Source organism: Zalophus californianus, chromosome 1 (genome assembly GCF_009762305.2).
Source record: "Zalophus californianus isolate mZalCal1 chromosome 1, mZalCal1.pri.v2, whole genome shotgun sequence".
Lineage (NCBI taxonomy): Eukaryota > Metazoa > Chordata > Mammalia > Carnivora > Otariidae > Zalophus > Zalophus californianus.
In genome coordinates, this window is record NC_045595.1 from 211,388,107 (window position 1) to 211,530,683 (window position 142,577).

A 142,577-nucleotide genomic window follows, 5' to 3' on the forward strand; every position below is an offset into this window, starting at 1 on the left:
CTCCATTTCCTTCAGCCTCTGTTCCCCACATCACGGGCAGGAACCACAGGGGCCCAGAGGACTTTTAAGGACCACCCAGGCCAGAGGACACGCTGGCACTCTGGGAAGAAAGAGGAGCCCTGGGGGGCACCTTTGGGACCCCTGTTGTTCCTTCCTCCCTTCCTTCATCAGTTAAAGAAATATGTGCTGAGCACCTCAGCCTGCCAACCTCGCTTCCAGGCATTTGGCACGCGTCAGTACACAAGAGAGGCAAAGAATGCTGTCCGTGTGGACTTCCCGAGCTGTGGGAGGGCGCTGTGCCCGCCAGGGACAGCGGGCTGTAAGCGACACATCAGGGACTCACGGGTGTGCGGTATTACACGGCGCCAGCGCTGTGGAGGGACAGAGAGAGGAAAGCAAAGGAGGGTGGGACAGGGCACGAGGGCACGGGAGGCGAGGCGAGAGTAAGGAGGAAGGAACCGGGAAGGGGGAGGGGAAGAGAATGGAGATGGGGGATGGGAGGAGGAGGGGGGGAGAGGAGGGGAGAGGGAGGAAAGGGGTGTTGAGGAAGTGGGGGAGGGAGGTTGGACGACAAAATGGCAGAGGAGCATAAGGGTAGGGGGGCACCTGCGCAGGGGCACCTGGGCAGGGCGGGGACAGAGAGCAGCTGGCTGGGAGTGGAAAAGGCGCGGGGTCACCTCTGAGCGGGGAGGTGGGGGGTGCAGTCCAGGAGCTGTCGCAGGGGAGCCCTGCAGAGCAAACGCTCCGGAGGGAGTGGGCAGCAGAGAGGCCCCGAGGGGACACTCCCTGAGCCCCAGAACAGCTTGAGGCTGAGCCTGAGAGGAGGGGAGGGCCTCCCGGTCACTGGAAGACGTGGGTCCCGCAGAAACCATTGCAGGGGTTCGAACGGAGGGGCCACGAGGGGCGGCCTGTTTTAACAGGGTCGCCGTGGTGGCTGGGCAGGGGTGCCGGCCAGGAGACCCGCTGCGAGCCTAGGGCAGGTGGGCTCGGTGGCTTGCCCTGGGTGGCAGTGGAGGAGTGAGCGGCCTGCTCTGATACATTTTGAAGGTGGAGCCAGCCTGATTGCTGACGACTGGGTGGGAGATGTGCGGGAAAGAAGAGTCAAGGATGCTACCCGCGCCTGTGGTCTGAACAACCGGCAGGAGTGGGACGTTAACGGAGGTGAAGAAGACAGCCGGTGGAGGATTCAGGAAGAAAGTGAGGCAGAAGCCCCATTTTGACCCTGGTGAGTCTCAGATGTCCCAGTGGAGGGAGAGACCACAGGGTCTTGGTGTTGGGAGCTGAGGACGGAGAGGGCTGAGCTGGTCCCGGTTCTGGGTGAGCCCCCCAGTACTGAGAGCCGAGCAGGCATCTCCGGCACCGAGGGCTCCAGGGGGAGGAACCAGAGCCCGAGGAGAGGTCCGAGAAGACCCAGGGAAACAGAGGGATGGCGGTGGCCGAGGAGTCAGGAGAAAAAAGAGCGAAGGCAGAATGGTCAGCCCTGGATCAAACGCTGCCGAGGGCTCGGGGCCGATGAGAACGCCCGACCCTATTCCGGGGCTCAGAGCCCAAGATGATTTTCATAACCTTGACTGCCCTTCCCTGGGTTGTACAAGCCCATCCCCAGGGTTCACACTTGGTTTCCATCAAGGGACTCCATCAGGTTCAATGTCCAAGGTGGTGACAACAGGTACTCAAGGATAGAAGCTTATTTATTTAGCCTCCAGCTTTATTTAATAAATAAATAAAAGTAAACACCCCAGCCCAAGGTTATCACGAAAAGCTGGAAAAATAGAAAACACCACAGCCAGCACTTTCCGGGGAGAGAGGCATTTGTCACCACCCAATGGCCACATTCGTAAGTAGAAAGCCACCAGCCTTCTAGAACCAGCGGGCAAGACCGTGTTTCATGCGTGGAGCGTTACTGTTGTACATCCTTATAAAGGACAGATACATTAGAGTATTTTCTTTCAAAACCAAAGAAAAGCTTCCCTGAAATGGAAACACTCTAAAAATATTGATGAAGGGAAAACCCTCGAATTCTTCCTGAAGTTATTGGGGGATCCGGGACTGGGGTCCAGAGTCCCCCCCACCCAGTATGGGGCAAGCTCCTAACTGCCTGGGTCTCAGTGGCCGGGCTTGTAAATTGAGGATGATAATGCTCACTACCCACCGTTGCTTAAGGAGTAGATGAGAGAAAGTGTGTGAGAGCCGGGCGTGTGGTGGCTGATAAATAGTAACTGTTATGGTGGAGATTGGCTTTAAACACATGTCCCAAGAAGATAAACTTTTTTTTTTTTTTAGAAGATAAACTTCTACCAGAGGGCTCATGCCCCAAACCCCCAGGAAACCCCAAAGTCCAGTCTTAACAGCAGTGGGGCCTAAGTGACCCTTAAGGGAGGGATGTCCAGGTGAGAGCCTTTGGTGCCCAGGCCTCAGGGACAGGCCACTCAGGACCTTTTCTCCGCAGCATGGAAGGGAGTATGGCCCTTTGCAGGAGTTTGGATGGCTGAAGGGAGCTGCCGAGGACAGCACTGGCTTCTCATTCAAATCCTATGGCTGTGGTTTAAAATCAAATAGTTGGGGGCGCCTGGGTGGCTCGGTGGGTGAAGGGTCTGCCTTCAGCTCAGGTCATGATCTCAGGATCCAGCCCCGTGTCAGGCTCCCTGCTCAGTGGGCAACCTGCTTCTCCCTTTCCCTCTGCCCCTCTCCCCTGCTTGTGCTCTCAAATAAATAAAATCTTAAAAAAACAAAAACAAAAAACAAATAGTTGCCATCCAGCTGTCTAAACAGGCCTACATCCTGCTCTTTGCACGAAGCAGAACTTTCCTGTGACTTTCTTATTGGCTCTGGACTCAGCCCCCACCCACCTGAGGGGAAAGAGCCCCAACCTCCCAGAAAAAAGCAAACACACTCCACCCTCCAAAGCCGGCCCAACCCAGCCCTGGCCAGCCCGACTGCTCGTGACGCTTAGTCAGGTAGGAGGCACACCCCACCCGCCTCTCCCTGGGCTTCCGGAAAGTGTCTCACGCCCCGGCCCTCGGCAGGAGCACCGGTTTGTCAATGGGGCAGGGATGTCAATATTCCACACCCAGAATGGTCCATTGAAAGGGTCTCTGATAACCTTTCTTTTTCTTTTTTTTTTTTTTTTTAAGTAAGCTATAGACCGAACGTGGGGCCCGAACTCGTGACCTGGAGACCAAGAGTCACATGCTCCACCGACTGAGCCAGCCAGGGGCCCCGGGCAACTGGTAACGTTTTATAATGGCATCACTGAAATCCTAGGTTTTTAAATTAAAAAAAAATTAAAAGTAATGGTTTAACCTACATTTTCCTATCACCATCAATAACAATAATTGTTATTAGTTAAAATAATAACTAAAGCACCTAAAATGTGTCAGCTCTATGTGAGGCGATTGGCATGTATTGTGTCTTAATTTCACGGTGTCCAACGAAGTAGGCTTTATCTCCCACCTCACAGATGGGGAAGCCAAGGCAGCGTGAGGAGGCACAACAGATGGTGTCAGAATTCAGCCCTCGCGCGCGCGCGCGCGCGCGCGCGCATGTGTGTGTGTGTGTGTGTGTGTGAGTGTGTGTGAGAGGGAGAGAGAGAGAGAGAGAGAGAGACCAGGGTGTCTCCCTCCCTCTCCAGATAACCCTCCCCGCCTTCCCCGCCCCATCCAGCCCCACCCCACCCTGGCCTAACTCTGGGTTCTTCCTCCTCCTTCCTCCTCATCCCAGCCCCCCCTCACCCAACTAGAAGAGTGGGTGAAATCTGGAGTTTGGTTCTCCACCAGCCTCTTCTGTTTCAAGAATTCATTCTTCTTTTTTTTAATTTTTTAAATTTAAATTCAATTAATTAACATATAAAGTTTCAGAGGCAGAAGTCACTGATTATCAGTTGCTTATAACACCCAGTGCTCATCACATCAGGTGCCTTCCTTAATGCCCATCACCCAGTTACTCCATCCCCCCACCCACCTCCGGTCCAGCAACCCTCAGTGTGTCTCCTAGAGTTAAGAGCCTCTTATGGTTTTGTCTCCCTCTCTGATATTGTCTTGTTTTATTTTTTCCTCTCTTCCTCTATGATCCTCTGTTTTGTTTCTCAAATTCCACCTATGAGTGAGGTCATATGATAATTGCCTTTCTCTGATTGACTTATTTCGCTTAGCATAATACCCTCCAGTTCCAACCACATTGTTGTAAATGGCAAGATTTCATTTTTTTTTTTAAGATTTTATTTACTTATTTGAGAGAGAGAGATCACAGAGGGAGAGGGAGAAGCAGACTCGCCGCCGAGCAGGGAATGTGAGGCTCGATCCCAGGACCCTGGGATCATGACCTGAGTCCAAGACAGACACTTAACTGACAGCCATCCAGACGCCTCAAGATTTCATTCTTTTTGAAGGCTGAGTAATATTCCATTGTCTCTATATCCCACACCTTCTTTATCCACTTGTCTGTCGATGGACATCTGGTCTCTTTCCATAGTTTGGCTATTTGTGGACATTGCTGCTATAAACATCGGGGTGCATGTACCCCTTCAGATCACTACATTTGTATCTTTGGGGTAAATACCTAGTAGTGCAATTGCTGGGTCATAGGGCAGCTCTATTTTCAACTGTTTGAGGAACCTCCATACTGTTTTCCAGAGTGGCTGCACCAGCCTGCATTCCCACCAACAGTGTAGGAGGGTCCCCCTTTCTTCACAACCTGGCCAACATTTGTTGTTTCCTGACTTGTTAATTTTAGCCACTCTGACTGGTGTGAGGTGGTATCTCATTGTGGTTTTGATTTGTATTTCCCTGACACCAAATGATGTTGAGCACTTTTTCATGTGTCTGTTGGCCATTCGGATGTCTTCTTTGGAGAGGTGTCCATTTCTTCTGCCCATTTCTTGATTGGATTATTTGTTTTTTGGGTGTTAAGTTTGATAAGTTCTTTTCAGATTTTGGATACTAGCCCTTTATCTGATAAGGTATCTGATATGTATCTTCGGCTCAGGTCATGATCCCTCTCCCACTTTTTTTTTTTTTTAAGATTTTATTTATTTGACAGAGAGAGAGAGAGACAGCGAGGGAGGGAACACAAGCAGGGGGAGTGGGAGAGGGAGAAGCAGGCTTCCCGCCCAGCAGGGAGCCCGACGTGGGGCTTGATCCCAGGACCCTGGGATCGTGAGCTGAGCCGAAGGCAGATGCTTAACAACTGAGCCACTCAGGCGACCCAATAAATAAAATCTTAAAAAAAAAAAAGAATTTGCTCTTAACAATCCTATTACTTATGTCTTTTGGTCATATCATCAACAGCTGTTCGGATTCAGCTGCCAGCTTTATTGCTATCCTAGGTCACTGTTGCTTATACACCACACCTTCGTTGTCTGGAATGCCACCTCCTGATTCATTTATTTTTCATTTGGTCGGCATTGTCTTGAGGAAGAGCTTTGCCAGGCACGGCCCATTTCTGCACCCCATGCTCTCCTCAATTCCCTCCCACAGGAAAGACAGATTCTGGGACCGATCCTTTTCACCTCGGCCCTGCTGTGCTCCTGTCTTCTGCCATTCAGGATCCTAGAGATGAGCCCGTGTCACCCAACACAAGATACAAACAATTTTTATCTTCAGAATTCCTAAGTGCCTTTCAAAATAATCCCACCCAGCCTTTGGTGAAGAGTTGTGATCCAATGTCTTCAGCTCAATGAACACTTGTTCTCCGATCACCTTTCTCTTCTCCATTCTCCCTTCCTGGACTCCTGGGAGGTGAAAGACAAGATCTCATGGCTTTCCCTTGGTTGTAAATACTGCCTCTCATGGTTCTCCCTCATCTGTCCTTCTGCTTTGTGGTGGCAGCAATTCTTTGAGTTACGCTGAGCTGCTAATCCAGCGCATCAGGCTTTAGCTCTATCCTTCTGCCATTTGCTGTCTCTCCTCGGTTTTTCTTTTATTCTCAAAAATTATGGCTTTTTCTCCAAGAATTCTTCTTTGAGCTCCAATTGCTCATTTCTTTTATTTATTTTTTTAAAGATTTTATTTTTATTTTTTTATTTGAGAGAGAGAGAATGAAAGATAGCACGAGAGGGAAGAGGGTCAGAGGGAGAAGCAGACTCCCTGCTGAGCAGGGAGCCCGATGCGGGACTCGATCCCGGGACTCCAGGATCCTGACCCGAGCCGAAGGCAGTCGCCTAACCAACTGAGCCACCCAGGCGCCCTTGCTCATTTCTTTTAAACACTAAAATCTTTTCATTCCTTCATATAATAGCTTCTGATATTTCCCTGGGTGGGGGGGAATAGCTCAAAATTAGTTCAAAAATATTGACTCAGTGGCCCTTTGCAGCCACTGACTCTCCTCGTGTGTCTGGGAGCTTCTCATTGTCTGTACATACTTACAAGCAAAAGCAGAGCCTGATGAATTCTGGTGGCTGGCATGGGCTCTCTCTGCAACTAGTTGAGTGGGAGTCTTCAGGAGAGAGTAGAGAATGAAATTGGAGTTGGGGGTGAGCTGACATGCTTCCTCTTGGAAATGGTGCAGAGGCAGGATGGGGACAGGTGGGCAAAGAGCTAAGAAACCCACTCACAGGGGGTGGCTGCCATTTTGAGCCAAGTGGGTGGTTGTGAGCCCTTGAGTCTGCAGGCAAAGGCTGACGGTCACTCTGTGTGCAACGCTCTGATGGAATTTCTCATATTTCTCACGAGTACTCCCATAACTGCTCCAGGTTTGCCCACCCACCCTTCCAGCTTCTGTGCTGATGGGATATCTCTAAGAGGTCGGAGGGAAAGCTGGAGAAGCTCATGGCAGGGTCCAAGCATGCTTGGGCATTTCAGGAATGCCTGAGAACTCCCTCCCCTTCCTTTTTATTATGGCATCCCAAAGTGAACTGCAGTCCTACCCTCGCCTCTCTGGGTCCTTGCTTTTCTCTAAGTGCCCTGCCAGACCAGGAGTCCCACACACCCTGCAGGCAGCCCACAGGGGCAAGCACATCAAACGCTAGGTTTGGCTGTTTTACCTACAGGGAGGGCCCTGCCTCATTATTGTCTCGGGAACTCCTTTGCCTTCACCTCCTCCAACCCCACCCAGATGACCCACTGTGGACTGCTGCGCCCTGAGTTCGTCGGTTGAGGTTGGGACTCTGTATGCTGAGCTGGAGGGGCAGGTGGTTTCCCGGCCCACGTTGCTTCTCTCTCGAGCGATGTGGAGACAGATCTGAGTGACACTGGACCAGCCAGGGGCTCTGAAAGCCCGCTGAGCCCAAGACCCACAGGAGCAGGGGTGTCGGTGCAGAGACTGGCAACTTCTCTGCACTTTCTTTACTTGTCTCCTCCCCTGCGTCTGTTCTGCACTCTTCGTGCCTCCAACAAACTCATAAATCCACAGAGAGGACAGTCCCATTCTCCAAATGGCCCCTGTCCAAACAGATGCTTGAATTTGTCTTCCTCCAGACTTTTACCAGGAAAGGGATGCCATCGAGGCTTTCAGAAGGTGACCAGAATAAATACAGCACATTAAAGGAGACGTGTGTGCAGCCGAAGGAGTCGTCTGTGGCCGCTGAGCCGCTTCTGGTTTTGCCACTCAGGGACTCCACCTGCCTTGGCATTAATATCAATTGATTCTGACGATGTAAAACTCAAAGGCCACAGGACAGCTGTGAACTCCAGAAGGATGCTAACTCCAGTAAAGAGGATCCCCCTTCTCACCTGTGGGATCCTAGCCAAATGACTCCTAGGCTCCAGAATGAGGATGGGAAGCGGTTCCCAGAGCAACGGGAATGACAGAGAAGCTCTGTTACAGAGAGGGAAGGAGGCCATTCAGACTGAGCCCTAGAACTGAGGAAGGATGACAGTGCAGGTACGCACCCCCCAAATCCCAGAAACACATAGCTGAGGGGCCAAGTCTTAAAATCCAAGACATTTCCAGGGAAGCAAACGTTAACCCAATGACTCCTATGTAAGGAGCATGCCCACGTGGGTTACTCTATGTCATTGACTGTCATGATGGTAAAATACACACCTCAGGGGCCCCCGGGTGGCTCAGTCAGTTAAGCGTCTGACTCTTGGTTTCGGCTCAGGTCATGATCTCAGGATCGTGAGATCGAGCCCCATGTCGGGCTCCACACTAGGTAGGGAGTCTGGTTGAGATTCTTTCTCTCCCTCTCCCTCTGCCCACCATCTAAAAACTTTAATTAATTAAAAAAATACATGCCTCGGGGCGCCTGGGTGGCTCAGTTGTTAAGCGTCTGCCTTCGGCTCAGGTCACGATCCCAGGGTCCTGGGATGGAGCCCCGCATCGGGCTCCCTGCTCAGCAGGGAGTCTGCTTCTCCCTCTCCCGCTCCCCCTGCTTGTGTTCCCTCTCTCGCTGTGTCTCTTTCTGTCAAATAAATAAATAAAATCTTTAAAAACAAAATACATGCCTCAGCAGAAAGAACAATTATTTTGTGAATCACTGAGAAAAGGATATGTTACCATTAACCCATGACAGGATACTTTCTCATCACTTGGGATAGCTGTTTCACATCTACGAAAGAGGATTGGAGCCCTATGTAGCCATTCCTGTGTGAACATAAAATACAGGTGAATAGACTGGTAAGTTATTCTCAACAGTTTTCAGGTTCTGGCCCATTCTTCAAAGCATTGTGGACTCAGAGTGGTCAATATCCATGTTTTTCCATATGATGTTGATCAGGAAAGTCTGTGTCCTAAGATGGCCGACAGAGCCAGCGAGAGAGTCCCAGTCCTTGCCCCGGGGGCCCTTCCGGGTTCTTCTCCCTGCCCCGCTTTGCGCATGCGCTAAAAGTGCCACGTGTGCGGGAGTAGGAGTGTATAAATTGCCCCCTTTGTGCTCGGGGCTCAGACCTTTGGAAACCACTCTCCTCTGAGCCCGCCAGCGTTAAATAAAACCTCCTGTCCTCCACGATCTCCGGGTGCCCTTGGTTCTTCCGCCAGGCGATCCAGTCCAGGTTCCGTAACAGTGTCATCCTCTGTGCCACTAAGGTGTGAGGGGATGGTTTCCTGAAGAGTGGTACTTGAGTTTCCTCTTGGGGCTGTAGTAAACTGCCCCCGACTCAGTGACTGTAACACGTGAATTTTATTATCCGGCACCATGAAACGGGGTCAGAGGTCTCACCTGGGCCTCCCTCGGCTAAGGTCAAGGTGTGGGTGGGTTGCTTGCTTTTCTGGTGGCTCTAGGGGACAGTGGCTTTGCTCACCCTTGCGAGGTTCTCAGGCCACCTGCGTTCCGTGGCTTGAGGCCCCTTCCTCCCTCTTCAAAGCTAGCAAAACCACATCCCTCGAACCACGACTGGGAAAGGTTCTCTGGCTTTAAAGATGCACAAGGTTAGATTGGGCCCTGCTGGATAATCCAGGATATGTTGCTCATCCCAAGGGCCTTAACTTAGTCACATCTGCAAAGCCCCTTCTGGCACATAAGGTAATGACTCACAGACCCTGGGGATTTGGGTGTGGGTATCCTGGGAGACCATTATCTTGCCTCACACAAGTGGATCCCTACTGTGGTCTCCAGAAGACTCCCAGCCCCAGACACCCTCTTGTAAGCATTCATGCTGCGCCTTCTTGACGTTGCCTGCAAGTATCAGCAGAAAGTTTTAGGCAACCCCCAAACTCATACACCTTTCACAAATGATCCTTCAACTGTTTGGTAACTGAAATGTTGAGGAGAGTGGTTTTCAATCATGGCACCAGGATTACCAACCAAATACACGCCTTCACAGGTATAGACGTCTGTGTCCTGGCTTTGGAGCAGTTAAAATGTGAATAGAATCAAGGGGTTATGGGATATAATTTCATCCTAACAAGGAGCCCCCTAAAGCAAGTACATAAGCGATACTGCTACACAACATCAGGGGACCCCATCCATGCTGAATCTCTGAAACCACACCGCGGTGGTGGGCACCAGACACACGAGGAAGGAAATCTAGGTCCCAGAGCAAAGGAGAGGTACTGGGCATAGTCCCGGGGGCTGAGGCAGAATCAGAACTTGCTCACAGGTCTCGGGCTCGGGACTGTGCACTTGCCATTGGCCGTGCTCTCCACACTGGCTGCAAGAGCAGGGCTGCTGGTGGACAAACACTTGGGAACCTCCGTGACTTGGGAGCGAGGCCATCTCTCCAGGCAGAGCCTTGCCTGGTTGGCCCCAGCTGATGGGAGTGTTGCCCTGATGGGCCTTATTTATCCAGCCACCATGCTCCGGAGAGTGGACAGGGCTTCTTGTACAGGGAGACCTATTTGAAATGCATGAGGGATACTTGGTATTTATTTATTTTTTAAAAATATTTTATTTATTTATTTGACAGAGAGAGACACAGCGAGAGAGGGAACACAAACAGGGGCAGAGGGAGAGGAAGAAGCAGGCTTCCCACTGAGCAGGGAGCCCGATGCGGGGCTCGATCCCAGGACCCTGGGATCATGACCCGAGCCGAAGGCAGACACTTAACGACTGAGCCACCCTGGCACCCGAAGAGATACTTGGTATTTAAAGGGAAGTCAGAGGTGAGTCTTATTTTCCTCTGTCCTAAAATGTGCCTGATTAGTCCTTTTAGGAAGGCAGCCTGCTTCAGGTGAAAGAACACAAGCTTTGGAGGCTGGCTCCCCAGGTGCAAATCATCACTACTGGCTGGGATCTCAGGCAGGTCTTCAGTGCCCTGTGCCTTAGCGTTCTGCCCTGCGGCACGGGCACAGGAAGCCTGCCCCGGAGTGGCAGAGGATGCGAAGCTGGCAGCGTCCAGGACGTGGTGGGAGCTCGGGGCTGTTGTCCTTCACTGTCCCTCCTAAGTGGGGACATCTGCCATCCCTGCTTCTCGCTGTCCAAGAGTCAGAATGAGGCAGGGCGTGTGACAGTGCAGCCACACAGGGCCAGCCCCCAGCAAACAGAATGAATGCCCCTGCCTGTATAGCACTCATGAGTCCCGCTGTCTCAAAACTCGATGTTAACTTCTCCCTCTCCGTGCCCCTTGTCGCCTCCTCATGGATTCTTGCAGCAGCCTTCTAACTGGTCTCTTGTCTCCAGGCTCAGCACCACCCACCTCTCCTCCGCCCCAGCTGGAGCGGGGTTTCCAAAACGAACATGTATTTGTGGTATGTCTCCTGCTAAACCGGCATCTCTGATGGAAGGGGCCAGTCGCCCCACGTGGCTGTAGCTCTAACGTGGTCAGTGGCACAGAGGAGGGCTCAGCTTGTCCGTTAAGCGAGCCACGGGATGCTGTCTGTGGGATCACCTGGTGGCTTCACCTTCTGTATGCTCCGCGGGGAAGGTGTTCTGGGGGTCCTCTCCGGCTAGACCGTCCTGTGATCCCCCAGAGGCCACATGGCAGGGCTGGTAAGGGGCAGCCCTGAAGTCGCCAGAATCTGAGTCCCAGTCCCACCTCTCAGCAGTCCGATATCAATTCTGTGCCTCAGTTTCTCATCTGTAAAATGGGAATCATAATGGTGCCTGCTAACAGTTATTAGTAGGATTATATATTTCACCGAGAATACTGACTGGCATGTTCTCTATCAACCCGTATTATTTTGAAATCAATCTCATTTCATTCATAAATATTGCGGCATGTCTGCCCTAGATAATACCTCTTATACACACGCACACACTGATTACCATTATTACATCTAAAATTATTAATAATTCCATAACATCATCCGACCAGTGTTCAAATTTCTCTAATTTTCTTATAAGTAACTTTTCCTTTTTGTTCAATCAGGATTCAAGTAAGATACCTATATTGCAACTGATTGATAAGAGTCTTGGGACTCTTTTGAATCTCTAGCAAGGGTTGGCAAACTTTTTCTGTAAAGGGTTAGATAGTAAATATTTTAGCCCTCAAAGCCAAGTCATCTCTCTTGCCACTACTTAAACAAATGGGCATGGCTGTGTTTCAATAAAGCTTTATTCATAAAAACAGGCATCAGGGCTGAGTTGGCCCCCAGGATGTGATGTGCTGATCTGTGATGTAGAGGCTTAGTCAGATTCAGGTTCGATTTTCTGGTGAGAACATTTCCCTGGTAGCATTGTGGACTTCCACCAGGAGGCACAGAATGTTGGGGGGTCTCTTTTTGTGTGCAAAGCTATCAGCCATGTATGCTCAATGATGGCAATATTCCAATCCCATCATTTCTTCATTTATTAGCTGCCATCCTTCTGTAAAGAGAAATTCCCCTCATCAATTATTTGGTTATACTGAGGTAGAGTTTGTACAGGAAACTCAAGATAATAAATGCTTGATTCCTGGGGCGCCTGGGTGGCTCAGTCGTTGAGTGTCTGCCTTCGGCTCAGGTCATGGTCCCAGGGTCCTGGGATCGAGCCCCACATCGGGCTCCCTGCTCAGCGGGAAGCCTGCTTCTCCCTCTGCCACTCCCCCTGCTTGTGTTCCCTCTCTCGCTGTGTCTCTCTCTGTCAAATAAATAAATAAAATCTTAAATAAATAAATAAATGCTTGATTCTTTTCCTTTCTCTGCCAGTTTTTAAAAATAATGCGTTGGGATCCTTAGCAGTCTTCAAAAACAATCAATGTACTTTTTCAAAGAACATTATGAACAAATAGGTTTCAATATAATTGAAGTGTTTTGAACCATTATAGTTATTACTTTTAATGATGTTTCAATTGTCCTGGTTCTGCCCCGGCTCTAGACAGGGAGGGCCTCCAGAGTCTTTGGTAACATTCTTGCTTTCTGGTATGACAAAATGGTCCAGGGTCACCATGCTCGGTTTCTTCCCCAGACCTATAATCAGCCTTTTCTGGGGAGCCACAGTTTGGTTTACAGTGAAGTGATATTTAGAAGCCCTAATGTAGGCTCTATGGGTGCTCATTGTATGTAGGCCTTTCCAGTAGATGCAGCAAGGCTTATTACTATTTTCTTAAGATTTTATTTATTCATTTGTGAGAGAGAGAGAATGAAAGCAGGGAGAGGAGCAGAAGGAAAGGGAGAGAGAGTGGGAGAAAATCTCCAGCAGACTCCGCACTGAGTGCAGATCCTGATGTGGGGCTTGGTCCCACTGCCCCAAGATCACGACCCAAGCCAAAACCAAGAGTCAGACACTCAACTGACTGATACAGCCAGGTACTCCAATGCTTATTTTTTTAAAATATGAAAGATCTCAGGCGCTTGGGTGGCTTAGCCTGAGAAGCATCTGCCTTCGGCTCAGGTCATGATCCCAAGGGTCCTGGGATCCAGCTCCGCATTGGGCTCCCTGCTCAGCGGGAAGTCTGCTTCTCCCTCTCCCTCCGCCCCTCCCCGCTGCTCATGTGCTCTCTCTCTTTCTCTCTCTCGAATAAATAAAATCTTTAATTAAAAAAAAAAAGGATCTCAGGAATACCTACTGAAATTTCCAAATCAATTCAGGACCACACGGCTCCTGAATCTCTTCAGTCCGACACCTTGTCCCCTTTCTCCCGTGCTCTACTTTCTGGTTCACCTGGGGAGCTTTTAAAACTAGCAGTTTACAACTAGGAGGCTGGTCCCAAACCAGCTGAATGGGAAGAGGCACAGGCAGGATCCCCCAGGTGATTCACTGAGCAGCCAGGCTTGGCTCCGAGGAAGGAGCATGGAGCGCTGCCCAGGGGCTGGGTAGGAATACAGATGGAGAAAAGTCTACTAGCCTGTCCATTTGGGAGTGGAGTTTTGTGGGGTGAAAAGTGACTGGAGTTGGAGGAAGTTGAGGTAAGGAGGCCAGGCAGCTCTTTTCACCGAGTGTGGCTATAAGGGGAAGGAGAAAAGGCCCAGCAACCGGCAGAAGTGGGATGAAGATGGGTTTAAAAAAAGAGAAGAGGGGGCTGTAAGCATGTTTGTAAGTTTCTGAGAAGGAACCAGGAGACAGGCAGAAAATGAAGCTACAGGAGAATAAAGAGATGAGCTGATAAGCTCTCACAGGGCTGCAGGTGGCTGGTGTCCTCCTCTTGCTAAGTGTGGGAGGCGCTCAGATAGAGGAGCGAGCCATTTGACTGAGTCTGCAAACTCAAGAGCAAGGACCAGATCTTACTTCACCTTTCTCTTCCAGCAGCTGACACAGTGCCTGATACAGAGGAGTCATTATAGCTTGAAAATGTAGATGCAAACGTAGAAACCAAAGATAGTACACACAGCAGTTCTCCAAGTATGATCTGACCCTTTAAAGAGACTTGCAAAAATGCAAAATAACCATTCTTCTCACTTTTTGAAAAGATTAGTTTTCATAAAATGTTATTTTATGTTGTTGTATAATGGGTTTATTAAAACTCCTTGGGGTCCTCAAAAAAAATTTTTTTTTAAGATTTTATTTTTAAGTAATCTCTACATCCAACACGGGGCTTGAACTCATGACCCTGAGATCAAGACCTGAGCTGAGATCAAGAGTGGGCTGCTTAACCCACTGAGCCCCCCAACTGCTCCATGGGGGTCCCCAATTTTAAGAGACTTAAAGGGCCCTAAGACCCAAAATTTGAGAATTGCTGGTGTAAAAGGAGCTCAGAGCTAGCAGTAAGAAAAGGTGAACATCAACAACCACACTGATGACAATCTTCCTGGCCAAGCACCACATTCTTCTGGAAGGAATCCCTGGTTGGCTCCTTGCACAGGAGGGTGAGACCTGTCCTCACCTTCTGCTGTCCAGAGGAGCTCTTGGTGAGGATGTTTGCTCTTTACAAGGAGGATGGGCCAGTCTCACCTGTAGGCCCTGGTTTTTCTGAGAGGCCCCAGGAAGTGCATGGCTGGGGGCCCTCAGTGCATGGAGGGGGCATGGGGCAGTTTGAAGAGGATGCAGGGGTGTTGTAGGTGCGTGAGGGGGCCACCTTCTCCCCCCTCCTTGCCCGTGCTATGGGAAGCGGCTTCTTTCTTAGAGGAGTGCTTCTGGAAGGATATAGAGTCTCTAATGCTGCCCCCTGAGAGGCCTGCCCCATAGGGTTTCAGTGAGAACACCTGGCAGGTGAAATGATTCTTTTCCAGACCCAGCCAGCATCCTCGTTCTGAGGAGGGGTCAAGAACCACGAGACCATTCATAAAACAGAGATGGCCAAGGGGACTGTCATCAGATGCCGTCACTTCAGCCCACGTTATTTTCTGATGAGACAGCTCTGCCATCCATTAAAACTGCATGAGCTCCTCTGTGACGATATCTTAATGCATCTGTTTTCCCATAAACCCAAACGAGTCCTTTCAAAATGAAAAGTTCACGAATACTCACACTAGGTGGAGTCAGGAGCACCATGAAGGACAAACCTTAATTAGACTTGAGTTTTAAAATTTTCCCTTGTGGTTAATTATTAGAGCAAATGTCTCTAATGTTGAACTTTACATCAGGTAGCCCCAATGCCAACGTCCTTAATAAATTCCATGTGCTTTTTACAAGGTTATGTTCTTCCGCGAACCGTCTGCACGTCTTTCTGAACCCCTCAAGACTGGACATGAAAGAGTATAAATAATCATTCTTTAAAAATTACACTTCCTCTACAACCTTGAATTTGAAATGTGAATATATGAATATAATAGCCCTGGAATTACTATGCAGATTGATGGGGATATCAATTTAGGTTATATCACAGGCCCAACTAGGCCTTTCTTTCTGAGGCTCGGGATTTGTTAAAGTTGGGATATAGTTTGGGGAGAACGTGCTTCTTATATACACAACTGAAGACCTCTGACATATGGGTCTCTTGCAGAGTTATACCTGATTCTAAAATTGAGAAGACAGGAATAAAAATCAAATCTTGAACAGAAGTAGCTGAGAATGATAGGTAGGAGTGAAGCTTTGCTCCAACCTTCCCACTGTTTGAGGATGGGTTTGTTTGTTTTTCCAAAACAGCCAGCATAATTCAGCTGGAGGAGGTAGAAAGATTTTTCTGCTCCTTGTTTCAGTAGAAATCGATGGGCTTTAGCTGGTGCAACTGTCCCCCCTGCGTTTAGTACCTGAAATAAAATAACCCTCGTTGTTTGCACTACTGCGCTACTTGGTCTTGGTGTTCACCGCTAAACAAGTATTCATTAGATAATCCTCCGAAGGCCGGCGGAGTGGCGGGGGGGGGGGGGGCGGGGGGAGGCAGGGATGGAAGGCAGCGGTCCAGACTTGGCGGCCCTGATTTTTGCATCGTGACTGCAACTTGCTCGGTGGACTGAGGGAGTCCTGGGGGAGGTGAGAGAGCAGCTCCCGGCATCTTATTGTCTGCATTACGGCCGAGGACGAGCGTGGGGCGAAGAAGCCCAAGCTCAAAGCCAGCAGCGGACCCCACCTCCCCGGCGGCAACGGTGGGCGCCTCGGGGAGCCTAGGCCCCGGGCGGCAGCAAAGGCAGCCAAGCCCGCTTCCCCCTCCAAGATTTCTAGGGAGAGGTCTCCAAAGCTCTTGCGCTCTCCCTGCCTCCCCCCAGCCCCAGCAGCCAGGGGCCGAAGTGGGGATAGAGGAGAGGGAGTGAGGAGAAACCGGGGTGGGGGCGGGGGTTCAGCGCACGGGAAATGCCCAGAGATGCAGCCAGACTCCCGTGGGCTTAAGAGCGGCAGGGATGAACTTAACGAGGGGAGGTGCTGACTCCTGATGAAGCTCGCGACTCTCTGACGATTCCCTACTGTCCTCTCTGACCCTCAAGTCACCCCCCCACCGCTGCGGGGGCCCCCTCGCGCGCGGGGCCGTGGGGCCAGTTCAGGCCCTCGCTGCCCCTTTAAGGGTTCCCGAAACTTTCCCCCTGGTAGCAGACGAGCCTCGTCACATCCGTTGGCCGTAGCAGCGGGGCGCGTTCCGAGGAAATTCGGGACTCGAGTTTTCCCGGGGAAGAGGCGCGGCCCGAGACGAGCGAGAGAGTGGGTAGGGCGCGCCGGGTGCGCTCCAGCGGACCCCGCGCTCAGCTGTGACCTTGGCCGCGGGGGAGGGGCCCGGCCTCTGCGGGGCAGCCGCCGCCCGCCAGAGGGGGCAGCGGCGACCAACTTGCTCAAGTTGGCGGCGCGGGCTGGGGCGGCTCCGGCTCCGGCGCCTCCTCCCGCTTCCCCGGTCCTCCTCCCGCGGCGCTCCTCCCAGCTGCCGCCGCCCGCCCGGTGCGCGCCCAGCCCTGCCCGCAGCCCCGCGCCGAGCCGCCGCCACCACCACCACCACCACCGCCACCGCCGCCACCGCCGCCGGACGGGACGGGCCCGGCCGGGCGCGCCCCCCGGGCCCCGCCGCGGGCATGGGCGCGCAGGCCCCGGCGCTGCTGCTGCCGCTGCTGGCCCAGTGGCTCCTGCGCGCAGCCCCGGCGCCGGCCCCCGCACCCCTCACGCTGCCCCTCCGCGTGGCCGCGCCCACCCCCGGGCCCGGGACCCCCGCCGCGCCCCGCGCCGCGCCCCACGCGGACGGCCTGGCGCTCGCCCTGGAGCCCGCCGGCGGCGCCGCCAACTTCTTAGCCATGGTGGACAACCTGCAGGGCGACTCTGGCCGTGGCTACTACCTGGAGATGCTGATCGGAACCCCCCCGCAGAAGGTAGGTTGGCGCTTGCTCGCTCGCTCGCCCAGGGGACCCGCTCCTCGCCACCCCTGCGGTCCCCCAGGCTGCAGCCGCAGGTTGTCCGGGGTTCTGGGGGGGGGGGCGCCCGGCAGTGCCTGCGCGCGGTTTAGCGTCGCCCCCAACCACACGCTGAGGGGCCCCGCAGGGCCGGGAGCGGGGCGCGCGCTCTGGGGACGCGGAGCGCGGGCCGTCCTGTCCGGGGCGCAGCCGAGGGTGTGCGCGAGTGTTTCAGAACTTGTTAGTCCTCCCCTCCGAGCGGCCGGGCGGCGAGCGCCTCCAACGGGCAGCCCTTCTGGCGAGCGGGGAGCCGGCACCGTGGGCCTTGGGTGCGATGCTGTGGGTACTGGGGGCTCACTTCGGGTGCCGGTTCTCCGCCCCCCCAACACACACACCCCATGCTGTCTCACTGCTACGGGGGCTGGTGGCCGGCTCCGGAGGCGCAGTGCCTGGAGAGGGATCTGTACGCGAGCTCCGCCGAGCAGCCCTGTCCGCGGAGGCTCGCTGGCTCTGCGGGCGGAGGGGGCCGCGTGGCCGCCGTGCTGTTCTCCTCTCCCGGAGTTGGCTCGTCGGCTTCCTCCCGCCTGCCCAGCCGCCCAGCCTCTCTGCACGGAGCCAGCGTCTGCACACGTGTGTGTGGAATGTACTAAATGCAGTCCTGCTCCTGCGGAAAAATACGGGCTGAGCAAGCCTTCCGGGGCCGGGTGGCTTCCCGATGACCAAATAAAAATAAAACCAAACAGCCTTCTTTTTATCTTAATCTGATTTTAATTTGTTAGCACTTTTTGTTGCAAGAAACAATGGCCCCCGGCTCAGTGATCTTAAGAGAAACAGAATTCCTGGAGTTGATTTGGCCCCCCTCCTCTTTCCACGTTTACCTAATCTAAGTGTGATTTGAAGTCAGGTTTTTCTCATCAATTGAGTACAGTCCCAAGATACTTTGTTTTTATTTTTAACATTGTCATTTGAGTTTCAATTCAGTATGATTCCCCCATAAATAGAACATACTCATGACTTTGGTGTAATTCTAATTAAATTATTCAAGACTTTCTTAAGAGGAAAGACGCTCCATGCTAATTCTTTTAAAAAAAGAAACTCTACTGAGTAACTTCTACACTTGCTTAATTAGTTTTAAAAAAAAACCTTCAGAAATGTGTTCTGCTCAAAACTTTAACTCTGGTTGCCTTTCCTCCTTGTCTTTGGTCTTCCCGGCGGGGATGGTGGGCAGGGAGGGGGAGGGCGTCAGCTGAGGGAGCTTAACTTGACCACAGAGGTGTGGGTGCTGGTAAGAGCCACCACGTGAAGACACGCGCTCGTGGTGAGAATGAGAACTTTGTACTTTTTGCCTTCCCAAGGTTTCGCAAGATTGCGGATGAACCTCTTTAGTGGCTCAAGGATGATCTCTGGGAACAGGAAATGACTCTCCCTTTGTAAAACATGTGCCTTGTGGGGAAGAGCTCTTGTTAATTTTTGAGTGGAAGGGAAGTCTTTGTACTAAAGTGAAGGTTTGGGCAGTTTGGGTGCTGTGATGAAAGGGGTCCTTGATGTCTGTCTCCCTCCAGAGAAGACAGGAAGGGGAAAAGAAAGGCTCAAGAAAAACGGGGGTGGGGGGGATAAGATTTCTCTTGGGTTCTCAAAAAAAAAAAAAACTTTCATAAATAATAGCTTTTCTTTATTAATTAATCCAGTGACCTTTATTTTATTATTTTTTTAAGTAAGTTCTAGGCCCACCGTGGGCCTTGAACTCACCTCCCGGAGCTCTGAGAATCACATGCTCTGCAGGCTGAGCCAGCCAGGCATCCCAGTGACCTTTACTTTAAAATGATGAAGTTTAATTAACAGGATCGTACTGAAGCCTAGTGCTTATATCTTTACCCTGGCCAAGGAAGTAGTTCATTCAAGGTTATTTCTCAGTTAAAGATGAGCATGTTTCCAGGGAAGGCTGTTTTTAACAATCCAGATTTAATTTTTACATTTGACGGGGAATGAAATATTCTGTTCCTCCTTCTTGGCCTGATTTAGTAATAAGCTGTTTTATAGCAAGATCCGTGTGTACGATCTTTCCAGAGGCCTACTATAAACTCTTAGGTATTAGTGACAAGTGCATTGGGATTCATTTCTTCCCTGTCTCCTCCTGAAATGTCTCCGGCCACCAGCAAGGTGTTTGCAGCAGGCCCTGGGGTGACTTCTGAACTTGGAGTGAGGTTTCCTGCTCCATTAATGGCCAAGAGTTATGCATTTATTCTCTGCTGATTCTCCTAAACCTAAAATAAAACTTGCTTAGGTGGAGAGAAGAATGAAATTGTAAATTCAGGCATTAAATAACCAAGAATTTTTGGAGAAGTAATAGTCCCTGACTGTGTGGAGGGCTCCCCTCCTGGTAAGCACCCTGCTGCGTGCGTGCGTGCGTGCGTGTGTGTGTGTGTGTGTGTGTGTTCTCCTGGGGGGGGTCCTCGCAACCACCTCGCAGTTCTGATATCCATTTAGGGGATGGGAAAACACGCTTGGAGAGGTTGAATGACTGGCCCAGGGAACCAGACAAGAAAGAGGGAGGCGAGCCAGCAATCCAGCCCAGGTGGCTAGACTCCAGAAGCCAAGTTCTGAACCACTGGGCCCATACCTACTGCTACCTTTCCTTTTTCCCATTTTCCTTTTCTCTTTTTAAGATTTTATTTATTTATTTGACAGCACAAGCAGGGGGTGCGGCAGGCAGAGGGAGAGGGAGAAGCAGACTCCCCGCTAAGCAGGGAGCCCGATGCAGGGCTCGATCCCAGGGCCCTGAGGATCGTGACCTGAGCAGAAGGCAGACCTCAACCGACTGAGCCACCCAGGCACCCCTATTTTTCCCTCTAAAAAAAAAATTGGCCTTTAACTACCCTCTCCAGCCAGAGGTCCTTGGACCTTAAAGCCCAAGGTGTTAGGGCCTCAATGGGTGACCAAAAATGGACTCCAGCCCCTTGCTGTCCCTTCATCCTTTCCCTCCCTTCAGGGTGACCCACTGAATGGTTGGATCCAGGTATGCATGGGAGAGGGAGAGGTCATTAGGAACCAGAGCTGCACAGAACCCTGGTCTCCCTTAGGAAAGCCCACTGTTGGACATGTGCTCGTTCCCTGAATGCTTTCATCAAGAACCAGGGGTTCGTCGTTCTGCCTGCCGCCGTTGAAGACATCACAGGCATCTGCCCCGAAGCCCGTGTGAGAGCAGGACCACGTTGGCATGGAGATGAGTGCCAGGTGTTTGATACCATCACGTGACTTCTTTCGAACAGTAGAGAACCAGCAGCCGCTTGAACCATGCAATTTGGTCTTCTTAATAATAATAATGGTGTTCTAAAGTGATTATAATTATAGCAATTTCCATTATTTTAAAAAAAAGGCTTTCACCCTGACGCAATAAATCCAACTGGAGATGCTAAGGGTCTGCAGCTCTGTACCTTGTAATGGCCTTAAAAAGCCCTTAGGGGTTTCTGATAAAAGATTTTCTGTCATCTCCGCTAATACGGATGAAACAGACAGCAACACGATTTTCATATTTAAACATTCGAATGTAAGGAGCTAAGAAATTATTTTGGGGACTCACATTTTAATCATGGCGCATTGGCTTACCACTTCTTAGTACACAATTGTTTGGAAGACTTAGGATTGAAGATATGTGCCAAGTATATGCAATTTAGGAGTTTGTCTTTTTTAGAATAAGCAATCCAGTGTCCCTAAATTACATGAAGCTCACTGCAGGCGAGGCTGGAAAAAGGAAGGCGATGGGCACTGAGAATAAATTTGATGGAACACAGTGAGATGGTAAATATTAAGGACAACGGGAAAGGAAGAGATTTCTGGGGTCTGAAGAACAGGAAAGTCAAAAGCGAGGTTCCTGCCAGCTCCTGTGAGCGACAGGTAGCAGCTCCTGAGCTTTGATGGAAGAATTCAAGATCCAGGTCCTCCTTCGGAAGGCAGAAAGGCCGGACCGAGGCATCTGCTCAAAGCCCCTTGAGGGACAGTCTGAGAAGTTGCTAACAACGATTAATATTACTAGCTAACCTTTATTTCGGGCTCACTGGATAGTGGGCACCATGCTAAGCATTTTGCTCAGCTTGCCTCATTTACTCCTCCAAACGGCCCTGGGAAGGACGTAGAAGTTACTCAATTTAATTATCAGATGGAGAGAGCAAGGTGCGGAGAGGCCCAGTAATCTGTCCAAGGTTCCCCGGTGAGTGGCAGAGCTGGGGTATCTGTCAGTGGGGTATGCCCGGTTCCGTCCCGCAGTCTGAGCACTTTACCGCTCCCCTTGTGCACTTGGACTTTAAAAAAAAAATACCCATTTTCATTCACCTGCGGAGGACTTGGGTGTGGCCGGAAGCATCTGGGATGCTGGTGGCATTACCCCAGTGATGGCGGCGGACGGGTGATTGGCCACGCTGTGCTGCCCTTCCCTTATCGGTTAGAGATCTTTGAGTTTCTAGGTTCTTGCAGCTGTTGTCACAGATCGCCACAAATCAGGTGGCTTAATAGAAATCCATTCTCTCGAAGTTCTGGAGGTCAGTCATCCAGAGGAAGGTGTTGCCAGGGCCCTGTTCCCTCCCCCGCCTCTCCCAGCTTCTGGTGGCTGCCCGCAGTCGTCCCTGTTCCTTGGTTCTAGGCTGCATCTCTCCAATCTCTGTGTCTGTCTTCAAATGAAATCCCCCCACCCCTGGTGAGTGTCTCTCTAGGTCCAAATTTGCTTCTTAGAATGACAGCAGTCACTGGATTAGGGTTCACCCTGGTCCGTTCTGACCTCAGCTTAGCTTCATTACAACTGTAAAGACAGGGTTTAGGATTTCAACATATCTTTTAAAAAAAAATGTATTTATTTTAGGGGCGCCTGGGTGGCTCGGTTGGTTAAGCATCTGACTCTTGGTTTCTTAGGTCATGATCTCAGGGTCATGAGATCAAGCCCCGTGTGTCGGGCTCCGTGCTCAGCGGGGAGTCTGCTTGAGATTCCCTCTCCCTCTGCCCCATGACTTAACAAATACTCACGCTGGGAAGGCTTGAAAGCTTGCATTTCTTGTTTTAAGGACTCTGTAATGCAGGGCGCCTGGGTGGCTCTAGTCCGTTAAGCGTCTGCCTTCGGCTCAGGTCATGATCCCAGGGTCCTGGGATGGAGCCCGGCATCGGGCTCCCCGCTCAACACGGAGCCTGCTTTTCCCTCTCCTCCTGCCCCTCCTCCCCGCTCGTGCTCTCTCTCTCTCAAATAAATAAATAAAATCTTAAAAAAAAGACTGTAAGGCATCCATCAATCCTCTTTATTGAATATGTTTGATAGAAAATACACACCTTTCTCCTCCAGTACTTCTTCCTGTCCCATCCAGCGCTTTCTTGACTTCTGATTTCCTCTGTTGAAGACAGGTGGGCATAACCTCCTCTGGGCTGTTTCCTCCTGGAACATTGCTGGCCCCTCCTAACTAAAAACCAGAAGGGGGGAAGTTAAGGTCGGCTCTTGTGAGGAGTGATTTCTGCACACGATAGTACATGCCATGTTGGACCTGAGGACAGACATTTCAAGGCAGCGTTCCCTTCCTGCTGGTGCCTGGCAGCATGCCTTGGGTTTTATTTTATAGCCCAGACCCAGAATGGGAGCAGGTCGAGCCTTTGGCCCCTGGATTCAGGGTCCACCTAGGCTGAAGGTCTGGGTTGGTGGCTGCTGAATTTTGCCCCAGGCAGGGTGCAGCAGAAGTAGGTGGTGGGTCCAGGGTGATGATGGGCACTTCTTTCTCCAACCTATGGACCTCCTCTACGGCCAGCAGTGGGGCTTCTGCTCACGCTTGGCTCCATTGCCCTGTGTCCTGGATTCTTCCACTCACTCTGTTCTTTTTGTCCAGCCTGGGCTTGATGTTGACGCTGGGGCTTATTGTACCTCAGTGACAATGGATACTATCTGCAAAACAGAACGCAGCCGTGAGGCAGGTGGATGGCCCCGCTCACCTTCTGTGACTTCGTATATGTGTATTTATGGGTGAAATGTGAGTAAGGATGTGTACCCCATATTCTGGGCTAGTTTCCTGAGTCTTGGAGAATGTGTGTGTGATGCACAGTTAGCTTGACTGTCACTTGGCGCCCCTTTGTCCCCTTCTGGTCCAGATGGACTATTTGATTTTTTGCCTGTTGGTACTCAGTTGCTTTTTTGCTCTTGGAATTCTCAAAGAGGAAACAAAAATACTCTTGGTGTAACCACATTAAAGAAACAACTAGGAGGTTTGTTTATGAGTTAAGGCATGCTAGCCAACACAGGTCTCGGGTTGGACGTTTTTGGATTTTTGTTATATGGCACGTCATATACCTGTACCTGGAAATACACAATCTCAGCACTGCCATTTTAGGAAGATAAAGAGGACCGTCTGAAGAGTGAAGTGGGTGCTGCCCTGGGCCAGCTTCATATTGCGGGGAGCCGTAAAGGGCAGTGGGAAACTTCTCTCCTTTCATTTCACACTAGACCGAGAATGGCCCAGCGAGAGGATTTATACCTGGCCTCACTAAGGCCAGGCTCGTGCTCCTACCGTGGAGCCCCTCCAAAGCCTGCACTGGATAAATGGCCTTATTGGCGGTAGGCAGGGGGACTATTTCAGCTTGCCAGCCATGCAAACCCCCTGCCTGAAAAAAAACAAAGCCCCACAAACCCCCAAAAGCCCAGCCCACAAGCCAGCCCCTCAGAAAGCAGTGCCGTGGGGGAAAAAAGGTGGAGAGTATTGAATCAAAAAGTTTTCCAGGTAGCAGAGAGGTTGGGACAGTCAGGATGCTTGCGGGAAGGGAAGCTTGCTGCTTGGGGAAAGTGGGTGTGGATTCCAGAAGCCTCAGTGGGCATCCAGAGCCACTTCACGACATCAGGCTGCCCCCTGGAAACGATAAGCTTCTTGCAGTCAGACAAGTTGCTGGGAAGCTGGCAGAACTGCAGTCATGTGGGGTTGGGGTGTTGGGGTGCTGATCCCAGAGGTGTTGCTGGCCGAGTGTTTGGTGTTGGAGAACCTCTTGGCTCCTCGGTTCCTCTGCTGTAAATTAGGAGATTTGACCAGGTGACCTGAGATCCCTTTGAGGACTCTTTTAATCGGTTATAATCTGTTCTAGTTCTGAGTGCTTTCAAAAGCTCTAATTTTCAGCAGCTGTGTGCAGGTAAGTCACCTGGGCATCTGTCAGAATCTGGCTCAGGGCCCTGGGTTTGGGGGAGGGGGCAGAGGAGGGGAAGTGCTGCAGGCTCACTGGCCACAACTGCAGCCCTTGTCCCCAAACCCAGCTGGCCTGGGAGGGACTAAGAGCACCTGGTAGAACTGGTTAAAAATAGTTTCCCGGGATCCAGCCCAGATGTTCTGGGTGAGACAGTCTGCACTGGGCCTGAGCATCTGCATTTTACCATGTCCTGGTCCCCCTCCAGCAGTCGCTCGGCCCCAGCCCACGGATGCGGTTTGGGGGCCACGAGAGAGGCAAAATTCTCCTCTGCTTCGTGGTTCCCTGCGTGGTACGGGTAGGTTCTTTTATCTTCCTAAATGTTGTTGTTTGGTTAGCGTTTTCCTCTGTGGGTTTAGCAAATCTCTACCTCAAGCAGATTGTGTTCCAAAAACTTCCTTGTGTTTGGCGGGTTGGAAATGTGGCTTGCGTTTTCTCCAGGGAAAGTGTTCTAAAGGCGTGTGTGCTGACGGTGTCCCTTTTAAATTTCCTTCTGTCACAGAGCAATAATTTGTAAATCAATAAAAATGAATTAGTAGGAAAACGAAATGAAAATAAATGTATAGATGCAAGTGTTACTTTTTTAGTTATTGGGTTCCATAGACATCTGGTTTGGGGGGAGCTGCTGTTAGTTTCAGGGCTGGGTGGGGCATCCTGTGGCTACCTTGTTGTCGACTGTAACCTTGCTTTGTGGATCCGTGCTGCGGAGCAGTGTGCTGAGGACTGCTCTAGAAAGTGTACTTGTTCTGTAGGAGGGCGGGACAAATCACAAGTTGCTACGGATGGTTCCGGTAACAGATTTGTTTTGCTGCCCCTCCCTTTAGTAGGAGAGTGGTTATTTTTGTTTAAGCAAAAAGGAAATGGGATAGTGTTGGTTTCTCTCCAGTGGGGGTGGGAAGAGAGCTTTAACCCCGGGGCAGCAAATAGGTCTAAGGCAGAGGTTTTCTGTCCCCAGAAGTTGTGCCCTGTCTAGGGGACATATGGCACTGCCTTGAGATGTTTTTGGTTGTTACAAGTTTGGTGGTACTGCTCACTTCCGCTGGAAGGTCTCAGGGATGCTGCTCCATGTCCCGGCAAGGCACAGGATAGCCCCCCCCCCACGCCCATGACAGATAATTATCTGGTCTAAAATGTCAGCAGTACCAAGGTCGAGAAATCCTGGAAACAACATGTCGACTCAGCTGGCTTGGGAGCAATGAGGGGAGGATGTCCAGGAGAAGCATCTGCCATGGGCATGAGCAGGGAGGGACGGTGTGACACCTGTGGATCGCCCCTGATCTTCACAGCCCTGTCTCGTTCCTGCATTGTGGTTCTTCTCACTCGGCGTCTTTATTGAGCATCTACTGTGTGCCAGGCTCTGTTGTAAGCCCCGGGATGCACCAGTCAACAAGGACTTGTATCTCAAAACTCAACAAAACAAAGCAAACAACCCAATCAACCCAATTTTCCAAAACAAGTAAAAGATCTGGACACTTTGCTGGAACCTGTGTGCTTGTTAGCAAGACAGATTGTAAGACAGTAAACAGAATTTCCGCTAATTGCTGAGACAGTCCAACCTGGTCATGGGCACGGGTCAGAACAGACTGCTCCAGCCTGGCGGTTGGAGGAAAGCTCTCCGGGGAGGTGCAGTTTGGCTGTGACCAGCAGCATGGGAAGACCCAGCCTTGAGAGGTTGGGGAGAACCAGGTTCCAGGGTGAAGCCAGGCAGGTGAAGTCTACACCTGTACCCCCCCGGGGGGGGGGAGGCACATGCCGTGAGTGCACATGGGCCGTGGGTGCCTCCGATGTGACAGCTTTGGGAACAGCTCCTCTTTCCTCTATTTTAAAATTGTGCTTTGGGGTTAGATTTTATTAGAACAAAGTCCTGAGAGAGAGAGAGAGAGAGAGAGAGAGAGAGAGAGAGAGAGAGAGAGTGTGTGTGTGTGTGTGTGTGTGTGTGTGTGTGTGTGTGTCGTGAAGAGTTGGGGGAAGGGAGCTGAATATGGTTAGCCAGGAGTTTCTGAATTAAGGAAAATTAAGCTCAGTGCACCCAGGGGAGGTGGGGCACCAGGAGACCATTGCCTGTTTTCTAACAGTGTCTTCGGTCAGGTTCCCCAGAAGCAGACTGAGACAAGCATGAGAGTGGGCAGTGTATTTGGGAGGCGATCTCAGGAATCATGTGTAGGGGGTGGAGAAGTGAGAAGGTGTGGGCAGCGGGGCGTGAGCCCCCTGAGGATCCCTGAGAGAGGATGCCAGACTCAGTGGTCCCAAAAGAAGGGCAAGGGCACCGGACACTCCCCCCCCACCCTGCCCTGGCTCCTGCCAGGTGTGGGCTGAGGGCTGCTCCAGAGTGGGCTCGCCTTCAGCGTTTGGGGTCCTCCGGCTGGTTGGAGAAAGCCTCCAGGCACAGTCGTAGGGCCGTGCATTTGGAGGCTCGGGGGTCAGATGCACAGAACTGTTGGCTCAGCACAGCCCTCCTGCTGGACCTTGTGGCTGGCACAGGTTAGGCTAATATTTGAGGAATGAAAGAAGGAATGCTGTCTCTCACTGACTGTATTTGAGAATCTCATTTCGGCCTTTCACAAAACAGTTTTAAAGCTCTACTTTATTTATTTATTTTTAAAGCTCTATACTTTAAAATCCTAACTCCCCAAAGTGATCTAGAATCTAACTCACAAAAGCCTCTGTGAGTCAGTCCAGAGTGTACTTCTCATTGATATATGTACTTTGAACTTTTTTTTCCAGAAGAGGTGGATGTGGGCACTGAGCAAGAGAAAATGATCGGGGGGCAAAGGGAGATAATGTTTGAGGTTAAAAACAACCACAAGACCTCCTTTGAAGATCGAGTGCTGTGAACCTAAGACTTTGAACATCTCTTGCATGCCTGGCACCTTGGGATGCCTGAGAGCCGTGCAGCAAGGGGTGACAAGGGGTACAGGACGGGGCCAGGTCCCTGCCCCACCGACACTCACATGTAATCCACAAGCTTCCTGATGCCTAAGAATTTATCGGCATAAGTGGTGTGCTTATTCCTAAGTATACACTCGTTTCAGAAATAGATAAGATACTTTTTATCGCCCTTTGGTCAGTTCAAGTATGGGCATTTTGGCTTTTTTTTAATTTATTTATTTGACAGAGAGATAGTGAGAGAGGGAACACAAGCAGGTGGGGTGGGAGAGGGAGAAGCAGGCTTCCCGCGGAGCAGGGAGCCCAACAAGGGGCTCGATCCCAGGACCCTGGGATCCTGACGTGAGCCGAAGGCAGATGCTTAATGACTAAGCCACCCAGGCGCCCCTGCATCATTTTGGCTTCTTCTTTTTTTTTTTTTTTTTTGTTCCCAAGTTTTATTTAAGAACTCATACAAAATATTCCAGATAAATGCGTTTTAATTCTCATCTTCCTCCTCTTTCTCATTTAGTTAATCTGGAGGTAACGCAATTCGTAACTCTTTGCTGTTAGCAACTACGCGCAACTAGTCACGGAGATTATTCTTCAGATATTTTTTGGTGAGATATTTCAAATACCTTTTGGAAAAAGGCACCTCAGAAGTTACAGTAATCTTGATTTTGCTCCTTTCAATTGTTACAACCCCTCCACCGAGATTCCCAACTTTTCCATTCACTTTGATCCGTCCCCGAAGAAACTGCTCAAAACTGGCAGCATCCATGATTCCATCTTCTACAGGGTGGATGCAATCCAGGGTAAACTTCAGAACTTGCTTCTTTTGTTTGCCCCCCACCCCCCTTCGCCACAAGCTTTCTCACGGGCACCGTGGCGGCTGCGGAGGCAGAAAGGGCTGCGCTTTGGCGCACCCTGAGGGACACGGTGCTCTGTGGTAGCCCACCTCCTTGTTCATTTCACCCAAATGGGAGAGACTGTGGGCTGATCGGGTTGCAGGCCTTTGTGCTGGGCTCTTGATAGAGGGTCGACCCCTGTGTGCCTGAGGACCATCCTCACCTGCCCCTCCAAACCAGAGCTGGTGCCTCGCTCGGGGCTGCTCATCCCAATGGCTGTGAACACATGCCTCGCTGTCCTGGGTTTATGAGCCATGAAACATCTTAGTGTTTGTGCTCAGGCCTGGGGAGAGAGGCAGGGGCCTGCCCAGCCTCAAATCTCAGCCTCATGCTCCACCCCAGCTTCAGCAGAGCTGTGGGTGGGGCTCCTGGCCGTGGCCAGTGAGCGGTAACATTTCCTGTGGCGCCTTGGGTCCGCATGAGCTCGGATCCCCACCCCAGGGGTGCGTGCGGACCCCAGGGCCCAGCAGTCCTGGCTCCTCTGGCCAGACAGCATCCCCCTGCGTCCTGGGGAGTTTAGCATTCTTTGACGCTCTTGATAAGCCCCATGCACTTGTGGTTTCTGATTCTTTGTATATGAACCATATATGATAGTGAGCGACAGAGGACACCGGATATGCCATATTCTTAGAGCTGGTGTGTTCTGAAATTTCATGACAATGTGTCTTAGTATGGCTTGTTTTGTTTGTTTTATTTTTTTATTTTTATTTTTTTTATTTATCAGAGAGAGAGAGAGAGCGAGGCAGGCAGAGGGAGAAGCAGACTCCCTGCCGAGCAGGGAGCCTGATGCGGGACTCGATCCCGGGACTCCAGGATCATGACCTGAGCCGAAGGCAGTCGCTTAACCAACTGAGCCACCCAGGCGCCCCATTGTTTTGTTTGTTTTAATGTTCAGCACTTGGTCTTTTCAGTCTGGCTCAGGATGTTGAATTCTGAGAAGCTTTCTAGTAAAATGTTCTCTTTTTTTGGACCTCCTGTTATCCAGATGTTGGCCTCCTAGTTCTCATCACTTGGTCTCTGGGTTCTACTCTGTATTCATATCTGCCACTTTCTCTCTAATTTTCAAGAGCACTTTCTTTTTCCCTCTGAATGTTCCTTTTTATGGTTGTACTTTACTCCTGTTTCCGAATTGCATATCTGCTATTTCTCTGAGGAAATAACTTATGATTTTTTTTTTTTTTTGAAATTTTTCTTTTCGGCTTCCTGCCTTTTCTCTTTTGGCCCCGAGTCCTTCTCTTGGGGTCATTGTCTGGTGTGTATCTCGCACCAGAGGCTTTCCACAAATGTCTGGTGATTATTAGCTGACTTCACATTTAAAAATGAAGTGTTGGGGGGGCACCTGGGTGGCTCCGTCGATAAGCGTCTGCCTCCGGCTCAGGTCATGGTCCCAGGGTCCTGGGATCGAGCCCCGCATCGGGCTCCCTGCTCGGCGGGAAGCCTGCTTCTCCCTCTCCCGCTCCCCCTGCTTGTGTTTCCTCTCTCGCTGTGTCTGTCTCTGTCAAATAAATAAATAAAATCTTTAAAAAAAAAAAAAAGTGAAGTGTTAGGGACGCCTGGCTGGCTGAAGTGGCAGAGCATGTGACTCTTGATCTCCGGTCATGAATTCAAGCCCCACGTTGGCTGTGGGGTCTACTAAAAAAAATAATAATAATAAAAAAATAAAAAGGAAGCGTTAAAAGGCCAAGTGGAGGGCTGTGCCTAGGCTGAGTATAGAGAGTATTTTTTAAAAAGATTTATTTGTTTGTTAGAGAGTGGGGGGAGGGACAGAGGGCAAGAAGTCGGACCCTAACCCACTGAGCCACCCAGAGGCCCCTAGTGTACTTTTGTTATTTACGTGCATGCTTAGGTTTTGAAACATGGCCGTCTTGGTGACTCTGTCACCTGCCCTGTGGCAGATGCCTTCAGTTGGGTTGTTGAACCAAAACATCTTCTCAGCCCTCTCCTCTCTCTCCTGGAGCTTGCCCTTGCAGCTGCCAGTGTAACTAAGCACTCGGCTGTGGACAGGGGGACCTAAATTGGGGTCTCCTGGAGGATTTCAGGGAAGCTTATATCTCCAGATAAAAGTGGCGGGTCTGGCTGGGGTGATACTTTCAGCTCTTCCCTGCCTTTGGTGCAGGTGAAGGTCGGCATCAGGGAGCCAGCTTCTGACCTTGAGAGTCAGGTGAGGGGAGCAGCAGTGATTTGATGCTGACTTTCTTTGAGGGGCTGATCTGATACCAGCTGTCCCTAGACCCTTCTCAGTGTGGAGAAGAATCCCTGCTTCTCTGAGCCGCTTAAAACCTAGCTTCTACTCGTAGCCGAAAACATTCCAAATGATGCGGCATCATAACTTTTGGGGAAAAAAATAGCTTAATGATTTTTAAAAAGTACTTGAAGGTAGTTTGTCGTTCTTTTCTTCTCCTTGAAATCTCCCAGGAGGAGGAGGAGAAGTTGAGAAGTCTTTTCATTAGTGTCTTTGTTGCTGTTGTCGGCAAGACGCTTACGTCCAGGGAGCACCGTGTGGGACCCTGTTAACAGGGATGTAGGCTTTGGCCATCACAAAGGGGGACCCCTCAGGAGACGACCACTAGGAGTTTGCATGGGGTAGATAGGGGCCAGCAAACGAAGGCCCGTGAGCCAACCTGCCTGTTTCCATAAGGTTTTGTGGGGAATGCAGCCATCTGGGTTGGTGGTTTACCTGTTGTCTGTGCGTGCTTTCACACAACAGTGGCAGAGTTGAGGTAGATATCGTATTGCCAGAGTCTAGGCTATTCACTGCCCGGCTCTGTACAGAAAAGGCTGGCTGACCTCCGGGCTCGACTGTCAGGTTCTAGAGACCAAGGTGGGAGCATCCATCATCCATGGCCAGCAGGCGGGTTTTGTCCACACCAGGAAGTACAGGTGTGTGGTGAGAATGGGGGAGGGGGGGACCAGGGCTCTGAGGAACCTACTAAATACCCCCCAGGGGGAAGGGTGAGTGTGTAGGCATCAGCCACTCCCAGAACGTGCCAGTCATGACATCAGATGAGCACGTTCTTCCCCAAACCTTCCTTCCCTCCTGTTTCAGGCGTTGCTGTGAGCCAGGTGGGGAAAGAGACATGAATCGCACCATGCCTGCTCTTCCCCACTGCAGATTTCTGAGCCTAAGGTGGGCCCCTGGTATTGGATGCCAGATAGGAGCTTTGACCTTAAGCTTTGTCTTTAGATTGGTCTGGACTTCTAATGCCTAGAAATAAATGAATTACCACAGAGCTTTCGGAAAAAAAACAGTCTTTGCCCAAGGTTCCATTCGGGTATGGGGAAGAACAATTCAGTGTGTTTGAAGGCAGTTGTAGGACAAGGGAAGGTCCTACTAAAATGTTCTGCCATCACACAAAGGCTATGGAGGGGAGTTTGGAAATGTCTAGTAAAATCACGTGTGCATGTATTCTTTGACCCACAAACCCACTTCTGGGCGTTTACACGAAGTTACATCGGGGAAAACTGTAAAAATTTGCATCCCCACGGCTATTTGTGATGTCACCTGCACCAGCAAACGACTGGAGACAACCTGGATGTTCCCAGGGAGGGGGCCGGGGGAGGGAAATGCTGCACACCGACATGTGGGGCACGATGCGTCCGTCCGTGAGCGAGCGAGGACCCTCTTTAAAGACTTCAAGTGAGGAAAGCCAGGTGGAGAAGAGAGGAGAGCATGCATCTGGCAAAGCGGGTAGGCACGTGTAAGCGCCCCTCTCTCTCCTCTCGGGATGGGTCCGGGACAGAGGCCCCCAGAGCCAGGTGATGGTTCAGCTCAGTGAGCACCACCCCTGCTCCCGCGCCTGTTCCTTTGCTGTGACAACCCGCCGAGCACTTTGCTGGCTCCAGCATATTATGGGTCTGCTGTGTCGAAAGTGCAAGACCTCTACAGATGAGTTACATGCTTTCACTTCCCAAAAAGCCACCCACTGGGCCAGATTTGCTGGCTTTTACTGTGATTACAAGTGGCTGGCAGGGGTATGCTGCTTAGTAGATACTGAAAAAAATAATAAACAGTTCAAGCAGGTCCCTTTCAGGTGATAACTTTCACATGGACTTAGAAACTGCCTTTTCTTAAGAAACTCCTGCTACGGAGAGAGGTCTTTTCAGGGAGATATCTTTACGTGTTTCCATCCTTACTTGATTTCTGCCACCAGAAATGGTATGTTTGCTACGTACATAAATACTTTTGAACTCTAAAGTTAGAAACAGAATTTACTGCCTGTGTAAAAATCTTCCAAAGAATTTTAGTTCTTTTTTTTTTTTTAAGATTTATTTATTTGAGAGGGGGAGGGGCAGAGGGAGAGAATCTCCAAACAGACTCCCAACTAGGAGCAGAGCCTGACGTGTGCTCAATCTCACGACCTTGAGATCATGACCTGAGCTGAAACCAAGAGTTGGATGCCCAGCCAACTGAGCCACCCAGGCACCCCAAGGAATTTTAGTTCTTTTTTTATTTATTTATTTGACAGACACACAGCGAGAGAGGGAACACAAGCAGGGGGGAGTGGGAGAGGGAGAAGCAGGCTTCCCGCGGAGCAGGGAGCCCGATGCGGGGCTGGATCCCAGGACCCCGGGATGATGACCTGAGCCGAAGGCAGACATTTAACTGACTGAGCCACCCAGGCGCCCCCAAAATATTCTTCTTGTTACAGTAGTTTATCCAAAAAATTTCAGTCACTAGTCCATGAGAATTTGGGAGCCCTGTACGGAGTCGGGGGCTGGTTTAATTCAAGAGAAACTGCCTGTCAGTGAGCTGAGTTTGTGTGTGTCTTGGAATAGCACAGATGCCCAGTAAACGGTCATCCACTGGTTTATTCGCTGGACCGTTCCGGACACTCGGCCTTCTGGAGGATGTACCGGCTGCCTTCTTCAATAAGCTCCTCTCCCAGAGCAGCCCCAGAATGGCACTGGACAATCGAAAGCTTGATCTAAACCGTAAATATCAACTCCCAGCAGTGATCTGCCACGCAGAGCCTGTGTGTGGCGCGCCTCTCCCCTCTGTCCGGTCAGCGGATGGGAGTGACCCCCGCTTTGTTTCTGTGCTGTCCACTCGTTCATGGGCAATCTCAGAAGGCAGGGTCCAGCTTGGCTCCGCTCCTCTTTTCCCAGCTGTGCATGTGGGGCGGCGGCTCAGCAGCCCCCGCCTTCTAACCCCTGTCCCGTCCTCCTTCCGGTTCCCGTCCCTGCTCTCCTCCCCACCTTCTTCTGGGGGATGCCACTGGAAGGGAGGGGAATGGGAGGCCAGCTAGGAGCAAGGTGCTCGGGACGCCTCTGTGGGTGGCATCTGGCTGGGGTGCCCACGGAGGAGGGGGTTTTCCTGGGACAGGCCCTTCTGTCCCGCCTGGGTGGCCAGCTTCTGTGGACTGCACTGCTCAGGCTCCCTTTTCCCTTGGCTTGGAATTGGGCTTGGTAGGATGAGAGAGAAGCTGCTGTATAAATCCCACTCCCGGGGCGCCTGGGGGGCTCAGTCGATTAAGCGTCTGCCTTCAGGTCGGGTCATGATCCCGGGGTCCTGGGATCGAGCCCCGCATCGGGCTCCCTGCTCCGCGGGAAGCCTGCTTCTCCCTCTGCCACTCCCCCTGCTTGTGTTCCCTCTCTCGCTGTCTCTGTCTCTGTCAAATAAATAAATAAAATCTTAGGAAAAAAAAAAAAAAAGACGCCAGGCTGAGCCAAGTGATACCGCTGTCTCCCTCCCGGGTCATGATGGAGTCAGAGCGCCTGTGGCCCCCCGGAGGCCCTCCCCACTTTTCCCACGCGGTCGTTGCTCACCAGGCCGGTTTGTGTTGGCAGGAAGGAGGACAGAGTGGGCCTTCCGTGACAGAATGGTCCCTTTGCTGTAAGATGCCACCTGGCTTTAATTTCTGGACCATGACACACTCGTCCTGTTAAGTCTTGGTTCTTGAGTAAGTGAATGCTAAGGGAGCCCACGGTGCACCCCAGCCACTCCTCTCGGCGCACGCCAGACGGAAGGGAAGCACGTTTAAAGGAGTTAAGCTTATTTATTTTTCTCAAATCAAGACCCATCCCCTTGGGGCAAAATTGTGACATTCAGGCCCATCCGAAGCTTACATTTTCTTTTATAGCCAGCTACCCAAAGGCCAGGGCCAGCGCGCTGCCTGCCCTTCTGTGCACTTGAGTCCAAAAAGAAACGGGACTGTTTTGTCCACGACCTGGCACTTAGGCTCAGGAGGCTTTCAGCTTGGACTCTTACAGCCTTGCCTCCGAGTCGGCACTTCATTGATCTCAGACCTGGCAGCCGCCTCCGGGGAGACTGAAGACGCAGCAGCGGGCTCCGATGCCTGTCGTGTCTAGGAGCCCCGAGAGGTGCGGCTGGGCCGCAGGGGGGTGCGCGGCTGCTCCCGGCCGCAGCTGCAGGCCCTTGTGGAAACCAGCGCGGGAGATGGGGAGGTGGAACGCTTTTCTGGAGTCCGCGCTCACAGTGGTTTCTGAGGGAAAGCTATTCTGATGGCGGAGGAGGTCAATCAAGATGGAGTCCGTTTTGGCCATGTCCACCAGGAATCCGCAGTCGTCAGTATTTTCCAGGCTAGCGAGCCCAGCGTTCTTGAGGATCATTGTCAGTAATTAAAACTCAAAGGTGATTGTTTTAGGGGCGCCTGGGTGGCTCAGTCCGCGAAGCGTCTGCCTTCGGCTCAGATCATGATCTCAGGGTCCTGGGATCGAGCCCTGCGTCGGGCTCCCTGCTCCGCGGGGAGTCTGCCTCTCCCTCTGCCTGCCGCTTTCCCTGCTTGTGCTCTCTCTCTTTCTCACTCTCTCAAATAAATAAGTAAATGAAATCTTAAAAAGAAAAAGTCGATTGTTTTAAAAGTTCGGGTGGATGCTGACAGCAACGGGCCCTGATGCGATGGGGCAGTGTGTACTGGAGGGTTAAAAGTCTTCAAGTACAAATCCTAACTCTGTCTGATGTTGGCTTTTATATAGTTTTTAGTGTCTTAAGGTATTGTGAAATCACATAAGACAGTATTTACTACGAATTGTTTTCACAGATGGTTTTGATCAGTGGGCAGAGGTGATGGTCACCCAGTGTCGTGTCTGTATCGTGGCATGGAAGGTTAGTTGGTATGTATGGAAATAGAGAATCAGATTTTTTTATTAGTTAAATTAGTTATACTCGTTTCAGGTGTACAATGTAGTAATTCCACAGTTCTCTACATTATTCAGTGCTCATCATGATAATTGTACTCTTAATCCCCTCTATGTTGAAAATATGGGACACTTCATGAATTTGCCTGTCATCCTTGCTTAGGGGCCGTGCTAATAAGCAAGCACGATAATTAGATGTCTGATTAGCGGATGGTTGGAAGGTGATAAATGAAGGCTGGATATTGACTTTCAGTGGGGCCCTGGGAGGCACCGAGGAAGGGGTAAGAAGTCACGTCACGTGACCAACACTTGGCGCCCTCCAGGGAGATGTGCATCCCATCCGGCCCCAGAGGAGGTGTGCCGTGGGCTCTAGGGAGGACACACTCTCTCAACTTGAGATAATCGACAGAGTGCAGACGTGGGTCTGCTGGGAAGGGGTGGGGGCCGCCAGCTCTTTAGCCCCGTGGAAGCTCCATGAGGACAGGCACCGAATCCATCCTCAATAAATATTTGTGAGGGGCGCCTGGGTGGCTCAGTCGGTTAAGCGTCTGCCTTCGGCTCAGGTCATGGTCCCGGGGTCCTGGGATCGAGTCCCCATGTTGGGCTCCCTGCTCAGCGGGGAGTCTGCTTCTCCCTCTCCCACTCCCCCTGCTTGTGTTGCCTGTCTCGCTCTCGCTCTGTCTCTGTCAAATAAATAAACAAAATCTTTAAAACTCAATAAATAAATATTTGTTGAACTAAACTGAGAAAGGAAGAACATGCCTAAACAGATGCTCTAGACTTTTAACAAGTTAGGACAGCAGGTAATGAGCTTCCCCTGGCTGAGGAGTTTGGCAGAAATGTCGGCAGCTTTCTGGGGGGCTCCGGGTGGTGGTGCTGTGTTACAGGGGGGTTAGCCTGCGTCAGTGGTCCCCGTTCCCGGCTGGCTGTCAGGTCACCTGGGACCTTGTTAAAAGTATGGGTTCCAGGCTCTATTCTCTGGGTTGGAGATGACATACAGTAGCTCCTGGGGTGATTCCAATGGACAGAACAGTGACCCCTCAGATTCATTTCAATTCTTCTGTTTTTATGTTTCCTAATAAAATCTAGCCTAGTGTCTGAGTTTGGGTATTGTTTTGTAAGGCAGTTACTCTTGAGTCTCAGGTGACTGCATCCAGCAGATATGTGATGTGTATTTCTACTTGCCTGGCCCTGTTCTGGGCACAGAGGGTGCAGCAGTGAGCCAGAGACGACAAATCTGGCCTTCTCGGATCTATGTTTAGTGGGAAGAGACAGACAAATCCAGGTGGATTACAGCGCGGACCGAGGCGTGCGGGGAGTAGGGAGGTGTGACTGCATTCTGTAGGCTGGCCCCCGGGAAGGGCTCTTCCATGAGGCAGCACTCGAGCAGAGGCCCGGAGAGAGAGGGAGTGAGGTCCGTGCGGAAGGGTGTTCCAGGCCAAGGGAACAGCCAGCCCCAGGCCCTGAGAAGGATGTGTGCTTCCATGTTGGAGGAGCCGCAGGGAGGCCCCAGTTGGAGCACGGTGGACATGCTGTGGGAGCGGAAGCAGGAGACAAGCAGGAAGGGGGCCATTGCTCTTGCTGAGAGCTACGTGGTCAAGAAGGTAAAATGAGGAGATTGGTTTTGGAAATGCCAAATTGAGACACCTTTTATAACATGCAAGGTGCGTGGTCCCAGAGCCGCTGAATATGCATGTGGGGTTCAGACAAGGGGTCCCAGACAGAGATGTAAGCCTGAGTGTTGACTGCAGAGCAGCTGGGTGAAGCCATGGCTTGAGATGCAGTCTCCCGTGAGCAGAGACAGGCCAGAGAGGCGAGGTCCGAGTCCGGGCGCTGAGACACCCCAAAGCTTGGAGGCTGGGGAGGTGAGGAGGAATCAGGGAGATGGAGCAGCAGGGACATGGGAGGGAAGCTGGAAGGTGCATGCGTCCCGGAGCCCGGGGAAGCAGAGAGTTAGGAACAGGCCCAAATCCCACGGTGGCCAAGGGACAGAAGGGGTCTGTTGGCTGGCCTTGGCACATGATGCGGAGAAGAGCTGTCTCCTGGGTTCAGGTGGAAGGGACGGGGGGATTTGACAGGCGGGAGTGCAGTCACCTCCTGCAAGGGGCTTCACTGCTGGAGCACCGAGGCACGGGGCCGTGGTTGGAGGAGGCTCTGCGGTCAAGACAGTTGTGTGTTGTTTTCTTTCCTAAGATGGGAAATAGAACAGCCTGTTTGTAAGCAGATGGGAGTGATCCTGGTGGGGACAAGTGAGTGATATGAAAGAGAGTTGGGGGCATTGGTGGTGTGCTGTCTTGCGTGGGTGGCGGGGGGCTTCCAGTGCCCGTGGCGGGCGGTGGGAGTTAGGAGGCGGTGGATGATGGTGTCTGTCTCCACGTTTGCTGCGCCAGGGACTTTTAGTGATGGTACAGAAAAGCTCTCACATGTGTGTTGGAGATCTTGTCAAGGTTAATATGTTACAGTCTTTCTAGCCAAGTCTTAGTGTCTCCCATTTCTAGAATGTTCTGGAAGGTTTCTGTGTGGCTGTTCTACACCCTAATTAGGAAAATGTCTATGCTTCGCTGGCGTGGAAACAAAAGAGGGATGCATCCGTCATTTCTCCTTTGGGTTAGCATTCTTTCAGAATATCTATAGACACCATAAAAATGTGGAGATCAATGGAGATTTAGATTTAATGTCTTTCCTGAGAGGAATTTACTTGGAAGGGCTTTAAAAAATCTTTTTAGCAGAGAATGATCTCTTTGATCGCCATATGCCTATTAAAACATTTTTCCCCCTCATGGGTTTAACGAGAAAAAACCATCAAAGCCTTTTACAAACCACATAGAAGTAGCCGGTTTCTTAAATGGCTGGCCTGAAATTAGCAAGGCTGGCAAGCCCCAAACAGTGGCCTTTCTGTGTTACTCCTTCCACGTTTGGGCCAATCAGACAGCATGCAAAGAGGTGAGGCGAGATGGAGATAACACTTCAGATTTTAAGAAGAGGTCATTGCAAGGGCTGCATCCCGTCCCACAGTGAGCCAAGCGTGAGGATTCATGGGTTATCGCTCACTGTGTGTAATTGTCAGTGTTGTTAGAAGGTGTTCATACCTTGATGCCACTTAGGACTTAAGTCACGCTTTCTGCTTTCGAAGCCCATAATGGTAATACTGTGTGTGTGTATTTTCATAAAATAAACCGTGAGAGGCTAACCTGGCAGGCCCAATCGGCCGATCAGTTTTGGATCTAGTCCAGTGTATGGACGGTTATGGGTTGTGATGGGCAGTCCATGTCCCTATGCTGCTTCTTTTGTGTTTCACACAGTATTAAAACTAATTACGGTACCTAGGCAGATAGCATCGTAAAATAGAGGGAGTTATTTTTTCTGAAGTGTGTTGATTGGCAGGGGGGAGGGCTTAGAAATTAAACTTTAAATTCAGTGGATAAGCCTCAAATAATTCATCTCTCGTTACTAGCATTTCGTTCCTCACTGGTCCCACAGTCACCTCAACAGAGACTGAAGACCATCATAAAAAGAGAAGGCTGGTCTTTTTTGTCTCAATATCATTAGGTGGTAAAATCTGGAAGGGGCACCCGATCTTCTTTGTCTCCGTGGCCCCGGGCACGTGGTAGCTGCTCACGAAATATTTGCTGAAAAAAAATAATCTTCCCAAAAGACTTGAAACACTTTAAAAGAGATATGTGTACACCTGTGTTCTTAGCAGCATTATTCAGCCAAAAGGTAGAAACAACCCAAGTGTCTGTTGATGGATGAATGGACAGACGCAGCGTAATGGTGATGAATCCATACGGCGGATTAGTACTCAGCCCTAAAAAGGAAGGACTTCTGACACCTGCTACCATGTGGGTGAACCTTGAGGACATTCTGCTCAGTGAAATATGCCAGATGCAGAAAGAGAAATACTGGGTTGATTGCACTAGAGTAGTCAGATTCATGGAGTCAGAAAGTAGGAGAGTGGGTGCCGGTGGGGGGGGGGGTGTGCTGGAGGAGGGAAGGAGGAGTTAGTGTCTCATGGGGGACAGAGTTTCAGTTTGGGGAAGATGGACATGTTCTGGAGGTAGACGGTGGAGATGGCTGCACAGCACTGACCTGTGTACTTAAAAATGGTTAAGATGGCAAATTTTCCGTGTATTTCACCACGATTAAAAAAATGAATCTTAATGCTGAGAATAATAGTGAAAAATAACCACTTGATCATAACGGTAAGTTGACAATCTTGGCTATTGCTGCAGCAATATAAGTGTATATACGCCTTGTCTTTTTTTTTTTTTTTTTAAATATTGACTAAAAACTGACGATGTTTCAGTGTGGGACCTGGGTGAAGTTTATCTCCTGTCTCTTTTCTGAAAGATTAGATCTGAAATAGCTTTTCAGTTGCAGTTACCAACTCTTGAGCAAAAGGGAGCATTTAGCGAATCTCCGGAAATATTTTGAGAGTTAAGATATTGCACCTTTGATGAGAATATGTTTAAACTCCTTTGGAAAATGTGCAGAAAGAACTGATTTTTAGCTAAAACGATGTCTCCTAAGATCCCCGGAAACCTATAAGGGGTTTTGGGGAGTGGTTAGTTGTTTGTTTGGGAAAGAAGAGGCTACCTTGCTCTCTGGAAATAGAAATTTCCCTCCCTCCACAGTCACCCAAATACAGGGACAAACCCGCTCTTGTACTTTCTTTAAAAAGCACCATTTGGGGCTCCTGGGTGGCTCAGTTGGTTAAGCTTAAGCGTCTGACTCTTGGTTTCGGCTCAGGTCATGCTCTCAGAGTCGTGGGATGGAGCCCCGGGTTGGGCTCCGCACTCAGTGTGGAGTCCGCTTGAGATTCTCTTTCTCCCTCTCCCCGTCTCAAATAAATAAATCTTTAAACAAAAATAAAAAAGCACCCTTCAGCATGAATTTTCTTTTCCATGGTAAAGAGGATCCTTATTTTCACTGGCATCAGTGAATGAGGTCTAGCCTTGTGACTTTTACATAGGAGTCCTGACAATCCACCGCCATTCCTCCATCGGTGGGATTGTCTCCTGCCAGCAGGTGGATTACGTAAGCCCAGAGGCTGAGGGAAACTCCAGCCGGGGAGGTCCCCCTGGGCTGGGACACCTCCGTAGGGAAGGGGCCCTTTGTGCTCTTTTCTCCACTTCCCTAGCCCCCTCCCGAGTTCACCTACACAGAGGGAGGGGCTGGGCAAGCAGATGGAAGCATCCAGGCCACCTGTCGCTGAATATCCCTTTGCAGACAAGCAGTGTGGCTCCCAGTTCTTCTTCTAGAAGCTTGGTGGATATGAGGCTGCTTACGGCAGCTCCCCGATCAAAGCATGCTTGGCTTCGCTGTCCAAGGGGCAGAGAACCAGACTCCTGGACTGTCTGGATCCCTGAAGACAGGCCACCCTGTGCAGCCTCTTGGCCGACAGCCCGCACCTTCTTCAGGTGTGACACCGGTGGCTGTGAGCCCAGTGGGGACCGGGCTCCTGATCCTGGCCCTCGCTCTGCTGGTCAGCAGTCAGGGCCTGCCCTGGATGTGTGACCACCCCCAGGATGTGTGTGTGGGTGTTGTCTCGAGTCTCTGCAGCCGAAAGCACAGGTGGAGCCTTAGAATGCCAACTGAGGCAAGCTAGCGGTCCACGTTGCCGCATAAGGACGAGCACAAGAGCTGGAAGCCCACAGACACAGCTTCATGGGGGCCGTGGGTTTAGAGGGTCCTGCGCTCTTCTCTCCAAGGGTGCTGTGACGCTCTTGCTGCCCACAACAAAAACTGTCCTTGGACCTGGGAGGCTGATGCCGCGTCTGGGCTGCCGGGGGCTAACCCTCCATCTGCCTGGCCCCGTCGGGCGTCCCTGCACACAGGAGGAGACCCACACTCCAAATGGCTTTCCTTGTCTGAATTCTTCTTATTTTAAAGATTTATTTATTTTTAAAGATTTTCTTTATTTGCACAAAGAGAGAGTACACGTGCACAGACGAGGAGTGGCGGGCAGAGGGAGAAGCAGGCTTGCCACTGAACAACTGAGCAGGGAGCCCGACGGGGGACTCGATCCCAGGACCCCGGGATCATGACTTGAGCCAAAGGCAGACACTTAACCGACTGAGCCACCCAGGCACCCCAAGATTGATTGATTTTAGAGAGCAAGAACCTGCCAGCAGGGATGGGGGCAGGGGCAGAGGGGGAGAGGGAGAATCTCAAGCAAACGCCGTGCTGAGTGCAGAGCCTGAGGCAGGGCTTGATCTCATGACCCCAAGATCATTACCTGAGCTGAAACCAAGAGTTGGACGCTGAACCGACTGAGCCACCCAGGAGCCCCTTCTTTGTCTGAACTCTAAGAGCAAAGCTAAACTTAGACACAGTGATTTTGAAGGCTGAAATTATTCTCTCCATTTTATAGATGACCAAACTGAGGGCACAGGATGACTGTTCAGCCAGCTTGTGGCAAAGTGGAGACCAGATCTGATTGCTTCACTGTGAGGCTTCCGTCCCTGGCCTTTGATGCATCGGGGTTGGGGCGGGGGGGGGGGGGGCATCCGCTCAGTCTGCTTTGGGAGACAGGCTCGGACCTCTTCTTTGGAGACCAGGCTTAGGCATCTGCTGAGGTTGTCTTCGGAGGGAAGCACTTGGAGAAGTAGTCACGGAACGCTGTTCAGCGTTGTGGGCTGGGCTCCGGGGAGCAGGCTCTGGGCAGAGTGTGGCTGTGGGTGCTCGTGGCATGCTCTTAGGGTCCACACCCGTGAAAGGGGAGGAGGAGGCAGGAGCGGGCGGTGGGGGTCACGCTGTGATGGAGCCCGGGGACAGTCTCTGCTGCCCTACAGGGCACGCGGGGGATAGAAGGACCCTGCAGAGTCAGCCCAACTTGAGCAGAAATGGCCAGGCCCTTATTATCCAGTATCACTCAGTCTTTACCTGTGGCTGTCCCCAGGAAGGGCATGACCGGGGGTGGGGGGCAGGTGACCTCTCTCGCAGCGGGACAGCCCACACAGATTTACCCCCACGGCGTCTTCCACAGGGCAAAAAGGGTATTTAAAATCCCAGGTGGTTAGAGGACTCTCTTGCCTTCTGGGGGTAGGGGCGGTGCTCATGGACTTCCTATCAGTGGGAACTGGTCTGTCTTCAGCTTTCCTGCGCTCCCAGGGGCTGGCTGGGAGAAGAGTATGAAAGAAAGAGCTTCAGTGTTGTGCAGGCCGCTCGCTGGGAGAGGTCCTGAATAGTGTCACCTTTGCTCGGCATTGACAGCCGGAGGACAGGGCTGCTGAGGATGGAGTGCTGGCACCGAGGGTCCTGCCGCACCCCTCCAGCCCCCCCCCGCCCCGTGCCCAGTCTATGTCCAGACCACGGTGGCCCCGGGGGGTAAGGCACAGGCAGCAGAGTTGCCGTGGGGGAGAAGCCAGGAGAGTCACTGCGTCCGGAGACCCTGGGCAGGGCATCAGACCCTGGGAAAACCCACCCAGAGAGCTGGAGCTAACTGGCTCCCATCTCTCAGGACCAGAGGGCCCCACTCACTCCTTTAGCAAACCTTTACTGAGTGCCGTGCTCAGCCCTGCGCTCAGAGCTGCTGACCTGAAGCCGCCGGATGCTCCAGGAGGTGGAAGGGGGGAGGAAGGGGAACACGGACGACTTGAGGAGAGATTCGGGGGGAGCCACAGACCGGACACGCGGACTCGTGGAAGAGGAGGGCAGAGGAAAGGAGGTGGGTGGGGGACCTCAGGCACCCATGGAACAGAGTGGGGAAGAAAGGCCTGGGGAGTGCGAACAGCCTTGGTGGCCCTGGGATTCGAGTCTGAGCTGTGTGTGGGTGCTCCTGACACATGGGTCACCCCCCCCGTGTTTCAGCACATGGTCACGTCCCTGTGGGCGTCGCCTGCTGCAGGGACGAGCCACAGTGCCCCTTGGGGGGCCTGCTGAGGACGCTGTGCCCGTTCTGGAGCTTAGGCATGCCACCTCTGATCTGGGTCCTGACCAGCAGCAAAGCAGGGACTGAATGAAAGTCTGGGGGGTAATTTGATGTGAGTCCTGTGCTGAAAGTCGGCCCTGCAACAAGAGGAAAAACAGAGTCATGCCACCCTGTTTGAGAAATTAAAACATCCCGGGGTACCAGGCACTCTTCTGGCTGTACCACCCATAAGTTCTCGCCTGTGCCCCCAGAACAGCACTCTTGATCATCCTACTTTGCGGGTGGATGACGAGGACACCAGCGCCCAGAGACAGTGTGTGAGGCTCCGTGGCCAGCCGAGAGGAGCCCAAGCCAGTGCTCGGACCCGGGTCTAACAGACTGTGAAGCCCCTCTTCGTCACGCGGCTCTGCTTTAGAGAAGGCACAGAGTGTATCCTGGGACCATAGGCAGACAATGAACTTGAAGCCAGGGTCCTGTGAATGGACATAGTTACCAGCACGTCTTAGGGGCCTGGGCTGTGGGTGTGTGATAAAATCCCCCCCCCCCCCACTCTTCGCCTTTCCAGTCTTCCTGACAGGGATGGGTTGTCTCGGAAGGTTTCAAAATTCAGGGACCACCCCCTCCCAGCAGTAACCACCCCACCCCCCCAGGGATGGGTGGTCACTGCAGAGGGAATGGTAACTCCTGTGTCCAGGAGGATTCTGTTTTGGGGATGCATGACTCTTAGGTTCTTAAAACAGGGACCCCCTCACATCAGCCCTCCTGCACCCCAGATTCTGCTCACTCCACCTCCACCACCAGAATTAACCGGCCAAGCCCTGAGTGTTCCGTGGACATCTTTCACTGTGCTGTCCGCTTGTGGCGGTGCTGATTTTCCCGAAGGGAGCCGGGGAATCCACGTGGCTCTTGACATGTGTTTTTCTAGTACAAACCTCATTGGAATAGTAAAGCACAAGTGTGCGTGCACACGGGGCCCGAATAAATTGCATAATCAAGCCCCTCTTAGCTAAGTACTGTAACATCTGTTTGTGTTAAGTGGGGCCCTTTGAAAATGATTTTTTTTCTCCCTTCTTTAGAAAACACCCTTAATTTTAGATTGTGGAGAAATGGCGTGTGGCAGTTACTCTTGCTTTCTTGACAAGATGTGTTTAAGTAAATGAGATTCATCTCCAGAACTGAAGCATAGAAAGAACCTGATTAACAAGATCAGCGCCTGTAATCACGTGTAATAGCTGTGGGCAAACAGCCCTGCATAGCTGGGCCGGAAATGCCGCTGCTGTGGGTTCTGGGCGCCGGCAGCCTTCGGCAGATGGGCTGCTAATGTAATTAGGAATCGTTGTGTTAAATGAGCCATTATTTAAATTATCTGCTAATTTTTCTATCTATTAACCTGCTGAAAAAGAGACAGTGATGTCTGAGAAATCTCTGGCTGCTAATCGCTAACTAGGAGCCTAACTCATTTCTTTTCTTCGGTGCAACATTTCACCTTATTGTGGCAACAAGCAAATGGCTTTCTGTGAGGTTACTGCCCTGTGCATCCATGGGAGATGGAGGAGGGACAGACAGTAGGAGACAGACATGCACGGTCCCCTGGTCGGTTTCAGCCGGTGGTAGGATGGTCAGATGATTCGGAGCCCCTCGAGGCTCTTCGCTCTCCTGGCCACACTGTTTCTGTTTCGATCAGGCTCTCTGAGTTTGAGGATATTTGGTCTTGAGGGCGCATGAGGCAACGTATGCATGAGTCCACCTTCCCTTGGTTCTCCCTGGCCTGAGACACTGGTGGGGGCAAGGCAGTGGGGCAGGAAGGAGCCCGTCCCTGCTGGGACTTCTGGGAGGTGGCAGAGCGCGGCTCCGGCTGTCTGCGTGAGGAGCCAGCAGGTGGAGGACTCCATCCATCAGCGGTTGTGTATTTTGGGTTGAGGGCGCTCCCAGGAGCGTTCACTCCCTGGCACTACAGGCCTGCCCTGGGCGCTGAAGCCTCTTGCTCTTGCGGCTACAGAGAGTAACCGGAACCTGAACTAAGTACCAGGGCACGTGGGTGGGCACCAAAACCTCATCTTGGATTCCAACTTCGGTTATCCTTGGATATTTAAGAGGTACGTGTTTGGTTATTTGGTAGAGCAGCTGGGACATGAAGTTAGCCCGCCCTCCCCATCTCCAGAAAACCTAAGCACTTTGCACACGTGTATCAGGAGTTTGGCCTCTTGAACGGCCTCCCACGTCTCCCAGCTTCTTGGCAGGTGTGCCTTTGTCTCTCCTCCCAGGTACCAGCTCATGTGTGTTCTTCCCCCCGCAGGTCAGGTGATGAGCAAATTCCTGTTAGTTGTAGTCATTAATGGGAACTGTGGAAAAGAGACCAGAAAATGTGTTTGGCCCTCCAGCAGCTTAACAAGCTCGTTGAAAGAAAAGGTAGGCAATTTGGAGAAATGGGAGGCCAGTAAAGATCGAGACCTCCAGGAGTGCCTGTCAGAATCAGGCCAATGCAAAGTGAGGAAAATCAAACCCCACAAAATGTGCCATTTTAAACGTGAGTGAGCTTTGTCTAGGCAGGGCATGAGGATATGGCTGTCCCCAAGAACAAGCTTAAAGAGAACGTCCTGAAGAAACTCTCAGAGTCAAGGAACCAGCCCTTGGCCAGAGGTCCCTCAGGTGTCATGGAGTTCATGTTGGTGGCCACCGAGGACTGACCTCAGTCTTCCGTCTCCTGCTGAGAAGTGCATGTGGATTCAGCACCAGGAGATATTGCTCGCTCCCTGAGAGCCTGCATCGGGGGAGCGGGTCATTCACCTGACTGCTTTTAACCCCTCACAAGCAACCCCTGGGAGCACACTGTCACTCGCCTCCTAGGCCACAGAGCAGCTAGGCACAAGCAGAAGGAGCGGGCCCAGACGCAGGTCTGTGAGCAGTGGGGTGCCCTTTGATCCTGCGCCCTGCTCAGCGAAGTGCAGAAGCAGCAGCTCTCTGACATGCAGACAGACTGCCCATTCACATTCCAAACCTCTCCAGTTCCCACCCACTGTAACTGGTGCAGAGTAGTTGTCCTTGTTGCAGGATTATTGTGTAGAATGGCATTGTGCGGGTCCAGGTGGGAGTGGGGGGCCCGGAGGGTACTGTTGAAGAAGTACACGTCTAAGAGGGGAGTGTTTGCTCGGGGTAGTAGGATTCTCACACATCTTCTCTCATCTTCTAGAATAGATGGTCTAAGATCTTTTTGCCCTCTTGATCTTTTGTGTATAGTTCATAGGTGTGCAGTACAGACTTGTCTTATAGATGAATAGACACATTTCTTTGGCCCAGAATATGCAGATCTGCCACTTAGTGTCCACCCAGTAAAAGTTTGTCTGCCCCCCATTTGTATATTCCGCAACTGTTGCTTTATTGAGCACCTACTATGCCCTGGGCGCTGTCCATGGTGCTGGCGATGAAGAGCAGAACCACACCAGGGCCCCACCCTCCTGCAGGGCCCCCTGTGCTGGGGGCACGTCATCTGGAGAAGACTGTTGGACTCCCTCCAGCATGGAAATGGTGCACTAGGGGCTGGGGACACAGAATTCTAGGAATGATTTGTAAGGTGTTTCCAAGAGCACAGAGGAGGGAGATAATCTGCAGGGGCGATGACAAGGGGGGCCGTGGCAGGAAAAGCAGGAAGGGGGTGTTTCTGACGCTCCCAGGGGGGCTGGTCAGTAGTGGCCAGTGCTGCTTACAGGCTCCTCAGCAGGCAGACACCTGGGAGGTCCCCGGGGAGGCTGGCCGGCCTGAAGCCTGGACAAAAGCCCCACCTCAGCAGGTTGAGCAGGGGAAGGGAGGTGAGGAATCCAGACAGGAGCTAGACTCACTGATGCTTGCCTGTGACAGGGGCTAAGACAGGAGCTAGACTCACTGATGCTTGCCTGTGACAGGGGCTAAGGGCAGAAGCTCTGGGGAGTGTGTTTGGGTTTTTGCTGATTCTAAGAAGTGACAAAAAACTTGTCAACTCCTGCTGTTCTGGACCTTCCTGGGTCTTTTGACCTGGACCACAGGCAGCTTTTGAAGACAGACCTGTGGATATTTCGGTCCTCTCTGCTGGGTGCCTAGCTCTGCAGGGCCGTGTCTGCTGCTTTCCCTCCGGAGGGCCCTCGGAACACAGGCCCCAGCTCGTCACACATTGCTGTGTTCTAGAAGAAATGGAACACGAGTTCCCCAGCGTAGGGAGGGAAGACGACTCGCACCTCCGGGCTGCACATCTGCACCCCGGTGTAAGGTGGGAACGTTGTCTCTTTTCAGCACTTCTAAGTCATTTCCAGTTGTGTTTTGAGAATGCAAACATTCCTCGGATTTGAGGACACCATGCGTGCATTTTCATTGTCCCTTGATGGGGCTGAGCGATGTGTTCTGGGGTTAGACCATCGTGTGTGTGGACTTGAACCCAAGGAAGCAGGAGATGATTCTGGAAGTTCGGGATGAAGGAACCTGCAGAGGGTCCGGCAGGTGCATGGAGACAGGCTAAGAGGCGGCCTGCACCCAGAGCCTCGGAGGTTCGGTCCTTTCAGAGCAGATGGGGTGAAATGTGTAGGGCAGGGGGCGCTAAGCTTCTTCTTCTATGGTTCAGACTCCTTCCCGATGGGAGGCTTGGCTCTGGCAAGAAGTCAACAAGCATGGCTTCCAGCATTGGCTCACAGAAAAAGGTGTTGGCTTGTTTGCTGTGCACCTGAAACGCAACCCAGTGTTTACCCTGGACATCCATCCTTTGCCTGACTTTGGGCTGCCTCATCTCTTGGGGCGATTTCTCTCCTCAGATCATAAGCTCTAGGAACAACCGGGGTGGCCAGCTTTGCCAAGCCGCGCCTCTGAATTGAATTTTCTTGTGAGCCAGCCCCTGCTGAACTAGCTGGGAAAGAGAGGGTCGTACTGAAAGCCTGGATGGTTTGGAGTTGTCTGCGTGTAAGTAGATGCAGTCTGTGTTCTGGTGCAACTTTCTCTGCGTTCCTGACCCCTGCCTCTGCAAAAGGGGACATTGTGCGTCGTGGTAGAGGTATGGGTGGGGGTGTATGAAAGCTCTCGGGTCTGGTATGATGTGGAGGCCGTGGGGGGAACATCTGCCCAGAAAGGCCTTGGTCACTTGGGCCGTTATGCCCAGGACAGTAGTCTTGTGTCCCTCTGACCACGCCGTGTTGTGCAGGAGCATTTGGTGGGGAGGTGGGATGTCCCAGCGGCTGGCCTTTCTGCACACGACCTGCTGGTGGCCGGGTGCGTGGAGACCCAGAAACACTCACAGAGACGACGCGCTCTCCTGACTGGCCACGAGCGTGGGCAGGAAGGATGCTCATGTTAGAATCTAGAGCTTTGATTGTGACTTCTAATGACCGATGAAGTATTCCTCACCATTGTGCAATTGGTGTCTCGTTTGGTTTTGTATTTTTCGGGTGATTGAGGTGCCTTGCCACATAAACTCAGCCACACTCTCTGCTTTTAAAGGAGTGGGATTGCCTGATTGGCTCATGAAGGAGTCCTGTTGCCTTTTCTTCTCCTTTGCCTCTCTGCGCTTTCATCTAGGCAACTTGAAAAGCTCATCTTGCCTCCAGGAACCCTTGAAATCTGGATGCAGGGCCCTGTGAGTTCCATGGATGAGCTTATGTCCACTTGGACCTGGTGTCTGCTCTTGGGACAAAAGCCTTGGTGCTTGACAGGCTGCATTTGGAACTGCATTCCCAGAATGGGTAAAGGTCCCATCCTTGCTGTTTTCACATTGGCCATTTGTGATACTGTGACTTTTAAGAAGAAATCTGTATTTGGTCTTATTCCAGTTCCCGGCGGAGCTCCTGAAACCCCAGGCATTCCCGCAGGGAGAGGACTGATAAAGGCATCTTCTGTGGTGCATAGCCAGCCCCTCTGGGCCACACCTGAGTGACTTAATGAGCTGGCTCTTGGAAAGCCCCCAGGATGGGGAACCAGCCTGGGAGGAGAGGCGGAGTCTAGTCTCCTCTGGAGGGCAGAGGTGCTGGAGGTTGTTACCAGTCACCACCAGGGTTTCATGGAAATGTGGCATGGGAAGCCAAAGGATTAAGAAAAATGTATCTGATTGGATGTACGGGGGATGAACTCGTTTCTTCAAAGAATTGAAGTTGAGGGTATTTAAAAAAAAAAAAAAACCCTCACAGAAGGGCGCCTGGGTGGCTTAGTCAGTTAAGCGTCTGATTCGCGATCTCAGTTCAGGTCTTGATCTCGGGGTAGGGAGTTCAAGCCCCCCCCCCCGCCCCCCCCGCCCCCCCCCCCCCGCTTTGGGAGCTCCACACAGGGCAGGGGAAGCTACTTTAAAAAACAAAACAAAACACAAAACCCACACAGAGATTCTGATACACCCACTTTAAGGATCATATTGTGGTAAGCCACAAACAGGAGCGTGTCTAGGAGCAGAGAACTCTGTCCTGTAGGAAAATCTGGCGCATCCAACTGACCTGCGCACGGAGCCCCTCCGCCCTGGTTACCGGCTCAGACTGCCGGACGCACGGCGGATCCCTCCGCATCGCCATTTCCTCTCCCGTCAAATCCGAGGACGTGCAGACTTCTTGGCACACCTTTGTACGTTTATGAGAAATTCATATGCAGTCCGATTCACGTTGTGGTTTGGGAGCTCAGGGCTGTCGGGCATCAACTATTTGAATAGGGAACCAGATAATTTTTATTCAAGCTGCACGCTCTCTGAAATACCCACACCTCTCTGTAGGGGAGTGAGATCTTGCACCTTTGCGAGTGACTCTGTGTTAGTAAATGCGGATGAAGCGCAGAATTCACCTCCTAAAGCTAAGGCATATAAAGTGACTTTTATCATCTCTTTATTTAGTGCTTTTTATTTTTTTTTAAGATTTTATTTATTTGAGAGAGAGAGAGCATGAGCAGGGAGGGCCAGAGGGAGAAGCAGGCTCCCCGCTGAGCAGGGAGCCCAGCATGGGGCTCCATCCTAGGACCCCAAGACGATGAGCTGAACCTAAGGCAGACACTTAACCGACTGAGCCACCCAGGTGCCCCTATTTAGTGCATTTTAGATTCACGTCAGGCCTTAGTCCCCAGATATGTGTCCCCGCCATCCCTGCAGGTGGCACGGACGGGATGTTCAGGGGTGGGAAGGACACCCTCTGGGCTCACAGAATAGGCTCTGGTTTGAGAAGACATGGTGATGGATTTGTTGTGCCCAGAGCTCTAGGGCAGGCGCTCCCAGGACGATTCCCCGCCATTTCCACAGCCTCCTGCAGGGAAGGCGGGTGAGCTCCTTGGATCAGGGATGCAGCAGCTGGGTTTGCTATCTGATGGCTGGCAGCCCACAACTGAGCATCTGGGGAGCCCGCACACGGCAGGTTCAGGCATACCAACGGCACCTTGTTTATTTTTTCCCGAATCTAGAATGTCCTTCTACCAAGAGAAAGGTTAGTGTCTTTGACTTTACCTTTGAGAATCCCTTAGCTGTTCATTCAACAAATATTTGAGTGTCTGCTCTGTGCCTGGCCCTGTTCTGGGCACTGGGGACAGAGCGGAGAACAAAATGGCCCGAATCCCCGCCGGAGAGGGCACATGCTGGTGGGCTGGAGGGAAAAACGGAGGGCTCCTGGAGCCTAGGGAGCGGTAGGTGGGTTACAAGAATGCGTTTGGAGGAAGGCAGTGTGGGTTCAGACCCAGCCCCGCTACTCACCCCAGCATGGTTGGGCAGGTCCGTCCCTCGGCGCCAGATTGCCCTGTGAAATGGGGGTGATGGTGGCGCTGCCCTCAGAAGGGCCTCGTGAGGATTAAACAGGTTAGTGTATTTGAAGCACTGTAAGGAGTCCCTGGCACATAGTAGGAGTTAGCTGTCCACCGTCGCTGTGCTTATCCCAGGAGGTGATGAGTGGCGTGGAAGCGGAGGGGGTGCCCACAGGGCTGGGGATTCCATTCAGAAGGGGGCACTGGAGGAAGAGAGAGAATGTGCGTACGAGGACCCTGCAAGAGCAGTCTACACTGGTACGGACCCCAGGGGTGGGGGCGGGGGAAGGCCCCAGTAGAGCGTCTGCACTGTCCACGGAACAGCTTGGCGGTCAGCGTGGTAGAGGTGGAGTGAAGTCGGGGCACCGGCGAGTGGCGCACCGTGACGTGTGCTTTTGCAGGGTCATGGTGGCCAGTGGTTGGAGTGGACCCATGGAAGAAGCAGGGACACCAGCTGAGCAAGGTGGGAGACAATGATGCCACGGGCCATGTTGGTCCCAGCAGCGGTAGTGAGAAGTGGGAGGGCATGGAGTACAGCCTGGAGGAGGCGGTGGCGCACCTTCCTGATGGGCCGGACATGGGGATGCAAGGGAGAGAAGCACAGATGGTGTCGCCAAGCTGGGCGGCCTGAGCCGACATGATGGAGCCACCATTAGAGAGATTGGAACGTCTGGGCGTGCTGGGAGGTCAGTTCCAGACACGGCAGACTTGAGATGGTGTGTTTGTTCCCTGGGGCTGTCATGGTGACGTGCAGACTGGGTGGTCTAACGCAGAAATGTCCCCTCTCACGGTCCGGAGGCCAGAGGTCTGACATCAAGGTGGCCGCAGGGCCGACCTCCCTCTGGGACCCCGGGGAGAGTCTGTCCTTGCATCTCCTGGTCCTGGTGGTGGCCGCCCGTCTTCGGAGCACCGTGGCCTGCGCCCGCGTCACTCCAGCATCTGCCTCTGTCACATGGCCTTCTCCCTGTGTGTCTGCGTCTTCTCGTGGTGTTTTCCTCTTAGGAGGACACCAGTCCTGTTGGATGAGGGCCACCCTAACAGTCTCACCTTGTTGACATCTGCAAAGACCCTGTTTTCCAAGTCTGGCCACATTCACAGGTCCCGGGGGGGCCGGGACTCCAGTGTGTCTTCTCGGGGGACACAGTTCAACGGTTAACAGACGGCTGTTGGACATCCCAAGTGGAGGTGTTGAGTAGGGAAGGCCTGGAGCTCAGGGGCGGCCCAGGTGGGAGACGCAGGGAGTCACAGGTGGGTGGAGGGCACAGAAAGCCAGGTGACTCAGTGAGGTCACCACGGGGACCGTGTGCCTGGTGCCCAGAAGTGGTTGCAGGGCTGACCAGTGGGAAACTCTGGTCCCCAAGAGGGAAGAGAAGCCCCAGCAGGCTGAAGTGGGCAGGTGCAGACGTTGGAGGGACACTGGCTGTGCCGTGTCCTGGAATCGAAAGCAAAGACCGTATTTCCAGAAGTTTCCAGAAGGACAGAGTGGCTGACTGAGGGACATCCTGCTGGGGGGGGGGGGCGGGGTCCAAGTAAGAGAAGGACAGAAAACACGGGTTTTGGCAAAACTGAGGGTTTGACCAGAGCAGCGGCGGGAGTGTGGAGAGAATTCTAGGTAGAAACTTACCCACCTGGATTTCCTTATCTACAGCTTTTTAAACTTGATTTCCAACCTCTGGGGTTTTATCTGCACGTTCTGTGTTTACTTCTGAAAGATTTCCTCGTTGTGTGTACAACGGGCTATGCGTCTGGACTTGGGATGATGCTGAGCACGCCCTGCCCATGGACATCACTGCTTGCCGGGGGTGGGGGGGTGGACAGCGATTCACATACAGTGTGGTGGCTCGGGGCACTGGTCCCCAGGAGATCCCAGTCCACGCACACCAGACTGGCTGTCAGAAAAACAACCAGCGATGCCAAATTGGAGGCGGATTTGGAGCAGATGAACCAGAGGAACAATGGACCGTGGGAGTGTAACTTGGTATTGTCTCCTTTGGAGAGGTGTTTGGAATTAAAACAACATTAAAAATACACTTACTCTATGACCCATCAAGTTAGAGCCCTAGGTATCTACCCAAAAGCAATGGAAACAGACATCCACAGAATGAGTTCTACAAGAACATCCGTACCAGCCTTGTGCCCAAAAGGCTGAAACCAGAAGCAACCCCAGTGCCCATTGAGGAGGACAGACGTTGTCCGTGTGAGGAATACTGCTCAGCTGTAGGACAAGTCTCAGCACACATCACTGCAGGAGAGGAGCTCAGAAACCTGTTGATCAGAAGAAGCGAGATGCCCCCTACCCTGCCGGGCAAAAGAACAAACCCACCTATGTTGATATACTGTCCAGTCCATGGCAAGCAAGTCAGAAGGTGCTTGCCTCTGAGGAACAGGAGGGGTTGCCTGGAAAGGGGGCAGGAAACGAGCTTTTGGGAATAATAGAAATGTCTGTCTCTTGCTTTGGGTGCAGACCATGCCAGAGCCCACCGGTGGAAAAGCAAAGATCTTGCATTGTTATTGTATGTAAATTCAAAGTCATTAAAACCAAGAGATGACACGTGTGACAGGTGTCCCCAGGTGCTGTGGGGCACAGATGAGGGAATGCCAGCTTCCAGGGGGAGGCCTTGGGGGCATCCTGGGCAGGGCCCCCACCCCGGGTCAGGATTTCCAGGTGAGATTGGAAAGGCAGGGAGACAGCCTGGGGTGGGACAGGGCTCTGCCTCGGAGCAAGTGCCGGTGGCTTAAAAAGGAAATCATTATTTTGCTGAATTTAGCTTCTTGTAAGGGCCTCTTGTAGATCTGAAGCAAAACGGATCCCCCTCTGTGCTGTAAGCTTCTTAATGGACTGTGTTCAGATTTCAGTTTCAAAGCAGCTTTTAAAAAAAATTTCTAATCAATACAAGTTTTTTCCGAGTAATACATTGTTCTTGGTGCTTCGTTTTTGAAAGAATTATTCAAGAGTGTTGCCTTATTCAAGTAACCTGATAGTGTCTATTTTTTCCCCTTACAAATAAAAGCTGCAGATTCTCGTTGACACTGGAAGCAGCAACTTCGCCGTGGCAGGTGCCCCGCACTCTTACATAGACTCGTACTTTGACGCGGAGAGGTGAGTGGCGGGGGCGTGGCTACTTTGACGCGGAGAGGTGAGTGGCGGGGGCGTGGCTACTTTGACGCGGAGAGGTGAGTGGCGGGGGCGTGGCTACTTTGACGCGGAGAGGTGAGTGGCGGGGGCGTGGCTACTTTGACGCGGAGAGGTGAGTGGCGGGGGCGTGGCTACGTTGACGCGGAGAGGTGAGTGGCGGGGGCGTGGCTACGTTGACGCGGAGAGGTGAGTGGCGGGGGCGTGGCTACGTTGACGCGGAGAGGTGAGTGGCGGGGGCGTGGCTACGTTGACGCGGAGAGGTGAGTGGCGGGGGCGTGGCTGGGCGCGGCGGGGTTTCGGGGCACCACACCAGTGCTCAAGAATACACTGGAACAGGAGAAGCCGAAAGTCTTGCCGTTTTAAGGGGGATCTGTGTACGTATATGTTTTTGTGTACGTGTAGCTGTCGGTGTGGACTTGTAGATGATTGTGTGCGTATTTGTATAGGTTTGTGGTAGACATCTGTGCGTATGTGTGTATTGTATATATGTGTGTGATTATTTGTATGTGTAGGTATTTGCATGTGTTTGTGGTCGTGTGTATATTCGTGTGTATACGATTGTGCATATATTTGCATGTATGTATGTATTTGTGCGTATGTGTAGATAATTTGCCTACGTAAAGATGGCTGTGCGTATTTCTGTGTGTAGACATCTGTGTTTATGTAGGCATTTGTATGTGTAGGTACTTGTGTGTGTGTGAATGGTTGTGTGTTTTTCTGTGACTGGTGGACTTGTCTGTGACTGGTGTGTGTGTGTTCTGTATCTGTATGGGTTCCTTCCAGGGAAATCCATAGGAGGATTCTCCTAATAGCTGTGGTACGTTCTTAGGACATTTACTTCCTGAAATTTCGAGTCAGCTGGATGGTGTGAAGTTACACCTGATTGCAGAGAGCACACAGTCCTTTGATGGTCATTGAGGCCTCGAGTCCTGAAGTGGCGGTGGGCTAGCGGAGGGAGAGGGGCATTCGGTGTGAGCGTGAGGCTGCCCTGGGCAGCGCCTGGGTTCTTGGAAGTTCAGTAGTGGTCACGGTGTGGCTCATCGAAACCACTTCTGTGGGAGCAGGGTTTCTGGTGCGAGGAATCTGTGGCTCACGTAGGAAGGAGCACAAAGCACTGAGACCTGGGACCGGGCCCCGCACCTCTGTCGCAGGGCGGGGATGTGAGACCGGAGTGGAGCCCGGACGGCTGTGTCTGCATGGTCTGGGCCTCGGGGAGCCAGGGGTGGGCTCCGGACACAGCCGCCAGGGCCTCGCGGTGGCGTTCGGCTCCCGGGGAGCCCGTTGGGCCAGAGCCCTGCCTTCCAGATGCACGTGTTACTTTCACATCTGTGTTTGTGACCCTCCAATTGAAACTCAAACAGATAAAACGAATAAGCTGACATGGTTTGCTTTCTCAGAGCGGCCCCATTAAACTCCCTGCTCACTTGCCTCATCCACAGTCTCTGTTCCAGGGAACAAACCCCCAACTCTCGCTAGGGGAAAAGAACGACTGGGAAGCTTCTGGAAATTGCAGGCAACTTTAACAAGGCAGCCTAGCTTGCCCCGTGTGGGAGGAGTGCCCGTCTGTCTTCTCCCGGGAGTGCATCTTGGTCTCTATTTTGCGGTACAAGAGGTGTGGTCTCCGAAGAGCCTGCAGCTTAGTGTGTAACTCAGTGTATTGATAACCGTTTCATCATTGACATTCCGGGTGAACTTCCCGGCCAGGGACATGTGCAGTGGGGGCAGGGCTGTTTCTGTTTGTGTGCAGGGGGCGGGGGGCTACCCTCTGCCCCTCCCCGTTCTGATGGGTGGTCCGTCCACGTTCTCTGCCCCCGCAACGGCCGCCCATCCCCAGGCTGCTCACTCTGGACTGCTTCGTCATGGAGCAGAGCTTCGGGTTGGTCCTGACCTTGATCTTACTCATGTCGCACGGGAGGTCCAGGAGGGGAAGATACTTGTCCAGGTTCCAGCTTCTAGGTTAGCAGTTCTCAGACCGTCAGCCCCGGCACCCCGTCCTTGTAGCCGGTACCCTGTAATGCCCTGAATGAAATGCAAAGGTAGCATCACTTGCCTACGTACCTAAGTCTAGACGCCCTACTGTGGTGCTTGGGAGAATGAAGAGGTCAGGCAGGGGAACAGTAGTCAGGACCTTGATGTGTGCATGCTCTGGGTCGTCTGCAGTGGGGGGGCCGTGAGCGTCCCGGGGGGCTTGCAGCACCCAGGGCAGACTGATAGAAGGGGGTCGAAGTAGACTCAGACCCCCACAGCAGCTTGGGTTGGTGATGTGATTTTCCAGGTAGGTGAAGAATCTTGGTAAAGTTTCCCCCCAAAAGTACCACCTTCCCCTAATTTAGTTGCATTTCTGGAAAATGCAATGTGTATTCAGAGTGCGTAAAAAAATGTTACTTTGGTGGCAAAGCAATCCTAGTCCTCCGTCTTTCCCACTGTAGGGCAGTGGTCCCCATAGGTACCCAGCGTCCCCACACATGCCATGGGGCTCAGAACACGCATGCTTGAGGCTTGGCCGTATCTTTAGTGGTTTTTCCGCGTAGTTGTCTTTCATCGCGGATCTGCAGACGCATGAGACAGAGCAGAGCCAAAGTTCGAGAGATGTGTATAGTCACGTTAGAGTCAAGTGTGCTGATTTAACCCTATGGATGAGTATTACCTTCCTCGTGGGTGAACCGCATTTCTTTGGCAAACACCCACAGCCAGGGGTCGATAAAGACCAACAGCACTTTGCAGCCAGTCACGCTTTTGCCACGTAGTTACTGAAACATTTGAGGGTGAGTCATAGTCAACGTTACAAATACTGTGTACGATGCCAGTGAATATGTGTATGATATTTGGACTGTAGGCTCCCAGTGTCTTAATTACTTCCTACTTTGTTCATGGTTTGGTTGAACAGTGGTTCTGTCTCAGGCTCCAGTAGGACAGGTCTTTCTTTCTCTCTCTCTCTTTCTTTCTTTCTTTCTTTTTTAAGATTTATTTATCTCTTAGAGGGCAAGCGGTGGGGAGGGGCATAGGGAGAGAGAATCTCAAGCAGACTCCCCGCTGACTGAGCATGGAGCCCGACGCGGGGCTCGATGCCAGGACCCTGAGATCATGACCTGAACCAAAATCAACAGTCGGATGCCCAACCGACTGAGTCACCCAGGCGCCCCAGAACACGTCTTTCCAACTTACCTGCTCACCATGCTGGTCAGGCTTGTGGTCAGGTGGCCGATGTTCCTGTTTTTCATACTTAAACACTGAGCCTGGTTTAATGGGAAAACTCGTGGGGACGACTGGAGCCTTCCCTCCTGCTAACTCCATGAGAGGGCTGAGGGTTCCCTACCAGCTTTCTGAGCACTCAGGGTTCTCCTGGGCTCCCCATGTGTGAGCACATAGAGAAATAACAGAACCTACCAGTGGGCAGGGGAAGCCCCAGGCTCTGTCAACGTCAGCCCACTTTCTTTGTTAATAGGTGTTGCTGAAATGTACTTAGGACCCATAAGATGTCACTGACATCTTGGGCCTCTGGCTTTCCGTTTAAGAGAGCTATTCTTCTGTAGGGCTGTCAGGTTTCTTCTTAGCTGAATCAGATGGGAAGCGTCACATTTCTGAGTTTGGGGCAAGTTCTGCCCCATCAGCCGCATCCCTACAAAGAGTGGGTGCTTTGCAGGTTAAGTACCTGCTCCGATTTACATTAACTTTTTCTCTCCCTTCCTCTGTTCGTTTTTTTAATCCCGTGCTTCTCACGGGCCTCTATTTGACACAGATTGATTGATTGATTGATTTTAAAAAGATTTTATTTATTTGAGAGAGAGAGCACTAGCAGGAGGGAGAGGGAGAAGCAGACTCCCCGCGGAGCAGGGAGCCCGACGCAGGCTCAACCCCGGGACCCCGGGATCCCGGGATCATGACCTGAGCCGAAGGCAGACGCTTCACCGACTGAGCCACCCAGGCGCCCCAAGCACAGATTTAATGTGAAGATAGGAACATTTTCTGTGTGAAGTATGTATTACTGATTTGCGTATTGCTTTCAGCTGACTTTCCATTGGCCTAAGGTGTATGCTTTCCATCTCCATATTTAATGGAAGCCAAGAGAACGTTCTCACTTCCCTTCTCAATTTCTGACAAAGGGTTCTTTTCCGAGATGGAGCTCCCTGCCCTATGATGTTTCTGTGTTTGCTTGTGCCTCTGATCTCCCCTAGTTAGGATAAGGTTTCTGGTTGGGTTTGTCAGCCTCTGATTCAAGTCCCCCAGTCTTTGGATATTCAGGTTTAATGCTTCCTGAAACATTTCCCGGTAATTGGAGATTTGGCTTTGGGTTCTTTGACAAGAGCTCTTTGATTATGGGATGAGCCGTCAGGCTACCATTAATGACTTGTGTAGCTTCTTCCCATCAGAGGCCCTCTTTCCATGGTGGTGAATGCTCCAGTGAATTTCTACATGGCAAAAGAAGATTGTGTATTTCCTTAGACGGACTTCATTTTTAGCCAATAAAATAGCCTCCAGCCAGTTGGCTTGATTAAAGATCCAATATAGTCATTCCCCTGACCTTCTACTAAACTATTCAGGGGAAATTAAACTGTCTCCTCCTCCCATACTCCCATCTGGGGTAAAGGTCCACAGAGTAGTTGTGGCAAAGGGAGCAGTTCCTTTTCCTCAACTGATGCTTGTAAGTAGTGTTCGGATGTTAGGGAGTTACCGGCTGACCTTAAGGATGCTGAGCTGGACCCCCGAGACCCCTGAGAAATGCCTCATCTCTCCTTGTGATGATGGCCAATACTTGTGCCTGATGACTTAGATTGTTTTCCAAGCCTGCCCATTGTCTGCTGGTCCCGGAGGGGACTGTTGGAGCCCACGAACGTTGGCCATTGTTGAGCGTGTTGATGAACCTCCAGGGAGGGCGGGCTGGTCGAGCGGCCTCTGGGCTATGAGTGGCCCCATCCGCTCTGGTCTGATCACTTCCAGACCCTTAGCAGAGAAGGGGCATGGTATCTGGTCAACTTGGGCCAGTCTGACAACCCCAAAGGTAGGTTACAGCCTCCCCTCAAAATGCAGAAGAGCCCCTGGCTGCACTGGGGTGGCTTCAGAGAACCAGAGCGGAACCCAGGGCTCGACTCTTTGCAGTTACGCCCTTCCACCTTCTCTTTTTATGTCCTCCGAAAACAATAGCGGGTTTCTTTTAAAATAATAAAATGTTCTGTGGCTCTTTTCTCCCCTGTTCATTGATTTCACCTTTCGCTCCTGTGTTTCCTTAACACTTATCAGAGGCAGAATGCCTCTTGAACTTGGTTCAAAGTGATTTTATTGCTGTGAGTGGACTTTTTCCTGGCTACCTGCCTCCCTGATTGATTGCTGTTCCTGAGCACCCAGAATGGATGCCGCAGGACGAGCCAGTCTGGGGTTCTTTCTCAGTATAGGTAATAAATGTGCAGAGCAGTTGAGAGCCAAAGCATTTTAGTGCCAACAAGTAGGATGTTAGAGCACGAAGATGGAGGAACACTTTTTTTTTTTTTTTTTTAAGTGCTGGAAACTACATCGATACCCTTCAGAGTTACTTACAATTCATCACTGGGGTTTTTGCCCTTTGAGGCTTAGTTCAAGGAGTTCAGAGTATGCTTTTACTTTTTTCTCGCATTATCTAGAATTATGCTTTCTACAAGGGAAGCCGCTAGCCACATGTGGCTACTTAAATTATATAATATTAGATGAAATAAGCTTACTTCTTCAGTCGCCGTGTAATTGTGTTTTAGCACTCAGTGCACCTGCGGCTGCCATATTAACCAGCGTAGATACGTACTGTTTCCGTCATGGCAGCCCGTTCTGTTGGACAGTGCTGGGACTCGGGAGAACTCTGCCTTTAGAAACCAAGAAGACCCCACCCCCACCCCTGACCCCCTTAACCAAGTCCTGTGACAGACTTGCCCCTTTCGGTGGGGTTGGCTGGACTTCCAAATGAGACTGTTGTGGACATTCAGTTAGAGTAACTCTATGGGAGCATTTTCAGGGAAAAAACATTTTTTTAAAGATTTATTTAAATTTTTTGAGAGCGCACGCATGCATATGCGAGCGGGGGAGGGGTAGACAGGGAGAGAGAATCCCAAGCAGGCTCCCTGCTGAGCACGGAGCCCCACTTAGGGCTCCATCCCATGACCCTGAGATCACGACCTGAGCCAAAAGCAAGAGCTGGGACACTCCACCGACTGAGCCACCCAGGCGCCCCAGGAAAAAAACATTCTCATACTTTCTAGTAGTAGTTCATAGATTGAATAAAGACAGCAAGTGTTTGGATAATTTTAATAGTAGCAGCTGTTTTGGTTTTTTTGTATTGTATTTTTTTTTTGTTTTTTGTTTTGCGCACCTGCTGTGTCCCAGGGTTTTGTTCTAAACGCTTTCCAGAGTTCACTCTCTTGGTCTTCAGAATTAACCCCATGAGAGGGGGTACTACATGGTCTCCCTTTTTCAGCTGAGGGCTTAGAGGACAGAGAGGTTAAATAACCTGGCCTGGTGTCACACAGCTGAGCGGTTGAACTAGTGGTTGAACCTGGGCCGTGTAATATCAACGGCCTCTCATCCCTGTAGGTGGCACCGACATATCCAGAATGCTCCCCCCGTGAGGGGCGAACGAGCTGGTCAGGGTAGTGTAGGAAACACGCTATATACAACCAAGAAGCTGCTTCAGGCTCTTAGACATTAGCAGGTTTTAATGAGCGTTCTATAGACTGCACAGCGCAAAAATAAAACAACTTCTACAAACAAAGCAATGGTTCTTTAGGCTGTGTTGGGGAGAGAACTAATCTCTGAGGTCAGGAGTTGGCAGACGAGGGCCCACAGGCTACATCCAACCTGCTCTTTCTGTTAATAAAACGTTATTAGACTACAACAGTGCCCGTTTGTTAAGTATCCTCTGTAGCTGCTTTGTCATTATACTGCAGAGCTGGGGAGGTGTAACAGAGATCATGGGACCCGCAAAAGGTAAAACTTGTTTTTCTTAGCCCTGGACAGCAAAAGCGTGCTGAGCCTGGACTGGATCCTATTCTCTACGCATTTCAAAATAGCCTTTTCTGGGGCGCCTGGGTGGCTCAGTCGTTAAGCGTCTGCCTTCGGCTCAGGTCATGATCCCAGGGTCCTGGGATCGGGCCCCGCATCGGGCTCCCTGCTCCGCGGGAAGCCTGCTTCTCCCTCTCCCACTCCCCCTGCTCGTGTTCCCTCTGTCGCTGTCTCTCTCTGTCAAATAAATAAATAAATAAATCTTTAAAAAAAAATTTATTAAAATAAAATAGCCTTTTCTGTTAGCGGCGGCATATTTGTGCACTTGAGGACTGACCCCAAATGGGCCAAATGCAGTATTTTCGTTGCTGTTCACTGTAAATGTGTACAGCCCCTGTTTTGCAGCAGGTACGACTGACCTGGTGCTGGTGGTAAACGTGGGATTATAGCAACCCTCCAGGTGCCCTGTTTCAGTGACCGACTGCCGCGCCTGTGTGACCTCTGATGGGCGGCCCCCCGGCGCTCCATGTGCCCGGACCCGTCCCCTTTCACTCTGTGTTTGCCCTTGCCAGGAGACACGCGCACACGAGGTAGTCTCCTAATGCTGCTGTCCCTTTAAGATCGTGGCAGAGCGAGCTAAGATGGTAAAAACTAAAATTAAGCAGTCTCCATATTTTGTATCCCATTACAAAGTTCGCATAAATCAGGTATCTCCAAAATGTGTCTGCCAGACGTTTTAAGAATCACTTATTTCTTTTTTAATTTTTTTTCTTTTTTAATTTACTTTTTTAAAATGTTATTTATTTATTTGACAGACAAGAGCGCACAGGCAGGGGGAGGGGCAGAGGGAGAAGCAGACTCCCTACTCAGCAGGGAGCCTGACGCAGGGCTCTATCCCAGGACCCTGGGATCATCTGAGCCGGAGGCAGATGCTTCACCAACTGAGCCACCCAAGCGCCCCAAGAATCGCTTCTTTTTCCTGATTATAAAAGCTATGTTTGCAGAAACTCTAGATGGGCCTAACCAAAAGGGAGAGTCTCCCTCCCAAACCCCACCACCCAGAGGGAGCCACTGAATGTTTTCTTCCCCCTTATTTCTGTGTCATTGAAAATGACTTTGTAAATAGCATTCTTTGGTGCTACATAATATTCCATCATCGAGATGCACTATAATTTTACTGAATAGTTCCCTTTTTCCTGGGCATTTAGGTTGTTTCCAACTGTTTGCTATTTTCAGTAAAACAAGGAGCGTCTTTGTCCCTGAATCTCCGTCTGCGTCATGGGTATTTCCTTAGGATCAGATGCTCAGAAGTGCAGTTTACTGAATTAAAGACTGTTAACGTATTTAAAGCTTAAGAGGTGTGCCTCCCAAAGAAGAGGTCATACCACCTCTGACTTAACTTCCTTCCGGACCCCAGGCAAGACTGCACTAGTTCAGGCAATCGTGCAGCAAAGACTTGGTGTTCAGAGGCTTAATGTGAAAATAGTGAATGAAAACCTGAGGCAAACGGGAGCACTTGACAATGATTTGCTTGGTGAATTGATAACCTCTCTCAGGAATTTGACAGTTTTCCTAGGGTGAGTGTAGTTTGGATGCTCACATATTTGCCTAGAGACATTCTCTGGGTCCCTTCCTCTAATTCAGAGTTTTCAAAACTCGGGTGGGTGTAAGAATTACCTCATAGGTTCGGACACCCCAGGGCCTTGACACCTGCTGTCCTTCGTCCGGAACGTCTTCCCCACGGGGCTCATTGTCTTTACGCGGGTCCCACACAGATGTGGCTGCACTGGAGAGGCCTGGGTGACTGCCAGGTCACTGCCCCACTTTATTCCCTGGGGAGTGCTTCCACTCTTTATCACTGCCTAGATTGGAATTTCATGTATTTGTTTTACACTCTTGTCTCTGAAAGCCTCAGGGCAGGATTCTCATCTGCCCTGCCCTTGGTCTGACCTCCTTCACGTTGCTCTGTTGGAGTAGCTCTTACCCGTAGGGCCATATGCACATAGGACTGCGGATGGTGTCACAGGGACTCGTACCACTATCTGTACCCCGTATCTTGGTATGAGCGTGGCATTGGAGACAGCCTGGAGAGGGAGCCTGTGACATCAGGAGGAAATGCGGGCGCTGAGGAGGAAGGTGTGGTGCTGGTCTTGATTTGTCACGTTGGTTGTGCATGTGACTCTGGACCCCAGGCCCCTCGCTGTGTCACCGGGCAGTGCAGGGTCCCCGCAAAGCCAGAGGGCCAGGCTGGTCCGAACGCAGACGCACAGATGCAGACCGGGCCTTGGCTTTTCCTTCTCCAGGTCCAGTACCTACCACTCCAAGGGCTTTGACGTCACGGTCAAGTACACGCAAGGGAGCTGGACCGGCTTCGTCGGGGAGGACGTTGTCACCATCCCGAAGGGCTTCAATAGCTCATTTCTTGTGAACATCGCCACTATCTTCGAGTCAGAGAATTTCTTTCTGCCTGGGATCAAGTGGAACGGAATCTTGGGACTCGCATATGCTGCTCTGGCCAAGGTAAGGCCAGTCTGGGGGTGTAAGTAGATCAAAGGTGGGGCGAGTCAGACGGGCGGCGGGGGTGGGTCCCGGCCGCTGAAGACAGTGGGTGAGAGTCACTCGGTGGAGACAGACAGCGGTCGCACAGTTAATTATGTTTCTAGGCATCTTAAAAACTTAAGGCGAATGGTGTAATTCTTCGCACCTTCCTGCCAAGATACAGCCATAGCATTACTTTTTTTCCCCCTTTGTCTTTGTTTTGCTTATTTTACTTCTGTAGTTTAAAAATGTTAACAGAATCTGAGTCACTTTAATTTTGGCGTCGAAGCGTTTCTCTGAGGGGAGGATTAAAGGAAAACACGCTTCTTAGATTCATATATTCTCGTGGAGACGTGCAGCCTGTGGCTGGCCTGGAACCTCGGCTGGGGAGACCCCCCCCCCCCACCAGGGGAGAGAGCATCGTGCTGCCTTCCTGTGGCTGCGGATACCCCACAAGGAGCCACTTGGAGCCCGGGTAGGGCCTGAAATGCACGTCCCAGGGACTGCCAGCCATCGGCCCAGGAGGGGAACGCGTGCAGCCCGTCCTCTCATCAGCATCAGAAGTTGCACAAAATGGGAAAGACAGACTCTCCAAACATTTGTACTCAGGCCAGCCCAAAGGAAGTGACGTTGGTGTGCCTGAGCAGGGATATAGGTGGGGGAATTTCCACCAGGAAGGGAGCCGGAGATAAGCGGGTTAGATACCAGGGCATGCCCTGGAGCAGAGCAGAAGGCGGTCACCCCTCCTGGCCCGTAATGGGCGCTGCACCTTGCCCTCCCATTGTTCGGTGCTCGGCTTTGCAGCCAGAGAAGCATGGAAGAAGCAGAAGCAGGTGGGAGGAGCCGCAGAGCCCCCCGTGGTCCATGAGGCTCCAGGAGGGAAGGCCTGTTTTCTCTCCCCACAGCGATGTGCGTCCCAGCCCCAGTTCACCAGTAAATGCTGCAGGGGGGGTGAGGTGGGGAGGGGGTGGCAGGCAGGGGAGTTCTTGGCCCTGTGATTTTCAAGGAGAGAGGGGCCCGTGAGGCAGGAGGGTTGAGGACATCTCAGGACTTGGTTCCCTAGGTTGTGGTGAGCCTCACGGGAGGCAGGTTCTCCCGTTCTAGGGATGGGCTGGCTGAGGTCAGAGAGGTTTACCCTCCTCGCCCAGAGCCTGTCTGTGGAGCCCCTTTCTTCTCAGTACCGTAGGGTGAGCTTAATATGAACTGTGTAGACTCTTAATAACATACATTCCTCAGTACGATTTCATGGACAGTGTGACTGAGGACAAAACATTGCATTGTTGGGGCGCCTGAGTGGCTCAGTCATTAAGCGTCTGCCTTCGGCTCAGGTCATGGTCCCAGGGTCCTGGGATCGAGCCCCGCATCGGGCTCCCTGCTCCGCGGGAAGCCTGCTTCTCCCTCTGCCACCCCCACTGCTTGTGTTCCCTCTCTCGCTGTGTCCTTCTCTGTCAAATAAATAAATAAAATCTTTAAAAACAAAAACAAAAAACATTGCATTGTTACCTGACTTGGATGTGAAAGGTATGCAGATGATTGGTTTTATGCTGATTATCGGGAAGATGGCAGAATAAAACCGAATTGCCCGCAATGGATGATACTGATAATGAGCTTCCTCGCAAATAATGACTTCAGAGTCCCTAGGGGTGGCCGGACTCGCCACACGACCTTTTTGTGTGTGGAATTCCAAGATGAAGATGATCGGCTTCCCGTCCTGGGTTTGAGGATATGGTCACAGGATTGGGAGGACATGGCGCATGGCTGGGAACAGAGCTAGCAGGGTGGTGTGGCTTGGTGGGCCAGAACTGTGGCTGAAATAGGTTGACCGAGTGCTCCGTGGTGGTCACGGCGCGTGGTAGCCACGGCGCGTGGCAGCCCCCGGTCGGTCCCCGAGGACTCCTGCTGAGGATTTGCATCAGACCCTGCCCTCTGGGGTCTCCCGCGCCACTGATGCCTGGGTCCAACTGCACACGTACGAGTCGGGCTCTCTCGGGTTGACCCTGGCACCTGTATGTTTTTAAACCTCAAGAGGGATCCTGAGGAATGACTCGGCAGAATCATAATAGATCCCTTACCGTGTGCCAGGCACTGTTCCAAGGCCTTTGTGTGTATTGGCCCATTTAAGCCCTAGGAGCAGCTCTGGGAGGCTACTGTTTCCCCATTTCACAGATAAAAAGAAACAAAAGGAACAAGTCACACGGTGAGCAAGTGGCGGAGCCAGAATTCAGTCCCAGGTGGTGTTGACTTTGCTGCCTCCCAAGCAGGTGGCCGGAAGAACGGCAGCCTGGGTCAGCACCACACCCGGCCCACTCCGGGAAGGGAGGTACCTCGTCCCGGTCATCCACCCAGACGCCAAGTGTGTTGCACACATCACATACGGAGATGGGGCCGAATCCTGCCAGAGAGTCCCCGGAAGCAAGAGGAGGAAGCTGGCTGCAACTGAGTTAAATAAGTGGGACGATTTCTACTTGCTAATGGGCTGTGTTCTTACTCCCTCCAGAGTTACAGTTTTCATTCCTACAGGCAGTAAGTAATAGTCCCGATGTTGACCGCTGGTGGTCAGAGTCTGCCCGCAGCTGTCAGTTTCCATCGGGAACCGACAGCTCAGAGCGATCCGTATCTCCCGGTTGTCAAAGCCAAACTTTACACGCAGGTGCCTGAGCAGCCCTCGGGACCAGCGGCCCTGGAGGCCCACCCCCAGCTCGGAGCTGCTCGCACAACCACACCTCTTCCCTTTGAGTCCTGGAGACATGGGGGCGCCCCGAGTGAGTGCTGGCTCCGTGAAAGGAAGGCACAGGCCACTGAGGTCCACTGAACTGTGGCGGCTGGGAGTCCGGGGCTTTTCAACCTCAGGGGTGTGGGACTGTTTCCCGCTGTTTTCCTGCTCGCTGGAGGTCAGCGGGGTCTGGGGTCTGAGAGGTCTCGTGCTCAGCACCTGTCATTGGTGTGTGGCAGACGACCGTGGCCGGGAGAGGTGAAGCATGTTCTCTGAAGCCACGAAGGCCACTCCCAGACATGCTTCTCTCCTTGCTCTGGCTGAGATGAGAGTCCACCGCCCACGTCGGTGACCCACTTCCACGTCTCGTGCCTGCATCACAGGGCATCGTGGTGATAAATGTGACAACGTCCTAACAGCCCCAGCAATACCGTCTTGGGTTTGCGTCTCAGCCTTGTGCGGGGTCCACGCAGATCTTCTCTGTCTCGTTGCAATTGTAGAAATACTATCTGATTTTTCCAACAGAGCCGCACACACAGCGAAAGCACTGTGTAGTAGGAAGGTCTGTTGTTGGTTTCTGAATTACTGCCCTTGATCAGAAGCTTGTTTGTTAGTTCACCGCGAAAAGAATTAAATACAAGGAAAAACCGCTTTGTACCTCATGCCTGGTGTCCACTTGGGGTCAGTCCTCATCTCTGCTGCTGGCCTTGTGTCTCCTCTAGCCGTCAAGTTCCCTGGAGACGTTCTTCGATTCCCTGGTGGCCCAGACGAAGATCCCCAATGTCTTCTCCATGCAGATGTGTGGGGCGGGGCTGCCCGTAGCTGGAGCTGGTACCAACGGAGGTAGTCTTGTGGGTATCTTTTAGTCTTAAAGGGGGAAAAAAAATCGCAAATAAATCGGGCAGCTTTTCTGTTTTATGAACACCCTGGTGGAAATATTAGACACAGAAGCATACATAAGTACTGTGGAATTTTGATAACCCTTGTTAATAGAACCTTTAAAAAAACTGGGTAAAATTAGGTATTATTTTTATCTTTTCTAATTATCCTGCCAGCCAAAAGATGATTCTCATTGCTTCCCCAAATTCCATTAAAGCTTTTTAAAATGTTTCCCTTGAAGGGTAACTTTTTGGCAGGTGGGGGAGGGGCAAGTGAGGAACAATAGGGGGTGTGGCAGGTGGGCCTTACCCAGGGTTGGCCCGCCAGTTGAGGGAAGTGTGGATGGTTTCCTAAATTTGGTGTAGAGACAGGGACACCTGTATATCCTTTCTTTGCACACACACTACACACGCACTCACAGCAGAAAGTTTTCTAGTGAAACAGAAACAGCAAGGCCACCAGCCCTGTGGATGTGGTGAGGCTGAGTGCCCCCTCGATGGATCTTGGACCCAGATGTCTCAAGCAGGAGGTGACAGGGACAGTGCACGAGAAGGGCCCCTCAGGGCGGGGGCTGACAATCCCCTAGTTGTCCAGCTATGAGCAGCAGACATTCAGTTGCTTTCATTTGCTTATACTACACCCGATCTTAATACCTTATTTACCCCCCCTTTTCAGGACAGAGGACAGCAATGTTTTACAGTTTTGCAACATGAAATTTTGATGAGGGAAGCTCCTTTGTTTTGCTTTCCGTGCAAATGTGTGAGAGTGCCAGTCCTCCTGTTTTCCGAGGAACTGAATTCTTGTCCGTCAGTGTGGCTCACTATTTTACTTCGTTTGGGGGCGAATCTTGGTATGGTAGCTAGAATTGTAGGTACTTCCTTTATAGAAGGGAAACCACCAGAGCACCTTAATCAGACGAGGTTATAAGATTGTTTGCCGTTTGGATACATGGCCCCCAAACGTTCCCTGTTTTAATTTTCAAGCATATGTGTTTTGTAACATCATCGTAATATGAGGGTCCTGATTCCGGTGAGGATTCACCTTCTGATTGTATGCTCCTTTATGTGACCTGTTGATATGCCGCCATATTTTTTCTCTTAACACCCGTAAATATTTTTCTTCTCAGGTCCTGGGCGGAATTGAGCCGAGTTTGTACAAAGGAGACATCTGGTATACCCCTATTAAAGAGGAGTGGTATTATCAGATAGAAATTCTCAAGTTGGAAATTGGAGGCCAGAGCCTTAATCTGGATTGCAGAGAGGTATTCACGTTGTGATCTCTTTGTGTCTAGGTGCCTGGGTCACTTTACTACTAGAGTTGGGACCCAAATAGGAAATTAGAAGGTACAGGGGCGCCTGGGTGGTGCAGACAGTTAAGCGTCTGACTCTTGGTTTTGGCTCAGATCATGATCTCAGGGTCCTGGGATGGAGCCCTGTGTTGGCTCTGAGCTCACGGGGAGTCTGCTTGGATTCTCTCCTTTCTCTGCCCGCACTACCCCCCCCCCCGCCCCACCGCCGCCACCAACGTGCACACTGTCTCTAAAATAAATAAATCTTAAAAATTAGAAGGTACGTTACAAGATAAATCAAAGATTCATTACATTAAAAGTTACAGCGGCTTTTTGTATGAGAACAAACTCCTCCTTCCAGAAGACTTGCTTCCTTCCAGTCACTTGGCTTCATAGGGAAAAATTAGCATAAAATGGTGTGTGAAGTGCACTGTCCAGTGTGAAGAGCACTGTCCAGCCCCTTTCACTGTTCTCCTGGGCCTAATGGTTCCTGGACTCTGTTTAAGAGGATGGAATAAGCAGGCTTCCATCAGTGCAAGGGAAAAAACGACTAGAAATAAGCAAAATGAAACTCAAAATAAACCACCAGCTTTATCTTCCATTCACGCCCCCCCGCTGCTCACCTCTCCCTCCGGGACAAGTGATACTCTGAAGAGCAGCGTGTCCCGACTGGTCCTGACAGGAGGCAGACGTGCAGAGCTGGGGTGCCGCGTCATATAGGAGCCCCGTTCACACCCCGTCTGCATTGGGCTTACTTGCGGCCATAATGGCGTTTTGATGAGGACAGCTTGCGGGAGTCCGTCTCCCACAACGTCTGCAGGGTGGTTTATAAAAACTGCCAGCATTTCATTCTATTCCTGCCTGCCCTCACCTCCTTTCTCACGAACCATCCCCGTCCACCAAGGTGCCCATGTGCACAGATGCCTCTGAAACCCATCAGAGCTTGGGAGAGCGGTGTCCCCTCCCACTATGAGAGTGTCCAGTCCTAAGGCCACAGAGCTGGGTTTATTGTCAGAGGCACTTAGTTGCCACTAAATCCAGTGGTAGAATCAAAGGGGAAGGCCTACAGTACAACACAAACTCTCGTGTGTGCCCACGTGCAAGATGCCCTTCCTGAGTCCGGCTGTGGTTCCATCCTAAATGCAAGATGGGGGTGTCTGTTAAAAAACTCCATCCTAATTAGCCCATTCCTGGGCTAATCGTTGATTCTGTAGGATTTGTGTAAATGGTAATTAATGTGTCATTTCAATCTGGAAAGACAAGGGGGTCTTCCCCCTTTGTTCTTGGGGGCTCCTCGACAGGGATGTCTGGGCACCTCCAAACGGGGAAATGTCTGCATGGGGAGAGCTGTTGATGTTGGTCACATCACTTCCCTTTCCTGGTCTCCGTCTCCTTATCTGGGAAGTGAGAATGTTGGGCTGGTGTCCCAGTTCCAAGACTGGGCAGTGAGTGGAGCTTCCGGTGAGGTACCACGGCTGCCTGAAGTTGTGGATGGCGGACCCACGGTGACAGCAGGCTGGAATCACATTGCATGTCACTCACGCCCTCTCCCCACCAACTCTCCTCTGTTCCAGTATAACGCGGACAAGGCCATCGTGGACAGTGGCACCACACTTCTGCGCCTGCCCCAGAAGGTATTCAATGCAGTGGTTGAGGCCGTGGCCCGCACGTCTCTGGTGAGTCCTCAGGGTGCTGATAAATCCCGGAGAGCGCCAGGTCATGACCACTGTGTGTTCAACAGTCTTCATCTGAGGATTTTGAGGGGTTGCTTTTTTTTTTTTTTTAACTATTACTTATTAAGTTCACAGCCTTACTCTTAACCAGCGAAGAATTTCTTCACGTTAACCTCAGGGAACTTGGATCTGGAGGTGCCACGCTGTTTAGTATTGCAAATAATAGTGTAGTGGATGTAGTACTTTTTTTTTTTTTTATCTCAGAAAAAAAGCCTCTTGGTAACATTCTGTATTAAAGGAAATAGTGACCAATGAATATGTTCGTAGCCTTTAAAACAAGACACACGAACCCCAAATCATACTCTTTTTGGCCCTCATTCAGGCTGTGGTGGGATTCTAATTCTTCTGTAAAAGAATGTGATTCTCAGAAGACAAAGGTCAATCAGCCAGTATAATAATTATTAAAATCCTCCTCAAGAACAACATGCATTTTGGAGAAGTGGCTGACAGCATTCCAGTATGGCCCCAGCTTTCCAGTTGGTTCTGGGCACCAGGGTAGACCAAAGGCATTGACTGGGAAGACCACAGCTTCAGGGGCGAGATGGACCCGAATGGGGACTGGTTTCTGCCGCTCACTAGCCGGGTGCCCGGGGCGGGAATTGGGCCCTCGGAGTCCCCATGTTCTCATCGCGGGGCTGTCGGGAGGGCTGGGGTACAGTGCGCCCCCCCACACAGCAGTGCTCTAGAAGGAGAAGCATCTAATGTCCCACTGCGGTTGCTGGTGCTCTTTGTTCGAACAGGAGAAACGTTTCTCTCCGCTTCTTGGGTGTTTTCATAAGCCTCCCTCTGTACAGGGCCAGCCTTGCAAGGTCTCCAAAAACCAGCGTCTCCTGTCCAAAGTCTTTATGCAGATACTAACGCAGGCCTGACTGTCCCACAACTCCACTGGCCGAATTCAGAGAATGATGGGAAGATGCATAGTGGTGCTTTGTTACAGGTTCTAGCAGGAGCAGGGGAAGGAGGAAGGGGCTTTTGGTTGTCCTGAACCAAACCTCAGAGGTCTGAAACTGCTGTGGGGAGAGCAGCAGGTGAACTAAGAAAACGGACAGGAGCACTGAAAAAGAAGTAGCTCAGAGGCCCCTTTTTTGAGCTTGAAAGGACTTCAGGGCAGCAGTGGTCAAAAGCCAGAGGATAGCTCCTGTCTTGTCTCATATCTGCTGAATCAGAAAAAATGGCAAGGAAAGTTTTTAGTGCCCTAAATTCAGAATGCTGGCTGAAAATCAGACCATGCTTAAAATATGGAGCCATATGCTGATTTTCTTCAGTAGTGAAAATGTCCTCAGCAGACCTGACATGAGCATCCTCAGCCTGAGTATTCTGGGCTGCAAGTGTGTGAGGACCATCCCGCAGGGATGCTCAAGGCGTGCGGGTGAGCCTGGCTCGCCCTTGGCCAGCCACGCCTCTGCAGAGCCCGTGGGGTGTCGCAGCCCGTGGGTCGGCGGTGACTGACTTTGTAAGAAAACCACGAGGTAGAAGGAGTGGGATTATAGAATTTGTTTGCCTTATCTAAAATCAATCCTCTGATTTCAGAGCCTGTGTCAGAAAGGGGAGGACCCAGGAAGGTTCTCCGTCTTGGGCAAGAAAAATCCAGCCAGGGCGGACAGGGTCCCTGTGTCCACGTGCCTGGACCAAAGATGGGCACGTTCTTTCTCACCCATCGAGTAGCGTTTTTTTTCTGGTTGAGGGAATAACCTGGCTTTGGGGAATTAAATGCAGTGCATATGTTGGGCTCTGTCTCCTGGCCTGGTTTGTTCAGACGGGATTTTAGGAATGCATGGTTTTATAGGTCTGTATTTTGAAATGGAGTTGTGTATGTGGCAGAAACCCGGGCTCCCTCTCCTCATGGCTGCAGCACCCTTGGGCTCGGCCCAGCGCTCCCCCATCTGTAAAATCCAGACGCAGGATGACACCTGCTTTAGGATGACTTCTGACTCTGACCTCTGTGATCTGAGGGTCAAAACCGTCCTCCAAGGACACGTGGCTTAGCCTCCAGGGAGGCCCTTGGACTCACTCACAGACGCCTCTTTCGAGGCAGGTGGTCCCCCATCCAATTCAGAGCTGTGCCCCTTAAGTGAGTTTCCAGGCCTGATCCCTCATCTGCAGATGGGAGCTGTCCACGGGCACTGATGTGGGGCTCCCTGTCCTGGCCCGCCCACCCTCACCTTAGCCCATCCTTATGTCCAGCAAATGACTGCCCCACTCTGTTGACTCCTCTGTCCTCTGATACATAGTTCAAATCGACGTAACTTTTACAAAAGGTGAAAACATATTAACGCCAACATCAGACATGTTACAAATCACTGACGGTTTCATAATGGATGGTCCATGTAATGGATGAAAACCCCGGGGCGTTTTCTCCCCACTGTCTGGGCCTGGAGGGAGGGACGGATGGACGGAGCAAGCTCGCACCTGCCGTGTGTGGTCCCGCAGCACACAGCACTCAGCGTTCATCCAGTGATGCTCCGGTTCCTCAGTTGCCCTGCTTGGTCTCCGCACCATCCCAGCTTCCCTGACTTACCTTCCCTCCACTTCCGTAGCACCCTCCTTCCTGGACTTCCCGGCCCTACGCCCTCTTCATGGGTGAGCCCTTTGCCCGCCCATCCAGGGTGGATCCTGGGCCCCTCCCTTCTCCCTGTGTCCTCCCAAAAGAGATTCCCTCGTGCCACATCAGCACTTCCCACCCACCCTTCAGTGACTCTCGAGTGGGCCTGGCTACACAGGGGTTTAGACTCAAGAACCAGTGGCCTATGTGAATCCCGTTTGGACTCCTAAATCACACCCGGCTTGCCACAAAGCTCAGATCTCTGACACATGGTCTCTGATGAAGACGCCAAGGCCACCAAGGTATTCTCTGTCCCCCATCTCCTGCTCCTTCCTGTCGGCCGCTCCGGCCTCCATGGCTGCCATCTGTCTTATGCAGTGAGGCAGCTTCCTTGCTCGGCCTGCCCTCCTTCAAATTCATCTCCTAGGGCTCCCTGGCCCGTAGGTCAGCTCAGCTCAGCTTCCTGGGGATGCTCATTGACAGTCACCTCTTATTCCACGTCAGTACCCTCCTAGCTCCGCCCCATCCCCTGCGCACCCGGCCCCGCCCCATCCCCTGTTCTCCTCGCCTCGCCTCCGCCTCCGGGGCCCCGCTGGGCCCCGCCGCATGCCTTGCTCTCCTAGCTCCTCCCCATCTCATCCTTCCCTAGCTCCGCCTACCCATACACTCCTACTTCCGTCACATACACTACCAGCAGGTGCAGGACAGGTCTGCTCAGGAAGCTTCCCTTGCTCTGGTGAGATAGTGGGAGTTACTTGTAGTTAATTTGAGGACTTAGCAACTAGTGGGCATGTGCAGGTGGTGTTGCTCATAGTCAGGTTCAGCAGACCCCTGTTGGGAGGCTCAGGTGGGCGCTCTGTTCTTGACTAATGTTAGTTTTTCCCACAGCTATTTCCCGAGTCTCTCCTATGGGCTAGGTGTTAGAACTGTCCGGCGAGCCGACAACACATCTCTGTTCTTTGAGGACTCAGATTGTAGTGCAGGAAAGAGAATGTAAGCAGTTACACCCATAGGTGTCACATTACAGCTGCTACAAGGTGAAAGACCAAGGGGAGAGCTCTGTGGCAGGGTAATCAGCATGGTGGGGAGGGCTTCCTGGAAGGTGGCATCTGAGCTGATGTCCGGAGGAGGAGAAAGATATTCCAGAAGAGCAGAGAGCCCGCTCAGGGCTCTGCACCGGGAGGAAGAGTGCTGTGCTCGGAATTCAGAGGAGAGGTGATGCCCAAAAGGGTCTGGAGGGCCACATGTCAGATGTATTCTCTCTTTTAAAGGGCCATTGCCCACTACTGAGACCTTGGGCACATTGCTTCACCTCTGTGTGCTCTGGTTTCCTCATTTACAATGTAGGGTGCGGGGGTGCCGCTCCTGGGCCGCTGGGGATTTTCGAGGATTAAAGTAATTAGTGCTGAAGGGGGTTTGCAGCGGTGCCTGGCACCAGTCGGTACTCTGCGTGCCTGCCTGATCTTGATAGCTGTGGATTTGTCATCACCGGTCCCCTTCCAGGGGACGGCTGGCTCCACCACGCTGTCCAAAGGAAACATTGTTTACCGCCGTGGGCATCTGGCGAGGTGATGAGGGGAGCTGGGAGCCGTTTCCTGTTGATGTGCCAGACTAGTCATGGCTTCTCACGTGATCTCGTTTTGTCCAGATTCCAGAATTCTCTGATGGTTTCTGGACTGGGTCCCAGCTGGCTTGCTGGACGAATTCTGAGACACCTTGGTCTTACTTCCCTAAAATCTCCATCTACCTGAGAGACGAGAACTCCAGCCAGTCGTTCCGTGTAACCATCCTGCCTCAGGTATGAACTGGGACCTGTGTTTTTCTCCTGGAACACGTACCACGCCGAAGTGAGGCGCTTCGTGCGTCATGCGCCTCTGTAGGTAGTGCATCGGTGTTAGGTCTGGCTTGCCACAGTGGTGCTGCGGAACAGCCGAGAAATCGGGCAGCCCTCATCAATGAGCCTGCACCCCTGCCCGAGGGTGCACCCCTGCTCTGGAGTCTAGGCGGGCCTGCTGCTCTCAGCACGCTGCGCGCACGGGGCCCAGGCAGCCCAGACCCCGGACTTGGGAAGTGGACCTACCTCCCAGCAGGAGAGGCCGGCTACGTGGTCCCATCCCAAGGGCCTGGCAACGGGGAAGGCCAAGAACGGAGGACATTTGTGCAGCACCCATCCCAGCACCAAAATACGTTCTTTTATTTTATTTATTCGTCTTAAAGATTTTATTCATTTATTTGAGAGAAAGAACGAGAGAGCACAAGCAGGGGGAGCAGCAGAGGGAGAGGGAGAAGCAGACTCCCCGATGAGCAGGAAACCCGACAGGGGGCTCGATCTCAGGACCCCAGGACCATGACCCAAGCTGAAGGCAGATGCTTAACCAACTGAGCCACCCAGGTGCCCCCAAAATATGTTCTTTTAAAAAGGAGAATAAAACTGGACCCTCAGAGAGATGAAGACATCCTTTTGTTTTCCATATTCTGTAAGTCATTGGCTCCTTCCTCCTCCTGAGTTTCTAATCAAACAAAGCATGTTCTGCCCTGCTCCGTCATGCTTCTCACCTCCTCCCGGTTCCCGAGGTTCTCCGGTCCCCCATTGCACCCCTCCGGGAACCCCCAGGTGCGCTCCGCGTAGCCCAGTCTCCTCCTTTCTGCCCTTAAAGCCATTGCCAGATGATCTTCCTAGGCGGCATCTTCCAGCCTGCTGTCCCTGCTGTGAGCCGTCAGTGAGTCCCCACTTGGTGCACACTGATGTCCTTATGCCTTGTGGCTCTCCGGTCCTCACTGGACCCCTCCACGCCCTTGACCTGCCACTCACCGGTCAGTGTCCTCCCGGGCCTCGTGCTTGCTCACTCTCCTGACCTTTACTTCTGCCACCACCCCCCCGCCAGAAATGCCCTCTCCACCCCCACTCCCTCTGCATATCCAGATTCTTCCCATCCTTCAAGATCCAACTCAAACAACCCCTCTTTTGTCGAACCTCTGCTGAGCAGAATAACCCATTTGTGAGCCTGCCCTTCAGACTCCTAATGCATGCTTCCTAGTCTACTCATCCCGCAGGCAGTCACCCCTTTAGGGGGTATTTTATGCTGTTGCCCTTTTCGTTGGACTTTGGTTTGCTTTAAAAGCACACATACACACTTAGAGTTCTTCCTCAGTTAGGTTAATTCCTTGCAGAGGAGAACCATGAGATCGGAGATCCTTGCTCCTTCCCTGGCACGAGCGTGCAGTGGAGACTAGTGTGTAATCACTGTTTTTTGGGAACAGACAGATCAATGTGCCTTTGTCGTGATTTGGTGACCCTGGGACAAAGGGTGGGATGGGGGATAGGGAAGGAGGAATGATTTCAGAAGTAAAAAGGAAGTGATAATGCTGCCTTTTCCCTTCTCCGCTTTACACGTGGGGACGTGCCTTCCAGGAATGGTGGGTTACTGGGGAAGAGCCTGAGAGCCTCAAGAGAAAACACGGCTGGACAGAGGACCCGCTGACCGAGGCTTGAGTTACATGCTCAGCTCCGCCCCTGACTCAACGCTGTAACGTGGAGCAGATCACTGAGCCCTTTCTCCATCTGTCCCTTTAACTATAAAGGGAGGAATCGTAATACTTGCCAAAGACATTTTCACTGCACACACAGTGATATGTTTTCTGCATCTTTAAAATAATTGCTCTTTATGATGAAATTTTGGCCAGTCGAACAGCACGATTTGGACAGTATTTCCTCAGTGTGGTTTATAACTAAAGTTGAAGCCTAGCTTCAGGACAGAGGTGAGCGTGTAATCGTAAATAAATGGCGGGGCCGTTGGTTGGCAGAATCAGGGACTCGTTAAGATGCAGGAGAAAACAGGCGTTCGGGGGAAAATCTACGACGTCCAGGGCGGGTAGTAACCACCAGAGCTGGAAGGTGACTGGGGCTCAGCAGCTGGTTCCAGGACCGAGCGTGGCCCAGGGGCAGGAATACGACGAGGGAGGCTTAGGAGCGTTGCCTTTAATTTTTGTTAATCTCTGCGTGAGAATCCAGTATTATTCTCACGAGACTGTAGATATTTTTTGGTTGACTTTGACAGGTTCACATTTTTGGTTCTTAAAAATCTGCTTCCCCTGCTGTTTTCCTGATTTCTTAACTCAACATTCCCATTCCCTTTTCTTTCTGTTGCCTCCTTGGAAAAGGGCTTGGATGGGCAGTTGTGAACCATCACTTGCCGATAACCTCACAAGCTCTGTGTGTCACTGACACAGCCCTCGGGGTCAGCGCTGGGGGCTCACCTCCTAACACTGCAGCTCTGCCTGCCTGCCCCCCTCTCCCTAATGTTTAGGGCAATCGTCAGGGCTCCTTCCCCCCAAAGTTTTAGAATAGGGCCCGTGCCTAGGACCTTTCTGGCATCGGCAGGACTAGATGGGCATGTGCTTGCTGGTGCAGAAAAGAGTTGTGTCAAAGGCAATTACCTTAAATTTTGTCTGTCTGCACTCTTTCCCAAAAACACATGGGCTGCATCTTTTTTGGCCCGTTGACAAAAGCAGCCCCCAACCCCAGCCCACAGGCAAATTCTGGTTTTCTTTTCCACATAACCCTAAAAATGTAAATAATTTCAGTCTACCACTGGTTGGTCTATTTGTGCTATTTTAGTTGAAGACAGACAGTTTATTCTGAGATCTAGCAATACTTCAGCTTTCCCCAGCTTGTTACAGTATCTACAGTCTGGAACTTTTATTGGCAGTCAGCTGGGACACACAAGGAGTAAAAGATACCAATTCGGTCTGCATATTTTTGCATCAATATTCTCAGTTACACGATAGGTGATAATTGATTGGGTTTTATTATAGAATTAGTTCCTTCAAAGGCCGGGGTGTATTGTGTGTGTGTGTCCACGTACTTTCCTAGGGCTTGCTTACAAACCCTTAGGTGAAGGTGCTGTGGCGGCAGGCAGGTCAGTGATCCCCTGCCTTTGCCTAATTTGAGTTGATCGTGAGAAGTTGTGTCTTTTGTTTGATGCTTATTGAGAGCTCAGCACCACTCATTCACATCACCTGCATTGATTGAAGCCCTCCTGGGCGCCTCCCCTACCCTCACAGCAGCCGAGGGGCCGGGAGCATAGCGGAGAACAGAATGAATGACTCCTTGCCTCGAAGCTGGGCTTGCAGGCAGACAGACCAGTCGTGGAGGGTTCTGACTGCGGGCACAGTTTTGGACCCAGTAGCTGCTCCGTGTCTAGCCGTTGATGACGCCAGGGGCTGTCACAGCTCTGTCCTGGCTCACCCCCGCCCTGGCAGCCCCTCTCCCTCTCGCGGTCCGCCGCTGTCAAGGGCGCTGAAGTTCATCTTCCTCGGGTATCAGCTTGATCATATTCTCTTTCTCTAGTACGACTTCTGGTTTCCTTTTCTGCCCAGACGTTAAATAGTGCTCCCGTGTTTCCCTCTCCTAGGGGCTGGTGCTCCGTCCGGCCTCTGTGCTGTGGTTTGCCTCCCGGCTGCACCCCTCCCTGCCGCACCCTCTAAAAATCCCCACCCCTTACGCTCCCTCCGGCCACAGTGCCCCGGGCTCCCAGCCTTGCCCTCCGCAATCTTTCTTGTGCTTTTACCCCTAAATTAGGGCTGGTCAGTACTCACAAGGAAGTCCTTCTTCCTACTCATTTTTCCCTTTATTGCTTTTTTTCCAGATGTTTGGTATTTTGTCTTCCTAAGCCGCTCTATTCTTTTGGTTGCCTGCATTTGAATACTTTGCTGTTAAAACACAAAGGGATTGTTCTCACCCAGGTGACACTGGTTTGCTCCTTGATTAAGTTTTGACTCATTTCTTCGCAGACTCTCCCCCCGAGGACCTCAAGGGCCATGTGTGTTGTGTTGATGGAACTTGCCCAGCCCCTGGTCCTCCTCCTCATGGGAGCTTCCTACGAGGGGGTGCTGGGTCTTCTCCCTGTGACAGCTTCTGTCTCTCTGAGGAAATAAATCATCCTGCTTCTGCCCTGCTGCCTACTTTTAAGCTCTCTCTGGCAGAGGATGACAAAGACAGCATCCTGGGGCCAGTTAGGAGCATTGCAGTCTCGCAGGAGAGCAGAGGATGCTAATGGTCCGGAAGCCATGGGGATGCAAAGGAAGGCCTGCAGCCTCTTGTTATGGTTTTGGTTTCCATGTAGGGAAAGAGATCCTGGCCCGGTGCTGTAGGGCCTGAGGAAGTGAGTGAGTCACAGACCTACTGAAACAGAAGACTTTGAAAAAAAGCAGATTTGGGGAGCCTGTTGAGTGTGGCAAAGATCTGGCCGGAGGTCAAGATTTGGGCATCAGCATAGAGCCCTGGGGTGTGCTTAGGGCCCTGGGGCCACATGGGTCACCTGGGGTGGGGGTGGGGGCGATGGCCGCCAGGAGGCCGGAGCCTTGGCGTTCTCTGATGCTTACAGTGAGGAAGGTAAAGTGAATCCTACACTGGTGCCTGAGAAGGGGCAGCCAGTGTTGGGAGGAAGACGAGACAACGCTTTCTCAGAGGCCAAGGGAAGGAGGAGATTTGAGGGGGAGAGTTAGTTGGTCCACATCATGGTAGAGGGGCCTGTCCCACTCCACATTTACTCACCTGCCCCCTCCCTGGATGGGAAACCTCAAGGGCGTGGGACTGTGTGTTGGTTGCTGGTACTGAGGCAGCATCTAGGCCATGCCACGTGCTGGATGGATGGATGGACAGAGGGATGGGTGTATGGGTGCCCCTGTGTGTAGTTGCAGGCAACGCACGTGTTTTTATCACTTTCAGTAATGTTTATCACTGTTATCATGCTTATGATGTCATCCTTGGGTGGCAGGGACCCGGGAGGGTGATGTCATCTCCCCCTCCCCCTGCATCGCCCCACGGGACCTGGGAGGGTTGGAACGCGCTGTGGCCTCAAGAGCTTTGTGATATTGCCGGATTCATGCTTTCCCCTGTCTGTGTGCTCTGTCCTCATAAATAGCTCTACATCCAGCCCATGATGGGGGCGGGCCTGAATTATGAATGTTACCGATTCGGCATTTCACCTTCCACGAATGCGCTGGTGATCGGTGCTACCGTAATGGAAGGCTTCTACGTGATCTTCGACAGAGCTCGGAAGAGGGTGGGCTTTGCAGCCAGCCCCTGTGCAGGTAAGTGATGCTCGCACTGGACGGGGAGCCCCAGCTGGAGTACTCGACGTCCGTTCACTGACTTGGGAGCAACTCTTGATGACGGGTCAGTTGCCTTTGGATTGTTCCCACAGGCCCGTTATCTGTGGTCGGTCATATCAGTAGGACGCAGGGCAGGATGCAGAGAGGAGCAAATGAGTCCCTCGTGTAAAACGTTTAGTCCCATGCTTGACACGTGGCAAATGCGTGATCGATGTTAGTATGGTGGTTATTTCTCACGTTCAAGTTAAAATGGTATCTCACACCACAGAGTAAAGATAGGGGTCCTTGGGGAAGAATTACAGTTTTTTGACAGGAAAATTAAAATAAAGATTCATGGGTAAGCTGTGTATTTTTTTTTCCATCAAAGCAGTCTGCATTGTGCAATAAGAAGTAAATGCCTATCATTGCTCTTTCTTGAAATCCTAAAATGATGAGATCAAGGAGTGTGTTTTCCTTCTAGAACCCCTTTGAAGAGCTGGTTTGGGGGTGAGTTAGCAGCATTGCTCTGTGAAGCTGAGCTTGAAGGTTGGGCCAGTGTTCAGGGAAACCACAGGAGAGAGGGCAGGAAAGGTGATGGGTGGGTAAACCCCCAAACTCGAAAATGTCTGTAGACGAACAGTTTGCTAGGATGGAGTGTCCACACAGCGCAAGGTTTACTGGGAGGGTCGGGTACCTCCGGCAGAAAAGGCCAGTCCTAGACGTGGGTATGAACTGGGATCGCTGGGGACGCGTGGAGAGCACGTGAGCAGGCGGTGGGATTTCAGGGGACTGACAGATCCTGGCATGTGGGATTCAGAGTTGGCGGGTAACATGCCAATGGAGAGAAAAATTAAGCACATGTGAGGCAGCAAGGAGGTGGGACAGGAGAAGACGACAGGCTGTGGGTTGAGACATGGGTCCCCACGCAATGCGGGGAGGGAGGTGCGAATTTGAGGAAACACTCAGGATAGTGACCCACAGGCAGGAATGCTGGCTGATCTGGTCGCCCCGACCCTGACCGGACCTTCACTGGGATCTAAAACCTACGGAGAAGTCTGGGGGAGAGCCATGGAGATGGGGGGGGGGGGTGGTTGTGCAGGCAAAATGTCAGATGATCTCAGTTGATTTATTCCAGAGGGAGACATTTCAGGTCTTATTTACTATGCGGCTTGCGGTGGTAAAATGCGAATCCTGGTAAATAAAGCAGGTCAGTCATGCTTCCTATCCTTGTTTGGACACACGGGCGTTCCAGAGGGGCAAATAACACTTTGGAGAGTGGGAGGAGACGCATATTAGAGGGAAAACTTACATGTGGAATATTAGTCCAACTCACGTGCTGCGTAAATAAAAGCACCCAACACCGTGTACATACTTGATAGTTGCAAATCCCTTCTTAAGTGTTAACGCCGAGCTCTCTCGCTCTGCATTGGTGAACAGGCTTGGAATCCTTGGGGCTTGTCATTTTGTCATCTTTGTCGGGAGTGAATGTTTACCTCTCAGAGTGCATTAACTGTTTTTAGCCTGGGAGGTATCCCTGGAGAGACCTTCCTCTGTCTCCCAGCTGTGAGTATTTCACGTCTTGTAACCCAGAGAACTAAGCACTAAAGCAATTTTCCCCACAATTTCTGTTCTCTTGTTAAATACCATGAAAATAGAGGCTACTATGGCAACAGCCCTTATATCGTCCACTTAATACCGCAGAGCGCGTAATCACAGCGTCTCCTAAGTGAATTGCTGTTGGAAATAGTTTAATATTAAGTGTCTGCCAGCAAAGCAACATTCATCCCTGCCTTTCAGTGTGAATTCTTTGTTAGGTGTGCTTATAGAGGTTTTTTTGTTACTATTTAAAAAAAAAAAAAAAAAGGCGTATTTAAGGTTTTGGTACTTAAACATTTGATTTTACCAGCAGTGGGAATAGACAAGAATATGTCTCCTCTTCTGTGCAAACTGTTTAGCCATTAAAGTAATTACTTCCCTCCAAACTGCAAATTAGGAGCCAGACAGTGGTCTATAGCACTGTAATAAATGGAAGAGGTACACTGCCTTTTTTTTCTCTTTTAAAAGTGTTTATTTTTAATTTATCACATGCTTTAAAATAACAAAATGATTTAAGGCCTAGGAAGTCATGTGCTTTGGGCACACTTATGGAACACACAGATTTAACAAATGCTAACATTTTGTCGTATTTTCTTCAAAAATTTGTTACAGAAACAGAAAATAAATATAGCTTAAAGCCCCACCACACTGCCTTGCCCAGAATGACCCTTTATCCTGAAACTGGGGTCGGTTCTTCTCATAATTACTACACACTTAAGATTTGGCTACATACTTATAAGTGCCTTGGATTACTTGTCTTTTGCTTGGTGACAGTTTAGCCCCGCCCCATGTTTAGCAGCACTGTCTGACCTTGTGCAGGTGCTGAGGGTCAGGAATCGAGGAGCAGCTTAGCTGGGTGGTTCTGGGCTAGGGTCTCCCAGTGGGGTGGAGGGTCCTACTGGAAGCTCACTCAATGTGGTACATGAGAGGAGCCCTCCTTTCTAAACCATTGGGACCTCCCGCCAGGCTTCGCTGAACATCCTTAAGATGAGCACCTGGTCACCCCGGAGCAAGTGATTCCAGAGAGTAAGAGTGCCACAGAGCACCCAGGCCACAGTCTTTTTTGCACCCAATTTTGAAAGTGACATGCTATCACTTCTGCCCTGTTCCATTGGTTGCTCAGAACAACCCTGTCCCAGTGTGGGTAGGGATTACCCAAAAGGAAATACCAGCGAGCAGGGATCATTGGAGTCCCCTTAGAACCTGTCTCCTGTCTACCTATAAATAAGTAGAAATACCATGTAACAAAACGTTGGTTGCTTGGTTGGTTGTGGGGTTTTGGTATTTTTACATGTATGTGAATGCTCTACAGTACTGTGCATATCCTTTTCCAGCCTGCTTGATTGCTCAGCATTCCACATTTACTGGATCTTTCCTGTTGATAGGAGTACTAGGTCACTCATTTTGACCGCTGTGTAGTATTCTGTTGTATGAATATACCCAGATTATTTACCCAGTTCTGCCTTGATTACCATTTGGATTGTTTCTAATATTTGCAATCATAAACAGCACTGCAGTGAACATCTTTCTGCATGCTGTTGAGATCTTCCGAAAATGGAATTTCTAGGTGGTTTGGTATGCTAGTCCTCAGCGTTACTGGCTACTGTCAGATTTGTCTTGGACCATCAGAATTACATAAGATTGTTAACTTGTGGGGCGCCTGGGTGGCTCAGTCATTAAGCGTCTGCCTTCGGCTCGGGTCATGGTCCCAGGCTCCTGGGATCAAGCCCCGCGTCGGGCTCCCTGCTCCGCGGGAAGCCTGCTTCTCCCTCTCCCACTCCCCCTGCTTGTGTTCCTGCTCTTGCTCTCTCTCTCTCTCTCTCTCTGTCAAATAAATAAAATCTTAAAAAAAAAAAAATGTTAACTGTTTTCTTTGTTTTTGTTTTTTGCCAATCTGTATGACATAGTGTCACAGTTTGATTACTTCTGAGATGATGCAACGTTTTTTAAAAAGATTTATTTATTGCGGAGGGAGAGGGAGAGAGAATCTCAAGCAGACTCCCCACTGAGCTTGGAGTCCATCTCTTGGCTCGATCCCAGGACCCTGAGATCATGAGCTGAGCCAAAACCAAGAGTCGGACACTCAACCCACTGAGCCATCCAGGTGCCCCGAGATGATACAACTTTTGATATGGGGTGTCTGAGCTTTCCTTCTGATGGTGAATTTTTCTACCAATAGCTTATGTACATTTTTCTACCTATCTTTTTTATTGATGTCTATACATTCTTTTTTTTTTTTTAAACGTTTTATTTATTTATTCATGAGAGAAAGAGAGAGAGAGGCAGAGGGAGAAGCAGGCTCCCAAGGAGCAGGGAGCCTGATGCGGGACTCGATCCCAGGACCCCGGGATCACTACCTGAGCCGAAGGCAGACGCTTAACCATCTGAGCCACCCAGGCGCCCGATGTCTATACATTCTTAATATTTGATCCATTAATTTGGGGGCTTATGCATCGTGAATAATACCTGCTAATCTCTCGGGATTTCTTCTACTTGTTTTTATTATCTTTCATTTACGTTTTTTTAAATTTAGTGAGATAAAATGTACCAATGTCTTTCTGTGGCTTTTACTCTTATTTAAGAAATTTTTCTTCAATCTAAGGAAATAGAGATTTTTTTCTAAAGATACCGTGTACTTCCCCCCCCATTTTCTCATATAATGTGAAGTAGGAATCTAATTTTCTTTTTTTTAATTTTTATTGTTATGTTAATCACCATACATTACATCATTAGTTTTGGATGTAGTGTTCCATGATTCATTGTTTGTGCATAACACCCAGTGCTCCATGCAGAACGTGCCCTCTTTAATACCCATCACCAGGCTAACCCATCCCCCCACCCCCCTCCCCTCTAGAACCCTCAGTCTGTTTTTCAGAGTCCATCATCTCTCATGGTTCGTCTCCCCCTCCGACTTACTCCCCTTCATTCTTCCCCTCCTGCTATCTTCTTCTTTTTTTTCTTTAACATATAATGTATTATTTGTTTCAGAGGTACAGGTCTGTGACTCAACAGTCTTGCACACTTCACAGCACTCACCGTAGCACATACCCTCCCCAATGTCTATCACCCGCCACCCCATCCCTCCCACCGCCCCACCACTCCAGTAACACACAGTTTGTTTCCTGAGATTAAGAATTCCTCCTATCAGTGAGGTCATATGATACATGTCTTTCTCTGATTGACTTATTTCGCTCAGCATAACACCCTCCAGTTCCATCCACGTCGTTGCAAATGGCAAGATCTCATTCCTTTTGATGGCTGCATAATATTCCATTGTGTATATATACCACATCTTCTTTATCCATTCATCTGTCGATGGACATCTAGGCTCTTTCCACAGTTTGGCTAGTGTGGACATTGCTGCTATAAACATTGGGGTGCACGTACCCCTTCGGATCCCTACATTTGTATCTTTGGGGTAAATACCCAGTAGTGCAATTGCTGGATCGTATGGTAGCTCTATCTTCAACTTTTTGAGGAACCTCCATACTGTTTTCCAGAGGGTTTGCACCAGCTTGCATTCCCACCAACAGTGTAGGAGGGTTCCCCTTTCTCCGCATCCCCGCCAACATCTGTCGTTTCCTGACTTGTTCATTTTAGCCATTCTGACTGGTGTGAGGTGGTATCTCATTGAGGTTTTGATTTGGATTTCCCTGGTGTCGAGCGATGTGGAGCACTTTTTCATGTGTCTGTTGGCCATTTGGATGTCTTCTTTGGAAAAATGTCTGCTCATGTCTTCTGCCCATTTCTTGATTGGATTCTTTGTTCTTTGGGTGTTGAGTTTGATAAGTTCTTTATAGATTTTCGATACTAGCCCTTTATCTGATATGTCATTTGCAAATATTTTCTCCCATTCTGTCGGTTGTCTTTTGGTTTTGTGGACTATTTCTTTTGCTGTGCAAAAGCTTTTCATCTTGATGAGGTCCCAATAGTTCATTTCTGCCCTGGCTTCCCTTGCCTTTGGTGATGTTTCTAGGAAGAAGTTGCTGCAGCTGAGGTCGAAGAGGTTGCTGCCTGTGTTCTCCTTTAGGATGTTGATGGACTCCTATCTCACGTTTAGGTCTTTCAACCATTTGGAGTCTTATTTTTGTGTGTGGTGTAAGGAAATGGTCCAGTTTCATTCTTCTGCATGTGGCTGTCCAATTTTCCCAACACCATTTGTTGAAGAGACTGTCTTTTTTCCTTTGGACATTCTTCCCTGCTTTGTCAAAGATGAGTTGACCGTAGAGTTGAGGGTCCATTTCTGGGCTCTCGATTCTGTTCCATTGATCTATGCGTCTGTTTTTGTGCCAGTACCATGCTGTCTTGATGATGACAGCTTTGTAATAGAGCTGGAAGTCCGGAATTGTGATGCCGCCAGCTTTGCTTTTCTTTTTCAGCATTCCTCTGGCTATTCGGGGTCTTTTCTGGTTCCATACAAATTTTAGGATTATTTGTTCCATTTCTTGGAAAAAAGTGGATGGTATTTTGATGGGGATTGCATTGAATGTGTAGATTGCTCTAGGTGGAATCTAATTTTTATAAGGACATTCAGTTTTCTCAGCATTGTTTATTGAGTATATTATCCCCTCTGTGATATACAGAAAAGACTAAAAATAATGCAGTGATGTCCTACATACCCACCATCTAGGTTTTTTTTTTTAAGATTTTATTTATTTATTTGACAGAGAGCGAGCATAAGCAGAGGGAGAGGGAGAAGCAGGCTCTCCACTCGTTGCGGGACTCGATGCCAGGACCCTGAGATCATGACCTGAGCTGAAGGCAGATGCTTTACCAACTGAGCCACGCAGGCGCCCCCCACCATCTAGATTTGATAATTTTTACATTTTGCCATCTATCAGTTTATGTGTATATGTAGTTTTTGTTTGAACCGTTTACAAATAGGTTGCAGGTATCATGACATTTTGCCCCTAAATATTTCACTCCATAATATTTCATCCATAAATATCTCTTAAAAAGGACAGGCTCATACATAAATGTAATACCACTATGACACCTAACAATTTAACAATACTTACATTGTATTATGTAATATCTAGGCTGTATTCAGATTTCCTCAGTTACCTCAAAAATGGTTTCCTTAGCTATGGGTTGGTTTTTTTTTTTTTTCTTTTGAAGGCCAATTTTTTGGTAGAATATATCCTATTCAGATTTGTCTGGATTTTTCCTAATAGTATTGTTTAACATGTTCATTTAACCTTACATTTATTTCTGTAAACTTGAACTTAGGTCTCGAGGCTTGGTTAGATTCAGGTTAAATTAATTTTGCAAGATACCTACTAAATTTTAATAACCTCTTTGTCACATACCAAGACCCAGTATGGATCTGGATCTGTTATTTCTGAGCATTCTCTTTTATCCCATTGGTGTGGTTGCGGTCCCTGTGCTGTAACATACGGTTTACTTTCTGTAGTTACAATAAGACTTAATATCTAGCAAGGGCTCAGCTCTTCTCCTTATTCTTCTTTAAATGCTCTTGGCTACTTTTGTCCTTTTATTCAACTTGTCAAGATCTCAGAACTCTATTGGGATTTTGATTGGAATTGCATTGGATTTACAGATTAAATTGAGAAGAAACCAAGTCTTTATTATATAAGTCTTCTCACCGTGAATGTACTAATTCTCATTTGTTTAGGTCTTCTTTTATGTCCTACAGCAGCTTTGTAGTTTTCTCCAAGAGGGTCTTACACATATGCTTCTTGCTAGATACCTGTTAGCTCTTACTGTTACTATAAGTGAGATTGTTTTAAATTGCATTTTGATTGTTTGGTCTATAGGCATGCAGGGGCTTTTTGTATATTAATCTTATATCCAGCCACCCACCTTGCTGAATTCTTTTAAAAAATAGTTGTTAGAATTGCTTGGGTTTTCTATGAAAGCATTCATATAGTCTGATGCATGCAGCAGGTTTGTGGAATTGCCTTTGGATTCTCAGTTTGCTGAAATTGTTTGGTCTGAATGGAAAAACAGTTTGACATTTTCTACTAATGTTAAACATATTCCTACTCTATGACTCAGCAGCTTCACTCCTAGGTATATGCAGCAGGGAGATGAATGTGTGTGTCCACCCAAAGACTTGACCAGAAGCGGCTTTATTCATAAAATGAACTAAAGTACTACATCACTCAGTAAGTACATTATTACATAAAACCACCATTTTCGTCAAACTAAAAACAGCCCAAAATGTAATGAAGGAGAATGGGTAAACAAATTATGACACAGCAATTTTCCTTTTGCTGAAAAGTGTACTTTAGGATCTCTTTTAAATTTCATTTTGCCCCAATTTTTGAATCATAGTTTAACCGCGTATGGAGTTCTAGGTTGACCATTTTCCCTTAGTGTTTTGAAGGTGATATTTTCAGTGTTTCTGGCCAACATTATTGCTGGCAAAAAAAAAAAAAAACCCGGTCAGTTTCAGTTGTTGTACCTTCGAGGGTAATCTGTTTGTTTTCTCTGGTTGCTGTTCAGACTTAGGCTACATTTTTCATCTTCTGGAGTTTCACCATGATGTATCTGGATATCAGTTGTTTTTCCTCTTGCTCCAAGACTCATTGTGCTCTCTGAATCTGACAATTCATGTTTTTTATCATCAATCCTAGAGAATTCTAAGCTGTTACTTCCTCCACTCTTGCCTCACACCCATTTTTACTAGTTTCTTCTGGATCTCCTGAGATAAATTTTGAGATTTCTCATTATTTCCTCCACGTCCCTTGACCTTTCATTCATATTTTCCTTTCTTTATCTTTGCTGCATTCTGTGTAGTTTCTGCAGACACATCTTCTGTTGCCCTAGTTCTCTCCAGCTGTGTTCAGTCTACCATTTAACCTATTCAGTGAGGTTTTCTTTTTATAAAGATTTTATTTATTCATTTGAGGGAGTGAGAGAGAGAGAGCTCACAAGCATGCATGAGCAGGAAGGAGCAAAGGGGGAGGGAGAAGGAGAGAGAATCTCAGGCAGACTTGATGCTGAGTGCAGAGCCGTATGTGGGCCTCCATCCCACAACCACAGAATCACAACCTGAGCTGAAACCAAGAGTTTAACGCTCAACCGACTGCCCCACCCAGGCACCCCAGCCTATTCAGTGAGTTTTTAATGACATTGCTTGTGATTTTCATTTCTCGAAATTCCACTTTGTACCCTTTCAAATATACTAGTTTACTTTCCTGTAGTGTCCTGTAATAATTTTGTCATGGCTTGTATTTACTTTGTCTCCATTATTTTCTTTGATTTTTGAAAATGGCCAGATAATGTTCCAGTGATACAGTGCAGTATATAGTGCCTCACGCCCTCAGAGGCAATCATGAGTACATAATCCTCTGTTATGTGGATGTTCCGTAATTTATTTAACAATTCCTTACTGATATATTTAAGTTGTTTCCAGTCTCTTGTTACTATAAACAGTGTTGGAATGATACCATTTGTCTGTGTTCATTCACACATATGAAAGTATACCTACCTCAAGGATAGATGACTGGAAGTAGAATTGCCAGGTTAAAGGGTACAAGCATTTGTGATTTTTTTTTTTTTAAGATTTTATTTATTTATTTGAGAGAGAGAGGGAGAGAGCATGAGCCAGGGGGAGCGGAGAAGCAGACTCCTCACTGCGCAGGGATCCCGATGCGGAGCTCGATCCAAGAACCCTGTGATTATGACCTGAGCTGAAGGCAGCTGCTTAAGGACTGAGCCACCCACGCGCCCCAAGCATTTGTAATCTTGATGGTTATTGTCACATTGCCTTCCAAGGAGGTTGTACTTTTTTATACCTGATTGTACCAGTTCTCTAGCAACGTATACAATGGCCTGACTCCCCAGTCAGCGTCACCAACAAGGTGTTGTCACACTTTTGGGAATTTTGCCGGTCTGATAGGTGGGAATGATGATCTCAGCGTAGTTTTATTTAATTACTTTATATGCGTGAGATTGAGTTTATTTTCATGTGTCTAAGGGCATTTGTTTTTCCTTTTCTGTGAACTGTTTGCTCATATCTTTTCCCTATTATTTTCTATTGGGTTTTTAGTTTTTTATATTGATTTGTAGAAACTCTGTGTAATGGAGTAATTAACCATTTGATGAAAAAAACTATAATCCATATTTCAGTTCTACATTATTTACAGATTTACTTTGCTGCTGATGAATTTTATTATAAAAATGCTTTTATGTGTTTAAATATATCAGTCTTTTGTTTTAAGGCTATTAGGTTTGAAGTCACATTTTAAATGACTTTCTTGGGGCACCTGGGTGGCTCAGTTGGTGAAGCATCTGCCTTTGGCTCAAATCGTGATCCCAGGGTCCTGGGATCGAGGCCCCACGTCTGGCTCCCTGCTCAGCGAGGAGCCTGCTTCTCCCTCTCCCTCTGCCTGCCGCTCTGCCTACTTGTGCTCTCTCTCTCTGTCAAATAAATAAAATCTTTTTTAAAAAAATAGATGTCCTTCTTTATTGAAATTATTTTGTGATCTGTGCAAGTACTTTTAGGTTTGATATACCTTGACGTAGTTTGTATGGATAACCTTTTTTTCCCCCAAGATGACTACCCCATTGTTCCTATAACATTTTTCAAATAATCCACATTTTCTTCACTGATTAGAAATTCCACAATTATCATATGCCAAATTCCAGTAAATATTTGGAAGCTATGTGTTTATCTCTGGACTTTCCATTCTGTTCGATTGCTATATCTTACAGCCTTAGTTTCCGTTCATTATTCTTCTTTATTCAAACCTTCCCTGCTGTTCTTAATTTTACTTTCCGTTGTGAACTTTTAAGTCAGTCTGTTAAAAATATCTTGTTAGTATTTTTGTGAGGTTTTAATCACTGTAAACACAGCTATTGTATAATCTCAAGCATTTTGTTCTGTTTTCCTATCATTTATGGAGAGCTGATCTCTTTGTGTTTGGGTCTGCCGACTGTTCTCTCATGGTGGATTTTCTTCTCATTTGGTTTGCAACTTTTTGTTGTGAGCTTATCTTTAGTGGGAATTTTTTTTTTCCCTTTGGAGAGAGTTCAGTGTACCTTGGGTTGTAAAAATGTTGCTATAAAGCAACTTTGCATTTGTTTCTGCTGAGTGTGAGGCGATGAGAACTTTTAGGATTTCTGCACCAAGCTGTGTAAATTTAGATGCCTGCCATGCTTGGGGTGGTGGTTGGGAGACTCTCTTTCTCTCGGGAAGATTCTTTCTTGCCCTCCCTGTGCTATGCTCCTCGGACCCCAGGCAGAGACAGGCTTCCGGGTTGGCAGAGTTTTCCTGGAGTCCTCCACCAGTGGACCAGGCTCTATTCACCCATCTCTGTGGTGCTGGGGTCAAGTCTCCTGCCCACCCCCCCTCCACCCCCTTCCCCCTGTCCCTGGGCATTGGATCCCCAGTTCTAGGGCCTATTTCTAGGCTCATCTACATATTTAAAAATATGAGTTTATCATCTTTTCTATGTGTTATAGTAGGAGGAAGTTCTACCTTGGTGCCAACTAGCACTTGGCGGAGCCCAAATCTTTGGGAGCTTCCCTTTTCTCTTCATATCTTTTATTTGCTTTCCATAATAATTGGTGTTTGTCAGACAACACTTAGCTAGAGGATTAGGCTTTTCTATAGGGGTTGGGGCAGGGTGGGAAGGAGGGCAGGGAGTGGGAGCTCTTTGAAGACTTTTCCTAGGGAGCTTTCTAAAATACATCATGTCCCACACTGTCCCCTCCTTTTTCAGCCAGGGTGTATCAGAATGGTGGTGGGCGGGAGGGTGATGGTTATTTTGGAAAAAGATGCACAGATGCTTCTCTCATGCTGCCCTGCCTCTCCTCGCCTCACCCCCCAACCCCTACAAAGAGTCACTATTCTAGTCTCAGATCAGAGCCACGTAAATAAGGTTGGTGGCTCCCGTGTGCCATGGGGCTGGCTGACCTGGAGCTTCAGCGGATAGTGTCTCGCATGCCAAGAGCAGATGTTAGAGGCTGGAGCCTGTTCAGCTGCCTCTGTGTTGCCCGGGCCAAGTGTCCTGGAGCTAGGAAGATAATAGAGTGTTAAGAGTGACATCTCTCTCTTAATGTATCCAAAGCTTCTGAAATACCACCCATCTCTTTTTATAGAATAAGACATTTAGCACCCAAGAGCTGTATAGATTTCAGCTTTTACAACTTGAGACTCCTCGTGGATTGTGGCAGTCATTTCACTGTGAATTTTCCTTGCTGCAGGTTGAAAGTGGATCATCTGGTACATATTCATATTTAAAAATAGGAAAGTTAGCTGTTAAGAGCAGAGTTGCAGAGATAGGCCTCTGCCATCTACTTAGAATCCAATTGAAAGATGCCAAGCCAGGGCCCCCAAAGACATGGATCAGGTAGCCCTCATTCCTCATTTGATAGAAAAGAACACTGAGGACTAGGGGTACGAAGTGGTTTTCATGTGGCTGCAGAGCAAAATGGCCCCGGGTGCAGGACATCAGTCCTGTAGACTCCAGAACACTCTTATCAAGTGAACCATAGAACCACCTCTACTCAGACGGCATCTTACTACCAAAGAGTTCGTCCGGGGAGACAGTTCACTTTATTTTGCATACCATGGCAGAAAAGACCCAACCGTGATAATTTTTATAGTTGGCAAATTAATATGTCTTCCTTGGGTGCTCATTATCAACTGGGGCCGGATCTTCTAGGAGATAAGACAGAGAAAACATAATTGAAATTGTAACCCAAGACATTGATGAAAGATTTAAAATAACAATATATTAACAAGAGATCCTTAGGAAGCACCGACCTTACCCTAAGCACTGTGCTAAAGTACCTTCGGTTAGCTTGGTGAGCCATTCAACAAGACTGACTTGGAGCTGCCGTTACCTTCCCCAGTTTACAGATACAGAAACTGAGGGGCAAAGAAGTTAAGTAAATTGGTCACGATGACAGAGCTCATAAGTGGGAACTAGGACTTGAACCCCAGCAGTCGGACCCCAGGGTCCAGGCTCTTCACCAGTGCAGAGGATGGCCTCATAAATAATTAATAGTATAAATAAAACAGTATAAAAAATTAAAATCGGGGCACCTGGGTGGCTCAGTCGTTAAGTGTCTGCCTTCGGCTCAGGTCATGATCCCAGGTTCTGGGATCGAGTCCCACATCGGGCTCCCTGCTTGGCAGGAAGCCTGCTTCTCCCTCTCCCACTCCCCCTGCTTGTGTTCCTGCTCTCGCTATCTCTCTGTCAAATAAATAAATAAAATCTTTTAAAAAAAAATTAAAATCTAGGGCGCCTGGGTGGCTCAGTTGGTTAAGCGACTGCTTTCGGCTCAGGTCATGACCCGGAGTCCCGGGATCGAGTCCCACATCGGGCTCCCTGCTGAGCAGGGAGTCTGCTTCTCCCTCTGACCCTCTTCCCTCTCGTGCTCTCTATCTCCCATTCTCTCTCTCTCAAATAAATAAATAAAATCTTAAAAAAAAATTAAAATCTATTCCATGATCATAGAATTAGTAGCATATGTAAATAAGTGTACAAATCATCCACGGAATGGCATTCCTAGAAAATAGCTTCCAGTAATAATTTTAAATCACCTTCCCTTTAATTTTTTCTTTCTTTCTTTTTAATTTTTAAGAATTTTTTTAAATTAAAATATGTATATTTGTTTCAGGGGTACAGGTCTGTGATTCATCAGTCTTACACAATTCACAGCGCTCACCGTAGCACATACCCTCCCCAGTGCCCATCACCCAGCCACCCCAGCCCGCCCACCCCCCTCCCCTCCAGCAACCTTCAGTTTGTTTCCTGAGATTAAAGAGTCTCTTATGGTTTGTGTCCCTCTCTGATTTCGTTTTGTTTCATTTTTCCCTTCCTTCCCCTATGATCCTGTCTTGTTTTATCAAATTCCTCGTATCAGTGAGATCATATATTTGTCTTTCTCAGACTGACTTACTTAGCATAATACCCTCTAGTTCCATCCACATCGTTGCAAATGGCAAGATTTCATATTTTTATGGCTGCATAATATTCCATTCTATATCTATCTATATATATATATATATGTATATATATATATATATATATATATACACACACACACACACCACATCTTCTTTATCCATTCATCTGTTGATGGACATTTGGGCTCTTTCCATACGTTGGCTATTGTGGACATTGCTACCATAAACATTCGGGTGCAGGTGCCCCTTCGGATCGCTCCATTTGTATCTTTGGGGTAAATACCCAGTAGTGCAATTTGCTGGATCGTATGGTAGCTCTCTTTTCGACTGTTTGAGGAACCTCCATACAGTTTTCCAGAGTGGTTGCACCAGCTTGCATTCCCACCAACAGTGTAGGAGGGTTCCCCTTTCTCCACATCCCCGCCAACATCTGTCGTTTCCTGACTTGTTCATTTTAGCCATTCTGACGGGTGTGAGGTGGTATATCTCATTGAGGTTTTGATTTGGATTTCCCTGATGCCGAGCGATGTTGAGCACTTTTTCATGTGTCTGTTGGCCATTTGGATGTCTTCTTTGGAAAAATGTCTGTTCAAGTCCTATGCCCCTTTCTTGACTGGATTATTTGTTCTCTGGATGTTGAGTTTAAGAACTTCTTTATAGTGAAATAAGTCAATCAGAGAAAGACATGTATCACATGACCTCACTGATATGAGGAATTCTTAATCTCAGGAAACAAACTGAGGGTTGCTGGAGTGGTTGGGGGTGGGAGGGAGGGGGTGGCTGGATGATAGATATTGGGGAGGGTATGTGCTACGGTGAGCGCTGTGAATTGTGCAAGACTGTTGAATCACAGATCTGTACTTCTGAAACAAATAATGCAACATATTTTAAGAAAAAAGAAAAAGAAGAAGATAACAGGAGAGGAAGAAAAGGGGAGTATGTCAGAGGGGGAGACGAACCATGAGAGATGATGGACTCTGAAAAACAAACTGAGGGTTCTAGAGGGGAGGGGGGTAGGGGGATGGGTTAGCCTGGTGATGGGTATTGAGGAGGGCACGTTCTGCATGGAGCACTGGGTGTTATGAACAAACAATGAATCATGGAACACTGCACCAAAAACTAATGATGTAATATATGGTGATTAACATAACAATAAAAAATTTTAAAAAAAGAACTACTTTATAGATTTTGGATACTAGCCCTTTATCTGATATGTCATTTGCAAATATTTTCTCCCATTCTGTCGGTTGTCTTTTGGTTTTGTGGACTGTTTCTTTTGCTGTGCAAAAAAGCTTTTTATCTTGATGTAGTCCCAATAGTTCATTTTTGTCCTGGCTTCCCTTGCCTTTGGCGATGTTTCTAGGAAGAAGTTGCTGTGGCTGAGGTCGAAGAGCTTGCTGCCTGTGTTCTCCTTTAGGATGTTGATGGACTCCTGTCTCACCTTTAGGTCTTTCAACCATTTGGAGTCTATTTTTGTGTGTGGTGTAAGGAAATGCTCCAGTTTCATTCTTCTGTGTGTGGCTGTCCAATTTTCCCAACACCATTTGTTGAAGAGACTGTCTTTTTTCCATTGGACATTCTTTCCTACTTTGTCGAAGATTAGTTGACCACGGCATTGAGGGTCCATTTCTGGGCTCTCTTTTCTGTTCCATTGATCTATGTGTCTGTTTTTGTGCCAGTACCATACTGTCTTGATGACTACAGCTTTGTAAGAGAGCTTGAAGTCTGGAATTGTGATGCCACCAACTTTTGCTTTTCTTTTTCAACATTTCTCTGGCTATTTGGGGTCTTTTCTGGTTCCATACAAATTTTAGAATTATTTGTTCCATTTCTTTGAAAAAAGTTGATGGTATTTTGATAGGGATTGCATTAAATGTGGAGATTGCTCTAGGTAGCATTGACATTTTCACAATATTTCGTCTTCTAATCCGTGAGCATGGAACGTTTTTCCATTTCTTTGTGTCTTCCTCAGTTTCTTTCATGAGTATCTTACAGTTTTCCAAGTACAGATCCTTTGCCTCTTCGGTTAGATTTATTCCTAGGTATCTTATGGTTTGGGGTGCAATTGTAAATGGGCTCGACTCCTTAATTTCTCTTTCTTCTGTCTTGTTTGTGGTGTATAGAAATGCAACTGATTTCTGTGCCTTGATTTTATATCCTGCCACTTTACTGAATTCCTGTATGAGTTCTAGCAGTTTTGGGGTGGAGTCTTTTGGGTTTTCCACGTACAAAGTATCATATCACCTGCAAAAAGTGAGTTTCACTTCTTCTTTGCCGATTCAGATGCCTTTTATTTCTTTTTGTTGTCTGATTGCTGTGGCCAGGGCTTTTAATACTATGTTGAATAGCAGTGGTGATAGTGGACATCCCTGCTGCATTCCTGACCTTAGGGGGAAAGCTCTCAGTTTTCCCCCATTGAGAATGATATTCGCTGTGGGTTTTTCATAGATGGCTTTTTTGATATTGAGGTATGTACCCTCTGTCCCTACACTGTGAAGAGTTTTAATTGAGAAAGGATGCTGTACTTTGTCAAATGCTTTTTCTGCATCTATTGAGAGGATCATAAGGTTCTTGTTTTTCTTTTCTTAATGTATTGTATCACGTTGATTGATTTCCGATGTTGAACCAGCCTTGCAGCCCAGGGATAAATCCCACTTGGTCATGGTGAATAATCCTTTTAATGTACTGTTGGATCCTGTTGGCTAGTATTTTGGTGAGAATTTTTCCATCCGTGTTCATCAAGGATATTGGTCTGTAATTCTCATTCTGATGGGGTCTTTGTCTGGTTTTGGGATCAGGTAATGCTGGCCTCATAAAATGAGTCAGGAAGTTTTCCTTCCATTTCTGTTTTTTTTGGAACAGTTTGAGAAGAATAGGTATTCTTCTTTAAATGTTTGGTAGAATTCCCCTGGGAAGGCGTGTGGCCCTGGGCTCTTGTTTTTTGGGAGATTTTTGGTTATTGCTTCAATTTCCTTACTGGTTATGGGTCTGTTCAGGTTTTCTATTTCTTCCTGATTCAGTTTTGGTAGTTTATATGTCTCTAAGAATGCATCCATTTCTTCCACATTGTCTAATTTGCTGGCATATAGTTGCTCATAATATCTTCTAAAAATTGTTTGTATTTCTTTGGTGTTGGTTGTGATCTCTCCTCTTTCATTCATGATTTTATTGATTTGGGTCGTTTTTCTCTCTCTCTCTCTCTCTCTCTCTCTCTCTCTCTCTCTTTTTTTTTTTTTTTTTTTTTTTTGATAAGGCTGGCCTGGGGTTTGTAAGTCTTATTCATTCTTTCAATGAACCAGCTCATCGTTTCGTTGATCTGTTCTACTGTTCTTTTGGTCTCTATTTCATTGATTTCTACTCTGATCTTGATTATTTCTCGTCTCCTGCTGGGTTTAGGCTTTATTTGCTGTCCTTTCTCCAGCTCCTTTAGTTTGTAGGGTTAGGTTGTGTATTTGAGACCTTTCTTGTTTCTTGAGAAAGGCTTGTATTGCTATATGCTTTCCTCTTAGGACTGCCTTTGCTGCATCCCAAAGATTTTGAACAGTTTTGTTTTCATTTTCATTTGTTTCCGTGAATTTTTTAAATTCTTCTTTAATTTCCTGGCTGGTTCATTCATTCTTTAGTAGGATGCTCTTTAGCCTCCATGTATTTGAGTTCTTTCCCACTTTCCTCTTGTGAGTGAGTTCTAGTTTCCAAGCACTGTGGTCCGAAAATATGCAGGGAATGATCCCAATCTTTTGGTACCAGTTGAGACCTGGATTTGTGATCCAGGATGTGCTCTATTTTGTAAAATGTTCCATGAGCACTAGAGAAGAATGTGTATTCCGTTGCTTTGTGATGGAATGTTCTGAATATATCTGTCAAGTCCATCTGGTCCAGTGTGTCATTTAAAGCCTGTATATTCTTTTTTTTTATTTTTTTATTATGTTAATCACCATACATTACATCATTAGTTTTTGATATAGTGTTCCATGATTCATTGTTTGTGTATAACACCCAGTGCTCCACGGAGAACGTGCCCTCTTTAATACCCATCACCAGGCTAACCCATCCCCCCACCTCCTCCCCTCTAGAACCCTCAGTTTGTTTTTCAGAGTCCATCATCTCTCATGGTTTGTCTCCCCCTCCGATTTACCCCCCTTCATTCTTCCCCTCCTGCTATCTTCTTTTTTTTTTTCTTAACATATATTGTATTATTTGTTTCAGAAGTACAGATCTGTGATTCAACAGTCTTGCACAATTCACAGCTGAAGCCTGTATATTCTTGTTGATCTTTTACTTAGATGATCTTTCCATTTCAGTGAGGGGGGAATGTTAAAGTCCCCCACTATTATTGTATTGCTGTTGATGTGTTTCTTTGCTTTTGTTATCAATTGCCTTATATAATTGGCTGCTCCCATGTTAGGGGCATAGATATTTACAATTGTTAGATCTTCTTGTTGGATAGACCCTTTAAGTAGGATGTAGTGTCCTTCCTCATCTCTTATTACAGTCTTTGATTTAAAATCTAATTTGTCTGATATAAGAATTACCACCTCAGCTTTCTTTTGATGTCCATTAGCATGATAATTGTTTTTGACCCCCACACTTTCAATCTGGAGGTGTCTTTGGGTCTAAAATGAGCCTCTTGCAGACAGCACATCGATGGGTCTTGTTTTTTATCCAATATGATAGCCTGTGTCTTTTGATTGGGGCATTTAGCTCATTTATATTCAGAGTAACTACTGAAAGATATGAATTTAGTGCCATTGTATTGCCTGTAAGGCAACTGTTACTGTATATTGTCTCTGTTCCTTTCTGGTCTATGTTACTTTTAGGCTCTCTCTTTGCTTAGAGGACCCTTTTCAATATTTCTTGGAGGGCTAGTTTGGTGTTTGCAAATTCTTTTAGTTTTTGTTTGTCCTGGAAGTTTTTATCTCTCCTTCTATTTTCAGTGATAGCCTAGCTGGATATAGTATTCTTGGCTGCATATTTTTCTCGTTTAGTGCTCTGAAGATATCATGCCAGTCCTTTCTGGCCTGCCAGGTCTCTGTGGATAGGTCTTCTGCCAGTCTAATGTTTCTACCATTGTGGGTTACAGACCTCTTGTCCCAAGCTGTTTTCAGAATTTTCTCTTTGTCTCTGAGACTCGTAAGTTTTACTATTAGATGTCGGGGTGTTGACCTATTTTTATTGATTTTGAGGGGGGTTCTCTGTGCCTCCTCAATTTTGATGCCTATTTCCTTCCCCAAATTAGGGAAGTTCTCTGCTATAATTTGCTCCAATATACCTTCTGCCCCCCTCTCTCTGTCTTATTCTTCTGGGATCCCAATTATTCTAATAGTGTTTTGTCTTATGGCATCACTTATCTCTCGAATTCTCCTGTTGTGATCCAGTAGTTTTTTTTTTTTTTCTCTTTTTCTCAGCTTCTTTATTCTCCATCATTTGGTCTTCTCTATCACTAGTTCTCTCTTCTGCCTCATTTATCCTAGCAGTTAGAGCCTCCATTTTTTATTGCACCTCATTATTAGCCTTTTTTATTTCAACTTGGTTAGATTTTAGTCCTTTTATTTCTCCAGAAAGGGATTCTCTAATATCCTCTATGCTTTTTTCAAGCTCAGCTAGTATCTTTATAATCGTGTTTCTTAACTCTAGTTCCAACATTTACTAACGTCTGTATTGATTAGGTCCCTGGCAGTCAGTACTGCCTCTTGTTTTTTTAGTTTTGTTTTGTTTTTTGAGGTGAGTTTTTACATCTTGTCATTTTGTTCAGAGAAGAATAGATGAATGAGAGAACGAAATGCTAAAAGGGTAACAGTGATCCCAGAAAAATACACTAAACAAATGAGAAGAGACCCAAAACCAGGGGGAAAAGAAAGAGGAAAAAAAAAAAAAGAGGAATATGGTCAGGCTGCTGAATAGAACAGAGCCACACACTAGATTTTGGGTGTATTTTGGTCTATTAGAAGAAACTGCCTCCCAAAATCTTAAAGAAAGAAAAACTTATATACAAAAATAAGGGTAAATACGATGAAGGGATGGAATACGACTGTAAAGATGTAAATTAAAAAATATTTTAAAAAAGAAATTGATAAGTTGGTGGAAAAAAGAATGAAAAAAATTTAAAAAGGAGAATGTGATCAGGCCCGAGACTAGGACAATGTCATACACTAGATTTAGAGTATATTTTGGTCTGTTAGAGGAAACTGTATCCCAAAATTTTAAAGAAAGAAAAACTTACATATAGACAAAAAATAAGGTTAACTATAATGAAGGGATAGAATATGACTCTAAAAATGAAAATTAAAGGTTTTAAAGGAATTGATAAGATGTTGGTTGAAAAGGGAAAAAGAAATTCAAAAAAATAGAAAAAGTAAAGAAAATTTAAAAAATTAACTTTGAAAGACTAAAGAATCATGGTAAAAAAGCCATGAATCTATGTGCAGTATTCCCCTAGCGCTGGAGTTCTGCCGTTCTCCTTGATTGCTAAACTTGGTCTTGGCTTGCTGGCTGTTCGTGCTGATCTTCTGGGGGAGGGGCCTGTTGCCGTGGTTCCCAAATGTCTTTGCCGGAGGCGGAATTGCCCCGCCCTTCTCGGTCCGGGCTAAGCAAGCTGCTCGGGTTTGCTCTTCGGACTCTTGCAGGGGCAAGCTCTCGGTCCAGCTTTGTAGGACAAGAGTGAAAATGGTGGCCTCCCAATCTCCGCCCGGAGGAGCTGAGAACTCGGGGCCCCGCTCCTCAGTGCGCCCCCAGAGAGAAGCAGTCACTCCCGTGTCCCCGGTCTCCGGCCGCACTCCGTGCTCACCCGGCCTGTGACTGAGCGTTTCTATCTCTGGCACCCGACCCCGTGTGGAGTCTCCAAACCCAGCAGATCCCTGCCATGCGCTCCCGCGCCGCTCCTCCCGGGGGAGGAAGGGCAGTCTCCCCGGCTCTGGTGCTTGTTGGGTCCCTGCTGGAGGAGCAGTGGCCCGACTGGGCCGCGGATCACAGTTTATGGCCACCCCGAGCTGAGAGCCTGCTCCTCAGCTCTGTCTCTGCAGCCGGCCTCCCCGCTCCGATACCTGGGAGCTCTGCCGCACTCAGGCAGCCCCGGTCTTTCTGTGACCCCAAGGGTCCTGAGACCACACTGTCCCGCGAGGGTTCCACCCCCCGCTTAGCCACTGGAGCGACGTCCCTCCGCGGAGCCGACTTCTAAAAGGTCCGATTCTGTGCTCCGCGGCTCTAGCACTTGCCAGAGCGGCAGACGGAGGCCCCTCCCCCGCCGTCTATCCTCCCGAATATCGCCTCGGATTCACTTCTCCGCACGTCCTACCTTCCAGTAAGTGGTCGCTTCTCTGTTCAGAGAGTTGCTGCTATTCTTTTCTACGATCTCCTGTTGAGTTCATAGGTGTTCAGAATGGTTTGATCCCTATGCAGCTGAATTCCTGAGACCAGTCGAAATCCAGGTCTCCTCCTCTGCCATCTTGCTCCTCTCCCTCCTTTAATTTTTTTTAAAAGTTTATTTATTTAAGTCATGTCTGCACCCAACGTGTGGGCTCGAACTCAGGACCCCGAGATCAAGAGTTGCACGTTCCCCCAGCCCATGCCCCTCCTCCAATGTGAAGTAGCTATTTATAAAATGTGAGGACACAGTTGTCTCCAGATAATACATTTTGACTGACAACCTTAAATTGGTGCTGTTTTTCAATCACTTAAAAAAAATTTTTTTTCCAAATATAAAAGTAATACATGTACATTGAAGACAGTTTGACTTTGGTGAGGGTTTTGATATATTTGCATTGTATATATGTACGTATGAAAAAATGAATACAAACTTGAGTGTTGAACAATGCTAGAATTAACCCCCATGTACCTAACGGAGCTGGACTTAGGTTCGTTTTTCTTTTTCTTTCTTTTTCTTTCTTTTTTTTTTCTTTTATTTCCCCCATTTTTCTTTTTCAGCCTAAAGGCAGTCCTATCATGTGTTGCTTATTGACATACTTTTTTGACTACCTCGTTCTTTTTGACTTTTTTTTTTAGCAGCTTTATTGAGCTATAATTGGTATAAAGTTTACAGTTTGTGTTACAGTTGACCAGTTTGCTGAAGTTTTACATATGTATGGGACTCGGAAAAACTCCGGTCCCCTCCCGTGGCTTTCGCCCGCAGCACAGACCACTCTCTGTTCCTGACTTCTAACTGAATTCCACTGCAGTCAGAAAACATAGTATCAACTGAATTCTTTTCCAGATTTCTTGAGATTTCTTCTTATGGCCCAGGATGTGGTCTGTATTGGTAAATATGTTCTTGAAAACAATGTATATTCTGCTGTGTGGGTGGAACATTCTGCACTTGGCCATTAGGTCACGCTGGTCTCTGCCCTCGCTTCATTCCTGCCCACTTGCTCGCTACTGAGCAGAATAGGGCTGTTGACATCTCTGTGTTTGTGGGTTTCTATAAACTTCTGGAGCTTCATCATGGTCGTTTCTTCCTTTTCGAACTCTTTATTAGTCGCATAAAGGTTTAGCATTGCTTTGTCCTGTGTGTGCATTGAACCTTTACCATTATGAAATGACCATTGCCACCCCTGGTAATCCTGTTTGCTTTGAGTCTGTTGTAGCATCTGATGGTGAATATAGCCACTCTGCATTTCTTCTTCTTTTTTTTAAACCAAAGTATAGTTGCTTTTTTTAAGGATTTTTAAAATTATTTATTTAACAGAGAGATCACGAGCAGCAGGAGGGTCAGAGGAAGAAGCAGACTCTCCGCTGAGCAGGGAGCCCGATATGGGGCTTGATCCTAGGACCCCGGGATCATGACCTGAGCTGAAGGCAGATACCCAACTGACTGAGCCATCCAGCTGCCCCACTCTCTCTGCATTACTTTTGATTAGCATTAGCTTGACACATCTTTCCACGCTGTGACATTTAAGGGATTTGTTTTTGTTTTTTTTTTTTTAAGATTTTATTTATTTATTTGGCAGAGAGGGACACAGCGAGAGAGGGAACACAAGCAGGGGGAGTGGGAGAGGGAGAAGCAGACTCCCCGCCGAGCAGGGAGCCCGACGCGGGGCTCGATCCCAGGACCCTGGGATCATGACCCGAGCCGAAGGCAGACGCTTAACAACTGAGCCACCCAGGCGCCCCTTGAGTATTTATATTTAAAGGGGGCTTCTCGTGGGTAGCAAATAGGTCTTGCTTTTTATCTAATTCGACAAGCTCTGCTTTGTCTTCTGGGTGTTCAGACCAGAGATTGGCAGATAACAACCCGCAGGCCAAATCTGGCCTGTCGTTTTTTGTATGGCCTGTAAAAACGGTTTTACATTTTTAAAGGGGTGTGAAAAAAAAAATCCGAAAAGAATGTGACAGAAATCCTCCGTGGCCCAAAAAGTCCTGACACATTTACTTTCTGATCGTTTTCCAGAAAATTTTGCTGACCCCCGGTGTAGATTCTGTTTAATGTGATCATTCATAAGGTGGTGGTTTCATCTACCATGTGGCCCCATGTTTTCTCTTTGTCTCTTCTGTTCTTTTCCCTCTTTTCTGCCTTCTTTTGGATTATTTTTATTTCTCTTCATTGCAGCTCGTGTCTTAGCTCCAGCTCTGTGTCGGCATAGCGGTTGCTATAGGGTTTATAGGATGCACCTGATAAACACAGTAGAAGTTCCTTCTGTCGCCCCTCGCGACCTTGTTGGCATGCATTTGACTTACACGTGTTATAAACCACCCACATCACCGGTGTCATTTTTGCTTTCATCCAGTTATCTTCTACGTATTTAAAGTGAAAAGTGCAGATGTGATCGTTTCCTCGGTTGTTACCATGTCTGGTGCTCATCTCTCCTTTTTGTAGGTCCTGGTTTCCGTCTGACATCACTGATCTTCTGCTTGAAGGGCTTCTGTTAATGTAATATTAGTGCAAATGGACTGTGATGATGTCTTTCTTTTCTTCAGCTTCGTTGAGGTATAACTGACGCATAAAAGCTACATACTTTTAAGGTATAAGGTATACAATATGAGGTTTTGTTATATACGTGTAAAATCACCGCCCGCTAATATCCATCAGCTCCTGTGGATACCGGTGTCTTTCCCTTTCTTCCCTTTCTTTTCTTTTCTTTTCTTTTCTTTTCTTTTCTTTTTTCTCTTTCTCTCTCTCTCTCTCTATCTCTCTCTCTCTCTTTCTCTCAAGATCTACCCCCACTATTCTGTTCTCTGCTGCTGAATTGGACTATTTTAGATTCCATGCATAAATGAGACCCTGCAGAGTTTGTCTCTCCATCTGACTTACTTCACTTGGTACCCTGTCCTCCAGGTTTATCCGTGTGGTCACAAAAGGCAGGATCTCCTTTTCTAAGGCTGGATAATACTCTAGTGTTTGTGTCTCTTGTGATAAATTCTTCCAACTTGTGTATGTCTGAAAACATCCCTTATCTTCACTTTGAAGGATACTCCTGCTGGGTACAGGATTCTGGGTTGACCAGGTTTTCCTTCCCAGCACTCCGCAGTCTTACTGCTTGTGTTATTTCTGAGATGAAATTAGCTATAATTCTTCTTGTTCCTTCATACAGATTATTTTGTTTTGCTTTTATTCTCTATGCTTTTATGATTCTGTCGCTGGTTTTCAGCAGTTCACTGGTGTAATCTACTTCGTCTTCCTTGTGCTTGGGGATCTCTGAGCCTCTTGGATCTGTGAGCTTACAGTTGTCCTCAAATTTGGAAAGGTTTTGGTGATTATTTCTTCAGATGCTTTCTGCCTCCCATCCCTCCTTATTGGGGTCCTCTGACAATATGGATATTGAGTTTCTTAGTGTGTTCCCATGGTTTACTGATGTTCTCCCTCTATGTTTCCAGGATTTTGTTCTGTGTTTCACGGATCATTTCTACAATGTTTTCAAGTTCACTTAGTCGTTTTTTTTTCCTCCTGCAGATATATATTCTATTAATACCATGAAGTGTATTTCTTGTCCCACATCCTGCAGTTTTTATCTCTAGAAATTTGACTTAAGTCTTGATTATAGCTTCTGTGTCTCTAATTAACACATCTGACATTATTAGAGTTCCTGTGTCTCTGCTTCGCACGTCTGGTATTCCCTCCAGAGTCCCAAGTGGAATGCAGTTACGGTAACGGTCTTCATAGCCTGTCTGCTAATACTACCATCTGTGTCATTTCTCACCAAGCTTCAGATGATTGATTTTCCCCCTTGGGATGAATTGTGTTTTTCTGTTTCTGTGTGAATTATGAATTGTGTTTTCCTGCTTCTTTGCACACTTGTACATTTTTTATTGGACACCAGACATTGTGAACTTCACCTTGTTGGGTGCTTGGGACATTACAATTGACAAGAAATATGTATTTGGTATTTGTCTCCATTTCTGGCACAGAGCTCCTGAAACTTTCAGAATTTCCTAAGCGATAAGATGTCTTTTGTTATGTTAATAAGGTGACTTTGGAAAGCATCCTAGGGTAGGGCTGCTGGCCTGTGATTATTGTTGAAACTTTCGGTCCTGCCGCCTGACCTCCAGGGAGTGAGAGCCACTGGAGGTTGAAGCAGTTCTGTCTGTGCAATGAAACCACCATAAAAACCCAAAAGGAGAGGCTTTGGAGTGCTTCCAGGCTGGTGAACATGGGGACTGTGGGGAGAGTGGCCCTTGGAGGGCACGGAAGCTCCGCCCTCTTCCATGGCCCTCTCCCTGGGCATCACTGACATCTGGCTGTTCCTGAGTTACATTCTTCTAAAAAATATACATACATACATACATACATACATACATATTTATTTATTTGTCGGAAAGCATGAGCAGGAGGAGGGGCAGAGGGAGAGGGAGAAGCAGACTCCCCGCTGAGCAGGGAGCCCGACACAGGGCTCGATCCCAGGACCCTGAGATCATAACCCGAGCTGAAGGCAGATGCTGAACCAACTGAGACACCCAGGCGCCCCCTGAGTTATATTCTTTTATAATAAACCAGGAATCTAGTAAGTAAGCTGTTTCTCTTAGTTCCATGAGCCACTCTAGCAAATTAATCAAGCTCAGGGTGGGGGGTGGTTGGTCCCTCCGATCTGTAGCCAGTGGGTCAGAAGCACAGGTGATGACAGCCTGGGCTTGTAACTCACATCAGAAGTAGTGGGGGAGGGGGGCAGGCTTATAGGACTGAGCCCTTAACCTGTGGGATCTGATGCTGTTTCTGGGTAGATAGTGTCAGAAGTTGGTTGAATTCCTGGACATCCTGCTGGTGTGTGAGAATTGCCTGTTGGTAATTTAACCCCCAACACGTTGAAATTGGGTCCAGGTACCCGAAAGGGTGCTGAATACTTTTGTCTTCTTGCAGGCATTCTTGACATGTGTCCTGGGTCACGTTTAAGTTACTTAGAGTCCTGTCTCGTCTTGCTCTGAAGCTTCTTTAGATAAGATCCCAGAGGAAAGGAACCACACACTGCACATTGCTCTGAAGCTTCTTTAGATGAGATCAGAGCAATGTGCAGTGTGTGGTTCCTTTCCTCTGGGACGGACGAGAGACCCTTAGGACTCTAACTGATGCCCTTTGAATTGGGCTTGGGTTTTTGGCCTTTTTTTTCTTTTGTCACTCTGAGAAACAGCAAACAGGAAGCAGTTGGCAGTAGGTACTGTTTTCAGCCCTACCTGGGAGCTCCGAGCTCTGTTCTTTCCAATCCTTTCAAGTGGTCCTTTGACCAGCCTTCGTTCAATTTTGGTCAGCACTCAGCTGAAGGCTCAGGGGAGGCCCTCCAGAGATGCATGGAATTTCTATCTAAAGCCACCTCCTGCCCTACTTTGTGCCTTCAAACTCCAGGAGGCCCAGCCCTGTCCCCAGCCCTGCCCTGCCTCCCAGCCCTGCCCCCGCCCCCAGCCCAGCAGGCTGCCTACCTCTGCCTGTGTCCCCCACCCTGCACCACAACCCAGAAACGTTCTCAAGGCAGCTGTTGGGCTCCCTTCATTGTCTTGCCATCTCTCGGGACTTCTCACTCCTTGCTCAGTTAGCAGTATCTTCAGAGCCTTTGTTTCTTCATGTATTTTGCCCAATATTTTAGTTGTTTCAGGCCGCGGGGTAAAATCTGGCCCCTCTTACTCCATCTTGTCTGGAAGGAGAGATGGTTTCCGGTGATGTTCATTGCCTCCTGTCACGCTGCACGGTGGTTTTGGTGTCTTTGCACTAAGCACGCCTTACCCACATTGATGTATGTGTTAAAGCTTCTCTTTTCGTGAAGCAAGTAAGTTTTTAAGAAGATAAATGACCTGTGGAAAGGCATTTGCCACTTAAGATTCTACCATATAAAGGATTCTTACAAATCAGGAGAAGAAGAAATTGTAACAGAAATATAAATGGCCAATGAGTGTGTGTGTGTGTGTGTTTTTTTAAAGGTTTTATTTATTTATTTGAAAGACACAGCGAGAGAGGGAACAAAGGCAGGGGGAGTGTGAGAGGGAGAAGCAGGCTTCCCGCGGAGCAGCAGGGAGCCCCACGCGGGGCTCGATCCCAGGACCCCGGGATCATGACCTGAGCCGAAGGCAGACGCTTATCGACTGAGCCACCCAGGCGCCCTGTGTGTTTTAAATGGTGGCTTCAGCCGTGGGCATTTTGGGCCCTAGATGAACAAAAGGCCAGCCTCCCTCTGCTTCTGGGTGTTTGCAGGCTCTTGTGCATTGCTGGACTCTTCGAGGCCACGTTAGAAGCAGCCATGAATCCACACAAACAGAAACCACATTAGCAAGGAAATTTTTCTAACCGAATGTTTTTTCCCTCATTTTAAACCATTCTGATAAGGCCATTGTTCTGTTATTTTTACTTTTTCTTGACTCAAAAAAAAAAAAAGGATGTTACTTGGCAGGCGTTAGGGTCTTGAGGCTTTAGTTACAGAGAAATGAAATGCAGAGCGACATTGTTTTTTCGTGCCTAAATGTTTATTATGGTAATTAAACACGGGTGAGGTGGGTAACAAGGCCTTTTTCATTTTCCAAGTGAAACGTAAAATGCCAGATAAATTCTCTACTTCTGAAAAGGGCAGATACGTTTGATGTAGAGAAATGAAATACTGGTCATCCCCAAACCTGCTTTCAGAAATCCTCGCGGCCGCCTCCCCTGGAAGAGCATTACCCCAGTGTCCACTGGCACAGGTCTCTAGGTGAATCGTCACTGGGTGTCCCTTTGTTCCCGGGCAGGCTGTGAATTCCATGTCGCCCTCACGTACCATTCCTGATTCCGGGGCCTCCCTACACTGTAGGTGGGACGCGGGGCGAGCGTAGGGCGGGGAAGAATCTCTGGGTCTGACCGGGTGGTCTTGGAGCCCACTCAGAGTGGGTGTCGGGGTGGTAGGAGGACAGTCACCAGAGAGCACGAAGTCAGGTTGACTACGCCGGGGCCCTCCCATGATTCGGGCAGGCTCTTCCGAGCTCCCAGCCACAGGTCCCGCTGCGCTCCCTACCTCCCCTGCCCCTCCCAGCGAACCCACACAGCTGTCCTCACCAGGCCCTGAGCTCCGCACTCTCGCCCGCAGGGCTCTGCAGCCTTGGCCTCCCCAGAGCACCTGATGCTTCTGCACGGGCCCCTCAGCATTGCACGTTGCTCTGCACCACGTAGGTTCAGCACCTGCAGTCCTTGAAACATGCTGTGCCGGCAGGGGGGGGCGGGGGGCAGGGACTGGACCGTCTGAAGGTGCACTGCCACAGAGCGCGCCGCCCCCCTTGGTGCCCGCCCCGTGAGGCCATGGCGTGTGTCATCAGGCAAATGTTCTCTCTTTTCCTGACGGTACAGACAGACTGCTCATTTCATAGCTGTGGATGTTCCCCCTTCTCTCTCCTCAGAAATTGCAGGTGCTCCGGTGTCTGAAGTCTCTGGGCCTTTCTCAACAGACGACATAGCCAGCAACTGCGTCCCCGCCCTGCCTTTGAATGAGCCCGTTCTGTGGATCGTCTCCTACACGCTCATGAGCGTGTGTGGAATCATCCTCTTCACCCTGATCATCCTGTTGAGGCTTCCCTTTCGGTGTCGGCACCTGCCCCGCGATCCCGAGGTTGTCAATGACGAGTCCTCTCTCGTCCGGCACCGCTGGAAATGAAGAGCAGAGCCCAGACTCGAGCGACCTTGAACTCTCTGCGACGGGAGTTACGTTTCAGGTGGAGCAGGCGGGGTCATCAGGCAGGGTTGCCCCCTGTGTCCGCTAGTCTTACATCTGTTCTGCTCCCAGATGCCTTCCAGATTTCACTGTATTTTGATTCTTGATTTTAAAGCTTCCTTCTTCTCCCTCACTTCCAAGAAAAATTATAATAAAAAACACCTCATTCTAAACGAAAACAGAGTGAATTGGGCCTCAGGCTTTCTGTGACTGGTTATGCCAAACTGTCGAGGTGTGCCACCAAAAGAAAGGCAAGCTTCTCGTTAGTTCTCCTCTTCCTCCCGTCTCTGGAGAAATGAGTACATACGGTTCGGAACTCCTCTTAGCTAATGGGAAGCTTCTCATATTAATTGCATTTGAGGGTGTTTTGCACCAGGCCTCGGCCTGGGCCCAAGAGGCTTGCAATATGGTGGCAGGAGAACCAGCTTGGGGCCTGACGATCTCACCGTCCTGCCTGCTTCTGAATCAGAAACAGAGCCCTTTTCTGAGCCTCTCTGTGCTCTGAGTACGAGCCAGAGTCCTCTCGGAGGGGAACATCACTCAGCGGTCTTCACCAGCCTCTTCTGAAGAGCAAAGCCTTTGTCCGTCCTGGTAGAGTAGGAAGGAAACCTACTCTTTTGTACTCAGTGCTTCTGTAGTCTTGTTGGGATAAAGATAAAAAGCTACTACCTCTGTGGAGACTTTGCCCAGGGCCCTGTGCCCGGGTCGGGCTGTGGGCAGCCTGGTTCCAGCCGTTGGCCCCAGCGAAAAGAATCCTCCTTCCAACAGGCCAGGGTAACCAGTGCCGCTCTGTCGCCAAGCGGGCCGTTACGTCACATGCTTTCTCTCAAAATTAACAAAAGGTGTTTTCTGCTGAGAAAGGCAAATCCTCTTTTGCTAGCTTAGTTGTTTGTGTTTCCAAATCTCTGGAGGTGGGTTGGTTATTACGCTGGAGGGAAATAGGGAGATGGCTCAATGCCCATCCTTCTGACCAGCTCTCAGGGGAAGGAAGACACAAGACATGCAGAGGACTTGAAAGAACTGCTTCTCCCACGCTTTCAGACCACGTGTTTGCATTTGCAGAAACCCTTAGACCCCCGCATCAGCATAAACACATCTGTGGAGCTGTTGACCCACACGCTTCCTGCCCGTGGCGTGTTTAGTCTTCGGGGACGGGTTGGGTGTGCGGTGCTCTCCCTCTGTGGGGAACCTCCCTCTGAACTATCATTTATTTGATAAATTAATTTCTTCACCAAAAAAAAAAAAAAAAGCAGAAGGCTTAACTCGTTGCAGTCAGCCTTCTGCGATCAGGTAGAATTAGAAGAAGGGTTCAAAGCCAATATCCTTTCTCTTGTTCAGTGTTCGTGTTGCATCGCTATTGGGATGAGCTGGAGGTACGATAGAATCCTACTGGAAGGGCTAACTGGAGCGTCTGCTCTGGCTGGATTGTCATTTCTGTTCAAGATAGGCGGCGTGTGGGTGTTTGAGCCATCGGCTCTGCTCACTGGACCGGGGCAGGTCCATACTGGGGAATATATGACCGGAGGACTGTGGGGCCACTCACACATGTCATGGTGTCCTTGTGAATGCTCCAGCAGCAGCAGGTTTGAATTGCATCTTAGAACCTGAACCTTCTGGGCCCTCTCCCAGAAACAGTTTGAGTATGGCATGTACGAGGCCCTCGTGACGTTGGGGTAGCAGGAGGGGGCTTCTGTTACCAGGTACTCATTATGGTGTCTGGTCTCGGCTAGGTGAATGGTAGTAATTCCAAAATACACCTCAGTGTTAGAAATCTCTGGAAGTCTAATTCTCTCGTCCCGTGGGCTTTTCCATCCGTTCCCGTTTTGTGGTCCACTTTGCGCGGAAGGGAAGGCAGCCTTCCCGGAGCGGACCTTCCCCGTGCTGTAAAAATGCGGACCCCTGAAATAAAAGGAGGGAGTTGCAGAGATGACCTGGTTCGTTTGGCTGCTTATTCCTTCGCACAGGCGCCTTCTCCAATTTCTCGTGTTCAGTTTCTGAGCTGGGGAACATTTCTGTTACAGTGGATCAGCAGGCGCTGTTCCCAGAGTACATGATAAAAACACGGCAGATCTCAAGCCTAGGGTATTTGAATGAAGTTTGCTATAATGCTCTGCATTTCATATCAGATTTCTCCACCTTCTCATCTCCGATGTCATTGGACGTGACACTTTAATGGAGATGCTTAAATTCTAAAAGCATAACTTAGCAACAAGAATCAGACAATTGAACATGGGACATTTTCCTGGCATGCCTTGCTGTCGAAAAGTGCACTTTTGAGTCAAAACCCTGGTTAGTGACACCCACCTCCTCGAGTTACGTAAATTGATACCGAGCTTGGAAAACCTTCAAGGAGGCTTGCTTTGAACGGGAAAGGAGGTAACAGTCATCTGAGGGTGTCGTTTGTACCTTGTAACCTGCGGGAAAAGTCAGAAGACGGTCCTTTCCCGGAAAGCTGCACTAGGCAACCCTGTCGTCAAATGCTGTCAGCTCTCCCATAAGAAACGGATGCCTCTTCGTGAACAATGTTTTTTTAATAGGGTGATTCTTTATATTCTTGATAAGTTTATTTGGAAGCCCTCTTGAGTAGCTGGAACTGTCTATGAAAATTAGCAAGAAACAAGATGGGGACTGAATCTGGTTTTTCTCCACCCTCCCCCTCGGGAGTTTTAAAAAAGCACCACCGTGATTGGTGGCAGGTCATCTGGCATTTCCCATACACTATGTTGTATTTCTTAACCAAAAAACAAGTACCTGGCATTAAAGAAACAGATTCTTGGCATGTGACTTCTGGGAATGTTTTCTGGAACACAGTCCGCTCCTGAACTTTGGAAAGATTTTACCTGACTCATTGTGAGATGCAGAGGTTTTTGGTGAGGGGGTCAGTTTGGGGTCAGTTATAATTCAAAATTAGGAAAAGTAATCCCCAGCAAGGCAGCATTAACAGCTCCGCAGAGCTTTGGGTAATAGATTTTGCAAGCAGGTCTGATTTAGGGATTGCATTATCTTGTTGAAGAAGTGAGAGCAGATTCTTTCATAATTTAATAGGTTCCTGTGCAAATGAAACATTTGTCACGTCCTCTTACTGGGCCCCCGCGTGGTGGCTTGCCAAGTGTGGTCCAGTTCTAAGTTCTGGCCTAAGGCCATGTGATGTCACGGGGACTAAATCACTGCCCTCCCAAAAGCCTGCCAGAAGCAACAATGATCGAGTTTCACCAGCTTCTCCTTACCAGTAGGAACCAGATACCTGGGTGGACTCGCGGTGTGCCTTTTTCCTGCACAAATTGATTAGAACTGATTACAGAACTGTTCAGACAAAACACTTGCCACCGATTTTTTTTTCTTTTTTAGGAAAAACAACTAAACATAAAATATAAAATGTAAAATTGGGGAGAGAGAAGATTTTTAGTGCCAAGGAAAATCTACAACGACAGAAGCTATTGTGGACATTTCTAGTGGGTTTTAAGAATTTCAGATTTGGACTTAGCGGCAGTTTACCAATTAAATGGCAAGCAGGAAGAAAATACATTTTGAGAGTGGGGAAGGAAAGTAGAAACATAAAAGTATGCAAAGTATGCAGAAGTGGCGGTTCTGGAAAAAGTTGCTTTAATTAATTCCTGGAATCCTCAGATTTCTCTTAACCGTAAAGTTGCTGCATCAACTGGAGATGTGATGTATTCTACATAGCAGCAAACCCCGAACTCCAGGAATATTCAGGCTGGAGTCATGTGGACAAAGTGAGAATGTGGCCCCTCATGCTTCACCCGAGCCAGGTGAAGATTGGTTCATTCGAGGAATAGGGAAGGGGATGGTTGGGACTTGGAAAATTCTAGAACGTAGGAAGGGAGGTGGGGGTGGGAAGTCGTATCCCTTGGTCAGCAGGTGTCTGCAAAAGGTCTGGGTGAACTGAGGACATGTCCTAGGCAGCTCATTTCCACCCTTGGAAATTTTTTGCACCCCTACTTTTCGGGAACTTTCCAAAGGAACCTCTCAGGATTTATAGTTTATCAAAGAGAAACTTGCTTTGCAGCCCACATTTAGGCACCTGCATTCTAACAAAACTAGAGACGCATCAACTCCCAAGCAAGTCATGGTCCTTAGGCTGTAGGTTCAAGGTTGCGCACTGGGAAGTTGACAGCACAGGGTCCAACAGGCTGAAGCCAGCAGGGGTGGTTGGCGGTTACCTTTGGGGTCTGAGCATCTGACAGTTGCATCAAAAGCCAAAGCGACTCAGACATGGCCACATCCACCCAACCCTGCCGGGGCAGCCCACTGATTTCAGAAAGAATCCGACAGGTTCCCGACCACATTCCTTCTCTGGGAACACCTGCCGTCAGAGACACTTGGAGAAAGAAGTGTCAACCCCTGGGCCCCCGTGCATCAGTGTGGCCTTGCAGCATCTCGCAGGGCCGTGCCAGCCTGGAGCTCACCCTGGTCCTTGTCGGAATCCATGCAGTTCACTAGGCTCCCGGGTGTTCTAGTGAATGCAGCCGGGGGCTTGGGCACACGCCCTGGCTTGGTGAGAATGTCATCCTGGGGGTGGGTCAGCCATATTGTAGTGACGCCAGTGTGTCTGCAGATGCTCGAGTCACCTGAGTTCCTGGGGTTAATTCTGAGTGTCACGAGGACACATGACCTCAACCAATCAATACAGATCCAGATAAATTCAGATCCAGCCCACCCATTGCAAGAGCGGCTCCAGGGTACCTGACCTTCGATGCCTGAGAGCCTCCACGTGTCCCGGAAAGCCCTCGGGTACTTGGTGGGCACCACTGCCGAAACAGTAAGTCTGGATGTGCCCAGCTCACATCTCGGGACACAGGAAAGGTGTGCTAGTAAAATCCCCGTCTCGCCTCTAAATATCTGATCAGTGTTGGCCCGAGCCTGTGGGGTGGTGAGATGTGGACAGCTCCCTTTGCAGAGGGAGAATTATTTGTACAGGATCCAAAGTGGGTAAAGTGGAAATGGTATGTAACACACAGGTGTGCTCCACACCTATCAAGCAGAGTATTTTGCCAATACAGATTTATAATGATAAATTATATAATTACAAATGATCAGTTTATAAAAGGTTTATAGAATGGTGTCACTAAGAGGAGAATTGAAGCCTTGAGCATCTTTAAAATCTTCTATACCTTGGGCGTTTTTCCACAGGATTTTCTTTCCTTTCTTTTTTTTTTTTTTTTTTTTTTTCCCTACCTCCATGGGATTTTCTTCATTTAGGTTGGAATATACATATTTTTTCATGGGACATGCACGGACCAGAATACCATGAGAAGGCAAGTGTCTCCAGAGGGCAGGGCTTCCTTTTTCTCTGTTAAATGCCATATGTGCAGGTCGCTGAAAGTTTCCCATGAAACCACAGTTTTCGCTTGCTTCCGTCTACCTATTGAAGTAAAATTTCACACAAGCCTTACAATTTCCAAGTTAATGATTCTGAATGAAAGTTAAAAAAACATTAAAAGATGATCTTTTCAAGGTTAAAAAACAAAGCTGGTTAAGGATCTGTTTCATCTGTAGTGAAAATCACCCAAAATAAACTTCCTTAATTCCATTTTTTTATATACAATTTTGTGTTCTCTGTTGCTAGGGGTAACAACTTGGAATTGCTTTTTCTCATTTTCCTCACTGGAGATAATGTGTCATCTAGCGTGGAAGGTGGTACACATTCTTAACGGTGAGCTTGGGAATCCTGTTTGGTCTTGGAACGACCTGGAATGTGAGGGGGCTGCATGAACGAGCGTTCTCTACTTCAGGAAGCAGCGTGTTTAAAAACCGGAATGAGTGGGATTGGTCGTGTGCTAATAAAAGCCAGGTTTTTGTAATCTAGGAGGAGGTATTTCTTGCTCTTTCTGTTCATTCGCACAAATAGACTGCAAGCTTAAAATCCCCATGTTCAGTCCCTGGAAGCTGCGACTCGTCTTGTTCTTAAGAAGGGTGACTTCGTCGCTGCCTTGCGGGGTGCCTGCTCCGACCGGGGAGCTCGCGCACCTCGTCTTCTGAAGGGGTGCTCCGTTAGCAGGGCTTTGGAGAATGTATTTCTGTGTGCAACTTGTATTTCTGAAAAGGCTTAAGATAATTTGTTGTTTCCCTTCTGAGATTTCCCTCTGTGTCCCGGCGTGCCATGTTGATTTAAAAGGAAGCTGTATGGCCAGCAGTTGGGGTGAAGGGGCGTGCACCCCGGTTGTTGTGCACCTCAAAACTCGAGTTTTCTAAAATAATCTTATTTTTCTACCTTGTATGCGTACCACGAATTTAAGATGTATACCATTGAAAAGGAAATAAAAAGAGTTTGGTTTGTTTGAATAAACAATACTTTCAACCTGTTGGGTTTGGAATTGTTCTGATGCTTTTGTTCAAGTCACGCTTCCGAATTCTTTTTTTTAAGATTTTATTTATTTGAGAGAGAGAGAGAGAGAGAGAATGAGAGACAGAGAGTATGAGAGGGAGGAGAGTCGGAGGGAGAAGCAGACTCCCTGCTGAGCGGGGAGCCCGATGCGGGACTCGATCCCGGGACTCCAGGATCATGACCTGAGCCGAAGGCAGTCGCTTAACCAACTGAGCCACCCAGGCGCCCACACGCTTCCGAAATTAAAGTCCATGTCACCCTGGTCCACTTGCCTCCACTCCCACAATATAGGTTCCTGGAAAGCGTCAAAGATAAAACGGGATGTAGGGAGAGTCCAGACCCAATCACTGAGCTGTAAAATCCACCTTGCTTTGGAACGTGAGAACCCTCAGGGGTGGGAAGAGACCACGTATTAGATAAGCACGTTTAAGGGGTCGTAAAGATTGCACAGGATGTCAGCCTCGTCCTGGGGACTGACCTTGGCTGGGCGGGGTGCTCTGCCTACACATCACCCTGCAAGGACATGGTGTTCTCCAAATCCGACAGACAGACACATGGCCAGGAACACCCAGAGAAGTATTTGCCTGGGAGTGGACCCTGGTCCGTCCCCCTGAGAGCAGACCTCTGCCCCCCACTGTCTTGCCAGCTGTTGCGCTGAGCCATACCTTCCAAAAGCGTAAGGGTCCAGCTGAGCCGGGGCAGTTTCTTGAGAGGGATGTTGCCAACTTGGGGGAAGCAGAAATAATGAACGAAGACAGACGTCACCCATGAGCTGTGATCTAGCTGCTGCACCAAACCTTGAAAAACACACTCCTCTCCATGATAAGACGGGTTTGGTAACAAGGGGGGGAAAAAGGAATTTCAAACCGCTAGGAGGTGAAGCAGGATAGTCACTGGCGAAAGGGAAGAGGATGTTGGCTTTCTAATAATGAAAAAGATAATTTGATTGCAGTTTCATTTTTTTTTTTTCTATGCTGGTTTATCATTTTGCCATTCTTAAGCTGTGGGTGACGTGGCAGATGTGGTTTTGTGTGTTCGTCACTAGGTGGTGCTGTTGTAAAACTTTGTGGAATGACATTTGTACTTTTTTTTAATTTTTTTTTATTTTGTGTGCCTCTGTCGGCAAATTTTATCAAGTGTGTGCATGTAATTATACACAGCAACTATCCAAGGATGTTTACTCCTCCATTCTACTCTAAGATGTAATCTTCAAAATACGCAGGCTAGATATGTAGTAAATCTTGGGGGGTGGTCCCCAAATACTCGTTTCCAGCCCCTGGCCTGTCTTATTTGGCTGCTGCACAGGGAAGGAAACAGAGTCACAGAGAGGTGCCACGAATTCTCCAGGTTCTCATTCAGTGGCAGGCCCAGATTCAAAAAACCACTTTGTCTGATGACTAGACCTATGATCTCAACCATTCTGCTACTATCTTTATAAAGGATAAAAATTGAGAATCGAAAGGAAAATTATTTTTAAAAATTAAAACAGATGTATGCTTAAAAATGCTACAAGGGAAAATATTGGGGGAAATATTTGTATGTTTACACATTTACAAATATATATTTGTATATTTACATATATAAGGATGGAAGCTAACATTTACTGAACACGAAATTCTGGCCAGACATATCAGATGCGCTGACAGTCCATCCTCAGATCGGGCGCTATCAGGTACACATTGTTACTAAAAATACTTTTTCAACCACAGGGTGGAAGGCGGGCACAGAGAAGACAAACTCAGGGAAATCCGGAGGTCTGGGGAAAGGAAGCTCTCACCCACAGGATGAGAGTCCATAGACCCAAGCAAGGTCTTAAGTGTGTCATCGTGGCAAAAAAAAAATAAAATAAACCCAAAAGGCCTGCTGTCCTTTGCATATAAAAATTTCATACTGATAAGCCAAATGTATTAACCATGTCTATTTTCTGTATTGTGATGCTTTGACATGGGGTACCTTGCTGACCACAGACGGACTGGACTCCCAGAGTTAGCCAGTTCCTAGAGAGAGCAAGCAACTCACTTCAGAGTAAACCACACACCTGGGTGCAGGCCTTTCAGACGCGAGCCAGGCAGTCCAGAGCCTACAGCTCACCCATCTCCCTCACCCGGTTCACCCACTCTGGGCCGCTATTCCCTGCCCACATCACCCCAGGGGCAGGTACCCGGCAGTGAAGGACCACAGCCCCTGCGCCCCAGAGCCTGCTGGGATGATTGAGTCTAGCCAGACCTCCTTAAAACAAATCCCAGCTACTCTTGAAGCACCAAAGCAGAACGTGAGAGCCCTGAAGAAAAGCATGCAAAAGCTGTGAGCAAACATGGACACCAGTGGTCAAGAAACAGGAGATGGCTCGACTGATCTTATAATGTATGCAAAATGTTTACATCGTTAGAAATCAAGTGAACACAGCGTTTAATGACAAATTGCTGCCGAAGAGGTGAACAGTCTCCTGCTGGGCTGATGAGGGGTGTAAGCCCGAGCAATCATTCCAGAGAGCCCCAAAAATACCCATGTCATCTCCGAATAGATGCTTCTTTTGGAATCTATACTAAAGAAATAGAAATGTGGGCAAACCAGGAAATAATGTAGAAAGAGAGAAGCAGTTTGCTGAATAATATGCCAGTATCACATCCATTTTTATTTTTATTTTATTTTTAAAAAGATTTTATTTATTTGACAGAGACACGGCGAGAGAGGGAGCACAAGCAGGGGGAGCGGGAGAGGGAGAAGCAGGCTTCCCGCTGAGCAGGGAGCCCGATGCGGGGCTCGATCCCAGGACCCCGGGACCATGACCTGAGCCGAAGGCAGACCCTTAACTACTGAGCCACCCAGGTGCCCCTCACATCCTTTTTTAAAGAGAAATCTACTAATAGGGATGCGTGTGTGAAATAGAAGATTCTATCGAGTGTGTGACATTCACACTAATCTGTTACACTAAGTGGGGATCCTGGATGAAAGGAATAGTTTAGGGATTTTTAATTCGTTTATTTTTTTTATTCAAGTCATACATCGATATCATTATTAAAAATTCAAATAATCTCAGGAGGCTTTTCACAAAAAGCAGTGGTCCCTTGCCTCACCCCTCCCTACCCACCTTTAGGTCCTACTGTGCAAATCTTGTTCTAAATTTCTGCATTTACTAAGGACCATTTTTGGATTCTTCTTAACCCAGGTGTGTATCTGCCTTTGCACCTGTGCCCACTGTTTTAGTTACTGTCACTAATGTGATTTTAGTATATAAGAGGGTTAATATAATTCGTATTTTTTTCTACAATCTTTTTTTTAAATTTTTTTATTGTTATGTTCATCACCATACATTACATCATTAGTTTTGGATGTAGTGTTCCATGATTCATTGTTTGTGCATAACACCCGGTGCTCCATGCAGAACGAGCCCTCTTTAATACCCATCACCAGGCTAACCCATCCCCCCACCCCCTCCCCTCTAGAACCCTCAGTTTGTTTCTCAGAGTCCATCGTCTCTCATGGTTCGTCTCCCCCTCCAATTTCCCCCCCTTCATTCTTCCCCTCCTGCTATCTTCTTCTTTTTTTTTTTTTAACATATATTGCATTATTTGTTTATAATTAGTATTTTTTAAAAGATTTTATTTGTTTGACAGCAGAGAGTACAAGCAGGGGGAGTGGCAGGGTCTCGATCCCAGGACCCTGGGATCATGACCTGAACCAAAGGCAACTGAGCCACCCAGACGTCCCAATATAACTAGTATTAATATACGATTAATATATAATATCCCCCTGGTTCGTCATCTCATGCGATGTTATATACTTATTCTCCTAGATACCCTCCAGAAACACTGCATGATGTTTCTAAAATTATCTGGTTGAGATTTGTTTTGGAATCATACTAAATTTATAGATAAATTCGGGGAGAATTGACATTGTTGTGAGAGGGAGGCTTTGAATCCTTCGGAACGAGTCGTTCCGTCTGGACTTGTCTTCCGTCACGTCCCTTGCAGACTTCGTTTCACGCAGATCCACACCTATTGCTTGATCACTTAATCCCCAAGGGTTTTAAATTTTCTGTTGTCCTTACCAATGAGATTTTTTTATTTTATTTATTTATTTTAAAGATTTTATTTATTTATTTGGCAGAGAGATACAGAGAGAGCACAAGTAGGCAGAGCGGCAGGCAGAGGGAGAGGGAGAAGCAGGCTTCCCGCGGAGCCCGGAGCCCGACGCGGGGCTCGATCCCAGGACCCCGGGATCATGACCTGAGCTGAAGGCAGATGCTTAACCGACTGAGCCACCCAGGCGCCCCCAATGAGTTTTTTTAATTAAATTTTAAAATTGGTTATCGCTCATGTATTTGAAAGCACCCATTGTTCTGTGTTGATCCTGTAACTGACCGCATTAGTAAATTTATTGTTTCTAACAAGTTTTTTTCTGCTTTGATTTGTCTGGGGGTTTCCAAGAAGAAAATTATGTCATCTGCAAATGATGGTAATTTTATCTCCTTTCTGATATCTGTGCTTTTTATCGTATGTTCTTTAAAAATTCTAGTTATGGCATAAAACACAATGTTGGAGCTGTTGTGTTTCCCCACTTTTTGCACAGGTTATATCTTTACGGAGTCCAAAAAATCAAAACAACATATGGTGAGAAATTTCCTTCCCACTCCTGACCTCTCGTCTGCCTAGTGTCCAGCCCCTTCCGTATTGCTCCCCACCTCTGCCAATGGGGTCACCTGCCATTGCCTTCCAACTTATCTTTAGGCATGGACCAGCAGATGTGTTTCTTTTCTCTCTCTCTTTTAATACAAAAAGGTAACAAACTATATACACCATTCTGCTTTCTTCTTTTTCCCCACATAATTTACCTTGGGAGAACGCTCCACATATTTCTCCCAGATGCGTCACATCCCCTGTACGCTTGTACCATTCTTTATGTAACCCGTCCCTTGGGGACATCGTTTGGGTTGTTTGCCATCTATTGCTTCTACAAATGTGGCTGTAATGAATAACCTTATACAAACATCGTTATGTGGGTAGGTCCACGTGTGGGATCAGTTTCTAGGAGGGGAATTGCCGGGTCGGAAGACAGCTACGTTTGTAATCCTCATGAGGACTGTGAAATTGCCTTCTGTAAGGATTATTCGAGATTACACTCCCACAGTAATGCATGAGTGTGCCTGTTTCCCGCTTCTCTCATCAAGAAGCTAGGGGTTAAACTTGCACATTTTTGCCAAGCTGATGAGTGGAGAATGGCATTTCAGTGTAGTTCTAATTTGCATACCTTTTACTATGAGCAACTTTGGACATCTTTTGGCCATTTTTCCCTTGGGCTATCGGTTAATTTCTAGGGAACCACCACATAGATATATTGGTGTACATTTTACAGGCTTTCCATACAGAAGCCTCCTTACACATTAACTTCGTACTATCTGTGTGATTTTGGCAAATTAACCCTTCCCGCTTGGATTTCCGGCTGCGAAATCGTGTTCATACTAAGGCTGCTTGGCAGGGCGAGTGTACAAATGACCTGAGCTAATCATAGCATGCTCAGCACCATGCCTGCCACGTAAGAGGCACCAGGGGTTATGGTTATCTTTCAAAAAAGTTGGGTGAGCTTATCAGTTGCAGTTTTGCTTTTCAGTTTGTCATGTCTTTTGACTGAATTTGTTGGGTTTGGGGGTTTTCTGTTGTTGTTTTTCTGTTGGAGAAAGTGTGTACACTCACACATACTCAGATTTACCAAACAGTTTCTGATAAGCCTTCTGGATTTAAGTCTGTTAGAAAAGCCTTCTCACCTCCAAGTTTATAAGACTTATAAACAGGGGTTTGGGGCCCTGGGTGGCTCAGTCGGTTAAGCATCTGCCTTCGGCTCAGGTCATGATCTCCAGGTCCTGGGATCGAACCCCACATCGGGCTCCCTGCTCAGCGGGGTGTCTGCTTCTCTCTCTGTTCCTCCCCTCTACTCGTGCTCTCTCTCTCTCTTAAATAAATAAAATCTTTAAAAGAAAAATAGGACTTACAAACAGGCGCGCCTGGGTGGTGCAGTCGGTTGAGCAACGGACTCTTGGTTTTGGCTCAGGTCGTGATCACAGGGTTGTGAGATTGAGCCCTGCATCTGGCTCTGTGCTGAGCGCAAAGTCTGCTAAAGTTCCTCTCTCCCTCTGCTTCTGCCCTTCCCTGCCTCTCTCTCTCAAATAAATAAATAAATCTTTTTTAAAAGCACTTATAAACATGTTTTTTTCTGATTATATTTATGGCTTGCTTTTTTTGGCAAACATTTCGTCTCTAATCCTTTTGGAATATATGCTTATGCAAGGTGTGGTTTCTGTAGGAAGGTGTACCTAGTTCTCACAGTAATTATTAAATAGCTCACCCTTTCCACTGGCTTAAGATGCCTTTTTATCACACACGTAGTTGTTGTGCGTAGTTGGGTGTCATCCTGGACTTACTGTTCCCTTTGCGTTCCCTTTCTTTCCTGTTTGTTCCTCTTCCACGGTCTGTTCTAGAACTTGCCAGTACTAGGCTGTTCCAGTATTAAAATTTTATACAAGTTTTCAGAGTCATCATGAATCCTGCATTCACACTGCCCTTCTTTTTCAAACATTTCCTGGCTCTTCTTTTGTTTTTTCATATGAACAAATGAATCAGCTTATGGAGGTGCCCCCCACCAATACATGTGGGGATGTTTGTTGGGATCACATACGTTTACAACTGAACTTAGGGAGAACTTGACACCTCTCTGATGTTGAGGTATCCTCTCCAAGAAGAGGAAATGTGTTTCTATTCGTTAATTTCTCTTTTCTGTTCCTTCAGAACATGGTAAATTTTCCTTGGCATAGGTCTTGCCTTTATTTCTAGGTATCTAATCTTTTTGCTGTGGTTGTTATTGCAAATGAGATCTTTCTCCCATTAAATCTCCTAACTGGTGGTGGTTTGTGAATATGAAAGCTGCTTGTTTCTGTATATTAATTTTGTATCCTGCTTTCTTACTGAATTCCTTTGAGATTTTTCAGGTGAGTATTTTGGGTTTTGCAGGTATACAATTGTGTCACGCACGAATACTGATAGTATGCCTTCATTCTCTCCAATCTCGCATCTCTGTTTCCTTTCCCCTGTCAGATTACATCCTCCAGTACTTTTAGTAGAGTGTTTAATAATAAAGACCACCTTATTTTGTTCCTGATTTTAAAACCTGATACTACTAGCTGAGAAAGATGTGACTTATTATGTTCAGGAAGCATCCCTTTCTCATGATTAATTTTGTGTCGCTGTTGCCGTGAAGGTATTTTTTAGATGAGACTAACGTTCAAATTAGTGGACATTGAGTAAAGCACATTACCCTTGAGACTGAGGGTGGGCCTCGTCCAATCAGCTGAAGGTCTTAAGAGGAAAAAGACTGAATTCTGCCTCCAGACAGCCTTCAGACTCAAGCTGCCACATTAACTCTTCCCTGGGTCTCCAGCCTGCGTGGATGCCCTGCAAATTTCGGACTTGCCAGGCTTATATGAGCCAATTCCTTAAAATAAATCTATGTGGGACGCCTGGGTGGCTCAGTTGGTTGAGCATCAGACTCTGATCTCAGGGTCATGAGATTGAGCCCCACATCGGGCTCTGTGCTGGGTGTGGAGCCTGCTTGAGATTCTTTCTCTCTCCCTCTGCCCCTTCCCCTGCTCATGCGCACGTGCTCACACTCTCTCTCTCAATGAAGTAAAATAAAATAAATCCATGTATCTGTACATCCCCTTGGTTCTATTTCTCTGGAGATCCCCAGCTGATATACCATCTATTTCTATTTTATTGAGAATTTTATCATAAATTTTACAGTTTTGTCAGGTAATTTTTTATCACCAGTGGAGGATATCATAATCTCTCTCCTTACATTTACTAACATTGTGAATTATGCTACTCGATTTCCTAACAGTGAACCAGTTGCACTTCTGGAATAACCTTTGTTTGGTTGTGATGTATTTTTCTTGTAGTGTTTTCGATTCTGGTTTGCTCATGTTTTCCCTAACATTTTCCTAACCATATTGACAACTGTGTTTTGTCTGTAGTTTTTTCTCTGCAGTCTGTCAGGTATTATCAGTGCTGTGCTCACTTCATAAAAATAATTTGGATGTTTACCCTTTTTCCTGTGCTCTGGAAGAGTTTATGGAATGGAATTATCTACTCTTTAAAAGTTTGGTAGAATTTTGTTAGGATTCCCTGTGCCTGATGTTCTTTTGCAAACTAGCACCTTGGCACCTTTCTCTGTATATTTGATGGAAACAATTTGTTTAGATTTCCTCTTTCTACTAAAATCAGTTTTGATAAATTATATCTTCTTATAAAATTATGCATTTTAATCCAAGGTTCCAAATTATACTTACAAGATTCTATTTGAGCGAGAGAGCATGCGCGCATGCCCGTTGAGTGGGAGGAGGAGCTGAGGGGGTGGGAGAGGAAGACGGAAAGAATCCCAAGCAGACTCTGTGCTGAGCACGCAGCCTGACTTGGGGCTCGATCTGAGGACCCTGAGATCATGACCTGAGCTGAAAACAAGAGTCAGATGCTTAACCGACTGAGCACCCAGGCGCCCCTGCTTTAGTTTCTTCTTGATCGATGATTCTTTTTTTTTTTTTTAAAGTAGGCTCCGCAACCAACATGGGGCTTGAGCCCACGACCCCAAAGATCCCAAGATCAAGAGCGGTACTGACTGAGCCAGCCAGGAGCCCCTAATTCATTTGCTTTCATTCTATCTCATTCATAGAAGCTTTGCGGCAGCAAGTCTTCCTCTGAGTGCTAGTTTAAATTATTTCAGAATTGACATATAATATCTATTCCTGTGTTCTAAAAACTATAATTATCTCAGTTTGTTTCCTCTTTCACCAGAGAGAGATTTAAGAAAGATTTTTTTGGAGTTTCCCAGTGGAACTGGCTTTTAGTTCTCTAACACACCCCCTTTGGTTGCTCTGTGACCAGGAAGTTTCACCTGTAGTGTGTCCAGCCTTTAGAACTTACTGAGATGTTTGCTTGTGGCCATTTTGCATGTTCCAGTGGTGCTTGAAAATAAGATGCCTTTTGTCCTTCAGGGCTGAGATTTTGAACCATGTTCGTTAACCCTACTTTATTATGCGATGCACATTTTCACATCTTTACTTTTTAACATAATCTTTCGTGGACCAAGTGTTATGGGCTGAATTCTTCCTCCCCAGATCTATGTGTTGGAGTCCTAACCCCTGCATCTCAGAATGTTAGCACATCTGGAGACTAGGTCTTTACAGAGGTGATTAAATGATGTTGTTTAAGCCACCCCCCGCCCGCCGCCCTCTCCGTGATGTTTTGTTATGGCCGCCCGAGCTGACAAGGGCAGAAGGAACTGAAGTCATTATTAATGTGCATCTGTGTGTTTCTATAGAGCTCATCACATGTCAGCTTTAGACACAGCGCTGTTCTATGACTTTGTCCGTACTGTATTATCTTTGTCCATATTGTATTATCTACTACACATTCGTTAGGAATTGCCTGCAAACAAATAAGGAGAAGTGTGCCTCTTCCTGTCTTGTAAAGCCTTTTGGCTTAAATTGGTACTAAGTACTTGACTGGTACTAAGACCCTGGAGGCTTCTTGAATGGTAGTGGCGGTCTGCTGGGATATCCCCATCCCTTCATTTTCAACCTTTCCAGATCACTCAGGGTGGCGCTTTTCTGATGATGCATTCAAGAAATCTTTTTAAAAGTAGAGGACCTGAACCCGTTGTGTTCATTCCCATGACAAGATGATCTTGTTTCTGCACCGTGTGTCCTATGCGTGCAGGCTCACAGTTGTATGGGTTGTTTCTTTCACTGCGTGATTGGTTTGCTTTACTTTGCTTTTTGTGTAGTTATCCTTTTTTTTTTTAAAGGTTTGTTTTATTTGAGAGAGAGAGTGGGAGCGGCAGAGGGGGAGAGGGAGAATCTCAAACAGACTCCCAGCTGAGTGCAGGGCTCTATCCCACGAACCCCAGATCACAACCTGAGCCGGAACCAAGAGTCAGACGTTCCACCCACTGAGCCGCCCAGGTACGCCTTGTGTAGTTTTTATCCAGGGAAGCTTGTTACCTTCGTAATGACAGCTCCATGTAATGCAGAGAAGGCATCCCTTCTTCTTACATTTGTAGCAGCCTATGTTGGCTCCCCCAGATGAGTGTCTCCCCCCAACCCTCCCTCTCCACCATCACCCACCTGACTTTATCTCAGCACGAGGATGAATGTGCATGCCTCTCTTGCTTGGTTTGCAGCTCTATTTGATTTCTTTTGGCTCTCCACCATTATAGATGAGAATCAGTGGATTCATTCTACCTCGTATTTTCCTTCCTGCTTCCCTCCACAGTTCTGGTTAGTTGTATTGTTCCTACCCTGCCCAGGATACAGAAATGCTGCATTCCCTTCTAGCTCCCTGGTGCCCCCACTCTTGCCAGCACCCCCCCCCCCGCCTCACTTACGTCTGGACGGGGGAAAGTTTCCTTCTAGTAGCTTCCTCAAAAAGGACTTATAGAAACAATAGCTCCTGGGTCCTTGCTTGTTAAAAACCATTTGCAGCCTTTATACTTAAAGATTGGCTTGTATAAAGAAAGGCTTCCTTTTGTTTCCAAACCCGCCCCTCCCTTCTTTCTTTCGTACCTTATGGCATGCTCTTACTGCTTTCTGGCTTTGAACATTGCTTTGGAGGAAACTGACACCAGCTTTCTATCCCCCTCCTATTTCATATGACTTGACCTGTTTTCTCTAGCTGCCCTGAAGACTCTTCTTTATTTTTTTCCTAAGATTTTATTTATTTGAGAGAGACAGCACGTGAGAGAGAATGAGCAGGAGAGGGTGGTGGGGGGCAGAGGCAGAGGGAGAAGCAGATTCCCCATTGAGCAAGGAGGCCAATGAGGGACCCCATCCCAGGACCCTGAGATCATGACCTGAGCCAAAGGCAGACGCTTAGCTGACCGAGCCACCCAGGCGCCCCTGCCCTGAAGATTCTTATCTGTAAAGCCTTATAACTGGGGCATGTCTCATGCTGACCATTTGGGGTCAAGGAAAATTAAATGTTTCTGCTTTGGCCCCTACTTTTAGGTGAACTTCAATTATGCATATGTTAGCTCTGCCTTGCTTGTCTTCTGTAGCCATCATTTTATAATACTTTAGAAATATTGCCTTTTTCCATAAATGTTTTACTGGCCTCATTTCTATCTGCCTTGTTGCTTCCTGCATTTTCATGAGCTTCTCTTTTCCCTGGTGTGTCTTCTGATGGTTTTGTCTTTTTCCTCTGTGTCTTTCTTGATTTCGGTCAGTTTGGATTTCATCTCCTATTATTTTGCTATGCTCCCCACATTTTTGCATTTCTTCATTTGGAGCCTCTTTCACCAGAGGAATTGCTTCAATGGGCTGTCTTTTGTGTGTGTGTGTGTGTGCGATGACATGCACACTCATATTTGTCATCTTCTCTCTGAAGACCTTTTTCCAGCAAGTGCTCTTCATGGGATCGTGTGCTTGGCCACATTCTTCCACGTGTTATTTTTTATAACATCTCCTCATCAGTTCTGAAGTAGATTTCTTTTTCAAAGCACTTGCTCGCCCACCGGGGAGCGGGGGACCAGCGCCTGCAGGAGGTTCCCATGGGGCAGAGCACGCAGGTTTCACATAATCTGCTGGCTTTCATGCTTCTCATAGTCCCTCTTGTCTGCCGCCAGAGAGGCAGACTGTTCTCTGGAAATATGGAGCATATGTGTGCTCGCTCTTCTGATTCCCTGAGGAGGACCCCCTGCCCTTTGTGGGAAAGAAGGAACAGGACTCTTACACCTCAGGGCCAGTCCCTTGTCTGTGGACATGGATGCCTTCCAGTGCCTTCTAAGGCTGGCTGCTGCTGGAACCAAGGACCTTGAGCCATCCTTCACCCCTGTATTTCTTCCCCAGGACCTCTGCCCTCGCTCCGCTGCATTTGGCAGCTCCTGTGCATTCTTTGAAGTCTGCGGTTTATCTCTTCCTCCGAGTTTCACTAAAAATGTGGAGTTCCGAGGTTTGTGGTTCACTGTGTTTCTTTTATTTTTCTTATTTCGCCTCTGTGATTTTCCGGGGCAAGGAGGGGGCGGGGTTGCAGACTTACGTGCCCCGCTCACACTGGGAGTCTGGCCTTCAGCTTTTATTGTATATATTTTTATATCATTCCAAGGTTTTCTTGGCTTTTTGGTTTTTTGTGTTTTGTTTTTGCTTTTGTTTTTTTGCTACAGGAATGTTTTAGTTTGGGTATTTAAATATTTTTAAACTCTTTTATTGAAACTTGGATAAAGATTTATTACAAACATATTCGTTGTTGTGTTTGTCAAGGTGGAAAACAGTGGAAGTGATCGAAGTGCCCAGCAGTAAAGGAATAGACAACTTGCCACATACCCGTGGGGTGGAATGTAAGGCGGCTCTTAAAAATATATGTTAGGGGTGCCTGGGGGGCTCAGTCAGTTAAGCATCCAACTCTTGATTTCGGCTCGGGTCATGGCCTCAGGGTCGTGCTCTGCACTGGGTGTGGGGTCTGCTTGAGATTCTCTCTCTCTCCCTCTGCCCCTCCCCCCGCTCACACACACTCTCTCTAAAAATAAAATATATATATATTTTTAAATAATTTTAAGGAGGGAAAATGATTATATTAAGGGAAAATGGTATAAATCGTCTATGTAGTGAGATCACAATTTTATTTTATTTTTTTAAGATTTTATTTATTTATTTGAGAGAGAGTGAGCCAGGGGAGGGGCAGAGAAGCAGACTCCCCGCTGAGCAGGGAGGCGGACATGGCACTCGATCCCAGGACCCTGGGATCATGACCTGAGCTGAAGGCAGACGCTTAACCTACCGAGCCACCCAGGCGCCCGAGATCACAATTTTAAATGTACACACACACACACACACACACACACACACACACACACACACACGAGACCAAACACTGGAAAGAAATGCACCAAAAAGTTGGAGAAGTTATCTGTAAAAGAATTACAGGTGATTTAAACTCTTCTTTAGCGAATTATTTTATTTCCTTTTTTATTATTATATTTCCTAAATATATTTTTATAATCAGAAGATACTATTAAAAAATAAATTTGGAAACCTTGCCCATTATTGTCTTGCTGGCCCTCTCGCTCAATCCCACTCCTACTTCCTTCTCGGTCTTGGTCCATGGCAGCCCCACCCACCCACAGCTTGGGCAGGAAACTGAGTCATTCTCACCTCTTCCTGCTCCTTCATCCCCCCCCCCCCCGCCATGGGTCTTTAATCCTTTTGGCTCTACCTTCTAGAGCCTTCATATTGTTCCACCTTCGCTAGGGTTGCTCTAATGATCTGTCTTCTAGGCTCCTGAGTTGGTTTCCTTATTCGTCTCCTGGCCCTCTGCCTCGCTCCCCTTAAAACCACCTTCTCTCTGGGATGGATCACTCCCAGCCTAAACGCTCCCCTAGCCCTGCTGCAGCTGCAGGAGGAGAATCCAAATTCAAGCACTCAAGGCCAGCCTCAGTCTGACCCGAATCTACCTCTCCCATGACACACCTGTCACACTCCAGTGTCTAGGGTACCCTGCCTTCTGGCACCAGACCCGGAGTCAGGAATGACCATCAAATTATGTAATAACAGACTCCAAACCACCGAACAGACGCGGGTCGTGTCAGCTGCTGTGGGCTGGCTGGAGTTGCCCCTCCGAGAGTGTAGCAGGTGCTTACTAGACGTGGCTGGAGTGCACGATGCCTGGAGAACCCAGTGCCAGACGGAACCGGTTCGAAGCCATGCTAGGAAATGGTGACTTGCCCTAGCCTAGAAGTGTGGAAGAATAGGAACCCCAGGTTCCTGCGTGGCGACCATTATCGTACCCAGTTCCTGTGCTGATCGTTTGAGTGGTGTTAGGGTCGGGAAATGCCCGTGTTCTATTATCTCCGGGCTTGCTTTCTCTGCGCTCCACGTTGTCCTTGGAGCCCTCTGACAGCTTGGTGACGCAGTTGACGTGGACAGCATCCCTGCGTTCTGGGAAACAGAGCGTCTGTCCTCTCCGTTGGTGTCTGGAGACTTTTCCATGAGGATATCCAAATCATACTCCTCTCCGCAGTGGGATGAGACTGGTCCCTTGACTTCGAATATTATTTGTTATACCCTGGCTAGTTTTAGAGGCATCTGCTTGTTTGTTAAGATTGATTTTTTTCGGGGCGCCTGGGTGGCTCAGTCGGTTAAGCGTCTGCCTTCGGCTCAGGTCATGATCTCAGGGTCCTGGGATTGAGCCCCGCATCGGGCTCCCTGCTCCGCAGGAAGCCTGCTTCTCCCTCTCCCACTCCCCCAGCTTGTGTTCCCTCTCTTGCTGTGTCTCTCTCTGTCAAATAAACAAATAAAAGCTTTTAAAATTTTTGATTTTTTTCTTCTGAGTGTCAGGTATTTTGCAAACAGTTGCTTCATTTCCTTGGCCCGTTTTTCACTCGCCCCGCCAGAAGAGCACAGATGCTTTCGCGGGTCGGCTGAACTCTGCATATGTGAGGAAGAAGGTGCAAGGCGAAGTTCCCGTCCACGGCCCCGCAGGCCAGGCCTTAGAAGAGCAGAGGTCTCTGCTGAGAGTCCGTGGGTCAGTATCTTGTTTATTGACTGCACTCCATGCGCTGGACACGTAAACACCAGTGCAGCAGAGGAGAAGGAGGGGTGGGAGAGCCAGGAGCCTGCAGTCCCCGCTTGCTGGCCCCTTAGAAGGAGAGATGGAACAAGAGTAGTAGTTTTCAGACCTCTCTTGGCTCTCACTTACCTGCCCCGTGCACGTTCCCATAATGGCCCCAGACTCTGCCCCCAAGACTGTAGATACTCTTTGCACAGAATTCTCTGGGTCAGGGCTTCTCAGGGTTTTATATAACATGAATCACGCTGCGATCCTGTTGAAATGCACATTTGGATTCCGTGTGGGGGTGGGGACAAGCTACCAGTGATATGGTCCGCTCCATGGGGTCTCCCTTAAAGTAGCAAAGCCTGGAGTACACCCTCACCCCCAAGCCCACCTTCAGGAAACACACTACTGCCTCTCGTCCTCAGACCCCAGCCAGGCCTCACCTCCCACTGGAAGGCCGTCTCAGCAGGACCTGAGATGGGCTGAAGACTAAGCACTCTCCCCATGAGGATGTTGCTTAGCTTGGCCTGTGTCCCAGCCTGACTGGGGGAAACTGGCCACGGGACCCTGCACCATGCCTGGCTTGGGAAAGATGATGACTCTGATCTGTTCCAGATCAGCCAATGCATGGTGGCTTGTCTGAATTTCGCTTTTTACAACCCCATGAAAACATTTTGAATCCCTAGATAGTAAACATCTTCAGTGTAGGAGGGGTGTGTGTGGAGATCCATTCTAGTACCATGCACGTGGCAAAAACCCGTCGGTTTCACTGAGGAATCCCCGTACCCTGCCAGCCCCTCCCACACCCCCACACCCACCCACGCTCCCATCCCCGTACCTAGCAGGGATCCAGCGCTTTGCTTTGAACTGACCTAACCCTCCCGAAGGAAGAAGGCCATGAGCCTGGGTCATACCTGTCATGGACTGGGCAGCCTGTCTCGCTATTCCTGACATGGGCAGCCCCACCTCAGCTGTCAAGAAGCCCTTTGTTCCCCTTGACTTTTAAAACCGGCCCCCATACCAGGCCTCAGGCCTGCCTCAGCTGTGCGAGCGGAGGAGGGATGGGGCCCCTCTGGCAACCCCTCCCTGGAAGATGGGGTGGCAGCTCAGGTCTACAAGACTTTGCTTTTGCTCACCTCTGTCCCAGCACGTGCGGAGCATGCTGCCCGACAGATGGCGGTTAACTCAGAAACTATCCTTTCACTGAATATACAAATGAATGGATGGATGAAAGCATTCGCTAAGCTGAGCTCTTAGAAGAAATAGGGAGTGTTAACACGAGCACTTTCTAGTATCTCTGAAAAAGAAGAGAGTGAATCCAAGCGACAGCACTGCCCCCTAGCAATGGGGCATTGGGAGGAGGGAGACACCCTCTTGGAAACCCCAAGAGTTTCCAACTTTCCAAAAAGCAGGTAAAGAGAAAATGAATTAAGTCATCAGAGGAAGAAGGAAGGGGTGGTTCCTGCAGTTATGAAAATAAACCTGCTGCTTCTCTACTTTGTTTGCTTATTCCTTTATTCAGTCAAATATTTAGGGAGTGGGGGCTCTGGTCCAGGTCCTGTCCGAGGCCCCGATGATTCAGCTGTGAATCAGTCAAAGACGGTGTCCTCATGCAGCTTGCAGTCCAGCAGAGAAGGGTTACACTCCAGGTAGTAAGCAAGTTCACAATAAAGTGCCTGAAGTACCGCCAGGGAGTGCTCAGCGCTGTGGGGGATGGGAGAAGGCCTGGGGTTGGGGGTGGGGGGCGGTGCGCCTGCTTGGATAAATATCACGGGGCCACGGGGCCACCATCTCGTTTCCTCATATCCCCACAGGCCGCCCTTTCGTGGCTCCCCCTGCCCTTCAAAGCTAACCTTGACATCGCTGTCCCAGCCAGCTCGCACCTGCACCGATGTCCGGGGAAGGCCCGTGGGCGCTCCAGGACCGGTTCTGCCTGCAGATAGAGTTGGGGGGGGGGGGGAGGGCGGCTAGCAGGCTTGCCCTCGGCTCCCCAGCAGCTCGGCAGTGGCTCTGCCCGCCCCGCTGTGCCCTGATGGCCCTGGCCAGGGCGGGGTCGGCCCCTGCCACGCTTCGCTCACCCTTACCCGGCTAAGCGGGCAGCCCCCTCCACACACCCGGAAGCAGTGGCCTCCCAGGACCGTCGTCTGCAGGGTGTCTAGGGGGGAGATGTGGAGGAACAGGTTGTCCGGGACAGCACCGGACTTGCTCACCCGGTTTCCTGGTTACGATAGTCATTAAGGTTCCTCTCCTTCCGCCAGCGCCACCCACGGCCCTCCCATCCAGCAAGGCCCACCTTGGGTCCCCCCTGGGTGCCCCCCAGGTCCGCCCTCTCGCCGGCCCTCCCTGCCCTCCCGCTGTCCCACTCGCCCTGCGGAGCTCTGCGGCAAGGAACCGAACCACCACAGCGTCCTTGTCTGGGAGGTTCCGGTGCCCCGCCCGCCCCGCGTCCCTTCCACACTCACCCTCCGTGGCTCTGCTCTCACATTGGCTGGAGGCACATGGTGCCTTGCTGGTTTCCATAGACCGACTGCTTCCAGGGGAACACCGCACCGGCGCCCTGGCGGTATTTCTCCAACGCGCACGTGACTCCCCAGGGATCTTGTGACAATGAGGATCCCACTTCCCGTGGGGTGGGCGGGGGGGGGGGGGGGCTGCGGTTCTCACGAGCTCCTGGGCTCCCGGGTGGTGCAGCAGCTGCGATGACCCTCAGTGTCAAATGCCACAGTAGCCTCTCTCCTCCTGTCCGTCGTTATCAAATTCCCGCGCTCTCCACCCGGGGCTGCTTTGCCTGGGCAGGGAGACATCTGTGGTGGTCACAACAGGGTCGTAGCCCACTGGCCTACGAGTACAGGGAGATCCGGGGTGCTGCTAGCTGTCCCACCCTGTCCAGGACAGCCCCACGGCAGAGAAATGTCTGGCCCCAAACATTAATAGTGCCCAGGTTGAAAAACCCTACCTACCAACTCAGTAGGATCTAATCGTGCTTATACATTCAAGTTACCTAGCGTTTTTGTAAAAATATCACTTGTACTCTCCAGATCCACTTGTGGTTCCATTGTGCAACCCCAGCTGAGAAGCAGTCCTCCCCCCTCCCCCGCCCCCGCATTTACTGTAGCGATGGAAGCCGTAGGCTGGGGAGGGTCGGTATGTGGGAACTTTTCATACACCCTACAGTTGCATGGCCTCCGTGTTTGTTGTTTTTTTTTTTTTAATTAACATATCATGTATTATTTGTTTCAGGGGTACAGGTCTGTGATTCATCAGTCTTACACAATTCACAGCGCTCACCGTAGCACATACCCTCCCCGATGTCCATCACCCAGCCACCCCATCCCTCCCACCCCCACCACTCCAACAACCCTCAGTTTGTTTCCTGAGATTAAGAGTCTCTTATGGTTTGTCTCCCTCTCTGATGACTTCCCATTCAGTTTTCCCTCCCTTCCCCTATGATCCTCTGTCTTGTTTCTCAAATTCCACATATCAGTGAGATCATATGATAATTGTCTTTCTCTGATTGACTTATTTCACTTAGCATAATATCCTCTAGTTCCATCCACACCATTGCAAATGGTAAGATTTCATTTTGGATGGCTGCATAATATTCCTGTGTGTGTGTGTGCGTGCGTGTGTGTGTGTGTGTAACACCACACCTTCTTTATCCATTCATCTGTCAATGGACATCTTGGCTCTTTCCATATTTGGCTATTGTGGACATTGCTGCTATAAACATTGGGGTGCAGGTGCCCCTTCGGATCACTCCATTTGTATCTTTGGGGTAAATACCCAGTAGTGCAGTTGCTGGGTCGTACAGTACCTCTATTTTCAACTTTTTTTTTTAAAGATTTTATTTGTTTATTTGACAGAGAGAGAGATAGCGAGAGCAGGAACACAAGCAGGGGGAGTAGGAGAGGGAGAAGCAGGCCTCCCACCGAGCAGAGAGCCTGATGCGGGGCTCGATCCCAAGACCCTGGGATCATGACCTGAGCCGAAGACAGACGCTTAACGACTGAGCCACCCAGGCGCCCCTATTTTCAACTGTTTGAGGAGCCCCCATACTGTCTTCCAGAGTGGCTGCACCAGCTTGCATTCCCACCAACAGTGTAGGAGGGTTCCCCTTTCTCCACATCCCCGCCAACATCTGTCGTTTCCTGACTTGTTAATTTTAGCCATTCTGACTAGTGTGAGGTGGTATCTCATTGAGGTTTTGATTTGGATTTCCCTGATGCCGAGCGATGTTGAGCACTTTCCCCTGTGTCTGTTGGCCATTTGGTTGTCTTCTTTGGAAAAATGTCTGTTCATGTCTTCTGCCCATTTCTTAATTGGATTCTTTGTTCTTTGGGTGTTGAGTTTGATAAGTTCTTTATAGATTTTGGATACTAGCCCTTTATCTGATATGTCATTTGCCAATATCTTCTTCCATTCTGTCAGCTGTCTTTTGGTTTTGTTGACCGTTTCCTTTATGTTTTTACCCACATTGGCTGCCAGGGCGTAGAGCAGCCTGAAGACAGACCTTGTGCTTTTTGTGGTCTGCATCGTCAGGACCTGGGAAAATCCAAGGTCCTCTGTGTGCACATGTTGGGGGGTCTCAGCCTCCTCCCCGGCAGGGGCGGGGAGCCAACAGGGGCTCTGCTGCTCCCTTTCCCATAGACCAGCAGCATTTCACTTGTCGTGATTGGCTTCCCCAAGCACAGGCGCTACGGGGCGGTTTTCACTCCATTTTTATGGAAACTGTGGAGGTGAATGGTTAATAGCAGTAATCATCGTGGGATTGCTCAGGTGAGAAAATGAAGGGTGGCTAGAGAAAAGGCAGAGGCGGGATTAGGACCTAGAATTTATACATTCGAATCACATGAAATCTCCACTTTATTCCATTTTCCATACAATTCATTTGTTCATGCATTCATTCATTCAAATGCATTGAAAATTTGCTGTGTGCCAAGGATCATTTTAGTTGCCGATACACAAGTCTGGGAGAGTTCTTGCCCACAGGCCCCTCATGGACTCATGGGTGGGGAGAGGAGGGGACCAGATCATTATAATGCAGTGTGACAAGTGCCCCCGGTGGAGCACAAAGGACAGGGCCCTCACGCTACCCTCAGCCTGATTCCCACCAGCTGCACTGCTCAGATCCTCAGTGGCCCCATCTGTAAAGTGGGTGTAACAACTCTACTCTTCTGCACTGTTGTTATAAAATGAGGTCATCAAAGTAACAAATCTGAAGGAAATGTTTTATTCATCCACTCACCACCTCATTAAGACGCTGGACAGAAGAGAAGGTGAGCAGTGACCGGAAGAACTTAGAGTCAGTGGAAAAAGTGAAAACTTATTTTGTTTTTCCCTTTAGAAAGAAGGCAGAGATTTTCATTAAAAAGGTTTTGAAAATTGTCTTGTCACCTCTAAAAAGATGTATGTGTGTGTATTTAACTACTTGCCACTCTGCTGATCACTGTTTCACTTTATAAAGGAAAAGCAGCTTTTTGCTCATGTCTACAAGGAGCTTTCCATTATCAGAACAAAGTTAAGGAAGGTTCCTTGGCATGACTGCTGTGAGGCAATGTGACCAGGAAGTTTTTGCTTTGCATTCTTAATCAGGCATTCTGACTTTTGTTCTGCACGATGAGTCAAGAACAAATTAATGGTTTTATTTCTCTCAGAAAACTGCTTTCCTCCAGCCAAATCCTGTATGGATCAAACACACCGTACGTGTCAATAGTCATGATGGGAGAACTGAAGGTAGGACATCAACTCTCTTCTTGAACCCTGTGGCCTGAACTCAAATTATAATTTCCTGGTAGGAGCCAAAAGCATTCCTTTATGCAACAGATGTTCTAAAAATACTATCTTCTTATTTCTCCCATTGAACCCAACATGGGCCCTTGAAGATCAGGCCTTCAAAGAGAGATTTATACCTAACACATGGGCGTGGCAACGTCACCACTGACAAGTCACTTAACCTGGCCCGCAATTTCTTCATCTGTAACACAAGGGGTTGGAGAGTGGGCTCCCCCTAACTTCCTCCTGGAAGGTTGTGTAGCCCCGGGTATGGATATCCTGCTGTTCTGGACTGAAGGCTTTTGTCCCCTCAACATTCCTATGTTGAAGCTCTAACCCCCAATGTGATGGCATTTGGAGATGGGGCCTTTGGGAGCTAATTAGGTTTAGATGAGGTCATGAGGGTTGGAGGCCTCGTGGTAGGATTAGTGCCCTTCTAAGAAGAGGAAGAGATAGCAGAGTGTTTTTTCTCTCTCTCTCTCTCTCACCCACACAGACAGTTCATATGAACACACAGTTAGACAGCCACTGTCTGCAAACCTGGAAGAGAGACCTCCCCAAGAACCTGATCTGCAGGCACCTTGATCTTGGACGTCGCAGCCTCCATAACTGTAAGAAGATGAACTTGTACTGTTCACGTTGCCCAGTCTGTGGTATTTTGTTACAGCCTGAGCAGACTGATACAACTTCCCCGGGGCGGGGGGGGGGGGGGGGGGGGGGGGGGGGGGGGCGGGGAGGAGGCAGGGGGAAGTGCTTTGAGGGAGTTGAATAACGTGAAGCCTGGCCTTTTCACCACCTTTTCATTCTAAGGGGCATTCATTCAGCACACATGTAATTGCTGAACGCTTACTGAGTGCCCCACCCAGAGCTGTGCACTGGGACGGAGAAAACGCAGGCCCTGCCTTCCAGGGACCCACAGGGATGCAGGTGCATCTGCCTGACAAGGAGGTCACAAACCCCCCTTTACACCAACTATGCAAACGTACTGCGGGGCAGGATCAGGAGAACGCACAACATTTTCACAGAAATATTTTAATACGGAGGTCCATTCTAAGGCCTTCAAGTGGAGCTCCTCATACTTTCAAAAATGAGTCATGATGATAAGGGGCTGAGGACAGCAGTGAGGAAGTGCGCCCCGGCTTGAAGAAGTGTGCGCCCGGGGATGGCTGGAGCCTGGAATGGGGCTTCACGCTACCCCACGGGGAGCGGGGGGGGGGGGCCCTTCCCAAAGGCCTGTCCTTTCCGGCACACTCTTCTCCGCCTCCGGAACTTCCCGGTGGGCCCCCTGTGCAGGGACGTTTGGCTGCGCAGTTTCAGCCACCCTAACTCCGCAAAAGCCCAGGGCAGTTTGAGGGGGTCCTGCGGCAGGGCCTCCACGCGAAGGCCGCTGTCGTCTCCTTGTGCCTCCCGGGCTCCACCCAGCAGCAGAAGTGGCGATGGAGCCCAGGGACTCCGGGTGGGGAGGCGCCGGAGAGGGGGGCGGAGCCCACCGGCCTTGGGGTGGGCGGGGCAGGAGAAGCGGCGGGAGCCCCCCGGGGCCGGACGACCGAGAGGGCGCCCCCCGCGGCGGGCGGGGGAGTCGACGCGCGTGCGCAGTCCGGCGGGGATGGCGCGGGCACGACGGCGCACACCGACTCCGGCACGCGGCGAGGGGCGGCGGAGGCTGGGTGAGAGGACGCGCGGCGCGGCGGGGGCGGGGGTGCGGCGCCGGCCCTCAGCTCGGTCGTCTGGGACCCGGGCTGCCCCGCACGAAGGCCGAGACGCCCGGGTTGAGAGGGACCCGCCCGGGGGCCGCGGGGACCAGGACCTCACGTCGGGGATGAGGCGCGAGGAATGGACGACCCAGGCCCGTTCTCAGCCGCCTGGGGCAGCTGGCCGCCCCGCGGGACCCCCGGGCTCGCCCCCGTGTGCCCCCTGACCCCACATGGGCAGCCGGCAGGGGAGAGCGAGCGCCTGGGGTCAGGCCCCGCCACCTCGGCTTCTCCCTGAAAGCGGGGGTACCATTGCCCGTTTTCAGCTGGGGACTGGACACGTGGGGGGACGCCTGGAAAGGAGGAGCGGCGGCGGGGGCGGGGGCCGTCGGGTGCTGTCCGGGTGAGCCAGCGGGGGACAGGGCGGCCGGGGCGGTCGGCGTGACGTCGTCGGGACCGCGTGGCGCAGGCCGGGCTGGGCGCCGGGGCCCCCGCGGGACCCCAGTGTGGGGCGGGAGTGGTCGCGCGCCAGGACTGCGGCGACTTCCGCGACGCTTCGTCCTCTCTTCCACCACGAATGTCTTCAGTTCTCCAAGGACTCCCAAAAGAATGTGTTTGAAATGACGCGTTCCCGGGCTCCGGAACCCCCTCCCCGCCAGGCAGGGTGGTTGTCAGGAGGCTGAGGATCAGGGCTGCCATCTCCCCCGAGCCCTTCGCAGGAAGGTGGAGAAGAAAGTGGGGTGGTGCTCGTGCCATGTGGGGTCCAGGCAGGGTGCGCTTGGCTTGATGAGTGATGGTTTGGGGTGCAGTGGCGGATAAGGGCAGCCCTGCGCAGCTGGGAACTGCCCACATATGGCAGCTGGTCCAACTTAAAAATCACTGAGTTTCAGAAATAGTTTGTTGTCTTACATTTAGCATTTTTGGACTATGAATGCGTGTGCTGTTGAGATGTTTTGTTTTGTTTTCTTTCCCAAAGGGCTTGCCTTTAAGAAACATCTTTTCTCAGGCCACCTGTGTGACTCAGTTGGTTAAGCGCTCAGCTCTTGATTTCAGCTCGGTGGTGAGACAGGGCCCTGGGTCGGTCCACTCTGTGCATGGAGCCTCCTTAGGATTCTCTCTCTCTCTCTCTCTCTCTCTCTCTCTCTCTCTCTCTCTCTCCCCCTCTCCCTCTCCCCCCCATCCCTCCCTCCCCCCTGCTGCTTCTCCCCCTGCTCTTACACTGTCTCTATCTCTCTCTCTCTCTCTAAAAAAAAGAAAGAAAGAAAGAAACATCTTTTCTCATTGGAATATTCTAGGACAGGTGTCAGAGCGTGTCTGTGATAGTCCCTTAACTTTTTTCTAAATCAAAGCTGAAATTCAGCTAATTTTTCCTCTTGATTGCTTATGACAGTGAGAGACAAAATAACTCATTAAAATAATAATAGCGACCATGTATAGGGTGCCTTTTTACATCCAGCATTGTTCTGGTACCTTCTTTCTATTCTCTTATCTCTGAGAGGATTGTGAACCCCCCCACCCCCTGAATTATCTCACACCCCAGACCACCCAGCTGATGAGAGACAGAACTAGGGTATCAGGGTCAGTCTGATCCAATTTCCATGCTCTTTGTCCTAAAAATTTCAGCCACTGCATCCAGCAAAATTGTTTCATAAAAAGTGAAAACCAGCAGCAAAGGAAATGAGTTTGGGTGTTGGTTTGCTTGTTTTTATTTCTCAGGAATTTCGCATTCCGGGTGAGATGCAAGTAAACAGATCACAGGAGGGGATAAAAGTGAGGAGGAGTCACACGGCCTGGGAGGTCATTGTGAGTGTGCGTGCACCCTCCCCTGGCCCCTCAAAGACCTGGTGACCTCTCAATTTGTATACATCTTCATGAAGGGAAGCATGGCCCTCCAGGGAGGTAGGACACCTGCCTGCAGGGCCTGGGAGCTAAGAGACCCAGGTTCTAGCTTAGCGTTGTGGGCTACTCAGGTGTCCTTTGTGCACTTCTGCTGCCTCACTACAAGTGGGGTGACCCGGGATCTGGCACTGAGCTCACGGGAGCATGCGCCTCATCCGTCTCCAGGACCAGCCTGGTTTATATTACTGATTTATATTATACTTTTCGCCAAAACCTCTTTTCCAGTCTCCAGTGGACCCTCCCTTCTGGCAAATGGGCAACAATTGCTCCAATCCTTGGAACTGTTCTCTCACTTCTGTATCACTCAAGTCCATGAAAATTGGGTGCCTTTTCTCTCCACAAATGATCCACAAATGATTCACTCCCTGCATGAAGGCCTCTTCCGTGAGATGCGTGAATTCTGCTTCAGTTCCTCCCTGCCCCAGGATGGTGACCACGACCGATATGATGAAGCACAAAACATACAAAGAGACATTTTGAACTATGGGATATAAAATTCCCCAATCACAATTAGAAAAACAGTCCAAAAATTTGGACTGTTCCTCACACGTTAAGTGTCCGTTTCAGGGTGGATTTCTGTAGCTAAGGGTGTGATTCAGCTCTTGGTTTCTGTGGGCAACACCTTTTCAAATGAAAACCCCAAAGTCACCACGGATTATCTGCACAAAAGCATCTGGCACCCTCGAGAGAGTCTGCAAGTAACAACTTGACGAGCAGGAAAAACAAAACGAGTTCAGAAGCTTAGACGTACTGCCCTGGACCCTCACCTACCAGTCCTTCCTAAGAGCAATGGCTATTCATGAACAATGGCTGTACAGTCAGCATGGGACCTTCATGTGTGCGTCACCATCTGGCCCACCCAGGTTGCTCCCAGAACAAAAGGAGCACGCCCAGAAGGGCATCTGAAAGAAGGGCAGCCGGCTCCTCAGTCCACACTCTCAGCTCACCTCTCCCAGCGGCTTCTGACCCCATTCAGACTCAGAGATTTCTAAACTAAGTCTGGGCCTTCTGCCAAGCCAGAGTAGCCCCTGGATTTCTGCTCTTGGCCTGTCGCAGACAAAGGAAGCTTTTGACAGTTATGGTTTAAAAAGGGTTGAAAGTTTTCACCCAGAAGTTGCCTTAACCAACCTCAGGCTTCTTCCTTTCCCTCCCCTGTCTTGCTCCAGGGCAGCCTAATGTCTTGCTTGTCATAACCCATAGCACCCCTGGCCCCCCAGCATCACCAGTGCCTTTCCGTATGACCCCATGCACAAGAGCATTTGGGGCCTCGCTGTGCATACTCTGCTCCTCTTGAGGGTTTTCCACTGGCACGCTCCTGTCTGCATGTTGGTCCTCCCTAGGGATCTGTGTTGCTGCTTCAGTTTTCAGAACTTTGCACCAGAGGGGGGAGCTGCCCAAGTCCTGGATCTTTGTCAGTTTTGTCCCCTGATGTATCTCTGGGACATAAACAGTACTTGGCATCTAGTAGCTGCTTAATAAACGTTTGGCTAATTGAATTGAATTGAACTAAGACCTTTACCTTCCCCAGAGCTCCTCTTTCTGGGTTTCTGCCCCCCTGAAAGATGAACATTTCCTCCCCCAGTGTTGGAAGAGCTCAGAAGGGTCAGCCCTTCCACTGTCCTGTGGCCTTCCCAGGAGACCTCCCAGGACATGGAGAGCCTTTTCTTTCCTTGTAGTTGGTCAGCTGGCCAGGATTCTGAACAACTTCACCCCCCAACTCAGCAGAGTCTCTGGCTACTTCAGAGCCTTATAAGATAAAGTGCAGAGTGCATAAATAATGAAATGTCTTAGGGCCTGCTAGCTTCAGGCTGTCTGTGCCAGTACATTCCATATATTCATCTAATCTCAGCAGTTCTAAAAGCGTTATAATACCATTTAATTAGCATGCCCCCAAAATGAAATACTTAGGTATAAATCTAACAAAATATGTACAAGATCTATATGAGGACTACAAAACGCTGTTGAACAAAATCAAAGAAAAACTAAATAAATGGGAAAGATACTCCATGTTCATGGATAGGAAGACTCAGTGTTGTCAAGATGTCAGTTCTTCCCAACTCTGTAGATTCAAAGCAATCCCAGTAAAAATACCAGCAAGTTATTTTGTGGATATTGACAAACTGATTCTAAAGTTTATATGGAGAGGCAAAAGACCCAGAACAGCCAACACAGTATTGAAGAACAACGAAGTTGCAGGACTAACATTACCCAAACTGAAGACTTAACTCTAAAGTTACCGTGATCAAGATAGCATGGTATTGGTGTCAGAATAGACAAATAGATCAATGGAACAGAATAAAAAACTCAGTAATAGGCCCACATAAATATAGTTAACTGACCTTTGACAAAAGAACAAAGGTAATACAGTGGAACAAAGATAGTCTTCTCAACAAATGGTCTTGGAAGAATAGAACATCCACATGCAAAAAACAAACCTAGAAACAGACCTTACACCTTTTACCAAAATCAACTCACAACTGATCCCTGAGTACGTGCACCCCAATGTTTATAGCAACAATGTCCACAATAGCCAAACTGTGGAAAGAGCCAAGATGTCCATCGACAGATGAATGGGTAAAGAAGATGTGGTATATATACACAATGGAATATTATGCAGCCATCAAAAGGAATGAGATCTCGCCATTTGCAACGACGTGGATGGAACTGGAGGGTGTTATGCTGAGTGAAATAAGTCAATCAGAGAAAGACATGTATCCTATGACCTCACTGATACGAGGAATTCTTAATCTCAGGAAACAAACTGAGGGTTGCTGGAGTGGTGGGGGGTGGGAGGGATGGGGTGGCTGGGTGATAGACATTGGGGAGGGTATGTGCTATGGTGAGCGCTGTGAATTGTGCAAGACTGTTTTTTTTTAAGATTTTATTTATTTATTTGAGAGAGAGAATGAGATAGAGAGCACGAGAGGGGAGAGGGTCAAAGGGAGAAGCAGACTCCCCGCCGAGCAGGGAGCCCGAGGTGGGACTTGATCCCGGGACTCCGGGATCATGACCTGAGCCGAAGGCAGTCGCTTAACCAACTGAGCCACCCAGGCGCCCTGTGCAAGACTGTTGAATCACAGATCTGTACTTCTGAAACAAATAATGCAACATATGTTAAGAAAAAAGAAAAAGAAGAAGATAGCAGGAGGGGAAGAATGAAGGGGAGTAAGTCGGAGGGGGAGACGAACCATGAGAGACCATGGACTCTGAAAAACAAACTGAGGGTTCTAGAGGGGAGGAGGGTGGGGGGATGGGTTAGCCTGGTGATGGGTATTAAAGAGGGCACATTCTGCATGGAGCACTGGGTGTTATGCACAAACAATGAATCATGGAACACTACATCAAAAACTAATGATGTAATGTATGGTGATTAACATAAAAATAAAATAAAATAAAATAAAAACCTGAGCTGAGGGCAATAAAAAAAAAAACATCCCCGACATAAATGTAAATGCAAAACTATAAAGCTCCCGGAAGATAAAATAGGAGAAAACCTACATGATCTTGGGTATGGTGATGACTTTTTAAATACAGTACAAAAGGTTTGGTCCTGAAAGAAATCATTGATAAGCTGGGCTTCATTTAAAGTTAAAAATGTCTACTCTCCAAAAGACGGTGTCAAGATAATTAAAAGACAAGCCACAGTCCAGGAGAAAATATTTGCAAAAGACATGTCTGATAAGGAGCTGTTGCCCAAAATATAGAAAGAACTCTTAAAACTCAACAATAAGAAAACAAACAGCTAGTTTAAAAATGGACCAAAGGCTTTAA

At 49.0% G+C, this 142,577-nt stretch overlaps 1 protein-coding gene and 1 pseudogene across 1 annotated transcript; one reads left to right on the forward strand and one right to left on the reverse strand.

Moving 5' to 3' along the window:
* Positions 1–17,062: 17,062 nt before the first annotated feature.
* Positions 17,063–108,686, forward strand: BACE2 (beta-secretase 2). Its single transcript, XM_027582606.2, has 9 exons — positions 17,063–17,394; positions 54,072–54,160; positions 63,460–63,676; positions 67,130–67,258; positions 68,413–68,547; positions 70,149–70,250; positions 74,498–74,647; positions 79,776–79,944; positions 108,197–108,686. The coding sequence occupies exons 1-9, from the start codon at positions 17,104–17,106 to the stop codon at positions 108,448–108,450; spliced, it is 1,536 nt and encodes a 511-aa protein (XP_027438407.1). The 5' UTR covers positions 17,063–17,103; the 3' UTR covers positions 108,451–108,686.
* On the reverse strand, positions 27,971–34,949 carry LOC113917268 (annotated as a pseudogene).
* Positions 108,687–142,577: the final 33,891 nt, after the last annotated feature.

Coding starts and splice junctions, on each gene's coding strand:
- BACE2 (XM_027582606.2), top strand. CDS start 17,104: ATGGGCGCGCAGGCCCCGGCGCTGCTGCTGCCGCTGCTGGCCCAGTGG. Junction 17,395..54,071: donor TCGGAACCCCCCCGCAGAAG/GTAGGTTGGCGC, acceptor TACAAATAAAAG/CTGCAGATTCTCGTTGACAC. Junction 67,259..68,412: donor GTACCAACGGAGGTAGTCTT/GTGGGTATCTTT, acceptor TTTTCTTCTCAG/GTCCTGGGCGGAATTGAGCC.